This window comes from Solanum verrucosum, unplaced genomic scaffold (genome assembly GCF_900185275.1).
Source record: "Solanum verrucosum unplaced genomic scaffold, falcon-dt-bn FXZP01000088.1, whole genome shotgun sequence".
NCBI lineage: Eukaryota > Viridiplantae > Streptophyta > Magnoliopsida > Solanales > Solanaceae > Solanum > Solanum verrucosum.
The window spans coordinates 1,379,938-1,518,536 of record NW_026020077.1 but is presented as its reverse complement, the minus strand read 5'-3'; the positions used below and the strand labels follow the sequence as shown (position 1 = coordinate 1,518,536).

Below are 138,599 nucleotides of genomic sequence, written 5' to 3'. Positions count from 1 at the left end.
TCAAAAGCATCTAAGAATAAGCTAATCCAAACAGGCACTAAGAATTTGAATGATTGTGACTTCTACAATATCGCATGATAGCTCATGTTTGGCCATAGATTTTGGAAGTAGCATTTCAAAATAAAATTGAAAACATTTGTTTATTCATGAAATTTGGTCAGTTTTTGAAAATTTATCTTCAAAACATTTCATGTTCAAAAAACTGAACTAGACCAGATTTTGGGAAAAATTTCACTTCCACTCATAAAACTTCAAGTAAAATGCATGTCTAAACACAACTTCAAGTTCCAAAAACTGTTTCTTAAAACAATTTCAAAAACTCATTTATTCAAGTTTCAACTAAATCCATGGCCAACGCTAGTTAAATATATAGGAAGATTAGATGGCATAGTCCAAACTGAAATATCAAGAGGCACATGGCCTAGCTTCAATTAAATGTGTACTTTAATCCTTAATTTGTCTGCTTGTATAATTGCTACTATATTAGCCTAAGTTATCCTTCATAGTTTTCATAAAATTTGAAGTTTGTACTTGCTAGATATTGGGTAACAATTCTATGTGAGAATGATCATGTATTCATCTGTACACTATAACTTGTGACGCAAGCACTTGCGTTATAAATCTAAAAACGACAACACAAAGCTGGCAAAGCAAAGTGATAAATTTACCACATTATCTTGCAACTACAACCAAAAATAATATCACACAACTAATAAAAATCCAAACCCTTTGATATCAAGCCTTATGGTATACCAACAAGTAAGGAGCATGAATCCAACCTTTCAATTGATAAATTCTTCCAATCAAAAACAATTACTTAGTCCAATGAATCTTTTGAAACGGGACAGTCGAAGAAGTGAGTACAACTATTAATCATGGAGAATCTCTTTTACTTTTTTTTTTTTAGGGGGGGGGAGGGGAATGTGATCAAGCATGGTTTTCATATATATATATATTACCTTAAAAGCAGGAACTCCTAACTTAGAATGTTAAATTACTATAATATCCCTAACTTAGGTTTGTGACTTTTTTCAAAGGGTTGTGATTTTTCGATGGGTTGTGATTTTTCGATGAGTTGTGACTTTTTCAATAAGTTGTGACTTTTTCAAAGTGTTGTGACTTCTCAGAAAGATTATGACTTTTCAGATAAGACACAAAAAAACACTTCTTCATATTACCATTTGTTTACTATAAATAGAGGGGCTTCCTCTCATACCACATTTTTTTTAATCTTCTACTATTCTTCATCTTGAATTTTAAAAATTTTGTATGATTTATTGTCGTTTAGTGAGTTCAAAGCTTAGCGGAATATCACGTACCACTATTCTGATGAAGTAAATCGCTCTATCCTAAGAGGGTATGTTCCAAAATCTCGAGAACTTGAGGAAAATAATTTTGATGATATAATAATTAATTTTTTGCTTAATATATACATTAGTATGTAATGTTCCAATATATGAAGTTAACATGATGTAGTCTAAATTCAATTGTTTTTATTAACAGTTTCTCTTGTGATGTAGTTATGTGCTTCTAAATATCTTTTTTCAAATTGAAATAAATATATACATTATTGCATTTAACTAATTAAAATTTTCATTCACCATCTTCATAGGTTCGCGTGAAAAAGAAATATATATGACGATCCACATTGAACATTCACAAATGAACCTGTAATATTATTTTGTGTTAAATTTATTATTCAAACCTTCACTAAAATAAGCAATACTATTTACTATAACATATATTTTCTGAATTATTAATCACGAGCAACACACGTGTCAAAAAACAAGTGTGTGTATATATATATATATATATAATATAAAAAGGCCAACTTGGTCACACACAAGCATATACCAAAAAGGAGACACATACAAAATATGGTTTTCTCCAAAAGACACCTGATAAGTTGGTAAATCACCAACTTACTCATGCCTTTTCATATGGGTTACGCTTCCTTAAGAATGATTTAGAGTTTGTTTCCTACTTTCAAGTCATTTAGCTTTTGGAAGTGTTTGGCAAAGTTAAAAATAACTTAACATAAGTTTAAAATGACTTTAAAAAAGTTTAAAATCAAAAGTAGGTCTCCCCTCATTCAAGTTTGACTTTTTATTTTTCGATTTAAAAGCTACTTTTTTTAAGTCAATCGAAACGGACTCTTAATAGCCTAAACTACCTTATTTTGGTGAATGTCAGGTAAAGGAGAACTCAAGGATGATCATATGATGAAAAAGGAGTGACTTGAAAAAGAAAGGAAGAACAAGAAAAGAAATTGTTGAGAGTGCCAACAAACTAGCAATGCCTTGCAACAGAAACACTAGTTTGTCGAACTAGCCCATGTCTAGAGGTTGAAGAATGAGGTTTGAATGAACTCAGTTCGAGGCCATAAACTTCCCACGCGGGAATGCGGGCATTTTTTTTCGAAATTTCAACGGGTCTTAAATTGAAGTTTAGGATCTTTCTCATTCATTCTAGTTTTTACTCAAGTGTAGAATGCTCTCTTTTGCCATCTTAGCAAGGAACAAGTTGAAGACAATAGTGTTTGCAATTTTATTCTTCATTTTAATATAATTATGTTTATATTCTCTTCAATTTCTCTTTCATTTTCTCTTTATTATGAGTAGCTAAACTTAGATTTTAGGGTTGCAAACCAACCCTAGTGTGTGATTCCTAATGGGTAACTACTTGATTGCTTGAATATGATTGGGAAGATAATTATTTAGCTAATTCCATGCTTAATTTGTGAATTTGTGGTTGCAAACATAGATTCATCCCCAAATTGCCTAAGTTCTTCCTTGAGGATGATAAACTAAGGTTGGGTAAATTAGCTAAACAAGAAATTAGGTGAATCAAAAGATTGATATTGCTTAACTAATGGGTTTGAGATAGAGATAGCAATTACCCAACATGGGTCACTAATCAATTATCCAATTTCAACTATTTCATCTTGAGAAAGTGATTTTGAGTTAGACCAATCAATATTAAGAAATATTGAGTAAGCGTTTAAGCTATTGACGACCCTAACGAGAAAAATCTCTAATCAAACTAATTTAGTTTACCCAATAGGAATTACACCTAGGTGAGGGAAGCAATCCAAGACCTTAACTCATACTAGTTGCAACTCTTAGGGTTCCTTTGGCCATGTGAGATGAAATCATGATATGAAATCATATGAGATGAAGTGGAAGTTTTGTTTGGACATGCAATTTGGATTTTTAAGTCGTATGTTGTGCTCATAAATACAAAAATCCAATGAGTTGCGATAACTATCACAATTGCCTCGATTCCTTGTACAACTATACCAAATAAGAAAAAGTTCATGACAAAAGCATAATACACTATCACAATGCTATTCTAAAAAAATACAATATTTACTTATCAAATAAGTTCAATAAAAAAATAAAATTAAGTATGAGATGTAGGTAGTGTACTACTACTCTTTAATAAGATTGAACATTGTCAATATCTAGTAACTATATCATCATGTTCATATTTCATGAATATATCATCATTACTTTGGTATTCTCGCAAAAAATTACATAGGTATAAAATGGTGGATTTTATTTACAAAATATAAACTTGTGGGTTAATTTTTATATTTGAAAAATGTGAAATCATGATATAAAATTTTCCAAATCAAGCTTTTTGGAGAATTTGTAATTTCATCCCATGATTTGAAATCACAAAATGAAATCGCATGTCCAAACGTTGATTTCATCTCATAATTTCAAATCACGAGACAAAATTGTATGTCCAAATGCCTACCTAGTTAATTGTTGCTTTTAATGCATAATTTGAAATACAAAAACTTTTTTTTTTGCAGAATCAATTGATGAAGAAAAGCAAATTGATTACAAAAACTTTCAATTTGGGTAAAAGTTAAGTTGGTCAATAAATTACATACGAGTACATCTTTCACACGACACCCAAGATTCCCTGTGGGATTCGACCTCAACCTTGTTGGGTTTTATATTTGACTCCAATAGCTTTGCACCATAGTTAGGGTGCGATTTGAGTGTATCAACACCCACTTCTCTATACAAACAAGAACTACCCGGGTGCATCAAAAGAAGATAAGGGATCGGAGACTACTACTTCTCAATTGAGCAAAGCTTATCTCCACCATTTCAAAAGTTCTCTTATTCCTCTCTTTCCAAATGACCCACATTAGAGCAAGAGAAATAGCATTTCAATTTTCATACCTTATGCCTTCTTCTCCTAGCTCCACTATTTTAGTTGAGCATCAACTCCTTCACATATCTTGGCATTACCCAAGTGACGCCAAACCATGAAAACATATCCTCCCATAACCTTGTGGCTAATTTGCAACGTAACATAATATGATCCACGTCCTCACCAGCCTCTTACATAAAAAACATCAGCACACGTAGACAACCTTACGCTTTTTAATGTTATGTACCATCAAAATGTAGCTAACCACGTGAAGAAGCATGCCTTCTTCATTGACTGATGGTGAATCTTACTAGACCGATCTACTAAAAGGAGTGAATCTCAGTTATGAAAATCAAGTTTTCAGAGGTGATACTAGAATTATTATCTGGCTAGTAATCAATCTGAGAGTTTCCTCAATCTCGTTTTTTTGATTAAGTAAGATTTTATGGATAAGGGAAACTCCCATATATCAGAGGTATACTAGTTAGTGATCAATCCAGGAGTTTCTTCGATCTCACTTTTTCAATCAGAATATTTTGCTGCAGAAGGTTCATTTTTTATCTTCCTTTTCTATATTTACTTCTGATATTTTAATCTATCCAAAAAAAAATTGAAAATTATACATGGTTGATCATTTCATAGATTTTGTGGAATTGTAGTGTAAAATATAAACACATTCACTACCACGTGTCCCAAATGAATAACTTTCTTCAACAATGCGGCATTTTAGCTAAGTGCCCTAAATTAAAATGGTCCATAATTAGCATTTTCAACTTGAAAAATACCTTAATAACGGACATTAATCCAGTTTTAAATTGAAGAACACCTCGACCATCGCTGTTGGGATCCAAATTTTGCGCCATTGAATATGCCTGCTCACATACTTTAGCAAAAAAAACAATCTCAGAAAAAGATCACAGCTAGAACCAAAAGAAATTTTAAAATTAAGATAAGCATTAGAAGCCCAGATGAATTACCAATAAAATTTATGCTCACCCAAACAAAGAATAAATCCAGTGCATAAGTGTGTAACAGCAACCAGGAATGCATCAAAATTTTGAAATTTTCTTAAGTTTATTCAAGAACAAAGTTAAGATCCAGAAATTGGGGGTAGCTCTCTAGATTATTATCATTTATTGAAAGCACATCAAACTTGTTACAACATCTTACAAAAAGGAGACACAAATAACTATAGACAATGAAGCTAAAATTGAATCCCGGGATTTTCAAACATTATCTTTGGTATCAATGAAGACTTAGCTAAAGATAGGGTACAATGAAAGAAAAAGATCAATATAATTGATATCTAATAGTTGAGGATAGGTTGACTTATTAAAGAACTTCTAATACTAATATTGTTGTAGTTGTTGTTATTTATATACACATAAACATTTATATATACTAGTTTATGTGCGCGTGTTGCACGTGTGCATTGCGCCAATTACAAATTGTATACACTACAAAAAAATTTTATGTAAAATAGAAAATACCAGTAAATAGATGTGACTCCATTTAATTAATCATATTTATCTAGACCAATAAAGGAGAAGAAAGCATGTCTTACAAAGATATATAATGTGTGCATTGATAGAATAAAATTCTAAAATAAAATACTGATAAGTAACATATACTCAAACAACAAATACATTTAACTCCAATGCAGATCACTCGATCTCTTCTTTCGTGTCTCATAAAACCGTTGCTAATTAATAAAATTTAAAGTAGATATAGCAATATTTGAATTATAAGTTCACTACAAGCTACAATTTAAATATTATTACAACTCATATAAGTATAATATTGTTAGTTATGTCTCCTAATAATTATACCAAGCTTTTCAAGCACATCCTTTTATTAATTGTGATTAAAAACTAATTATTGTCATTCATGGAAGGACCCTAATTTTGATTTATATTTGAGAAAAAGAAGTTTGAACAGTTTTTTGCAAAGGGATTTTGTGCTTTTCCTATTTATTTTATTTTTTAAGACGCGGGAAACCCGCAGCCGCTACCCTTTGGGTGCGCACAGGGTAAAAACCCGCTCCTATGCAATAGCTCGCAAACCACATAGGAGTGGTAACCCGCACTAGGCAAACCTGGTGCGACGAGCTCGACCCGGAAGGCAAACCCCTTGCTTTCGCTGGCAAGGGGTTTCGAACTTGAGACCTCCAACATGGAAGTCCCAAGCTCAAACCACTTGGCCACCCCGAAGGGTTGCTTTTCCTATTGTATAACAACACTTTAGTTGATTTTGAATTTTTAAAATACTAGGAAAATAATTAAATTATAATTTCCTTCAATGTGAACTCTATTTCAAAGGATTAAAAAACTCAACACACAATACGCTAATAATTTTGTGTTTTTTTCCTAAGTTCTAATAAAAAACACAAAAGACTTCTAAACCTAAAATGAGTTTAGAATGTGACTTTCTTAATGTATAATAAGACACTGCAATTATTTATTAAAAAAACACAAATATCAATCTACTATTACAGAATCTTACCTCGGATCACAATAAAATTCACCTATGTGTTGATATTTTTTTTGAAACTGACCTATGTGTTGATATTTATGATAAACAATGTAGAATTGTGGCTTCTTTTATAATAGTGGTCATGCTCCTCTTTATTCTAAGCTTTCTTGATTTATATTCTAGATACCTAAAGCAAATTCTAAAACGAAACAAAGAGAGAAGACAACATAAGTGATAGTATTAGTGATAATAAAGGAATCCTAAATTTTATAACATAACCAACACATCAACTAAGAAAACAACTCGACAGTAAAACTCCTACACAAAGAAAAACTTAAAGAACCCTAAACCTAATTAAATAAAGAAAAGTCAATTGTATATATGGCAATTTCGGTTTTCTCAACAAAAAAAAATAATGTAATCACTATGACATAGTAAATGACAACTTGGTCACTAGAACAGTTTTTTACTGAAGGGAAAAAAGTCCAATCAAAATTTCTAAGAACCTTCATGCTTTTAAAGTAATATAGATGATTTATTTTTTCACTTTATTTTATTTAATATGATAAGGATATCAAAATCGCTTAAATGAAGCGGGGATTCAATTAGCCAACCCCAACTTCTTTGGAACTGAGGCATTGTTGACTTGTTGTAATAGTACCCCAAGTTAAACACATAACACTCAATCCTATAAACATTTGCACACCATATCATTCATATATCAAATAATTGACTGTGCCTGAATCTAACTGAGGTCTCGAGTTGCCTACACAAATCATTTGTAACTATTTTTTTAATTAAGGTCAATTTCATTTTAAACTAATGTACCATTTCGACATGCATAGTATTTTCAAATATTATTTAGACATAATACATAAACATACCTTTTAACTTGACCTCAACAACATATATGATCTCCAACCTTGGATGTGCACAAATATGCACGTAAACTTTTACACAGTTGAACAAGTAGACACATGTGTCTTATGTGGCAATTCGCGTGGAACACCACGTAGGACACCACGAGGGATGTGTGTGTCAACTTGTTCAACTTTATACAAGTTCCAATGCCTACTTGTGCACATCCAAAATTGGAGGACATAGATGTTAGTTGAGGCCAAGTTAAAAGGCATGTTTATGTGTTATGCCTATTATTTATTTGAAAAAACAATGTTTGAACACCAGTGGTCAATAAAGTGATTGAGAACTCTGAGGTCTGAGGTTCAAAACTAAGTGGAGACCAAAAAAAACTAGGTGATTCTTCCCATCTGTCCTAGCCTTGGTGGACAGAGTTAACGGGTACCTATTGTTGGTGGGAGGTGGCAAGCATCTCGTAGATTAGTCGAGGTACGCAAAAGTTGGTCCAGACATCGCGGTCATTAAAAAAATGTTTAGACGTCAATTTTGCTAGGTACTTCAACTTCTACTCGAAATATTACATTTTTATCTAGCACCCAAGTGTGTCTCCTAGTGGTCATTGAAGTAGGTTGAGAACCATTAGGTCTCAGGTGCAAAACCCAGCAGAGACAAAAACACTAAGTGATTTCTCCCCATCTGTCCTAGCCTTGGTAGACAAAGTTGCTTAATACCTATTGTTGGTGGAGGTGGGAGGCATTCTATGAGGATGATAAGCCACATTGGGATGGCCCTGACAACATGGTTAACAAATACATCATAAAATTTTGACGGTTTATGTTTAAAGGCTCCATTTCAATGAAACTTTGACCATTGGACCTTTTTTTTGGGAAAAAAAAATTCTCTAAGTTTATAATTCACAATCCAACCCAACTTCACTAAAACTTTACTACCTAACCCACACAAACTACACGTTTCTTCCCCTTAGAAAATCGAAAATCCCTTCTATTCTCTTTATATTTTTAAAGCTTTATATGCTTGGAAAGTCCTTCTATAAGTTGTGAGGGGTCATTTTCAAAAAAAAAAAAAAACTTAAAATTTTGATAAAATGTTGTTTTGTAGGAATGTGGTGAAGCAAGAAAAGTTTTGATAATTGCTAATTCCTATCAAATTGTGGGGTATAAGTTATGTTTCAAATTTTGAAGAATTGCATCCAAACATCAACTTCATGCAATGTATGATTTGCAAAAATCGTAACACAAACACAAACTTCAGTTTTTTTTTGTTTTTTGAAACTGGTAACTTTAGTCTATATATCCACAGGTATACTACAACAAAAGTGTAGTTCCCCTTCAAAAGTGTTACAACTTACAGAATAAAATAGTCTTAGTCTAAACTGCTGCCTATAAACAATCTAGCACATCAAAGATGTCTTCTGTCCTAGTTAATATATCTTGTTTACACCAAAAATAGAAAAGTCCATCTTGATCTTCTATAAGCTATTCTGCCGGTTTTCAAAACTCTTGTTGTTTCTCTCTTTCCAGATTGTCCACCAAATACATGCTGGGACAAGTTTCCATCTCTTCTCCTTGTCAGAAGCATTGCCATCTCTATTCCAGCTGCCCAGGACTCCTTTAATGCTCCCTGGTTTCTCCTATCTTATCCCCTTTAGACAGATGAACATTCTCCATGTAAGTGTAGTAACAATAACTAAGTCGTTATATCTATTGTGGTTTGTTTCATACTAAATCTAGTGATTGATAGTAGGTCTTTCAAGACAATCCCCCCCCCCCTAATGTCACTCGATGTGTAATATCACTTTTATCATTTTTCAATCATCATAATATTTACACCTAAGAACCAGTGTACATAGATGTCTGCATAAGACAAGGCAAAACCATCTCATGTGACTTCTCTCATTTTATCATATGTTGGGCAAGTATCACCTTCTTGTTGGAAGTGATTATTCTTGATCATCTCCAGTCTTTTAAAATGGCACATTCATCTAAGCATTGGTATATCTCTAACATTAATTTTGTGAAAATATTGTGCTGTAAAGGTCCAACATTCACTCAACATCCAATGATAGGATGAAAGTTGCACTTCATAATAGAAAAACCGTACTCAGTGAAGGAGAAGAAGAGATATTTGCGGATGTTGCCCCACTAGCACTCATGTGGGTCCTATCACTTCCCTAGTTTCTTTTTTATGCACCAATGAACACCAAACACTCTTAATGAACAATAGGAACTTTCACATTCACAATACAAATAAGTAACTACAACAAATCAATAGAAGAGAAACAAAAAATAAAAAGCTTAAGATAATCAAAAAAAAACGCTGAAATGCACGTTTAACTTACAAATTCTGGCCACATTGGGATCTTCATCCTGTATCTCATCAGCCGCTTGAAGAATCGCATTAATGTTGGTAGTCCGCTGAAGCGAATCGGGAACAGAACCTGCGATACCACTAGGTGTCCTCCCGTGTCCGGGACCGATCTGCCGGAGCTGCTCCCTCCGTAACGTAGCTCGTACCAGCCTATCCCAATTCTCGTAAACCCTCGCCATCTTCAAAAAAAAAAAAGGAGAACAAAACCCTAGGACTCTACGAATCAATCAGCTTATCTTTTTGTAGAATCCTAAAGTAAGTTCAAATTCAATTCAAACGTCTCAGATCTAATTGGAAATAAAATGAATCGGTGAAAATGTCATGTTTTGGTTTTTCATTTTCTTCTCTCTTTCTTTCTCAGTATTTTTCTCACCTTTTTCTTCTAACGCGTGGTGGGAATTTTCTTTAGACTTTCAGCCTTTACCATGTAGATTAAGGAAGTAAAGTAATTACCTGTGTTTTGGACCATTTTAATTCAATATTTCACTCGTTTTGACTAGTTAAAAAAACACTTGTCGACAATTTCAACTTTAGTCAAGATTTAAAGGATTATTATTGGTTGATTTGTGATGTAAGAAAATATGGTGGTCTATAAAATAAGATTGTGGGCCCACCATCAAACGGGTTGTGGGCTCGTTTGAAGTTTGAACAAATTTTAGATCCAACTTTTTCCCTTTTGAACCGATCTTTTTTTTATTATTTTCATATGGTATCTAGTAGTACTGAGATTAGACTAAATTTAAATTGAAATATTTACGATGAATAAAGTCATTTTTTATGGAGAAACTATGTGGTCAGACATACTTCACTATCGGATATACTAATGTATACTTTTAAAACATTATGTATCTTACCACTAATTAAGAGTTTCATACCATATATTGAGGGACATACGCTTAGCTACATGTATTTTTGCTACCAGATACACTATAATAGGGATAGAGTCGAGCGAGATGGGGAGGGATGCAAGCGAGATTCGTTGTGTATCTCAGATATATGTGAATCACATCATATACATGTATCTATATGTATCTGTGATTCGCATGTATCTAGGATACTAGATACATAGGAGAGTAATGAGCGAGATAGGAGAGAAGCGAGGGAGGCGAGCAATCGAATTGTTATGTATCTTAGATACATGCGAATTCACTTGGATGCAATGTATCTCGAACAAATTACATCTAATTTTGACCCATGTATCTTGGGATACGTATATATATATGGATGTATCTGAATGTATTTGAACACATCAAAATATGGTAATATATGTAATATTGCAAACTAAAGTGTATCTAAGTAATTAACTCCTAAACTAGTAGGATTTATGTAGGTTTCTCTATTTTTATTTACATAAAAACAGTCAAAAGCCATAAGAAGTATATATAGATTATGCATTATATACTCAAAGGCTAAATATAACTTACTTATACATGGGTATACACTGATTATACATTACGATACACTCGAAAAATTGAATATATCTTAACTATACGTGAAGTATACACTAACTATTTATCAAACTAATTTTTTTCCGAATATTTATTACGCTAATTAAAGAAGAAGGAAAAAGGATAAGAAAGAGTCAAAGGGTAGATTGATTATGAAAAATGAGGTGATTTCAAAAACAAAAATGATTGTATTGCAAGTACTTTACTTATTTTTGTCCAATTCCGACCAATTTATAATCTAATCTAACTAGTCTCAATTCTCAAATTTTAGATCTGAAATTCTCTCGATATTTCAAGTCATTTGTTGTATAATTCGTTAGAACCGATTCATGTTTGGGCATGTCAAAAATTTAAATCTAACTTTGAAATTTTAATGCGTATGATTGATCATGGAAGAAGAAGGAATAAAGACCGGAAACATAGAGAAGAAGGAGGAGGAGGAGGGGAAAAAAGGCCATTTATGTCTACAATAGGAAGAAGAAGATCATGATCAGTTCGGTTAGTTTACCTAATTATCTCATTTAAATTCACATTGAGAATTTCTAATTAGAATTTAAAGTGATCCTAAGACTCAAATACAATACCTCTGAATATGGATGGCAAATTAATTAGACTCAACTACATTTTTGGACAAATAATGTCTATAGAAGATATTTAATGTATGTTATAAAGAGGATTACAGTTTAACCATTACGAATACAATGTGTTACGAAACTTCTAACTTATGATGAGAAAAAATGTATTATGGATAAGACCAAGTAACTGAAGTCTTAGAATTAGGGTGTAAAGAATTATTATTTTATTTTTAATTTTTTATTTTTTTATTTCTCACCCATTGTTTGAGTCAAAAAGTTTTATCTTGTGGGATAAAATACTCACTAATAAAGGCAACTTCGTATCCAAAGGAACTCAAACCTAAGACCTCTAGTTAAGAATGAATTAGAACCTACTACTCCCACCGTAATCCTTGTAGCCATTGAATGACCATTAGTTAAGACATAATTACACCAAACATATGTATATGGATAATTATATCTTTATTCATCTTTTAAGTATGTATCTATGCATGGATATAATGGATACATCACAAATTTAACGGAAAAGGGTTAAAACTACTACAGCCGTCAAAACGGGTTGGGATAGGATTTTTTAAACCCATTTAAAATTAAGGCTTATAAGCCCAACACATATAAGTCCTTGGTCCTTGAGGCTTGATCGGGGCCGGGTCGGGGTCGGTCCATGGGCCAAGACTTTTTATTTAAAGGTAACTTACAATAATCTCACTATTATATAATCTAATTACTTAAATACACACTATGTTGTAATATTATGAATCTTACCAGATTTTGGTACCTCCGGATACATATATCTCGAAATATACAGACTCAAAATTAGGTTAATTTGTTCTAGATACACTATATCCAAGTAGATTTGCATGTATCTAAGATACATAGACAAATCTCACGTCATCGGCTCCCTCCCATCTTGCTTGTCACTTTCTAATTATCTGGTATGCGAGATTCATGTTAATTATACTAGATTTTTTCTAGTGTTATTGAAATAACACAATTGTTTGTCAAATTTGATTTGAAAATTTTCTCATTTTCTTGATGTTATAGAATTATAAGTTTGAAAAGAAAAAAAATTAAAAAAAGGGCTAGCCCACCCTAGCCCTCAGCCCTTCCAGGGTTGGGTTGGGTTGGGCATTTTCAGGCCCTTCTAAATGAAGGGTCGGCCCGCCCTAGCCATTCAAATTACTTGGCCCGCGAAGCTTAGGTCGTGTGGGGCTGGGTCAGCCCTTTTTGACAGCTCTAAAAACTACCCTTAAACTATTCGAAATAGATTAAGTATACCCTTAAATTATATTTTGGCTCAAAATTGCCCTTCCCGTCTAACTATTGCACCACACTTACCCTTCTATTTAACAGAAGAGTTATGTGGCATCCATGTGTATTAAAATGCCACATGGACCTCCATATGTGCACGCCAACACACCCACCTCCACATAAAAGCCCTAATTTCACTATTTCCCCCCACATTTCATCCTTCCACCTCCCCAATTTCACCCCTTTCCCTCATTTCATCCCTTTCTCCATTAAAGACCTAAAAAACTTTCATTACCCTTTAGGTCCATTATAAATGAAAACTTCTTAGGTCTTTTAATGGAGAAAGGGATGAAATGAGGAAAAGTGGTGAAATTGGGGCTGGTGAAAGGATGAAATGTGGGGGAAAAAGTGAAATTAGGTCTTCTATGTAGAGGTGGGTGTGTTGGCGTGCACATATGGAGGTCTATGTGGCATTTTAATACACACATGGATGCCACATAACTCTTCCGTTAAAAAAAGGGTTAGTGTGGTCCAATAGTTAGACGGGAATGACACTTTTGAGTCGAAATATAATTTAAGGGTATATTTAATCTATTTCGAATAGTTTAAGAGTGGTTTTGAAACTTTTCCACAAATTTAGTACTAGATAGATGTATTTATGCACAAATACAATGAATACATCAGTGCCCTCTCAAAACCAATATGTACTTATGCACATATTGACTTGATACTAAGCATAGATTCACTGAATACATTAATACATTTTATGTTGGATATGTGAAACTAATATTGAATATACTGAAGGAAATTAATATACGATATACGCACAAAATACATTGAATATACCAGTGCATATGAATGCTGAATGACCAGAAAATTTGGCCAGAATTTTGTCAGAAATTTAAAAAATCTATAATATCTTTTTTATTTTAAAATAAACTGATCTTTTTTTCATATTTTAGTTAAAATGTATTAAAGTTAAAAGGATAAAAATGTTCAAAAAAATAAAATAACATAGGTAAAATATGAGTCTGAAACCTAAATAAGCCACACAAAGATAAAAGTGACCAAAATAAGCCACTATTCTAGTAAGTAACTAAAATAGGTTTAGTGAAAGAAAAAATTCCGTTTTATGTAATACTCTAAACGTTTTCCGTTATTCTCATAACGTGCATATTTTAATATATAACGGAACTATTTTTTTATACTTTGTAAAGTGTAAGTTTTTCTTTATACTTTGTAAAGTGGAAGTTTTTCTTACACATTATAAAGTGAAAGAAAAAAATATGGTTTACAAAGAGGAATATTTTTCAAGTATTGTAATAGGAGAACGTTGTTGACTAGTCTTAGACTCCTTCCTAACATAGATTTCAAGTATTGTTAACTTGATTTGATTTATGTAGTCATTTTGAACCCTCAAAAAGTCGATCAACGATTCGTCATTATAGATAATCCACTCTCCAAAATTTACTTGTCCTTGTGATAAAAATAAAGTGGGGTATTTTTCGACTATAATCAAATTATAATCAGTACTATTTATAAATTGATGAAAGAAATTTGTGATATCGGACATTAATTTAATATTTTGCATTGTATTTGGGATGACACTTATAATAAACGATATTTCCGTCATGTATAATTTCGTCATCCCAATAAATCGAAACTCTAACTTTTGGTTCGGAAGACATCTTTTTGTGATTGAAATGAAGAAAAATAGAAGACTAAAGATGTTGAAGAGCAACGTTTGAACATCCTTAAATAGAGCTTGGAGGAGTTTTCAAAATAAAATAAAAAAAATACATAATGTAATAATTTTTTTCGATTTAATGCAAACCGTGAAAAATATTCCTCTTTATAAAACATAATTTTTTCTTCCACTTTATAAAGTGTAAGAAAAACTTCCACTTTACAAAGTGTAAAAAATAATTCCGTTATATATTAAAATATACACGTTATGAGACTAACGAAAAACGTTTGAAATATTGCATAAAACGGAATTTTTTTTTCACTATGCCTATTTTAGTTACTTACTAGAATAGTGATTTATTTTGGTCATTTTTATTTTTTTGTGACTTATATAGGTCCCAAACAATTCTGACCAAATTTTCTGGTCAAAAGGATTTTTCAAGTGCATATTATTATTGGATACATAGATGCTATATATACACAATTTTATGAAAGTCACGCAGCATTCATAAGACGGTGTAAGCGGGCGAGGTCAACATTGTGCATTGATGGGCTAATGCCACATGTCTGGTTACCCATAAATTAAATCACAATTTATAATAAAAGATCACAAGTTACAAATTTTTAGAGAAATAAAATATTTTGGCACTGAATAAAAAGCTTAGCGCAAGAAAACAAGCTAGTCATTAGTCAATATTGATAAGTCTATAACTTTACGTGCATCTCAATAAATGGAGTAATTGCCTCACCAGTTTTTGCTACTACTAAGTACATAAGCTTTAACGTGTCCAAATCTCTTTTATTCCTTTCTAGTTAGTGCATTCAACTAATTTTATCATCCAATAAAATCATCGGTTGGTGGTGAATTAAATGTTGCATTTAAAGGTTTATATGAAATCTCCACTACTTTCTCCAACTACTAACAAACCTCCATACATATTTTCTCATAAATTCAGCGTTTTCTAATCCCCACCAACCTCTTATTTATGCAAACGTAATTGTGTTCTCTACCACTTCCATCCTCTTCTTCTAGAGTTGGTCCTGCCTTCATTGACTTGTTTTTGAAAAGTATGGGTGATATGATTAGAAAATACAAAATACTAACGATTTTCATAAACCATGTGTAATAAATACTACATGTCATACTTTTTGTTTTGTTTAGTATATATATATTACTATATAAGAAGAGTGAATAAAATTCACTCTTCTTTCGACACGTGGCACCATGGCCCACCTACTTTTATTTTATTTAAATCATATATCATATATATATATATATATATATATATATTAAATATTAAATATAAGAAGAGTGAATAAAATTCACTCTTCTTTCGACACGTGGCACCAAGATGGCCCACCTACTTTTACATTTGGTTTTTGAAGATGGCCCACCTATCACAAATATGGCCCACCTACTTTTATACACTCCTCTTTCATTATATTTTAATTTTTTCCTTTTTAAATAGTACTAAAAAATAAATTTAAAATATCACAAATTCGATTAACTCTCAAAATTTTACGCGAATTCTATAATTAAGACGAAGGGAATAACATATATTATTTGAAAAATTACTATATAATTACTACTCTTCTTATATAGTAATATTTTAAATTTTTCCTTTTTAAATAGTACTAAAAAATAAATTTAAAATATTACAAATTCGATTAACTCTCAAAATTTTACGCGAATTGTATAATTAAGACGAAGGGAATAACATATATTATTTGCAAAATTACATTAAGAATACCATAAACCACAATAGTTAACAACTTACAATATTTGAAAAACATATTAACTCTCAAAATTTCACATGTGTCACATAAATTGGGACAAATGGAGTAACATATATTATTTGAAATTACGTTAAGAATATTATTAATCACAACTTAAAGTATTTAAAAATACATAACATATATTATTTGAAAATAATGTAAAAAATATTATAAATCATAATAATTAACAATTTAACGGATATTGTGCCTGTGCTTCCATTTAGAAGTGAGAATGTTTAGGAGCTTAGGGTTAGTCAGTCAATTGACCGATTTGCCCTTCTTCTTCAACTTCCTCTATTTACTACAAAAATAGTACTAAAAATCAATTTGAAATATTGAAATTTTGGTTAATTCTTGAAATTTCACATGTATTGCATAATATAATAGAGTGAGTAACATATATTATTTAAAAATTATATAACTAGTACTAAAATAGAGTTTAAAATAGTACTAAGAATTTGATTAACTCTCGAAATTTCATATGTACTGCGTAATTGAGATTGAGTGAGAAATATATATTATTTGAAAAATAAAATAAATATGTGATATTATTAGAAAGAGCTTTAATATATATTTTAAAAATTATTTTGTCTTCCGTATATGATTTTCTGCATATATGTGGAGTTTTAAAGTTTTTAACATTTTAATATAGAAATATGATTATTTGAAAATTTTAGTACTTTCTTCATTTAAATTTTTCCTTGTTTTTCTTATAATTTGTTCTAGATTTAAAAATTACATAAAAAGTACTTAAAATCACAATGTAATAATATAAGATATTAAAAAAACATAATTAATAATCATAAAAGAAATTTTATTGACTCTTTAATTCCATATTGAAACAAAAGAAGTTTGTTTGAAAATAACATAAAAAGTAACGTAAATTAAAGTAAAATAACAACTAAAAATATTTAAGAATCATATAAGAAATTTAGTTGAGTTTCGTAAAAGTACCTACGTCACATAAAATGGAACAGAAAGAGTAATATATATTATTTGAAAATGATATAAGAAGTGCTATAAATCACAATAAATTAACAACTTCAAAATATATTGAACAAAATCACATACAAAAAATTATATAACTCTCCAAATTTCATCGGTGTCACATAAATTGAAACAAAGAACTACTCCCAATTTATGTTATTTACTTTCCTTTTTAGTCAGTCCAAAAAGAATGTCACATTTCTATATTAAGTAACAATTTGATTATAAAATATTTATTTTACCCTTAATGAAATAATTTACAGTCATACAAATTTATATCATTCATTTTGGACCACAAATTTTAAAAGTCTTCATTTCTTTTTTAAACTCCGTGGCGAATCAAACTACCTCACATAAAATGAGACGGAGGAAGTAATATACATTGGGCCCGCGCTGGCGCGGGAACCTAATAACTAGTATATATATATATATATATATATATATATGAAATAACATACGTAAAGATTTTGTTGATTACTAGCACAAACCATGTGTAATAAATACTACATGTCATACTTTTAGTTTAGTGTGTATATATATATATATATACTATCATTGTTGTGATGTAGTGGTGAGACTGTTTCACTCTTAATCAGAGTTCTTGAGTTCGAGCTCTAGATATGAAGAAAATCTTGTTGGACGCATCACCTCCAGAACGGGTCATGCAGTGCGTGATCCGGATTTAGTCGAACTTTAATGCATTGAACACCGGATGAAAAACAAAAAAAAAGTGTTTTGTTGATTAAAGAAATAAGTAATTTCATCTCATTCTATTGTTACACCAATTGATACAACAATTAAAAATCTTGTATAAAAAACATTTATGCATGCATCTGCCCCCTCTATCCATCCTCCCATCCTTCTCTCCCTCTCATTTTTTTCTCCCTCTAACTTGCACTGTTGCACACATAGTGATGTCTAACTGCTTCTTTTATAGTATTAGTTTATGTGATAAATTTAAAATCCAAAAACGATTGATATATTTTTATATTTACAAATTATTTAACGCTAAAAATTTCCATTTACACATTTAATGATATGATTTATAATAATAATAGTAATTTGTTTTACACTATAAGTTTTTTAAAAAATCGTTCTTTCTCAAACTTATGCTTAGTCAAACAAAAACCACATAAAATTGGACGAATTGAGTACCACATATTGATAAACATAATACATAAACATGACTCTTAACTTGAATTTATCTGAGAAGTATGACCTTTGATTTGAATATGCACAAGTAGACACTTTAACTTGTATAAAATTGAACAATAGACACATTCGTCCTATAAGACACCCTTCATGACAATTTTGTGTCCTACGTGGCATTCTACGTGTATTATGCCACGCAGGACACGTATGTCTACTAGTTCAATTTCATTCAAGTTTAAGTGTTTACTTGTGCACACCCAAAGTTGGAGGGCATAGTTATCCACTGAAACTAAGTTAAATGTCATATTTATGTATTACGTCTATATTGATACGTTGGGACTTCATTTCTTCTCTGATTTTATTTACCTTCTTTTGTTTAGCATAATAAAGTAGGAGTATTATATTGTTCCTTCTTTAATTCTGAAAATGTTTCATGTTTGAGCTTTGGACATAAACAAAAGTTTGGTGGAAAGTGTTTTCCTTCAAATGTGATTATGTTGCGCGAAGTTAAATTAATCGGACTTTAATATGCTTACCAAACATATAATGAGAAAAAAAAAATGAAGAGACATGCATCAAATCTATATAAACCACTCAGACTTCCCCAATGTTCACAACTAAAAAGTAGTCTCTGAGGTGTGAGGCCATGGCTATTTTCTCTAGAGTAGTGATCCCTTTGAAAATCACCCTCATCATATTCACCATTACACTGATCTTTTCCCCTTCAGTAATCTCCTCTGCTTTCACTCCCAAAAAATTCAAAAGAATCTATGCATTTGGGGATTCCTACACAGACACAGGCAACACACACTCAGCCACTGGCCCTAGCTCTTTCAATTACGTATCAAATCCTCCTTATGGGAACACATTTTTTCACCATCCAACAAACAGATACTCCGACGGTCGATTAGTCATCGATTTCGTCGCGGAATCACTGTCGTTGCCGTTTTTACCGCCTTATCGAGATCCGAAAGCGGATAAAACTTATGGTGTTAATTTTGCTGTAGCTGGTTCTACTGCTATAAGGCACAGATTTTTTGTGAAAAACAATATCACTTTGAATGTGACTCCACAATCGCTTCAAACGCAGCTCACGTGGTTTAACAGGTTTTTAGAGAGCAAAGGTTGTGTGAATTCTACAACGACGCCGCAGCAGTGCGAGGCGTTGTTTAGTGATGCTCTGTTTTGGGTAGGTGAAATTGGGGCTAATGACTATGCGTATAGCTTTGCATCTAGTGTTTCACCCAACACAATTCAACGGCTTGCCACCAGAAGTTTCACTGGTTTTTTACAGGTAATTATATAGTGCTATCATAAATATCTCTAATGTAATCATATAAGCATCCAACAATTTTACATGCATCTATTGCTTTCTTAGACGATGAACTTTTCACACCTTAATGTTGCACCGACAAAAAATAATTCACTCATAGTTGTTTTATTCATTCATTTTGTACCTCACTCATAGTTGGTTTATTCATTCATTTTGTATTATTATGTACTCTTAGCTTGTCCATATCCCACCGCACAGTTGTGGAACTACACTTATGTGGCATAATACATAAATATGCTTTTTAATTTGATGTCATCTGATATTTATGTTCTCCAATTTTTGGTACACAAATAGATATTTAAATTTGTATAAAGTTGGAGAAGTAGACACACTTTCTATATGACATAATATGAGTCATGTATGAACAACTAGACACATGCGTCCTACGTGACATAATACGAATCAGTTCGAGTATATCTCACACAAATTGTCACGTAGGACATGTATACTATTTATTCAATTTTATACAAGTTTAAGTGTCTATTTGTATATGTCCAAAATTAAAGCAACAAAGATATCAACTGAAACCAAGTTAAAGAGCACATGTTTATGCATTACGTTGTTGTCTAATACCATTTTTTTATGATCCAAAATGAATGAATTTATCAAAGTTCTAAGAATGTATTAATTATTTTTTCCCCAGAGTTATATGGAGTTTTCAACTACTTTTAACACACAAATAATGATTATCTCTACTTTGAAGAACAGTTTGAGAAGAATCAAAAGGATGATATTGACAAATGACACTTCAATTAATGTCTTTACATGTCTTTCTTTAAGTGGTGTGAGTCACACCTCAACACGCCTCTGTACTTAGAGTTTCCAAATTATAATTATGTGAAGTTTATTTTCTACAAAAATTGGCCAAAAAATCTCATATTTGAATTGGTTCATTTACAGGCATTACTGAACAAGGGAGCAAAATATGTACTTGTTCAAGGTCTTCCACCAACAGGTTGCTTAACACTGTCCATGTATCTGGCACCTGACACAGACAGAGATGACATGGGATGTGTGGAAAGTGCAAACAAGCACAGCATCCTCCACAACAGCATCATCCAAGACAAATTAGATTCATTCAGAAAGCAGTTCCCACAAACTGTCATTGTTTATGCAGACTACTGGAATGCATACAGCACAGTTGTGAGAAATGCAAACAAGTATGGCTTTAAAGAGGTGTTCAAAAGTTGTTGTGGAGCTGGTAGCGGAAATTTGAACTTCGAAGTGTTCAGTACTTGTGGTTCTCCTTCTGCAAGCTCTTGTCCGGATCCATCTCAGTATATTAACTGGGATGGTGTTCATCTTACTGAAGCCATGTATAAAACTATGGCTAGCATGTTTCTACATGGGACATATTGTAAACCTCCATTTAGTTACTTGCTAGCCAAAAAACAGTAGTTTTGAGCCGCGAGTCAGTACATGTCTCAAAATTGTTTTAGACTACAAATTTCAATTTCTTTTTGTTCTTAAAATTTATGTCAAATCAAATGATACGTACTGTCCAGTCAAATTAGGTTGGAGGAAGTATTGAAAAAGTGCTTTGAAGAGTCTGTTTGAAGGATTTTATACATAAAGTCAGGTCTCATTCATGAGCTCTACACAATGGTAAAAGCATATACTAGCTATACATTTGAGGAATAAACAAACTTTAATTTTTATAAGTTGCGTGTTTAAAAGATGCAATTTGAACAACACTTTTTTACATTGAATAAGTTGTAACTTTTCCGCTAAAACACAATAGTTATTAGCACCTTTCACTCGATACACATTAATCAGATAGTAAGTGATCAAGACAAACATATTAAATTGAAGGAAAGCTCTCCAACAATTTGTAGGGCAGTTTAATATTACCGTAAAAGGTTAAAAATAGGCATTCACCATTGCCTTAATCACATTATTCAACAATTACCTTTCTAATTAAGGAATAAAATCCAATTCAAAATCACATAATAAGACCAAACAGCTGTTCCCACCGCAAATTCAAGATACACGTTTGAAAGCAAAACCTCAATTGTTCCTTTGATATTGGTCAAATCATCCTTTACTATTGAATTATGTATAAATTTTTTTTTCTTTTACCAGAAATAAAATCACACATCACAAACAAGGTATCAAACAAAGAGTCGGGAATGGACTGAAGATGAGGTGTACTAACTAACTAAAGGATGGAGGGAACAAAAAATATTTTGACCAAGGAAACATGAGAAAATTCGAAAGAAGAAAATGTCAGTTGGGAAGCTAAGTAACTAACTACTTTTTTACTTGTATAAATGAGATGCTAATATATATCTCGAAATTAGTCAAGAATGGCGACAATTCTAATTTTCTTGCTCCATTCACTGCTAGCTTGTTTTGTCAAAAGATTCTGATTTTATTCTTCCGCCCTCATCCTTATACTACACTTGTTCAAAGACCAATCTCACTCGTTTCCCTCCTATTTAGCTCGCCACTCTCCCATCTCGCTCGTGTTATCTCGTATCCCATATACATTAGGTACATGTATTTTAGTGTGATTTACATGTATTTGGACCTCTCCTGTTCTCACTTGCCTCTCTCCCTATTCCACTGTATCTAATAGCAAAAAACATACATCTATGTGTGTCTAACTTGAAATTTGGTATCAAATTATAATTAGGCAGATAAATATAATTATTTTAAATTATAGGGTGATATAATAAATATGAAAGAAATATCAAATATTTATGTAATTAGATTATTTCTCCCTCCAACCCATTGTTTTAATGGCTTTGTAATAGAGTCGGGCCATGAAGACATCAAGGAAAAGGGAAAAACTGAGACATGCGTAATACTAGCATATATACTACATTACTACCTATATATTTGAGGAAGATATAAAGCACTCGTTGATTTTCATGAGCTTTGTAAGTATTCTATCACCTCGGTCCCATACATTTAAAGCACTTAGGGGTCGTTTGGTTACTGTATAAGAGACATTTTATTCATGTATAAAAAGTTGCATTAGCTTTACTGTGTTTGGTAGAAGTTTTGTATTAGGTATAAAAGTCAGCATAACTTATACCACGTTTGGTTGGTAAGAATTTAAATGCTGTATAAAAGTTATTCATGTATTAATTTATACGGTGTTTGGTTGCATTTTTGTAGTCCTACATAATTAATACCAACATAACTTATGAGAGAATCTATGTATAAAGTTATGCAGGGTAGATGGTGGAATAAGTTATGTGGGTATTAGTTATACATGTATTAAAATGATAGATTACATATTTACCCTATTAATTTATTTTTTATTGTTTAATTGGAAACTTTACTGTTTCCTATATACGTTTGTTGTTTTTATTTCTTTTTATATATAGATCATTTTCATTTCTTTTAATTTATTTTATTTTATTTAATTGGAAACTTTACTGTTTTTCTATCTACGTTTGTTATTTTTATTTCTTTTTATATATAGACTATTTTCATTTTTTTTTTATATATTTACCGTTTTTATTTATTTATGCAAATATAAATATTTTTTTAATATTAGAGATTTGATTGTATATTTTTTGACGGTACATATGCTAATCAAATATTAGCATTATGCTGGAGTTGTTCTATCAGTTTAGGATTTTTTTGTTTCCAAATTAGATTATTTCTAGTTGTTTTTGTTTTGTCTATTTTGTTGACCGACTTGGTCACTCTTGGACCTTGTTTGGACACATTTTTATTTGATGAATAAATGGACATGGTCCAATGTTGATTAAAAAAATAAAAATATTAGCATTGTATATTATTCAATATATTCCACATTTTATTAACATGTATTATTATTTTGTAAATAATATATATTAATAATTTACTACAAGTTTAATATAATAGTTAATAATTCATGTATTGTAATCTCTACATAACTAAATAATACCTACATAACTAATATCCACATAGCTAATACCCACATAATTAAACCCTGCATAACTAATACCTGCATAACTAAACCCTGCATAATTAATACCTGCATAACTAAACCCTGCATAACTAATACCTGCATAACTCTAACCAATAACCAAACGGCCCCTTATTGCTTCTATCCCCAGTACTGTTACTTTCCGTCTCGACTCCTTAGACCAATTCTTCCTTGAAGTCAATGTTTTGTGGAAAAAAAACTTCATCAAAATTGATTTTTCATGATCAGACTGTTGACTTCGTCGTCCTTGTAGTTTTGAGCAGATTCATCTTCTGCTCCATCATTTAGATTACTTTAGACATAATTCAGCAGCAACTTATTTTAGTCAAGAATGGCGTTGGTTATAGTTTTGTGTTTGTGCAGTATCCAAACAATTCTGATTTTGTTGCTCCATTCACTGCTTGTGGGCGTCAAAGCACAGATGCAGCCCTCACACTACACTTGTTCAATGATCAATAATTATACAGTAGGAAGCATATTCCAATCAAATCTTAACCAATTGCTGTACAGTCCATTAAACAATAATGGTAACAATTCCATCTATACAAAAGCCAGAGAAGGAGAAGACCCTGATAAAGTTTATGGACTATTCCTCTGTAGAGGAGACGTTGTACCTAAAGACTGCAAAAACTGCATTGACGTGGCAAGAGAGCGGATCCAACGTGAATGTCCGCTCAAGAAGCAGGCAATTATATGGTTTGATGAGTGTTTGGTCCGCTATTCTAATGTATCTTTCGTGTCCATGTTAGACGCCTCGATTTCTAAGATCCTGTATAGCGTAGAAAATGTTTCACAGCCAGAACAATTTATGGGGAATTTGAGTGCAATATTTGATAATCTTACCGCTCAAGCTACTACCATCAATCTCAATCTGAAATATGCTGACAATTCTGATGTAATTAACTCGTTTGATGGCAAATTGCATGCATTAGTGCAGTGTCTACCTGATTTGTCAGCTGTAAATTGTGTCACTTGCCTGAAAACTGCTTTTTCTGGAATCCGTAACCTCTCTCTGTCTATTGCCAAGGTACCACGTGGAGTCAGAATACTACTTCCTAGCTGCAATTTAAGGTATGAGCTATATCCATTCCTCTATGCCAGTGTACCGCCATCGACCAGACAGGGGAATGAAGACGAAGGTATGAGTTCATTACATAAAAAGCCAAATTTCCCAGGAAATCTATTTGAAGGCACCTTTTCTCACTATTTTTCACATTAAAAGCTTTTAATCATAATCATATACTACATGGTGTCATGGTCAATATCGAATGTCGTTTAAATTTTGATGCACACCCTCAAAGAAAATCATTTACTAATAGGAGTTATGGCTGAATGATCATTGTGCATGTATCAAATATCATTTCTCCAACTTGTAGAGAAGATAGTCACGCACACTTAAACACTTCACGAAGTAACGGTCTAATTCAGCTTTTAATTGACCAACTATTTTTTTTTGCAGGCAAAAATACTTCAAAGACAAAGCTTATAAGTATCATTATAGGTGTTATACTAGCAATTTTAGCTGTTGTACTGGCAGGTACTTGCTTTTAGCCTTTTACCTTGTAAAAAGAAGAAGACGAATAGAGAAGGGTAATTTTTCTTTTGGTATTATGCATTGAAAAGAAAATAATTGTAGTTTCAGCTAACCAATCAAAAGTTGGATCTTTACAGGGAGGAATGAAAAGAGTCGAGAAATTCAATTGCTTGACATGATAGGAGAAACGCTTGATGCGAATGATGATTTTGGCTCAGAAAAGCAGGGGAGATCCAGAGAATTTCCAGTAGTAAAACTAGACCTCATTCGAGCTGCTACACAAAAATTTTCTGAAGAAAACAAGCTTGGAGAAGGTGGATTTGGTCCAGTGTACAAGGTAACGATTCCTATCATTTGTCATAACCAATTACCTAGGAAGTCCTTAAATCTTAGTCTAGAGACTAGTGAATCTAAGTTGCTAGAGGGGGTCAATTTTTCATGATTTTTGGGTTATTTAGTGTTGTGTATAACATTCCAGGGTACTCTAGCCAATGGCATAGCAATTGCAATCAAGAGGCTGTCTAGAACGTCCGGTCAGGGACTGAAAGAGTTCAAGAATGAAGTTGTCTTAATTGCCAGATTACAACACAGAAATCTCGTGAGGCTCTTGGGTTGCTGTTTAGAGGGAAATGAGGCACTGCTTATCTATGAGTTCATGCCCAACAAAAGCCTGGACTTGTTCCTTTTTGGTTTGACGTTTACTTATTTGGCATATTAGTATATACCACAAAGAAGCAATTAATTCACTAACTTCAAACTTTCTTTTTCTAGATTCAAGAGAAAATGAAATTCTGGAATGGAGACAACGTGTCCACATTATTAAAGGAATAGCAAAGGGTATTTTGTATCTACACGAGGATTCTCGACTAAGAATCATTCATAGGGACCTAAAAGCTAGCAATATTTTACTGGACAAAGATATGAACCCCAAGATATCTGACTTTGGAATGGCAAAGATGTTTAGCGGAAATCAACGAGAAGCCAATACAAATAGAGTTGTTGGAACCTAGTAAGATGATGCAACAATGCAAAAATCTGTTGGTACTATTTAAAACAACATTATAGTGTAAGATTGATGCTAAGGACCATTTTTTACTTCTTCCATTTTTACAGTGGATATATGGCCCCTGAGTATGCTATGGAGGGACTTTTTTCTACTAAATCAGATGTTTTCAGCTTTGGTGTTCTGTTGCTTGAGATAGTAAGTGGAAGGAAGAACAATAGCTATGTTTCCGAATATGGTCAGAGTCTCCTTAATTTTGTAAGCGTATTTCTTCTCCATTTTTGTTTTTGGTTATGTCAATTTCAACTTGCATGAAGCATCCTAAAACTATCTTGAAAATTCAGGCGTGGAAGTTGTGGTGTGAAGAGCATGGATTAGAGCTAATGGACCCTTACTTATCACAGTCTTGTGTGACAACTGAGATAACAAAATGCATCCATATCGGACTACTCTGCGTTCAACAAGATCCAGCAGATAGACCTACCATGTCCTCTGTGGTTTTTATGCTGGAAAACGACACTAAAACATTTCCACAACCATCACAACCTGCATTTTCTATTGGGAGACTTGCCGTGAGATCAGCTGAGCCTCGATCTAATGATCAGTTATGTTCCGTTAACGAGGTCACTTTATCAATTCTATCACCCCTATGACCATTAATATAGGATCCATCAAGGATCTGTCTCCTCTCCATTTTCCCCAAGTTTCTACTTCAATTGGTGACACATGACATATGTTGAATTAATGACTACGATTTAATTGACCAAAACAAATCCCTAACCATGGTTTAGATAATAAATATATTATATCAATTTAGTCTCAAAAATTGATATAATCCCACAATCTTAGCAATATATTATCTTGCTCATAAATATAGTTTTAAAAAAAAAACAATCTTCCTACGCAAGGTCTATACCCTTATTCTGCTACTTTGTGCTCATGGTTCATTTGAGTTCTTATTATGCCTACTTTATTTTCCATACCCATGTTAGTGAATAATTAAGGGTTATATCAATAACAATACTGTTAACGATCAATAATCCATAACCAATTAATCGTATTTTAGCAATTTTATTGCAGTTTAGCATGTTTATACCCTCAAAACCAAATCGACGGATAACGAACACTACTTGGAAGTACTTAATGGAACACCTAGTATCATTTGGGAATTTTCACAAACACATAGTATACAATTTTTCACAATGTCAAACAAAAAGATAACAAGTATTTCATCTCTATCTAATCGAAAATAGATGAAAAAGAACCTGGCGATGATAGTTAGTTCAAATCCAGCAAAAAAAACTCCGTGTCTGGTTGTCTTTGTTTTTTTCCTTCTTCTTGTGATCTTTTTGTTGATTCTCAGAAAATCAATGTTCATGGTAAAAATATGGAGGGGTTCATTGCAATTTTTGGGACAAAGCTCCTACTTGCTGTGATTTTCCCTATAAGTTTTCTTATTATTATTTTTCTTCTTTTTAATTAGAAAATTTCTTGAATTTTATGAAATCATTTACGAATAATTCTGGACACTACTGGATGTTTGGTTAGACTGCAGAATATTAATAAATAAGAGATTCAAGAACATGTTTGGATTGACTTAAAATTGATCAAACAATTTTTTTATATCATTTTGAGCTTTTGAAAGAGTTGACAAAGTTAAAAGTAACTTCAAATAAATTAAAAGAGAAAAGACATAAAGTTATCTCTAATTTTAAAAAGATATCTTAACTTTGTAGATGTCCTATTACACCATTAAACAATTTAAGAGTGTTATAAATATCTCACTTTTTACCCAACCTCAATTGCAAGAAAAGAAGTGTAATCACGCATCAATTGTTTGTTTGCCACGTACTAGTTTTTTAAAATTCTTATTTTTTAGTTTCATTTTCATTTTCAATTTTTCTTCTTCAACGTTCATTCCTCTACACACCCCAAATGAAGAGAGGAAGCGTGAAAATTTTAAATCCTCTTTCATGAACCTAAAGTAGCAACTTAAAAATCTCCATTTTTCTTTTTTGATTTTAATCCTCTTTCTTCTTCAACCTTCATTCCTCTAAAGTAGCAGCCATTGCCGCCTTCGACGTACTCCATGATTCTTCGCTGTTATAGCACTATTTTCACCATTAAATCATCACTAAAGCAAGGTAATGGAATTATATATTCAATCCAAAAATATAAAAAAAAATGGAGTTTCATAATACTCTCTAATCAATCGAATAATGGAGTTCACATTTATTTTATTTTTATAAAAAAAGAGGATAAACGAAGTTAAAGAAACAAAGAAAAGCAAGAGATAAGAAAAAAAAGTGATAAAAATGGATGAAGTAAATGGATCTTCTAAGTTGAAGAAGATAAATAAAAGGTTATTGGGTTGTTGAATTTGAGTGAAGAAGTTAATAGAAAAGAATGAATTGAGAAAGTTAAAATTAAAAAAATAGAAGTAACTAAAAGAAATTAATATTTCTAATTAAATAAATGTTAAAATAAATATTTATTTATTTTTTGGCTTGACTCACGCCCCAAATGGAGATTCAACCATACTCTCCTGCCACCTAGGCTCATAATGGGATAATAAATTCATTATAAATAAGAATAATTGGGTAATAGGACCCCGCAAAGTTTAAGTGTCTTTTTGAAAATTCGAAACAACTTCAATGATAACTTTATGTCTTTTCTCAAATTAAAAATAACTTTACAAAAAATGAAAAATCAAAAGTAAATCTCTTTCTTACTTTTTATTTTTTGAGTTAAAAATCATTAACGAACTCTAAAAATAGTAAAAGAGCTACCGACAAAAGTAGATAAAGAGAAAAGATGAATCATCATTAGGATATGAACAAGGCAACAAAGAGGTAACCCGTACCCACGTAAAAAAAAATTAAATATTATTCTATTTCTTAATTGCAACCGTACCCACATTAAAGGTAAAAAATATTTTATATAAAAGCATATATTTGAGGAAGAAATAAAGTACAAATTCTACAAGTAATTGATTTACATTTAACGTACTTAAAATTACTTCTTCCCCAATGCTGTTACTTTCAGTCTAGACTTGTTAGACCAATTATTCCTTGTAATTAATTTGTCATTGTCAAAGTCAATGACTATTGGTAGGAAGGAGTGAAGGAAACTGTTATGGGAAAATTATTTTCATGAAAAGTCAAACTTGTAGTTTCGAGCAGATTCATCTTCTCCTCCTATTACTTTAGAGTTTAGACATAATTCAACAGCAAGTTACTTTAGTCAAGAATGGCGTCGGTTTTGGTTTTGTGTTTGTGCAGTACCCAAACATTAATTCTGATTTTGTTGCTCCATTCACTACTGCTTGTGGGTGTCAAAGCACAGATGCAGGTGAATCCCTTATACTACGATTGTTCAATGCCCAATAATTATTCAGAAAGAAGCAAATTCCAATCAAATCTTAACCGATTGCTGTACAGATCACTGTACAATAATGGTAGCGATTTCATCTATACAAAAGCCAGTGAAGGAGAAGACCCTGACAAAGTTTATGGACTATTCCTCTGTAGAGGAGACGTTGTACCTAAAGACTGCAAAAACTGCATAGACGTGGCAAGAGAGCGGATTCAACGTGAATGTCCACTCAAGAAACAGGCAATTATATGGTTTGATGAGTGTTTGGTCCGTTATTCTAATGTATCTTTTGCGTCCATGTTAGACACCTCGGTTTCTAGGATCCTGTATAACACACAAAATGTTTCACGGCCAGAACAATTTATGGGGAATTTGAGTGCAATGTTTGATAATGTTATCACTCAAGCTATTACCGTCAATCTCAATCTGAAATATGCTGACAATTCTGATGAAATTAACGATTTTCAAAGATTGTATGGCATGGTGCAGTGTCTACCGGATTTGTCAGCTGTAGATTGTGTCACTTGCCTGAAAACTGCTTTTTCTCAAATGAGTATAACACTCTTTGACACCAAAATACCAACAAGAGGCAGAGTTCTTCATGCAAGCTGCAATTTAAGGTACGAGCTATATCAACTCCTCACCAGTTTACCGCCATTGACCATCCAGGGAAACGAAGACCAAGGTATGGGATCTTCTATAAGTTAATTACATGCTTTAGCCAAATTTCCCAGAAATCTATATGGAGGTACTGTTTCTCACATTAAACTAATCACTTCAAATGTATATTAAAAGCTTTTTAATTATAATCATATACTACATGGTCCATATCAAATGTTTGTCGTTTAAGTTTTTGGCGCACACCCTCAAAGAAAATCATCTACTAATAGAGTTATGGCTGAATGATTAGTGTGCATGTATCAAATATAATTTCTCCAACTTGTAGATAAGATAGTCATGCATACTTTCACACATCACGAAGTAAAAGTTGAATTCAGCTTTTAATTGATCAACTACTTTTTTTCAGGCAAAAATACTTCAAAGACGAAGCTTATTAGTATCATTATAGGTGTTACACTAGCAATTTTAGCTGTTGTACTGGCAGGAACTTGCTTTTACCTTCTAAAAAGAAGAAGACGAATAGAGAAAGGTAAATTTTCCTTTGGCATTTTGGATTGAAAAGAAAATAGTTATAGTTTCAGCTAACCAATCAAAAGTTGAATCTTTACAGAGAGGAATGAAAAGAGTCAAGAACTTCAATTGCTTGACATAATAGGAGAATCACTTGATGAGAATGATGATTTTGGCTCGGAAAAGAAGGGGAGATCCAGAGAGTTTCCAGTTGTAAAACTAGACCTCATTCGAGCGGCTACACAAAATTTTTCTGCAGAAAACAAGCTTGGAGAAGGTGGATTTGGTCCTGTGTACAAGGTAATAATTCCTATCATTTATCATGACCTAGGTAGTCCTTAAGTCTTAGTCTAGTGAATCTAGTTGCTAGAGGGGGTCAGTTTTTCCGTGAAATTTTGGGTTATTTAATGTTGTGTATAACATTCCAGGGTACACTACCATATGGCATAACAATTGCAATCAAAAGGCTGTCCAGAACGTCCGGTCAGGGACTGAAAGAGTTCAAGAATGAAGTTGTCTTAATTGCCAGATTACAACACAGAAATCTCGTGAGGCTCTTGGGTTGCTGTTTAGAGGGAATCGAAGCACTGCTTATCTATGAGTTCATGCCCAACAAAAGCCTGGACTTGTTCCTTTTTGGTTTGACGTTTACTTATTTGGCATATTAGTATATACCACAAAGAAGCAATTAATTCACTAACTTCAAACTTTCTTTTTCTAGATTCAAGAGAAAATGAAATTCTGGAATGGAGACAACGTGTCCACATTATTAAAGGAATAGCAAAGGGTATTTTGTATCTACACGAGGATTCTCGACTAAGAATCATTCATAGGGACCTAAAAGCTAGCAATATTTTACTGGACAAAGATATGAACCCCAAGATATCTGACTTTGGAATGGCAAAGATGTTTAGCGGAAATCAACGAGAAGCCAATACAAATAGAGTTGTTGGAACCTAGTAAGCTGATGCAAAAATGCAAAAATCTGTTGGTACTATTTAAAACAACATTGTACTGTAAGATTGATGCTAAGAACCATTTTTTACTTTTGCCATTTTTACAGTGGATATATGGCTCCTGAGTATGCTATGGAGGGACTTTTTTCTACTAAATCAGATGTGTTCAGCTTCGGTGTTCTGTTGCTTGAGATAGTAAGTGGAAGGAAGAACAATAGCTATGTTTCCGAATATGGTCAGAGTCTCCTTAATTTTGTAAGTATACTTCTTCTCCATTTTTATTTTTGCTTATGTCAATCTCAACTTGCAAGAAGCATCCTAAACTATCTTGAAAATATAGGCGTGGAAATTGTGGCGTGAAGGGCATGGATTAGAGCTAATGGATCCTTGCTTATCGCAGTCTTGTGTGACAACTGAGATAACAGAATGCATCCATATCGGACTACTCTGCGTTCAACAAGATCCAGCAGATAGACCTACCATGTCCTCTGTAGTTTTTATGCTGGAAAATGACACTAAAACACTTCCACAGCCATCACAACCTGCATTTTCTATTGGGAGAAAAAAGCCTCAATCTAATGATCAGTTGTGTTCCGTTAACGAGGTCACTTTATCAATTCTATCACCCCGATGACCATTAATATAGGGTCGTCAAGGATCCAACTCCTCTCCATTTTCCCCAAGTTCCTCCTTCGAGTGGTGACACATGACATATGTTGAATTTAATGGTTACCATTTAATTGACCAAAGTAAATCCCTAACCATTGTTGAGATATCAAGTACTGCATATCAATTTAGTTCCAAACATTGTTATAATCCCACAATCTTAATTCTTCCTGTCCATAATTATAGTAAAAAAAATATACATCTTCCTACGCACGATCTATATCCTTATTCTGCTACCTTGTCGATAACTGGACCGTTAACTATCTTGATAACCAATTAATCGTATTTTAACAATTTTATAACAGTTTAGTATGTCTATACCCTCAAAACTGAAACCAATGATAAACATCCCTACTTGAAAGTCTTAATTATATGAAACACATAGTATCAATGTCAAGTCTTCCTATAACTCAAAAAGTTCATTTGGGAATTTTCACAAACACATAGTATACAACTTGTCAATTAGCATAATAATAAACACACAGATAACAAGTATTTGATCTAAATATATGAAAAAGAACCTGGCGATGATAGTTAGTTTAAATCCAGCCAAAAAGAAGCTCGGCGTCTTGTTGTCTTTGTTTTTCTCCTTCTTCTTGTGTTCTTTCTGTTGATTTTCAGAAAATCAATTTTTCTATAGTAAAAATATGAGGGGGTTATCACTTATCTCAGCATGTTTTTAAAACATAATTTTGGAAAATTATTCATTCTCCTCTTAAATTAAAGCTCCTACTTGCTATGATTTTCACTATAATATTATATTTTTCTTCTTTTTAATTAGAAAATTTCTTGAATTTTATGAAATCATTTATGAAAGATTCTGTGTACGAGGTCTGGTTAGAGTTCAGAATTTTAATAATAAGAGAATAAGAATTAGTAAAACAGATAATAAAAAAAGTAAATATGGGGAAAAGGTGAGTCCATGTTAGTTGTTATTAGGATATAGACAGAGCAACAAAGAGCTACCCACATATATATATAAAAAAAAACTAAAAATTATTTTATTTCTCAATTGCAACGGTACCCACATTAAATAAAAAACATATTTTATTTCTCTTCCAATCTAACAATATATAGGATTTTCTAAAAATATGACATATATAATACACATCTTTATAAAAAAATATAGGACTCGAAGCTATTGCTTTAGTGGCTTTGTAATAGAGTCGTGCCATGAAGGAAAACAGAAAACTGAGACATGTGTAAACTACAAATATACCTCTATGAATTTAGCAAGAAAAGAAATACTAAAAAGAATTTATAAAAGCATACATATACTATTATTACTACGTATATATTTAAGGAAGAAAAAAAGTACAAATTCTACAAGTTCTTGATTTCTCATGAGCTTTGAAGAAATTTATCACCTTGATCCCATACATTTAATGCGCTTATGGCTTTTTTCCCTAGTACTGTTATTTTCAATCTAGACTCGTGAGACCAATTATTATTTGGACTTGATTTGTCTTTTTTTTTTGTTTGTAGAAATAGGAATTTATATAAGCTTAATTATGTAGTTCGGAGACTCCGATGTTCGATACAGAATTAGAAATAAGGCTATTTTCCATAGTCGAATTAGAGTTGTATGTTTACTATTACAGTTCTATCAAAATAATTCCCAGTCTTGTCTGCTTCCCATGCTTGAAAGGCACATAGTGGTGGGGCTTCAAAAATCTGCACATTCCCATTACAAGTATACAATCTCCTCCCCACTTAGCTAGTATGTCCGCAACTATTTTCTGCTCCCTGAATGTGTGAGTTGGCTTTGAAATTTCTAGTTGTTGCATAAATGACCTGCATTCATAATGTTAGTGTAGTGTATGTGATCTTGTTATATCATGGAGATTGAATAAGTAGAATCTGTGTTGTTTAGGACTAGAGGTTTCAGATTTTTGGCCATGGCTAGGCTAAGGCCAAAGAGGATGACCAGGAGCTCCGCTCGTTGAGCATTGACATGCAGGCATTTTTTTCAGAAGCCTGTTATCCACTTGTTGTTGTGGTTGCGTATAACTCCCCCAATGCCTCCTTCACCTGGTTTGGTCCCCGCTGCACCATCAGTGTAAAGCTTGAATTGTCCTATTTCTGGAGGCTCCCATTTGATTTTTAATGTGGTCCTATGCTTTATGGTGTCCTCCGGTCCTCTATTCAGCAAGTGGTATTCAGTAGCAGTGGCTATGATATGGGAAGCATCGACATGGTGCTTATTTGCTTCATACTTTCTTTTTCTAGATTCAAGAGAAAATGAGATTCTCGATTGGAGACAACGTGTCCACATTATCAAAGGAATAGCAAAGGGCATTCTGTATCTACACGAGGATTCTCGACTAAGAATCATTCATAGGGACCTAAAATCTAGCAATGTTTTACTGGACAAAGATATGAACCCCAAGATATCAGACTTTGGAATGGCAAAGATGTTTAGCGGAAATCAACGAGAAGACAATACAAATAGAGTTGTTGGAACCTAGTAAGATTATGCAAAAAAGCAAAAATTTGTTGGTACTATTTAAAACAACATTGTATTGTAAGATTGATGCTAAGAACCATTTTTTACTTTTGCCATTTTTACAGTGGATATATGACTCCTGAGTATGCTATGGAGGGACTTTTTCGACTAAATCAGATGTTTTCAACTTTGGCGTTTTGTTGCTTGAGATAGTAAGTGGAAGGAAGAATAATAGCTATGTTTCCGAATATGGTCAGAGTCTCTTTAATTTTGGAAGTGTATTTCTTTTCCATTTTTTGTTTTTGGTTATGTCAATTTCAACTTGCATGAAGCATCCTAAAACTATCTTGAAAATTCAGGCGTGGAAATTGTGGCGTGAAGGGCGGGTTAATATCTCAGATGGTCACTCAACTATGGAGTATTTTACTTACAAAGTCACTCAACCTATTTAATTAATTTTTTTAATTAAAATTTACTTTAATGAAATTTTTATTCCTAAGCAAAAAAGTAAAATTAAAAAAAGTATCCATTTGTACTGCCAATTATACTATGCTTAAAAATATCCAATATCACTGTCAATATACTATACTTAATATTTTTTCCAAACTGGAACGATGTTCCTATAAACACATGTTAAACATAGTGTAGAAAATAATAATAAAACTCATGGAATTTAAAGGTTCTTAAAATAATTAATCCTAACTATTATATATGGGGGAAAAGGTAAAATAAAAGGATCATTATTATATTTTTAGTGGATCGAGTCAAATAGGTGGATCATTATTATATTTTTAGTGGATCGAGTCAAAATAATTAATCATTGGTTTTGTGTTTGTGCAGTACCCAAACATTAATTCTGATTTTGTTGCTCCATTCACTACTGCTTGTGGGTGTCAAAGCACAGATGTCGCCCTTATACCACTCTTGTTCAATGTCCAAAAATTATACAGAAAGAAGCAAATTCGAATCAAATCTTAGCCGATTGCTGTACAGATCACTATACAATAATGGTGGAAATTCCATCTATACAAAAGTAAGTGAAGGAGAAGACCCTGATAAAGTTCATGGAGTATTCCTCTGTAGAAGATACGTTGCACCTAAAGAAAGCCAAAAATGCATAGACGTGGCAAGTGAGAGGATCCTGCACGAATGTCCCCTCGATAAACAGGGCAACATATGGTATGATGACTGTTTGGTCCGCTATTCTAATATACCTAATTTCGCGTCCATGTTAAACACCTCGTTTTCTAAGATCCTGTACAGCGCACAAACTGTTTCACAGCCAGAACAATTTATGGAGTATTTGAGTGCAATGTTTGATAATCTTACCACTCAAGCTATTACCATCAATCCCAATCTGAAATATGCTGAAAATTCTGATTTAATTACCTCGTTTCAAAGATTGTATGGCATGGTGCAGTGTCTACCTGATTTGTCAGCTGAAGATTGTGTCAATTGCCTGCAAATTGCTTTGTCTGAAATGGGTAACCTCCTCCTAGCTAGTGTACCAAGTGGAATCAGAATTCTACTTCTTAGCTGCAATTTAAGGTACGAGCTATATCCATTCTTCTATGCCAGTGTACCGCCATCAGCAAGCCAGGGGAATGAAGACAAAGGTATGAGCAGTGTACCGCCATCGACCAGCCAGGGGAATGAAGACGAAAGTATGAGTTAATTACATGCTTTAATTTTACTGTGAAGCCAAATTTCCTAGAAAATCTATTTGAAGGCACCTTTTCTCACATTAAAAGCCTTTAAATCATAATCATATACTACATGATGTCATGGTCAATATCGAATGTCGTTTAAGTTTTGACACACACCCTCAAAGAAAATCATTTACTAATAGGAGTTATGGCTGAATGATCAGTGTGCACTCTGCATGTATCAAATATCATTTCTCCAACTTGTAGAGAAGATAGTCACGCATACTTAAACACTTCACGAAGTAACGGTTGAATTCAACTTTTTTGTTTTTCAGGCAAAAATACTTCAAACACAAAGCTTATTAGTATCATTGTAGGTGTTATACTAGCAATTTTAGCTGTTGGACTGTCAGGAACTTGCTTTTACCTTGTAAAAAGAAGAAGACGAATAGAGAAGGGTAATATTTCTTTTGGTATTATGGATTGAAAAGAAAATAATTGTAGTTTCAGCTAACCAATCAAAAGTTGAATCTTTGCAGAGGGGAATGAAGAAAGTCAAGAACTTCAATTGCTTGACATAATAGGAGAAACACTTGATGAGAATGATGATTTTGGCTCAGAAAAGCAGCGAAGATCCAGAGAGTTTCCAGTTGTAAAACTAGACCTCATTCGAGCGGCTACACAAAATTTTTCTGAAGAAAACAAGCTTGGAGAAGGTGGATTTGGTCCTGTGTACAAGGTAACAATTCTTATCATTTATCATAACCTAGGAAGTCCTTAAGTCTTAGTCTAGTGAATCTAGTTCCTAGAAGGGGTCAATTTTCCATGAATTTTGGGTTATTTAGTGTTGTGTACAACATTCCAGGGTACTCTAGCCAATGGCATAACAATTGCAATCAAAAGGCTGTCTAGAACGTCCGGTCAGGGACTGAAAGAGTTCAAGAATGAAGTTGTCTTAATAGCCAGATTACAACACAGAAATCTCGTGAGGCTCTTGGGTTGCTGCTTAGAGGGAAATGAAGCATTGCTTATTTATGAGTTTATGCCCAACAAAAGCCTGGACTTGTTGCTCTTCGGTTTGACTTTTACTTATTTCGCATATTGGTATATTACAAAGAAGCAATTAATTCACTAACTTCATACTTCCTTTTTCTAGATTCAAGAAAAAATGAGATTCTGGATTGGAGACAACGTCTCCACATTATTAAAGGAATAGCAAAGGGCATTCTGTATCTACACGAGGATTCTCGACTAAGAATCATTCATAGGGACCTAAAATCTAGCAATGTTTTACTGGACAAAGATATGAACCCCAAGATATCAGACTTTGGAATGGCAAAGATGTTTAGCGGAAATCAACGAGAAGCCAATACAAATAGAGTTGTTGGAACCTAGTAAGATGATGCAAAAAAAAATATGTTGGTACTATATTTTAAAATAACATTGTACCGTAAGATTGATGCTAAGAACCATTTTTTACTTCTGCCATTTTTACAGTGGATATATGGCCCCTGAGTATGCTATGGAGGGGCTTTTTTCCACTAAATCAGATGTTTTCAGCTTTGGTGTTCTGTTGCTTGAGATAGTAAGTGGAAGGAAAAACAATAGCTATGTTTCCGAATATGGGCAGAGTCTCCTTAATTTTGTAAGTGTATTTCTTCTCCATTTTTTTTTTTTGCTTATGTCAATCTCAACTTGCAAGAAGCATCCTAAAACTATCTTGAAAATATAGGCGTGGAAATTGTGGTGTGAAGGGCATGGATTAGAGCTGATGGATCCTTGCTTATCACAGTCTTGTGTGACAACTGAGATAACAAAATGCATCCATCTCGGATTACTCTGCGTTCAACAAGATCCAGCAGATAGACCTACCATGTCCTCTGTAGCTTTTATGCTGGAAAATGACACTCAAACACTTCCACAACCATCACAACCTGCATTTTCTATTGGAAGAAGTACCACTGAGCCTCGATCTAATGATCAATTGTGTTCCGTTAACGAGGTAACTTTATCAATTCTATCACCCCGATGACCATTAACAAGGGTCCTCAATTCTTCCAGAGGGGGTTGTTTAATATATAATAACACATTTTGGGTTTTACACTGTATAAACTTTTGTTTCCAATTATAGCTAATTCTCGTATTGTTGTTTCACATTTGATTTTGTATGTAATAATAGAAGAATTGTACTACTCCATTCACTATTCTGTAATTATGGTAAGCCAATTTATACTGGTCTTAGTTTTCCCATGTATTCACACGATTTCAGTAACTTAGTAGTTTTTTCTTTCTCCAACAAATGTCGCAACCTGAATGCAGTTGCCTTAACTCATGCTACACTTCGTTGAACAAACATGTCACCTGAGAAAACTGATTATGAAGAAGAAAACTGGGGAAAGTTATTCTTAGCTGAGACTCGAATAATAGACTGTAGACGCCATGGCTTCCATGAATTTTGAAAGAGACAGCAGATAATACAGGACGTGGATCATATAAATCCAAATTTTCCAACTTCCAAAAATACAATGGTCGTGATATCATTATAACAGCAGATAATACAATTTATCAAGCTGGATGATGGTTAATTGCTGAATAGGTGAGTGGTTGTGTAATTAGATTTTAATGTAGGCAAATACGAGAGACAAGGTAATATTTAATTACCAAATACATAAGTGATCCAAATTGAAGTCTGTTGTTAAAAAGGAGACGTAATTCTTATTGGTCCGCAGCCAAAAGGTCAAAAAAAATTGACCAATAATTCCAAAAGGATAACAAAAATAAGTTTGAAACCAAAAAGATAAATAGTCTCCTTCTAAGGTGAATAGAGAAGAGGTGTCTTTTTTTATAACAGTTTAGCATGTCTAAATATCCTCAAAACCGAACCAAAGATAAACAACCCAAAGTCAAGTCATCCTAGCCCAAAAAGTTCATTTGAGAATTTTCACAAACACATAGTATACTATACAATTTTTCCACCTGTCAACTACCCCAATGAAAAACATATACTCCCTAGATAATAAATATTTGATCTCTACATAATCAAAAATAGATGAAAAATCCTTGGAAATCATTCATTCTCCTCTTAAATTGCAATTTTTGGGACAACCCTCCTATGAAATCATTTATGAAAATTTTTGCGTGCACAACTAGAGGTTTGGTTAGACTTCAGAATATTTAATAATATGAGATTAAAAATAGTAAAAGAAATAATGAAAAAAGTAAATATAATCCATATTACTTAGTTGTTATTAGGATATAATTAGGGCAACAAAGAGGTACCCACGTAGAAAAGAATAACTAAAAATTATTCTACTTCTCAATTGCAATGGTATCCAAATTAAAAGGTAAAAAAAATATTTTATTTCTCTTCCATTCCAACAGTATATAACCATTGTTTTAGTAGCTTTGTAATAGAGTCGCTCATGAACACATCAAGGAAAAGAGAAACTGAGACATGTGTAAACTAAAATATACCTCTATAAATTTAGCAAGAAAAGAAATACTACAAAGAATTTATAAAAGCATATATACTATTATTACTACGTGCATCTTTAAGATAGAGAAAAGTACAAACTCTACAAGTTCTTGATTTCTCATTAGCTTTGAAGAAATTTATCACCTAATTGATCACATACATTTAATGCGCTTATTATTGCTTCTTTCCCTAGTGATGCTACTTTCAATCTAGACTTGTTAGACCAATTATTCCTTGGACTTGTTACTATTAAGGGGTCGTTTAGTTAACGTTACGGATTAGAATTGTGCAGGTATTCGTAATACATGAATAAGTTATAGGGGAACCTATGAATTATTTTAGAGAAAAAGCTCAAAATAGTCTCTTATATTTGGGTCAAGACTCAAAGTTATTCTTGAGTTTTCACAAAAAATAGTAATATCTCTCATTTTGCAATATTTGTGCACTTTTGGTCCTCCCTAAACTTTTGCCTATTTTTTAATATTGATTTTATCCATAATTTATGTATGTAATGTTCAATTTGTCTTTTCATATATTTAGTAAAAATAACAACTCCATGTGAGAGAAGATGAATACCTTGTTTTGTTTAACAAAAATATTATTACAGCTAAAATCGAGAGGGTCATCACGTTGTTTTCATGTGTAATAGGATAAAAGTTTCTTTTCTTGCAACGTCATATGTCAAAGTGTTATTAGTTTAACTTAGCTGTAATAATGTTTCTACCGAACAAAACAAGGTGCTCTTCCTTTCACATTCTCTCACATGAACTTATTGTTTCTATTAAATATACAAAAGATGGTTGAACATTCCATAAATAAAATTGTGGACAAAATCAATGTTAAAAAATAGGCAAATATTGCAAATATGAGAGACTATTACTGCTTTTATGTGAGAAATGAAGGATGATTTAATCCAAATATAAGGGACTATTTTGGGCTTTTTTCTCTATTATTTTATGCAGGATTAGTTACTCATATTTTAGCTATTCATGTATTAGTTATGTAAGTATTAATTATGCAAATATTATTTATGTAGAAATTACAAGACATAAATTATTATTTAGTAATATTAATTATGTAGGTATTATTTGTGTATTTAGTTAGGTAGAAATTACAAGACATAAATTATTGTTTATTGAATATTTAATTTGATGGAAAGATTCCAACTCTTTTTTTTTTAAAGAACAAATAATATATATTTAAAAAAAATACACAGAATAATAAAACTTTTTCGAAAGCAGTTTTTTTTAATGAGCTTTTTAAAAGTCGTGTTATGACCAAACATTTCTAATAAGAGGCAAGTTTTGTTGGATTGAAAGACCTTGTTGCTTACCATTATAATAAGAATTAATCAGCCAGAAATTTCTGAGTCCAGGTAGTAATTTTTGTATAATTAATTTGAGAAAAAAAAATCATACATAGAGGTAAATATGTGATTTTATTATTTTAATTCATGTATAATCAATACCCTCATAACTTATTCCACCTTCTACCTCACATAAAACTATACATAAATTTCCTCATAAATTATGTGAGTATTAGTTATGTAGAATTACAAAAATACAACCAAACATTATATAAAATTAATACATGAATAACTTTTATTCTATTTACAAACCAAACATGATATAAAATTAATATGAATTACAAAATACAACCGAACATTGTATAAAATTAATAAATGAATAATTTTTACTCTTTTTACAAACCAAACATAATATAAAATTAATACATGAATAACTTTCTAAACATGTATTTGGTGAGGGAAGGAAAATGTTTGTGGAAAAAAAGTTCATGAAAAATAAGTGGGGTCCTTACTTATTTTTTCTTGTATTCGACTTGAAAGATAAGAGGCTTGCTCGAAAAAAAAAAAACTTTTTCCTTATTTGCTCAAATAGTAACGAAAAAAAGGTGCGTTGCTGAGTGTGGATGAGAAATCATTTTCCTTATTTTCGAAGAACTTATTTCTCTATTAAACCATGAGAGTAATAGAGTTTTCTTGTAGTTTCGAGCAGAGTTATCTTCTGCTCCTATCATTTTGATTACTTTAGACATAATTCACACAGCAAGTTACTTTAGTAAAGAATGGCATCACTTCAGGTTTTGTGTTTGTGCAGTACCAAAACATTAACACTATTTTTGTTGCTCCATTCACTGCTTGTGTGTGTCAAAGCACATATGAGGCCCTTACACCACTCTTGTTAGATGATCGATAATTATACAGAAGGAAGCAGATTCCAATCAAATCTTAACTTATTGCTGTACAGATCACTACACAATAATGTTGGCAATAACATCTATATAAATGCCAATGAAGGAGAAGACCCTGATAAAGTTTATGGAGGAGTTAATATCTCAAAAGGTCATTGAACTATGAGAATTTAACTAGCAAAGTCATTGAACTTTGTTTTGTTTCAATAAAATCACTCAACTTAACATTTTTATCTTAAAAAATCACTCAACTATATTTATCATTAAAATAAATTTAACATAATAAAATAAATTATTTTTTATTTCATATAAACATAGACTTCACGAATAAACAATTTTTTTAAAAAAAAAACTGAAAATGGTGCGGATTTTGATCCTTTTTTATAAAAAAAAATATTGCAAAATAAAAAATAATGTCAAAAATGGTGACTTTTAGATTCGTTATTTCTCTGTGGATTGTTCTAGTTCGGTGAGTTCCACTGGAGGTTTACACTTTCTTTCTAGTTTCTCGGTGTAAAAATTATATTTTGAGTAAATGGGAATTGTTGGAAGAAATTTAAAATTATTCAAAATGTATTAGAAATAACATCTCAATGAGAGGAGGTGCTTGAAAATGAAAATGGTGTAGATTCAATTTTTTCAAAAAATAAAATAAAATTGTAAAATAAAAAATAATATGGGAAATTTTAAATTTTATTTATTTGTGGGGTCTATGATTACATGGCATAAAAAATAATTTAATTTGCCATGTCAAATTTGATTTTATGATAAATGTAGTTTAATGATTTTAGAAGATAAAAGTGTTTAGTTGAATGATTTTAGTGATACAAAATAAATTTGAGTGACTTTGCTAGATAACTTCTCATAGTTTAGTGACCTTTTAGGATATTCACTCATTTATGGAGTATTCTTCTGTAGAGGAGACATTGCACCTAAAAACTGCCAAAACTACATAGACATGGCAAGGGAGGGGATCAAACGCGAATGTCCGCTCAACAAACAGGCAATTATATGGTATGATCAGTGTTTGGTCTGCTATTCTAATATACCTAATTTCGCGTCCATGTTAGACACCTCGGTTTCCAAGATCATATATAACAAACAAAATGTTTCATAGCCAGAACAATTTATGGGGTATTTGAGTGCAGTGTTTTATAATCTTGCCATTCAAGCTATTACCATCAATCCCAATCTTAAATATGCTGAAACTAAATCGTTTCAAGGACTGTATGGCATAGTGCAGTGTCTACCTGATTTGTCAGCAGTAGATTTTTTCACTTGCCTGAAAACTGTTTTTTCTCGAATCAGTAACCTCTATCTGTCTGATACCGAAAGAGTACCAATTGGAGCCAGAGTTATACAATTTAAGGTACGAGCTAGACTCATTGTTGACCAGCCAGGGGAACAAATACGAAGGTAAAGATGTGATTCTCTCTTCTATTTAGTCGGCTCAATATAATCCACCTTGGGAGGCACCCAAAGATACGGTCTAGCAGTTAATAAAGTGAAATGAAAATTATTATTGCATGTAAATAGCATTGGCCGTTTTAGTACCATCTGGTTCTTTGTATATGTCAGCGTATTTGATACTTGTGTTGGTAGGAGGTACCAATAGACGCATGTCCTAAAGTCTTAGTCTAGTGAATCTAGTTCCTAGAAGGGGTCAATTTTCCATGAATTTTGGGTTATTTAGTGTTGTGTACAACATTCCAGGGTACTCTAGCCAATGGCATAACAATTGCAATCAAAAGGCTGTCTAGAACGTCCGGTCAGGGACTGAAAGAGTTCAAGAATGAAGTTGTCTTAATAGCCAGATTACAACACAGAAATCTCGTGAGGCTCTTGGGTTGCTGCTTAGAGGGAACTGAAGCATTGCTTATTTATGAGTTCATACCCAACAAAAGCCTGGACTTGTTGCTCTTCGGTTTGACTTTTACTTATTTCACATATTAGTACATTACAAAGAAGCAATTAATTCACTAACTTCATACATACTTTCTTTTTCTAGATTCAAGAAAAAATGAGATTCTGGATTGGAGACAACGTCTCCACATTATTAAAGGAATAGCAAAGGGCATTCTGTATCTACACGAGGATTCTCGACTAAGAATCATTCATAGGGACCTGAAAGCTAGCAATGTTTTACTGGACAAAGATATGAACCCCAAGATATCTGACTTTGGAATGGCAAAGATGTTTAGCGGAAATCAACAAGAAGCCAATACAAATAGAGTTGTTGGGACCTAGTAAGTTGATGCAAAAATGCAAAAATCTGTTGGTACTATATTTTAAAACAACATTGTACTGTAAGATTGATGCTAAGAACCATTTTTTACTTTTGCCATTTTTACAGTGGATATATGGCTCCTGAGTATGCTATGGAGGGACTTTTTTCTACTAAATCAGATGTTTTCAGTTTTGGTGTTCTGTTGCTTGAGATAGTAAGTGGAAGGAGGAACAATAGCTATGTTTTTCAAATATGGTCAGAGTCTCCTTAATTTTGTAAGTGTACTTCTTCTCCATTTTTGTTTTTGCTTATGTCAATCTCAACTTACATAAAGCATCCTAAAACTATCTTGAAAACATAGGCGTGGAAATTGTGGCGTGAAGGGCATGAATTAGAGCTGATGGACCCTTGCTTATCGCGGTCTTGTGTGACAGCTGAGATAACAAAATGCATCCATCTCAGATTATTCTGCGTTCAACAAGATCCAGCAGATAGACCTACCATGTCCTCTGTAGTTATAATGCTGGAAAACGATACTCAAACACTTCCACATTAACCATCACAACCTGCATTTTCTATTGGGCGAATTATCATGAGATCTGCTGATCTAATGATCAACTGTGTTCCGTTAACGAGGTCACTCTATCAATTCTATCACCCCGATAACCATTATAGGGTCTTCAATTCTTCCAGAAGGAGATTCGTTCAGTTTGCAGACAAGTTATTGCAGAGATTATCATACAAAGATTAATAACTCACACTATTTAATGTCTGTACATTTCCTGCTGGGTGTTTTGTTCATACTACAATACTAAAAGGGATATACGCGTATATATATATATATATATATATAATAACACATTGGGATTTAAACTGTATAAACTTTTGTAATCTGGTTATAGCTAATTATTATATTGTAGTTCCACATTGGATTTGGTAGGTAATAAAAGGATTGTACTAGTTTTAACTATTCTGTAATTATTATTATTTATTTTTGGTTTTTTATCAGGTGTTCGGTATTCACATTGGAGCCTGACAACTTCGAATTCGCTCCGGAAAGTCTCACAGTTGGGGTAAAGCGCTCCCAACAAAGACGACTAATTGTTATGGTGACCAATTTATACTAACATTAGTTTTTCCATTGGATTCGAAAGAATAAAAGCATCCTACAAAAGCTTACAATTGGAAATAATAAATGTTGTGTCGTAATTTGACTATCTCTAGAAAAATCACTTCTTTTTGAAATGTTCTAAGTATAAAACAATTTGAGAAAAATACTTAGAAAAAGAGTCGTCACTTAATTTTTTAAAGAAATTAAGAAAACTTATAATTTTCAAAAGATTTAAACAGAAAAATCATTTGAAAATACCAAAGAGGATTCGGGGTTCAATTGACACTTCGAGAAAGGTTTAAGCATTCGAAGTGTCCGCTAACATGCGATTTGACTAAAATATATTTGACTATTTTTAGGAAAAATATGATTTAACAAAAAATAATAATAATAATAATAATAATAATAATAATAATAATTTACAATATTTGATTAGCTTTGAGAGAATAATTAAATAAATGACGCATTTTTTATTTATTTATATTTATTAGAGAAAATGATCCAAAATGAAACATTTGAATTAAATTGCAAGTGATTAGAATATTAATAAAACTTAGACTAATTAGAATTTACTTAATTCATTTTAAAATAATAATTTAAATCAATTTATTAAATTAATTGAAGAACAAAAGTTTTGACTAACCTTTTTGAGAAAATGACTAAGTAAGTGTTATATATTTTTTAATTAATTGAAAAGGGTTTTGACTAACATTTTTTAAAGTTTATTTGAGAAAAATACTTTAACTTAACAACTTTAAAAAATAAGATGTGATCAAGTGAAGCGGCCTTAAAACATATCTTTTTAAGCTCTAAGATTTAACCTAATTAAAATATAAAATTCGATCAATATTTGATTAATAAGTGAGCACAACAAGTGAAATGTATTAAAATAAACCAACACAAAGAGATGACTCGTCTTTTGGGGAATCTAATTAAGTTATTTAAATTTAGAGTTAAATAAGATTAGTGAACACATAATCAAACACTTAGAATAGTAAATGAGATAATGAAATTGGGCCCCTTCTTGGGCCAATTTCGCTGTATTTTTAAGCCTTAATTCAATTCCCGTTTTGCGTATATACCGGATGTATATTAGTGTATATGAGCGTATATATCAGCTCTTTTCATGTATCTCTTGCTTCCGAACACCTGTATTTCACCTTATCCTTGTATTCCTACGGTTTTGACTTATATATCGATGTATATAGCTATATACATCTTGTATACAACCCCTTTTCGGACTTTCCAAGATCTGTTTCAGCTTCCAATTTCTCGAAATGATGAGTTCAACTTGACAAGAAGTAAGATTGGGCCTCCGTGGCCCAACTCGATATGCAAGGAGGGAGGGAGTTCAGTGAGCTCAACCGCAACGATTCAATCAAGAAAAGCATAAAATAAAAAAATTAAAAAAAAGAACAAGAATTAGCAGTAGAGGAATGTAGATACCAAATTGATTCAACTAAAATAAGAATATCATAGCATTTAAAGCTAGCAAAGAGGTTATTCACAGTATGGTCAAAACTCAATATAATGTTAACATTCTAACCATGGTACAACACGACTTTGACTAAATCGAAATAGATTCTAGGATGAACTAGAGGCAAATAAAATTAATATGGCCACAATACTTAGATAATCCTAAACTTACACTAATCTTGGAAGGCATCAGGTGGAATGTTAGTAAAATCATTTTTATTTAGTCAACTTTCCACTTTATGGTCACAACTTTAAAAAGCTTTAAACAAATAAACAATAGATCAATTATAAGGAAAGGAGAAGATAAACCAGTAGCTATCAAAATAGAACAGAAGCAAAACATAAACTACTTTGATAATTGTTGAAGTGAATCCTACGACCTCCTAATTACCGACATCGTAATCTTTATGAGTTTGAACAACAAAGCCAACAAGATAAGAAAATTACTAATAAGAAACAAAAAAAAAATGATCCATTACATTTTACTTAAGCATTTTCGACTAAAACTTAGACTAAATGGAGACATAAATTCGATTAAAACAGGACATGTTACACGAATGAGATAATAAATCCCAAGCAATTGAGAGAAGCGGAAGAAAGAGACATTCAAAACCAACTTGAGTACGGATGACAAGATTCAATTTTAGCATGATTTACAGGTGAAGATGATAAGGACGTACAACTGAGAAACAAACTTGCAATAATAGAACATTTTAATAAGGCGAGTTTAGCACAAGAAAAAAAAAATGCTCCAGATGCTTGGAAATGACCAATTTATTGATTCAAGTTAACTCAAATTACCCGATAACAAAGGATATGTAACCAACATTATTAAATAAGAGATTTAGAGGTGCAACAACCATCAGGTGGATTACGGAACTTAGTCTTAAAAGCAACTCACATGATTTATACTAGTTAGAATAACAAGAAGAAAATAGAACGAAACTGACTCAATGCCATACTGAATTAGTAAAGCTTTGAGCAAAACAAACCAAAAGAACAGTTGAATAAACAAACAAGCTTATATCAAAGTTTTGCAACCAACAGTAAGCCACAACACTCCCAAGGTACCAACATTTAAACACTACACAACGATCAAAAGTAAATCGTCCTCACATTAGGCACAAAATAGGCATGAATCAAAAACGAGGGCAAAGAACTGGACGACAACGAGTTTGAGAGCGATTCCACCATTGTGAACTTAACCTGGACAAGCGAAGAATCGATACACAAGAAAATTAGCTCTTTTTTTTTTCTCCTTTCAATGTATGAAACCTCTATATATATATTTTTTAGATGGTGAAAATCTTTTTCTTCCTCCCCCTTTCACATGGAGAAAAACGATCTTAAATAGATGAAGAAATGGACTGATTTTAGGGGGGAAAACGGATTGAAAATCTTAATTTGAAATTCGAATTCTTTGCTTTGTTTTTTCAAGTCAACAGTGGAAGGGATTTGAAAATCCCTTAGAAAGGGGCAAAAGAGATGCGAGGGCGATGGGTCTGCAGGGTAGTTGAGCGAAATTTCCAAGTTTGCAGCGCAATTTCCTCGCTGAATTTCAGTGTTCGCGTGAAGAAGATGAAGAACGCAATGTACAAGGGTGGGGTCGTCTGGTTTTAGCGTCTGCTATGCGTATTGGGTTGTATGTATTGTTGTTGCTGCTTGGAACGATGGCAAGGGCTTCTTTGTGTTAAGATATAGTCATGATTCCATAGTGGCCTGCAATATCAAACTCCTCTCACGACATTATGAAGGATTAAAGGCTTAGCTCTTGGCTGCTAGCTTTTCCTTGGTTTCCTGGATCTTCAAAACCTTCCTGCAATGACAAATTCATGAGTGAAAATAAATAAAAGTTGTTTGATTTAGTAAAATATTGTTAATGTGTAATACCTTTAACAAGAATCATTCGATTTTGAAAATAGTCATCCATTAAAGTGTTTGAGAAACAATACATCAAAAAATATAAAATCTAATTTGTAAAACTTTTTAAAATTGTACTTCATAACATTATGAACTTTAACCCAAATACAAAATCAAGATCATACAAGAGAATAATAAAATAATAGAAATAAACCTATATGAATAATGAAGATTTAAACATGCAAGTATGAAGTAAGAAAGAGGGAGAAGATGAAGAATAAAGCGGCTGGTGGACGTGGGGGTGGGGTGGGGGAAACAACAAATTTGAGTTTTAAAAAAATAGACTTGTTAAATTTAAGGCATAATACCCATACTAAAAAAATCCAAACCAATAAAGGTATAAAAAAAAAGATAGAAAAAACTATCTGATTTTCTCCACCACCAAATTCTCCACTTTTTGCTCACTCGCCTCCACCCTATTACAATTCACCACCACCTCAAAACCCTAACAGCCTCGATCTTGTTGCTTTACTCATCTTCTTTTTTTTCTTGTTTTTTTATCTTTGCCAAAGATTTTTGAAGATTTGAAATGTGTTAATGAATTTTCAACCATGAAAACACTTGATATTCTGATTATTGAGAATAGGAATAGATGAGATTGAATCGAATGCATTGTAAGGATATTTTTAGATTGGGTCAGTTTTTTTTTATTTGGATCGGGTAAAATAAATGAATAATTAGGTGGGTCTTTTAATTTTAGATAAAAAATATAATAAAAATGAAGTAAATCATTGAGATTGTTGTTCTGTTTGACTTAAGGGTATAAATGATTCAAAAGTATTCCGATAGGAGTATATACAATCTCAAAGTATAACGAAGAGTATATGAATATCATTATTAAAAGTTAAGAGGTATATCTGACCTTTACCCCTAATTTTAATTTTAAAGTAGTGTTATTTGACTAAAGGGCATTTACCCTTTCAATTAGTGTTCAAGAATCATAACAGTATACATTTTTAAGTTGTATGTATTTTCATTAACATAAAGACATTTGAACATAAATACATATCTGAATTATTAAAATGTTATTTCCAAATTAACACATTAAATGATTAAGATTTTTTTCTTAGCGTTTAGTTGTGCATAGTTTATTTATTCGTAAACATAATAAATATAAAATTTAAATTTTAAAAATTAATAAATGTTCATCAAGATAAATTTAAATAAAATATTAGCTTATATATTAGATGTTAACGTGTTTTAATTTAGCATGTCATAGAGAAATAGACCCAATCATATGAGCAGAAGCTGATACATTATTACAAAAAATATCATAAATATTAAGCGGAAATAAGTCATAATTACAAAATTTATAGTCCACAAAAATTTATTTTTGATCAATATAACTTCATTATCTTCAAAAGAAACACTCATACCAACTTTTTCTAATAATTTCACATAAAGTAATTTGATACAAATATTAGGAACATGTAATACATTACTCAATGTCAAGATTCGATTAAATGTGAATTTGAGAAGAACTTTTTCTTTTTTCAAAATCTTAGTTGTCCTTGAGTCACCAAGATAAACAATTTCTTCTCCTTTCTCAATTTGAGTGTATGATATAGTCATTTTTATTTATGCTAATATATCTTGTAACATCAAAGTCTATCACCCACTTTCTCACAGACTACAGTATTTATTGAAAATGTCAAAATTGAATCAACAAAACCAACAAGACACTTGGTAAGAATAGTGTTTTCCTTTGGTGATTGTTCTTGGTCATTTATAGAGAAGATGAGACGATGAAAGAGTGAAAATAAATATTATCAAAAATATATAACTTTGGGACAAAGGAAAGACGTTATGATTATCAAGTTGGATGACTACGTACTAAAAGGGTTACAATAAAATATTTTGCATTGGCTCAAAGTAATTTCATATCATCCACATAAATCTTTTGAAATAATTCGTATAATAGTAACGAATTATATTACATTTAATACTATTTTTTTCACCAACTACCAATTAGCTTCGGTACATATTTCATAAATTCAATCCTAACCCCCATCAACCTCTTATTTATGTAAACGGAGTGTGTCCTCCACTATTTCCATCTTTTGATGTCGCGCTTTTCTTAACGCGTTTTGAAAATATGAGCATCACTTAGTTGTGCAACGTTGTTGTGTCCTCCATCACTTCCATCTTTTTCTTCTACACCTTGGTATCACGTCTTTCTTACGCGTTTTGAAAAGTATGAGCAACACTTATTTATGTGAACGGAGTGTGTGTCCCACCATTTCCACATATCCTTTTCTTCTACAACTTGGCGTCACGCTTTATTTAACGCGTTTTACAGAAGTATGAGAACCACTTATTTAAGCAAACGTTATTGTGTCCTCCAACACTTGCATCATTTTTTTCTAAAACTTGTTATGGTGCTTTTTTCAACGCGTTTTGAAAAGTATGAGTAATATTATAAAATTTAAAATATAATTTTCATAAACCACATGTAAATAATACTATAGGAGTTATAGGTTATAAAATTTGTATTGTGGGTGAAAAAATAAAATTTATATTGTAAAATATAATATCTGAAAAATATGATAATAAGAGTATTTGATTTTTCATTTTTAATTGAGAAATTCTCTGTTGAATTTGTACATTAATCAAACACATATATAATATTTCATTTGCAGGTGAGTAGTACCGTAAAAAATAATTATACGAGTAGTGTGAGTTTAATGTCTACTGGTCACCGTCGAAATTTTTGTTTTATACTTAATGAGATTAATTAATAACTTGTTTTACATTACAATTTTTTTTGAAAATTCCTTTTTTTTTTCTTAAATTCCTTCTCAGTCAAATCAGACGTAAAATTGGATGAGTAGAGATGGAGTAGAGTCCGATGTAAAATTTGAAGTTCTGTAAATTTTTGTTAATCCAAATCATTCAAAATGTTTTACAACCGGAGTAAAAGTCTGCTTTGTTGTTAGGGTTTGGTCTAATATTTTTTTATATATTTAATAGTTTTTTAAAATTTTAAAAAAAAGATTAATTAGTATAAAAATTACTAATTCTCAGAAATCGGCACCCAATTACCTAGACCCTCGAGTCATATTTAATATCGGGGGATTTCATTTTATTCTATGATTTTATTTACCATTTTTTTAGTAGGGTTTTTTACTTTGTTTAGCTTAATAAAAAGTGTACTATACGCCACTTCGACCGGCATCGAATCTACATAAACCAGTTAGAACGGTTTGGTAGCTGGTTTAAGCTACGAAATTATTTATATATTTATTTTATATTATATTGTATTTACATATAGAATAAAAAATTATTTATATATTAATTTTATACCATAGTTAATTGGTAAGTTTTCAAATGTTATATAACAATTATTCATATATTAATCTATATGGTGTTTGTTGTGTTTTTGTAATTAATATTTACAAAATTTACTAGGGATTGTATAATTTACTTGTATATTAATTAACAACAAATTAAATAATTAATATATGTAAAAAGGGAAAAACACTATCAGTTGTTTTCTAAGAAAATTTTATCTTGCTAATTGCTTAGTTACTTTTAACTTCTCTGCTTAAATTTTTTTGCTAAATATTTTCTTTGACGGCAAGACAATGGCTGTTGATTATTTTCTTGTTAAATTTGATTAATTTCTTTGCTTGGTTTATCTGCAATGCACTGCAGTACATGTAATCATTTATTTTTATTTATTTGGTATCTACTTTAATTTAAATTACTTAATTGCTTAATCCTATTCAATACAAATTATCCATTTTATAAAATCAATGAATAATTTTACACTTACTTCCTAATTACCCTTATCATTAATTATAGTAATTTTCCTATTACATTTTTCAAGACATTGTCTTTATTAGTATATACAAAGGATGATATAGTCAAATTACTCTTCTATTTATAGTTTCTTAAAAAGTGTGCAAAGTCAATAATGGATAAGTATTGTTGGACAAAGGGAGTATTTTTTCAAATCATTTTCAAGATATCATTTAATAGGGGATAGTTTGGAAAAATATCTATATAAATAATTATTTTCTTAATGTGTGTGTCAAGTCAAAATGTGATTAATTATAGTAATTTCTCTATTACATTTACTATAATTGTTTTACACTTACTTTCTAATTACCCTTATCATTAATTATAGTAATTTCTCTATTACATTTTTCAAGACATTGTCTTTATTACTCCCTCCGTCCACAATTGTTTGGCAGGTATACTAAAAATAGATGTCCAAGATTAATTGTCAATTTAAACAATCAAGAAATAATTAGTCACTTTTTTCCAATTCTGCCCTTAATGATTGTGTAGTTCAATTGAAAAGTTATGTGGACATTTGGTATTCTTGATATAGTAGGGTTATATTAGTCAAATTACACCTTGTATTAAATTTTCCTTAAGGGATGTGCATGACCTTACCTTGACAAACAATTGTGGACGGAGGGAGTAGTATATACAAAGGATGATATAGTAAAATTACTCTTCTATTTATAGTTTTTTAAGAAGTGTGCAAAGTCAATAGTGGATAAATATTGTTGGACAAAGGGAGTATTTTTCAAATCATTTTCAAGATATCATTTAATAGGGGATAGTTTGGTAAAATATCTATATAAACAATTAATTTCTTAATGTGTATGTCAAGTCAAAATATGACAAGTGAAAGTGAACGGAGGGAGTATTATTTATTTTTCGATGTTTAAATTACTTATATCTAATAAGGGTGATTTGGTAAAATTACCCCTATCATTTAGTGTTTCTTAATTTATGTGTTAAGTTAATAATAGACATTTATTATTGAACAAAGGAAGTAAAAGTTAGTTGGTTATATAACTAAATCATTCGTAACTAGTAACTCTAACCAACTATCAAATGAGCTCTATTCCTGCCCAAATTTCAAAATTAAAAAATCACCTTCATTCATACCAACCATTACTCTGACCTTTACTCTCCTTCAGTTTGCTTTTTCGCTCCAAAAAAATCTATGCATTAAGTGATACATACACAGACACAGGCAGAAAAAATCTATGCATTAGCAAAAACTTGCAAGTAATAATAAATAGAAATAGGAAGGTAACTTCCCTATTTGACCGATTCAAGTCCCAAATCCTAGTACCATGGTATGAACGCTTGACTAAAATGGAGAAAGAAATGAGTGGTATATACCTATTTGCCAAGTCGTTTTAAATGGACTATTAGTATTTTGAGACGGATCATAATATCACACAAGTTAGGAAGAGGATCGAAAATCAAAAATGAATTTGATACTAATTTGCTTGTTTGTTCTCTCAAACATCCCTGTGTGCATCAAACCTGAAGAGATCACTTACATATATGGTAAGCTATTGTCCAAATACAACTAGTGATTATGCACAAGGAAGCAAATTTTAGTTCAATCTTAACCGATTGTTGTACAGATTATTGTACAATAATGCTAACAATTCCATCTATGCAAATCCCAGTGTAGGTGATAAAGTTCATGGATTGTATCTCTGTAGAGGAGATGTTGCGCCTAAAGACTGCCAAAACTGTATAGACATGGCAAGTGAGCGGATCCAGCGTGAATGTCCGCTCAAAAAACAGGCAATTATATGGTATGACCAGTGTTTGGTCCGCTATTCTGATAGACCTAATTTCGCCTCCACGTTTAATGTCTCGTCTTATTATTGGATCGTTTACAACTCAGATCAAAGCTTTTCATGGACGACACAAGTTAAAGGGATTTCAGATGCAATGTTTGATAATCTTACCCCTAAAGTTACAAATAATCTGAAATATGCTGAAAGTTTTGATGAAATTACACCATTGTCGTTCTCTCAAAAGTTGTATGGCATGTTGCAGTGTATACCAGATTTGTCAGCTGAAGATTGTCGCGCTTGCCTGAAGGGAGCTGCCATTTAAGCTATTAATTCAAAAATCCTGACGAAGGGAGAACGGGAGCACCACCACCGCCATCACCCACACCGGGGGCAAAGACGAAGGGAGAACGGGAGCACCACCACCGCCATCAACCACACCGGGGGACAAAGACCAAGGTAATTATTCAAAATATATATATAATTAACTGATTAGAGGTGGTTATTGAGTTAGTTAGAGAGATAATCATCGATCTAGCACTATATAATTGAAAAGGAAGATATCTTCCCAATTCTCTATCTCTATCTCTACTGTTCCATTGATGAAGCTTGAGCTTCAAGCCTTCGTGTGGCAAACTTAACATAAATATCATCCTCCATTTTTATGACTCTTTAATTCGAATTTTCTAGATGATATGTTTAAAACTTTATGTTTTAAAATTAAAGGGCATTTTAATATATTATATTCCACATAGGGGTGAATTCAGATGCTGAAAATGAGGTGCGTGAATTCGCGGTCTCTGTAAAATTAGGGATCTTATGTATATTTAAATTTTGGTATAAATATTAGGCGAAATAGTTTGATGGACCTTTGTACCTGTATGAGTTTGTATTCTGGACCCTTCTACTTAATCGTTTATCAACTGAACCCTTAAACCTATTGAAACTTGATATTTTAAACCCTTTTTTTTACTTGTCATCCTATGTGGCATTCTTGTTCAAAGTGCGTGTGATACACATATTTTAAGAGCGTGAGGTCTTCAAAGAAAGATTGAAAATGTCAAGTTTTGACCTAACTAAGAGTCATCTTCTTCCCTAATTATTCATTTACCATTGTTGGACAAAAAAAAGCTTTCTTGGGACTTTTCTACTTATCTCCAAATTCTTTCTCAATTTTTTTCATTGTTTCAGGTTGCCTTCATCTTCTTCAAAGGACTCATTATTTCTTGAACAAATCTAGTCTTTATTACTCTACAAAGAATTTCCACAAGTACAAATTTATTTTATTGTTTCAAATAAATAAATGGACTTATCAATCCTATTCCTCAACATGTATTTCGTTTCCTTCAAACTTAACATCGCCGGAGCCATCAATCATATCAATTTCTGCAAATCTTCAAAACACAAAATTCTTTCTTAAATGAACAAACTATAAAAAGCTAAAAAGTTAAATTGATCCAAAATTACAAAGAGGGATATATTTCATCTAACCTTTATAAAGTTGAATCTTTGCAGAGAGGAGAGAAAGGAGACAACTAATTCAATTGCTTGACATGGAAGGGAACTTACTTGATGAATTTTAAATGTTGAATTTAATTAAGTTGTATTTTGTTTTAATGTCAATCATATTCTGCTTATTTATATTTTCAGCCCATCAATGTGTTGTGTGATTACAGCTGATGTCAAGGTATAATTATATACTTGTACTGACTGGCTATGAAATACAATATTCCCTATTTTTCCGAAGTAATTTTTTTTTTTCGCACAAAAATAACCATTTTGCTTCCTTCAACTTCTTTGCCTCATTTTCTGCAAAAATTAAATAAATGTCGATGTTGCTGCTACAACTTCAATAATAGTTTGAATATTGCAAATTTGCTGCGACAATTTCAACAATTGTTGCATTAACTCAAGCAATTGGTGAAGCTGCTGCAATAACTCAAACAACTGCTGAAGGTTTTGCATCAACTATCATAATTGTTTGATTTCCTGCGTAATCTTTAATTTTTCAATGACTTGGAAAAAAATTCAACAGATACATGTAATGGCAATAGATTTTGATCATAGATGCAGCCGAAATGCTTACAAATCACATAAAAAGTACTTGTTAGAGTGCTGAAAGTGAGGTAACAATCTCTTTGCTGATTTCAACATCTTTTACAAATTACAGCAAGGATGTAGTTATTCAGCACAAAGTTAACAAGAAATGTTTTGGAAGAATGATTTGTCAAGGAATTAGAGGACTTTACTGCAATATCTATATGACTATCCACAAGCTTTGTTTTGTATGTTAAACTTCTTATCTTAATTACTTCAGAAGTTAAATCATATCAAATATTCATAATAAACTAGGAACATTGCATCTGGAATATCTTTAGGCAGGTTGTTTATGTAAAGATAGAAACGCAACATGTCCTCATTCGAAAGAGTTGCCTGATCAACGACATCGTTACTGCCTGTCAGAACCCACAGATCCCCTGAATTCACTCTTTTGAGGTTTCCTCTGCAAAATGGGCAGGACTCTGACCTTAAGTTCCTGCAACAGAAATCACGGATTAAGAAGATCACCGGAAAATTTATCCTTTTCGCAATAAAAAGTAATAATGAGCATGAAGAATAAGAATATATATCGCTTACCAGTCACGATAGCAACTAATGCACATAGCATGACAGCAGTTTGGCAAAACTACTTTAGTGCATGGTTCTAAGCAGATCCCACATTCATTTTCTTTCTCTAGATCAGCATCAAAATGTTTCTTCTCTTGTACTTTCTTCCCAACAATCATTTTTGAAACTCGAGGTTCGTCGTGACTACTCTCCTGCTCTGATGAGCTATCATGTAGGTGCCGTAGAGATGGTAATAGAACAGCTGCAAATTGGTATATGTCAAAGAAATAAGTGTCCATAGTCCACACATATACGGTTATAGTTGGGGAAAAACTCTAGACTTAAAATATGGAGACGCACAATAAACAGAAAATATCAAAGAGTTAGCCCAAAAATGGTGTGTACCATAGAATTCTCTAATGCTTGCTTTCCTAGCATCAGAAGGAATCTTCTTCTTCCCATTGGGGATAACCTAAAGAACATCACAATTTTAATTTCAACGTATCGAATATAACAATATCATCTTAAATTAGTACTATGAGAAGAAATTAACAGCCTGAAAATAGAGAAACAAACCTTGTATACAGTTATGTGGAAGAAATTGAAATAATTTGGAAGTAAGCATGTGCATGAGCAATCCATCCACTGGAGCAAGAACAGAAGTACCGGTGCCAAGTTACTGTACACCAATTTCATTTGTAGACAAGTACCATTCTTGAACCTCGGAATTGAAGCTGCCCTGAAACGCGTAATTTAGAGGGACAAAAGGTTAATATTTGCTGTTTAAGACTACAGTCGGAACAACGATTTGCCCAGTGACACCTTTAAGTAATTGGCTACACAAATCACAAGCAAATCCCCAGTGATTTAAACATGGAAAGTTTGGAGGAACCATAGAAAGGAAATTGAAGATTGCAGATATAAAAGACTTTCAAACTCACATACAGCTTACAAAAGTATTATTCTGCGACCTTTAAAATAACAGAAGAAAACAAGTTCAAGATCAAATAGTTTCCTTTTTTTTTCTATAATCGTGGTGTCCAGACTAACTTGCGTGCAACTCCACCAATTTCAAGGCTACCTCGCACCAATGCTACCTCCTATCAACATAGGTACCAGATAACCGTGTCCATTAGGACTTGGGCAAATGGAAAGTAATCAATTAATGTTTGCCTTTCCTATGATTTAAATTTGAGACCTCATGATTCTCAACGCACCTTATTGGTCACAATAATTTCCTGTTACTCAACAGCCTTTACCTACATTCACATGCTGTAAATGCAAAAGATATAGCATTTAGCAAGCTCTAATCCCTCTCTATGGCAACCTCTTTCCTTTTTCATGAAAAACAAACTGGGACAAAGGGTAAAAATACAATTTAATAAAACAAAATAGTAGTAGTAATTACAGAGGCGAGAAAAAAAAGTACTAGTAAACATATGTTTTATCTTTGTAACTAACGTAAAAAAAAAAAAAAAAACTTGTCCCAAACCAATTTAAAATTAAAAAAGAAGCTAGCGTTTGGTGATAGATTATGGAAATTATCACCAAATATCTGTCTAATCATAGATTTTGAATCGCACTTGAGTTCTAAAAACTAATCCAGACCCATTTTCGTGAGAAATTTCACTTCTAATTGCAAAAGTAAAAAAAAATATCCAAGTAAAATGCATGTCCAAACACAATTTCAAAAACTAAAATTTTCAATTTTCAAATTTCAAATTTCAACTTCAAAATCTATAGTGTAATAGGAGCCAATGGCATGGCTTTATTTGGGAAGTTCATTCCCCAATCAGAAACTTAATTCATCAAACCGGAAGAAAATCAAAGAGTGGAAGATACAGGATGCAAGTAAGAGATGAGAACCTACAGCAAATTGGCATACTGAATGTCAGCCTCAATTGCCTTTAAAGAATCTTCACATGAAGTAGATTTCACAACCTCATAGTAATTCGTCATCAATAATCCCAAAACTGCAATTCCCAAATGTACAACACTTTTTCTTGCTAAACACTCAATTTGGGTATATGTAATATAGGAGTAAAATGTTGAACACTTACAAAGAAGAAGAAGTCAATGGAGTCTAGAAAGATTATTTATACAGAGTCCTAAAATCTCATTATAAATAAAGGAACAACACAGAGGGAGAATAATGAAGAGAGAGAGATTTGGTCTTTTTTATGGTTGGTTGCTTGCAGTTACAAGTTTTGATTTTATTTCTGGCAAAATTTTGACTGTTGAACAACTATGACAAAAAAGAAGTAATGGAAGTTCCAAAGCAAATTTGACTTTATTTTCTACAAATGGGAACTCAATTTTCAATTTATTACTCCTTGAAGTTTTACTGCTCTCTCCGTTCAATATTAGTTGAATTATTTAATTAAAAATAATTGTTCTATATTAACTGTCTATCTTATTAACTTAAAAAATGTATATATATCAACTACTTTATTTGTCCAACAATACTTGTCCGACTCTGCATATTTCTTAAGAAATTATAAAATAGAAACGTAATTTTACTATATCACTCTTTGAATATAATAATTAATGATAAGGTTAAATTATGAACTAAGTTTAAAATTATTCATTGATTTCATAAAATAGATAAATATTACTCCTATTAAAAATTCTGAAATAGTATAGTTGACAACTACTATTGGACGAAATGAGTAATATGAGATGGGGAAAGTATACTAAAAATGAAAAAAAAAACATCACATTTGTCATTCTATTCATAGAAATAGTTATATTTATCTCTTATTATATTAAATTTTAGATATATATTTACTTTTGAATGGTCAATTCATATGTTTCCACTTTTATTCTAATTCGTGACCCTTACGTGATATATTTATATTCTAATTAAAATTAACTTTTAATATGATTTTTCTACCTAATCCAATATGTACATCCGAATTAACCAATCCAATAAACTCATTTCTAATGCTTGATGTGAGTTGGCTTGTTGGGTTAGTTGGGTCGAATATAGATATGTTGATGTCATATAGAAGAATTATATTAAGAAAATATATTTTAATTGAAAAACATATATTTATTTAGATGTCATATAGAATAATAAGAATGAGAGTAAAAAGTAACTTTAACTTTGCCCAAGTACAATAGAAAGTCATTAGAAGGAAACATAATAAACATATTATATGACAGTACTTGGCAAAGTTGAATGACCTTTCAATTATATAAAAATTGTTCATAACTTGTGATTTTAAAAAAAGTTAAATGATCGTTTACTTTTTTTAAAAATGTGTGTTTTTGTGAATATTTAAAAAAGTAGAGTAATTTTTATGATAAAATAAAAAAATTCTAATCATTTATAAATATAAAATCAATCATAGTTTCCTTGTGTAATCGAATGCTATGTTAAGCAACTTGTGATATTAAAATTCGAACATTAAATTTGTAAAAGTTAATGATTAAAAATATATTAGACTATCATGTTTTCGTTAGTTTTACATCTCAATCATTGATTATTTCATTTCCTCATGAATTATCACTTCTTTATATCAAAATATATCTATACATTAAAATACATATTAACTATTAATTATTTCCTTTTTTTTATTTGAACTATCACCGTCATGTACCTAATTATGAATTTCTCCCTACAAAATATCCTTTTTTTTTTCTCTTTGTACCTGATAGCTATTTCTTCTTAAAAAACAAAAAATCGTAACTCGAACTTATTTGAACATTTAATTAATATCTTCTGAAGAAAAAAAAAAAAGTAGTAGTATTTCCTTTTATACAAAGTTTGGTACCTACATGAAAGTTGTTCAACTATTTAACGATCTACTAATTATTTATGCTTTTTAATTGAAAAATTGAAAAGAAATTAAAAAGTCTGCCAATTCATTATGATAATTTTCAACGGTTGAGAAAAAGCTGTTAAATTATTTAAGAGCTATTAATTGGAAGCCGACATTCAATTCAATGACTTTATTATTTTTAATAACCGTACATAAAATACGGATAAAGAAATGTGAATTTCGAATCCCTCGTTAACACGAACATACAAGTACAGAACATTAGATTTACAATTACTCACTTCGGCAATATTTATTTATTCATGTTTAACTTGACACGTCTTCTAAAATAGAATAAATAAAATAATATTTTTAGTATATCATTCATAATTATTATTAATTAAATGTTAGGAAATGAATATCTTTAATAATAAAGATAAAACAAGTATTAAATAATAAATTATCTCTTAATTTTTCAAACTGAATATTTATTTTTAATTTAATGACAAATAAAAGTGGATAGATGAAAGTGTATTTATTATCATTTACACATAATCATATAGAGTAATAGAAAATTACGACTTTGATTTTGCAAGATATATCTCAATTATATCATTTACTAACACCATAAAAAGAAAGTAAAAAACATTTTCTTATTAATCAAAATACAACAAAAATAAAATATTTCATTCAAGATATGATAGTCAATGTTCCAATTACATCTAAGAAATTATATATATATATATATATATATATATATATATATATATATATATGGATAAGCAAATATATATTATTTAATTAGCAAACATAATTATAGTTTGAATTAGTTACCGCTCGCAAATTAATTTTAGTTGTAATCATGTGTGTGTCTCTCCTCTCTTCCTCTCTCCCGTCTCTCTCCTTGCTTATAAATATACAAATTATACATATACAATTATATGACAGATATACAAATGCGATCGTTTCTCTCCACTGCTTGCCTTCTCTCGCTCGCCTCTCTCCTTCCTCTCCCAGTCTCGCTCGCCAGTTATATATATAGACTTTAAACAAAATTTAAAATATCATACCAAATATTATTATATCGAACATATATATAGGATTAAAAAATTTAATCTCAATATAATAATTCATATACGTAGGACAAGTGGTACAATTAATGGATGGAAAAAACAAGTGAACCACCAACGCCTACTAGAATAGTAATCTCTACAAATTCAACCAAAGAGAAATGAAGGATGCGTATGTATAACTCTAATTATATTTCTTCCTTGACAAATATAAAGTTTGAATTCACTTCAATAATTGGAGAATGTGGACTTCTACTCTATTTTTAATTATTTTATTGTATTATAGGGGAAGCATTTGACTGATTGACTTAGTAGATTCACCAACCCAAACTGCCTCATTAAACTATCTCTGCAATTTTTAGTGATTGAAATTTTGTTTGAATACGTCGTTTGAATTTTTTAAAATTATGATTAATTTTTTTAAAAAAAGTAGTCAATTCTTTAGGAAATTATGACTAGGTGGAAAATGTTAGCATTATGCGAGGTGTTGTTGTAAAGAATTATTCAATTTGATTAATATATATATACAATTTTAGTTTTGAATTTTTATTTTGTTTTAAAGAATTTATATTCAACTTTGAAATTAATTAACTGTCTGTTTAAGGAATTTTGTCAAAATTCTATTTCAAAAAACGTTTGGGAAATAACGTATGAGGAATCTTGTCAAGGAATTTTGCCAAAATTCATTTAATTTTGATTGTTTTCACAATTTCACTTCAAATTACTTACAAAAATTTAAAAACAATTTTAGTTTGTATGTTCATCCATTACTCTATTTTTTAAATAGCATTTTAAACTTGAATATTCATTACTTCATTCGTTTCAAATACGCGATATTTTTTTTTTTCATTTTGTTTCCATAATTCACATATGGACTAGAGTAAGTGGTGTTTGGATTGACTTAGAACCCGTTTGGATTAGCTTAAAAAAAGTAGTTTGTAAGTCAAAAAATAAAAAGCATGGGGAGACCTAATTTTTATTTTTTACTTTTTTAAGTTATTTTTAACTTTGTCAAACACTTTCTAACTTATTTTAAGTTATTTTTTTACTTATTTTAAATTATTTTTATATTTGTCAAACACTTTCAGAATAATGCAAACACCCTCTTAATTTTAATGGATTTTAGCTTTTAAGCTATTTTTTTTAGCTTTGGAGGTGTTCGAGTAACTAAAATGTGCTTAAAATCACTTTTTTAAGGCTGAAAAATATTTTTAAAAAGGAAAAATGTTCAAATATGTCATCGAACTTTTAGTAAAGGGTCGGTCATCTATGTAATATGTTAAAAGTTTGGCTCATTTATGTCATTATCGTTAAAGAAAATGCTCATTCATGTCATTTTTTTACATCCTCAAACAACTTTTAACATTTTTCTGAGTTTTTGGATCAAATGTACTCTTCTTGTTTCTTCTTCCTTAAGAACACCAAAAAAACAAATAAAGAATATTAACAATTCTCAAATTTCAAACTTTTTCGATTCTTCACATAATCACCTCAAATTTCAAGAGTAGTTTCCCTCTGAGCTAGATACCAAAACTCAGTATCTTTTGAGCTCGAATTCAACCTAACTCAACAAGACTCACTTGAAATTTCTTCAAAGTTTCAAAATTTCAACATTCTTTAATGGTAGAATTTTCTCCAATACTTCAAATCATTTGAAAATTTGAACATAGACTCCAAAAATACTAGGGAACAAAGATCTAATGTCAAAAACAACTACAAAAACACAAATCAAAGCAAAAAAAAATGGATTGATTTTTGTTTTTTGAATTTTTTTCTAATACGGGTGAATTTTTTAAACTCTACAAATGATTTTAGAATTTTGTTTTTTAAAAAAAGAAATTACTGGTGTAGCCAAAATTTGAGATGATTTCGTGAAGAATTGAAGATGTTGAAAATCCGGGAGTTGTTTATGTTTTTCATGTGTTTTTAAGGAAGAAGAAGCAAAAAAGTGCATTTGATCCAAAAACTTCAATTGAAAAGTGTTAAACATTGTTTGGGGTATAAAAAGTTGTATCGCAAAATTGCCAAAATCTTGCATGGATGAGCCTTTTCTTTAACAACAATGGCATAGATGAGCCAAACTTTTAACGGATGACATAAATGAGTCTTTTCTTAATGTTCGATGGCATATTTGAGTCTTTTCTTAAGTGCTCCCAACTTGTGACTTTTTAGCTTTTGGCTTAAAAATCACTTTTAAAAAAAAACTCATACAAACAACCCCCAAGTATTTTTTAGGAGTCGTTTGGTAGCTCGTCTAAGCTATACTTAATATATGAATAACTTTGTTATTCATGTATTAAATATTAATTTATATCATGTTTGATTTGTAAATTGGATAAAAATTATTCATGTATTAGTTTTATAATCCCTTCGTCCAACAATAGTTGTTCACTATATTAAAACTAGTTGTCCAACAATACTTGTCCACCTTAGAAAATCAAGAGATAATTTACCATTTACTATTTATCATCTAACACATTTTTCAAAACATTAAATTTAATAAAGTCAAAGGATAAAATAATAATATTATCCATATTATTTATTATTTCTTAAGGGGTATGTCAAATCAATAATGAACAACTATTGTTGGACAAGAAGAGTACTATGTTTGGTTCATAAATTTCCAAATGTTGTATAAAAGTTAGTCATAATCCTGCATTCTCCCTTTGTCCCTAATTAGTAATTATTTGTCTAATTTTTCTTTTTTATTTGCCCATTTTTACTTGTCTATTTTGACAAATCAAGAAAGGACATTTTGTTTACCTATTATATCCTCAAGTAGTTACATCGTAAAAGGTAGAACTTCTTGAAAATCTTAAATTTTCAATTCATCCACTTCATAATTAATAGGGATAAAATAGTAAACTCACTATGTCAATCATTGTTTTCTTAGTAAGTGTGTCAATTCAAAAGTGGACAAATCGGAATAGAGAAAGTAACTTATGAGAGAATGAATCTATGTATAATTATGCGGGATAGAAGGTGAAATAAGTTATGTCGGTATTAGTTATACATGTATTCAAATAATAAAATACGTATTTATCCATACCAATTTAGTTTTAAATGTATATTAATTTACAACAAATCAAATAACTCGATGGTTTCTAATTATTTTTTTTATATGTCTAATTGTGGTCAAAATGTTTCTTTTTTCAAATAATTGGAAGAAGAATTTGAATTTACGTTGATGTTAGTTATTTTGTAAAAGAATTCATATTTTTGGTCTTATATATATATATATATATAAGGGAAAAGGGTCAAAAATACCCTTCAACTCTGGTTTATTGGTTAACTAATCCCTTGTCATTAAAATGAAGTTATTTTTACCACTGTCGTCTACAAACTTGTCATATATACTCCTCAATTGGATGGAAAACCCTAAATCAACAAAAATAACCCAATTTACTTAAATTAACCAATTTAAACCCGACCCGACCCATCTTGAAAAAGGTTGGCGTTATCCATCCTCGGCAGCTGGTACAAAAAAGGGCTAAGAATCATGCTAAAATTGAGTTCAATGATATGTTAGGTTAATATGTAAATGGGTTTGTGGGTGGGTTTGAGTTTTTGTAGCATAGATGGATCGGGTCGTTGGGCTGGATTTTTTTTAAAATTAGGTGGACCAATAAGATGAAGCCATTTGTCCAATTTAATGACTCATCATTGGCCATGTCAGCAGACTGTTAAAAAAAGGGCAATTTTAAACTTTAAAAAAACGTTGAGGGCATTTTAAGCCTAAAGGTGGAAGGAGAGCATTTTTGAACCATTTGAAATACATTAAGGGCATTTTTACCCCTTTTCTCTTTTGGATATATAAATAATAAAAGCAAAATACAATGGAAGAAAATACATTTTAAAGACATGAATAACATTTCCATAAGTAAGGGGATTAAGTCGGATCCGATTAAGTCTATACAAGTAGGCCTAAAACCTCAACCTCCCCAACCTTCCTACTTCTCCCAAACGCTTAAACCCATTGCCGACGTAATCACTGTTCCGGCACCATTACAAAGCCCAAGCAATTCGGTCAGAAGCTCTTATGCCATAAGCATGAGGTGTTTCAATTGATTTATCTCTCGTTCTTTGTATCATCGTTCCAGAACCATTTCCACATATCAAACACATTATGTGCATTCACAAATTTCACAGTCCAAGATGCAAAATTTTTCTGAAACCCATTTCTACAGCTTCACTAAATCGTTAATCAGTTCAAATTTCACAACATCAGTTCACAAATCAAAGTCGGCTTCATTAGAGAGAGTATTAGCGATAGTTAATGAGATTTCGCGTCTAACGTTGCTGGAAGTATCCGATTTGGGGAAGTATCTAAGGAAGAGAGTGGGGTATTGCCTATAATGGCAATGATGATGCTTGGGATGAGAGTTGCGGAAAAGACGGAAAAGAAGGCGTGAAGCTTCAAGGGGAATTTGATTTGATGAGATGAAGATGAACAGTATGAAATATGGAGATGGTGAATAAATTAGGTTAAAAATGAAAATGAATATAGGTGGGTTAAATGATTAGTCGGTCGGGTTAAAATTGGTCAATTTAAGTAAATCGGGTTATTTTTGTTTATTTGAGATTTTCCATCCAATTAAGGAGTACATGTGACAAGTTTGTAGACGGCAGGGGTAAAAATAACTTCATTTTAACAGCGAGGGCATAGTCAACCAATAAAATAAAATCTAGGGGTATTTTTAACCCTTTTCCCTATATATAATAACGAACGTCTATATAAGACTATCCCATTTCTCCATTGATTTATAATTTTAAATTATTATTTTGGTTGATATTTATTTCTTATATATAAAAAATGCAAAATGTAAATTCTATCTATATGTAATAGACGGAAAAGAGCCTAAAATATCTTCAAACTATTGGAAATGGTACAAAATTATCCTTCATCTACCTATTAGCTCCCCCAAAGACCCCTAACATCCACCTTTGGATCTAATATTGACCATTTTTTTAACAAACACTCATTTAAATAAGTTTTTTTAAAAAAAAATTCTTAAATACACGGTGATACTTTATTGGTCATATTTTAAATAATCTAAATTAATTTACAAACACAGTCATTTCTAATTAGACCCGCCCAAATCATATTCGCCCGACCCAGATTAACTTAATCCAACTTATCCAATTCTCCATTTTTTTCCATTATCAAAAACTATGAAGAAACCTTATATAAATTAAAGCCATAGTTCATCCATCTCCTCCTTTAATTTCTGACCATTTTTTTTATTTTTATTAGTTGTCGTCTTGGCTAATTTCATTTCTTGGTCTTCCGGCGAGTTTTACGGCAATCGGAGAACAACACATAAGTCTAACACCACCAACCTAGCTCCTGCAACTTCAACACCCGTCATTGATGAACTTTTCCGGTAATTGGAGGAATACCCACCACAAGTCAACAAATCCAACTTAGGTTCTGAATACTCCAATGGTGGTGGTTTGAAAGGTATAGATGCCACTGTGGCAGCATCGTTGGTGGCGGTGTTGACCATTTAATTTTTCTTAACTGCTACTGTTTCAGCTGATATATAAGTTATTGGAAAAAATGATATTCTTCACCTAATTGACAAACTATTGATAAAATTCTTGATGCTTAGAAATATGGGTTACAAAGCAAAAAAAAAAGAAAAAGAAAAAAGAACGAAGATGGCTTCGATGGGGGTAATTTAATTGAAAAAAAAGACAAATATATCCCGAACTATCTAAATGGTATGCAGACACCCTCCGTCATACTTTTGGGACATTGGTGTCCTTGCCGTCCAAAAACTAGAGCTTATATGCCCTTCACTCTAACGGAAGACTAAATAGGGACACATAGCGCAATCTTATCCATCGATCCAATGTCCAGTCGGTGGATAAGATTATGACACATGTATGTCCGTTAATATAAAGGGTATATATGCTCTAGTTTTTGGACGGCAGGGGCACCAAAGTTCCTAAAGTATGACGGAGAGTGTTTGCATAACATTTACGATAGTTCGGAGATATATTTGTCATTTTCCCCTAATTTAATGTGAGTCGGGTGGATATGATTTGGGCGGGTCTAATTAGGAATGGATGAGTTTGTAAATTAATTTAGGTTATTTAAAATGTAATCAATAGAATGTCGCCATGTATTTAAGGGATTAATTAAATTCATTTAAATGAGTAGTCGTTAAAAAAAAAAGGTCAATATTGAATCCAAAGAAGGATTTTCAGGGTATTTGAGAGCTAAAAGGTGAATAAAGGGTAGTTTTGTACTATTTTTAATAGTTCAGGGATATTTTAGGTCCTTTTTCTGTATAATAGATACTGATTTAAATTTATTTTTATTTAAAAGTTGTAAATTTTAATTTAATATAATTACAAATATATAATTTTAGTTAATATAAATTTTATTTTTTTGTGATGGTGACACATGAGAGGTTCGCCTCTGCTATTATCTATGTAGAGAAATTTAAATTACTTAATTGCTTAATTCTATTTAATACAACTTACTTTTAATTGTTAGTTATTTGTTAAATACTTTATTCTATTTATAGCTTATTCATCTTTATTTAATTTTAATGTGTTATTTAGATAGTTGATTATTTTAATGGCAATAATAAATATGAGCTCACTAAACATTTTTTGGAAAATTAAGAAATAAGAATTGTAATCTCTGGCTAACTAATACTTGCATCACTAATACGGTTATACCTACCTAACTAATAAATACATAATTAATATATGCACAACTAATCCATACATAACTCTATCCAACAACCAAACAATCCCTAATAAATTGATGATAAACGCTTGCAAGTAAAATTGATGCACGTCTGTTGAGTGTGCGTGAGGTTATTGTAATCAGGATTTTTCATGGTTATGATTAAAAAATCAATTCGAACCGCAATTCGAACCAAATTGATTAAAATATTAATATTTAATTGAGTTTAGTTTTAAATTTTGAAAGCCGATACTCTTTGATTTGATTTTGAGTTATTTACTAAAGAAAAACTTATAAAATAGCCGAATTGAACCGAGAAATTAATATATATATATTGTATTAAATGTTAATTAACTTAAGTTTTTAACTTTACTACTTTCTCAAGCGCAACCGTTAAATTTTAGCCCAATTATTACAACTCTAAATCCAAACCCATCAAAATCCATTGCTTTAGTTTTTAGCTATCCTATCTCACATAAGATAATCACAACTACTCTTAATTGAATTACTTTGTTCATATTATAATAATTCTTGTACTGCTTAATTGAATCCACAATAACTTTCATATGAATTATTTGTGTCTATCGAGATACGTTATGTCCTAAAAAATAAATTAAAAAAACCAAAAAAATTGAACCAACAATTATTTTTTTCATTTAGTTTGTTTTGATTTTAAAATATTTAAAATCAACTAAATTAGTTTGATTTTTGATTTTAACTAATAACCGAACCAAACTCCTAATTATTGAGATTCACTAATGATATACCGAGTGCGTCTGTATATGGACAAATAAAAAGAAAAAAAAACTGTTTTCTTGGACACTGCAACGGACAAAGCTCTGCTTCTTGAATCAATAGTGAATAAATTATTGCCAGCTGAAGAGTTTTGCTTGCTCTCACCTTGCTTGTTCCTCTGTTTTCAGACGGTTCTATTTCCTCTCCAGGTGTGTATCCGACTGGAAGAGTTTTTTTGGTTTTCTTCTGCGTTTTTTTCTTTGATTTTTAGCTGCTCTGAATCGGTAAATAGCCATGATTTTCGAATGGGGCTATGTAGAAACATGCTAATAGCTAATTTGGGTGATGGGCTAACTTAGCTTTAAAAAATGGCAGCATTTAATTTTTTCACCTTAGCATGACTTGACCACAGAACATGCATGTAGCCGATTTCAGTAAAAAGTTACCCTAGAAATTGAAGGGTCATCATTATGTTACCTAAACGTTGTGGAGATTTAATTAATTATTGTTACTCATCAATCAACATTCAAGCTATTAACTGCGTCGAATTTCGATTTTCCCCCCTTTGTTAGCTGCTTCTGCCTCTACAGATTCTACTTGTGGTTGTGTAGCAGCGTGCATAACGTTCTATTTGTGTTACATAACCAGGATATTACTCGTTCTGTCTCTAATTACTTGTCCATTTTTGACTTGACATATCTATTAAAAAAAAATTAATAATTGATATCGTGATTTATCATTTTACCCTTATTAATTGATAGAATTTCAAAATCAATAACATTAACTCTTTAAATAAATTGAGTTTATAATAGGTAAAAAATATTGTCTTTTCTAGATTTGCCATAAAAAGTCAAAATTGAACAAGTAAAAAGGGACAGAAAGCATTAAGAGCTGCATCTTTTTGGAGTGTTATTTATTAAGGGTATTTAGTAAAAATACTCTTCTTTTCTAGGAATGAGTACTTCCTTTAAATTTTTTAAACTTGAACTTCAAGTTGATATTTTGATATACTTTGTAGGATTTAGAAGTTGTTGGGGAAGCATACTCTGTATAGGGAGGAGATGGAATGCGAGAACGAAGCATGTGGTGGGTGCAAGAAGGACTGCATGTTGATTCATGGAAAGGAGGTTCTTTCTTTCTTTAAAGTAATGATTGACAAACGTTTCTTACAAGTTCTGGTAAGTTTTGATTCCTTGTGTACGCTTGTTTTATCAACTTAGTTTAAAGTATTTGTTTTATAAATGTATAGTTGGTTTTGACTTGTGATCACCATATTTGCAATTAGTTATTCTTGTATAATTTTATATTTGTTGGTGAAAACCTTTCTGCTTAAACTGAGTGCAATATTATCTGTTTAATACAGGTTGGTCAATTTTTGCAGTAGCTGTTCAAGTTTTAGAATTCATGAGTCATGACAATTCTGATGCAGATAACAAATAAATTTTCATGCTTTATTATCAATAGAAAATATCTTGCATAAATGCATTTGTTACTCTTAACCTTCTCTTTGGCATTAATTGTGTTATAAATAATTGTGCCATCCAGAACTCACAAGACTTCGAAGGATTTGATTGTAAACCTGTTTCATTACTTTGCATCCGAGTTGTGCATCGATATGTAGTATTTCTTAGTTTTAATTTCTGCGCATTTTCTTTCCAGTTTTTTCCCCCAAAATTTGCTCGATCAGTTTCACACCTGACGGATCAGGAAACTTATCTGGAGGACTCAAGTGGACAGAGATGGAGGGTAACAGTGTGTAACCATAAGGGTTCACTTTCTATCCGTCAGGGATGGCCTAAATTTTCATCAGACCATGGTTTGGACGTGGGCGACTTCTTGGTTTTCCACTATGTTCCGGGTCAGCACTTCATTGTAAAAATATTTGGAACAAGTGGTTGTGAAAAGAAGCCCTGCAGTGATATTGGCAACGGAAGAAAAAGAGCAAGGACTTACCCTGAAGCAACTACCCCAGCTGAGCTGTTTCAAACAACTGATATAAATTCAGTTAAGAAAAAGAGTAAAACATCCGCTGAATCAGAGTCTGAAAAGGTAGCATACGAGACAAATACTGCCAACTTTAGAACATCTGCTGAATCAGAGTCTGAAAAGGTCACATACAAGACAAATACTGCCAACTTTAAAACGTCTGCTGAATCAGAGTCTGAAAAGGTCACATACAAGCCAAATATAGCCAACTTTGCAACAAACATTGATTCTGACATTGGGAAGGGACAATCAGTATATTCAGCTATAGATGTGGATGAATCATGTTGTATGATTGATAGAAATGCTCAGTATGATCAAGAAGATGACAGGTTGTGCTTGCATCTGTCAAGTTTTGAAATGCCAGCAAGCAAACCTCTTACAGAAGGAACTAGCAGTCCTTTTAAAGGTGACATTGGAAAGGATAATCAGGTTGAAGCCAATTTTAGATCTCAAACAGAACCAAATTTAAATGTTGAGATCGACAACTTGAATTCAAAAGCACCGTCGTCAAAGCTTGAGGCTGGAATCAGGGCAACCAATATGGTTAGTAGTCCAGCAAAGGATATTCCACTGCGGGATCCAAAATATAAGAAATCCAATGAAGCATCTCAATTTGGTAAGCTTTTTTGTTCACAACAAATTGTTAGGATTGTTTGTTTTGTTGTATTGTTTTGAATATGGATATCGCGCTATATACTTGAGGCAGTGAGGGCTCAGCTGTAGATTGGTTTTGCTGACACTATGTTGAGCTTGACCTTAGTCTTGAGCTGTCCCAAATTGTCGGAGTCCCACATCGTTTGTGGGATGGGTACATGGACTCCTTATACGGTCTTGGGCAATCCTCTTCTCATGAGCTATCGTTTGGGTTGAGGTAGGTCCAAGGTCACTTTCTTTAACAAAAATGCAGTCTCAGGTTGCAGTTAGATTCCATAAAGCTCAACTTTGTAGGCTCGTGAGCACAGGGAAGCCTTTTGTTCATTTTGCTGATTAATTGTATACCTAAATTCTGTTCTTCAATCATCAGCTTCAAAAACTAATTTTCTCTCTTCTCCCAGTCCATATCAGTATAACCCTTCTTTGGTTTTCATTTTTTTGTCCTATCCATCTAATTTCTCATGTAGTTTCACAGTTTCTACGATTTTTCCAAGCTCCCTTGGGTGAAAATGTCATTTCTACCTTCCATATTTGACTCAAAGATTTGGCTTCAGCATTATGTTCAGCAGTATCTATTTCATAATTAATTGCTTCCCTCAGAGCAAGTGGGATTTTTGTATTTCTATTTATTGTTGGAGTTGTAAATTTGTTTTTCTTGATCATCTCGTGAATGATTAAATCCTTAATGGTGATGTCACAACAATCTGGAATTCCTCAAGAAACTTGCCTCAACTTATATGCAGATCTCTTATATATCGACATCCCATTTCATTGAAAGTTTTCTGTTTACTTGGTAACAGAATCTTCAGGATCTTGGTTGAGACTTAAGTAGCTTCCACTATCAACGTCTCACACTGTCGATTTTGCCAACATTTACCTTTTGAGTTTTACTATTTTTACCTATTTTTGGTGACATGCCCTGTTGCACAACTCCTATTTCCAATGACCGTCTCAGTAGCATCAGTTCATTTTTGGCGATCGTTCCAGAGGTACTGTGTTTCATCTATGTATTTGTCCTAACAACGCCTAACTTCTTTTTGGTCCATTCCGGTTGGCTCTACCTCTATTCGGCCTATTCTTATAGCAACTTTTCCAGTCATTAGTCCAACAACTTTTTCAGTTACTCTTCAACTATCAGTTCAATCTAAGTCCATGATGTTCCAAAGATTTTCACTCTTTTTGGTGTAACAAGCCCTTGTCATTTTATAGCTGTGAATTCACTGATGATTTTCACGAGGAAAGACTTCACCACCCTTTTCTTTCTGATGATTTTGCTCGCTATTCAAATGGCATTTGAGTATATCTTGTTTTCAAACTAACAAATAATACAACCAACTTGGAGTATGAGTGGTTGTGTTGAAAGTCAAAAGAATCATAACAGTATTGTGTAGAATATTCTTAATAATTATGTCCTAAGATATAAATCTCAAGAATTAAGGAACTTCTCTTATTTCGTCTGATTCAAATTATGATTGAAATTCGTTCGAGTACTGGACTACTTGTTCATTTTGGAAATATGAAGATCAATTATTCCATTTGAAATTTTAGGATTCACTACTTAAGAGTTTCCAATATATGAGCTAACTTGTGATTCCTACTTTATTGGTTGTACTGATCATGTCCTCTGTATTAGGACATTGGCCATTGAATAGCCCCTACTCCTTCCATCCCAAAAGACGAGCCTTTCCTATCACATGTTCCCCTTACAAGCCCCTGAGGCTATACCACTCTCCATCACCAGCTTATTTCCTTCTTCTTTCAGCCTTTCGTGAAAATCTTGTTCTTTCTAAAATAGAAGCAAAACCGTTACCCATATTGAATCCAATCACATATCCAAAGTAGGAATTAAGAATTTTTGACATGAAATTGTTGATTTTAATTTAGGTCTGATCAGATTTTGAGCTTCACTTGATTGGCTAGTATACATGATCCTTATCTTGTGACTTTAAAGGATTTTACATTGGTAAATCTTTTTGCCACATGAAGCTAGGGAAGCAAGACTAGTGAAGAAAGAATTCGAGGAGATAACAACAGAAGCATTTTCTCCTGCTAGAGCAATACATGTTAAGCTTTTTATTTCATTCTTATATATCTTCTCAACTTATTTAATCCGGTTTCCTTTTTCGTAACTGCCCATGGCATGTTGGTGTTTTGCTTTGAAATGCCTTTAAGCATCTTCTTGCTGTTTGTTATGTACATGATTCAGGAGGAGAGTATGCAAATGGTAATGAAAAAGTCATCAAAAGTGAGCCTGCTGATTCAGGAGACGCACCATCCCTTAATGCAGTAAACTATTCATGTTTGGTGGAGATCGATGGCCGAGATTTTCTGGTAACACCTAGTTAAAATATCATACGCTCCGTCATTTTGTTGGTGGATTGCAATTTTCTACTATTTGATGTGGTCTTGATAAGAATCGGGTTATTTGAATGAAAAACAAGAAAATAATGCCAAAACGAAAAATACAAATGAAAGTGATCTAAACCCCCCCAATTGAACAATTAAAGACAATAATTTATATAAAATTAATTACCTTCTTCAATTAATTGAGTAAGAACCATAAAAATCAAGCAAATAATATATTTTTACCCCTTAAAAGAATCGTTTTTATAAGATAAATACCAAGTAGTGTACATGATAAAAAAAAAACCCCCCAATTGAACAATTAAAGACAATAATTTATATAAAATTAATTACCTTCTTCAATTAATTGAGTAAGAACCATAAAAATCAAGCAAAGAATATATTTTTACCCCTTAAAAGAATCGTTTTTATAAGATAAATACCAAGTAGTGTACATGATAAAAAAAATTCCAGCTAGTGTACTGTAAACTATAAATAAAAAATCTCTCAATAATATCCATAACAATGTTGTGCCCGAAAAACTTAAAGAACTCTATATGTAAGGGCAAATCGTGCACCCCTCTCTAGACATCATGAGATTTGAATTCTAATTTCATGGAAATAATAAGTAGTAAAATCTAACTAGAAAACTTAAAACTAGGTAAAGTTAAACTAGGAAAACATGTAAAATCAATGTCACACTTCACAAAAATACCTAACAAAATAAGGAAGTGGCAATACTTGGACCAAACAAATGCAAGCCAAATTTCAGCTCTTTTGAGCATAATTTCCAGACCCTTTGGACGTGTAATTCAAGCCAACTTGGGCTTGCTTTTCAGTTCTTTTTGTGCTCTATATGGGCCCCAATCTTTATCCCTCAAGCTTGAACTTGGACTATGAAATATTGTGCTTAGCCTACTCTAAGTCACAATTCTTGGGCTCTTCTTACACGATGAGCATCTTCTTGATTTTCCATTGTAGCCCAACAACATTGTCTCGCATGTCGCCATCTTCTTAGCTTCTTGAACTTCATTAAGTCCTAATAGAGGTATGCCACCATGGATGCTATCAGTTCTCTATGAATATTTATCCATACTGGCTTGCACACTGCTCGAGTTGATATGTGTCGTGAGTTTACCGCTGAAGACGCATTCATTTTAAGTTTTTAACATTCTTTTCATCAAACTTTTGCATGAAGATGTTAAGAGGGAATAATGTCTTTTCCAGGACACCTTTAGGCTTGACACTATAAACTGTTTTTTTTGAAAATTCTGAACATTGAAGTAAAGTGATGATTACTTTGTAACTCAGATGTTGAAATGAAAAAATACATGTACACCGGATTTGGTAAAACTTTTGTCTTTTTTGCCACTCTAATTTGTTTAAAATGGGCATCTCGAAATTACACACAATAACTTATTATTTATACTTTGATCAACTATAATTATGTTTCAAGTTTAGCGCCTGCGAAGCAGGACATGCCAATGATGACACTGTTTCTTTAAATCTAAAGTTAATGAATATGTTTTCTTATTGTGGATGTCCTTGAATAATTGTGAGGTATGATTTTCTCGAAATAGAGGAATCAATTGATTAGTAAGACCTCTCTTTGTTATACTTCTTTTCTTCAAAGCAACTGGCTGATTTCCATCAACTCTTGTGTACGCAAACATTCTGTTAGGTGGAAAATAAGATATTTTGATTCTTTGGTTTATATTCTAAAGAGGAAGATGTCATATAGGAAAAGGAGCACTAATTTTTTTGTGAAGCAAGACCTGCCATTTACATTGTTTTTCGAGAGTTCTGGTCCTTTCATCATCTGGATACCATGTTAAGCAGCACTTACATTATATTGCTGGTACTGAATTCCATTTTTTTAATCACCTGACCACCCTGGACGTTCTTTTCTCGTGTGATTTCAGGCATGTTGCTTTGAGAATCTAGTCTGCTCTATGTTGCAATTAATTGCTTGTACTTGACTGAAATTCTCTTTGTTCCCAGTCTGTATATCCCTTTTTTCTCTCATTCAATCTAGACCTCCTTTATATCTGTGCAGGAATTACCAGAATCCTGGCGAAAATATTTACTGCAAAAGGCAAAGCTAGGAAGGATGATTATTTATCTCCGAGGACCAGATAAAAGAATCTGGCCTACCCTTTATTATAGCAGATCAGGTTTTAATGTTTTGACATGTGGTTGGAAACAAGTTACTGCAACTTATGGCCTTAATCCAGGAGATGAATGCGTTTTTCAACTTGTAAATCAGCGGGGATGCATATTTGATGTACGCAAAATCTGAAAGTCGAAAAGTAAGATGCCAAAGAACTACTTGGAGCTGTTTACTTTATATGGAGTTGCAAGAGGAATGACAAAGGAGCTATGCCAGTTTCTCATAAATTGTTTTTGAACTACATTTAGTTGTTGCCTGGCTGGGTCATATATGATGGCACTAACTCATGGATTATTATGTGAATACTTTTTTTAAAATCAACTTCATTTGTATATATGTTTGTTTTTGTAATGGAATATGAAATCTTAGAGCACATGTTTCATTTTGTTTGACATATTACTGAGTTTGATTAATGTATATTGTTTTTTTGATTAAAAAATAATAATTTTATTTAATTACTTAGGATAAGGGTCTGAAAAATACCTCAACTTTGGTCGAATTTGTTGTTGCGATACTAAACTTTCATGAGGACTTATTACCTCCCTAGACTATTTAATATCATATTTTAAACATATATATTTGCCCACGTGAACATAAAAAATAATGCAAAATTATAAATAGTAATGTATCCACGTGTGCATATATATACCTTTAAAATACACTATTAAATAGTTCAGAGGGTAAAAAATACGGTATTAAATAGTCTAAGGATGTAATAGGTCCTCATGAAAGTTTAGTATCGCAACAACAAATTCGACCAAAGTTGGGATATTTTTCAAACCTTTATCCCTAATTACTTTAAAGAATTTAGAAAAAACACAAAAGTTTCCTCCTGAACAATCATCGAAATATCAAGGACATATGTTATTCCATTGACGTGATAGAGAAAGTATATTTCATCCTCTTTGAGAGGGTCAAGAGCCAAAAATGAAACTCCTTTTTTATTAATCAATATTTGGTTTTTTTTTTTCTTTTTAGATGGCTTAATATACTTCATAATAAATCTGTAGATTTGTTAACCATGTCTAAGATCTTTTTTAATTTATGTAAGATAAAAAAATAAAATAGGTGTACAATGAATACACATTTACTATGAAAAATATAGCTCTTCGTTGAGGTTACCTAACCAAACTCTTTGGATTGTTCAAAAAATCTTAAAATCTAAAAAATTTACTGTGTTCACACACATTTCTGCATACCTCTTATATCATATTCTTTTAATTCTTGATGAAAAAAATATATTATTCTCTTTTTGTCAATTCAAGATTATTACAAATTTACTTTTTAAAATTTTCTTGATAGGTGATACTTTATCAAATATTTTTAGCATTATCATTATTTTTGCTCAAATATTTGATTGATCGATTCTTTATCAGTGTTTTGGCTCTTCATTTATGAATTTTTTCTTTTGAAAATGAGGAGAATGAAAAAAAGGGAGATAGAAAAAGAAAAACATATGTGAACACACAAAACGTTGAAAATTTTATCCCATAAATAAAGTCTAAAATCTAAAAACGTTACAATTCAAATTTATCTCCATCTGTCATGTTTTATAACGTAAAACTCTTTCTCAATTATCTACAAAACTCTTATCTTAAAACATAGCAAACTAAAATAAATTACATCCCATTAATGTGTGTGAACACACAAATGATTTTTTCTTTTAAAAACGAGAAAATACAGAAAATAAAGACGAAAAAAATATATATATGAACACACAATATTAGAAAATTCAACCCATAAATAAAAGTCTAAAACCTTTAAAAAGTTATAATCCAAATTTAATTCTATTCTCTATGTTTTATAATGTAAAACTATACTACAATGTTGTGACATGTAATGCCCAATTTGCCCTTCTTAGGATTAAAATGTCCGTTACTGTTTGGGCTTCTGTTAGTGATTGGATCAAAATTACTCATTTTAGTTAATTAAAGGTTAAATATGTTTAGCCCGTTATTAGAGGGACCAAATTTGAAATAAACTTGTAACTTAGGGACTAAAACCGTCATTTTTCCATAGTTTTTTTTCCTCTCCCGGGTATATATAAGAGAGCACAGTCCATTTCCATTCCTCTCAGTCTGAGAGCATTGAAATTATCGCTCAGAAAAAAAACCATGGCAAACCATTCTGACGAGGCGGCAGCGAATGCAGAGGCGGCGGCGGCGACTGCTCAGCCGACTGTGAACGATCATGTCCTCCAGCAGCAGCTGTTTTGGGCAGCTCAGCTTCAAGAGATCAAACAGATAAGAGATTTTAGGGTCCACAGTCTTCCCATTTCCCGAGTCAAGAAGATCATGAAATCGGACAAGGATGTCCATATGATTTCTGCTGAAGCGCCTATTCTGATTGCTAAGGCATGTGAGCTCTTTATTCAGGAGCTCACCCATCGTTCCTGGCTTAACGCCCAGGAATACCAGCGTCGGACTCTGAAAAAGACCGACTTCATCACGGTGCTTAGGGAGACTGAACTCTTTGATTTCCTTGTGGACGCCATTTCTATGGATGAGACCGAGGAAGAAGTTACTGGTTTTGTGCCTGGCATGCTGGGCAACATACCAAGTCGTATCCCATACTGTTACTCACCAATGGGACCTCCTGCTCCCCCAATGGGACCTCCTGCTCCATCAATGGGACCACCTGCTGCACCCCGGGGAATCATGGGAAGGCGTGCTATGCCTTGGGTTGCACCCTCAGTGAACGTCCCGCCTCCGTTGTACCCGCGGCAGTCCGGTTGGCATGCTGCTGGCGGTAATCCCTATGCTACTGGAGGGAGCAGTGGACAGGGTAACGGTGATCCTCAAAGGTAACTTTGTCATTTCCTTAATTCACTACTAGGGTTAGAAGAAAATGAATTAATTTGTCAAGTCGAATTGCTTTTTTCCATTTATGTTAAAGGTGGCAACTTTTTTTTTTTTTTTATAATTTTATTTCTTTCTGAGAAGCGACAAAGGGAACGTTTCCCCATGAGTGGTTTGTCTCCATGGAAAAAAGTTTCCACCCATGGGGTTTGTAACTGCAATTTTTTTGTTCTTTGTTTTACTTTTACTCTATCAGATAGTAGCTACAAACATTTTTGCATTTTATATGTTTGCCTTCTTACATTTAGGGAAATCTTAACTAAATTTGAGTAAAGTACTTGTATAATTTTGTGCATTCTCTCTCTACTTATAAAAACAATTTTTTTCTGCACTCTCTCATTGATGTTGCAACATGGAGATAGGAGTTACAGGTACAGTCTAAGCTTTCATCAATCACCTCTTCTATATATTGCATCAGTGGAAAAAATGATTTGGCATATCTTGATTTTGTGGTATCTGAATTTAGAGCAATAGATTGATTTGCTTTCCACATGATTGCTTGATTTCTCTATACTATAAAGGAGTTCTCTTAATCGGATTTTACAAGTTTTCTCAGAGTGGTAACTGTTATTGCCTTATTGGTGTTGATGCAAAGATGGAGCCAAAGCATATGTTTCAATTTTCTTACAGATGCAATAATTATATATGCATGCATGCTTGGGATATGCCATCCATTACCATTACCTATTACCCTGAGAAACAATTGATATCGTGCTGCAATGTACATTAGTAATAATTGTTCATGCTAATGCATATTGAACACGTGGCTTGTTGGTGAAGTGGGATTATATTCGTTTCTAACCCCATTGGCTTGAGAGTATGTCTTATAGGAAAGTAAATCCAGAGCAAGTTCGAAGAACTGGGATAGTTAGATTTGGTTAGTTATAACCAGTTTTTTCTCCTTTTCTGCCATTTGCGTGAATGACAAGAAAGAGAAACCAGGACAGCTATGGTACCAGATATTTGGCACTTTGCATGAGCAGTTAGTGCGTCAACAGCTTTCTCTTCACGGGAGAGGAAGCTCATCTTTATATTTCCAATATTCATGCCAGTAGGGTTTTTTCCAGTTGTCTGGTTGGTGTTCATCTTCTGATATGTGTCATGTGCCATGCTTGTGCTCATTACTCTGAAAATTCATGTACGGCATTTTATTATTTGACAGAGAAAATGCATGGGGAAATCTGATATAGATTGTTTATAGTCTAGCTAGTTTATGGTGACTTTGTCGCAATCCTTGTGCTTTCTTTCTTTGATGTTGAACTATCATTGTAATTACCTCTATCCTTTGCCCTATTTATTCCAGCCCTCTCATAAATCCCTATTCATTAATCCTCTTGTATTCATGTTATTTCACTCATTTGTGGCATGCCTTGATTTGCGTGATATGATGTTGGCATCTTAGACTTGATAAAAAAATTGTTGGCATCTTAGCTCTTAGGTGACATGATTGCTATGATCAAATATGTAGTATCTAAAAAAAAGTTCTTACTCCACAAGTTATCTATTGATGAGCTGTAGTTTCTTGATGTTGTTGTACTTGCGAGACTAAGCAGCTAATTTATCTATTTATTATTTGTTTGCTGTAGTTTCTTAATATGATTCTGTTTGAGGTACAAGACACTAATTTCTCATTCATATGGTTTGATTTATTAGTTGTTTGTACTAATTTTTCTATTTGATCTTGTTGCAGTTAAAGATCATGTTCTCTGTTGATCCAAATGCTCAGTGGCACTGGCACAACGGAAGCTCTTAGTCACTAATGCTGCAGGTCCTGTCAACTATGGATGCTTCTTATTGCTACTGTCTATGGGTACTGGCTCAACAGTATGACTTGAATCTTTTAGTCGTTTTCGGTATAAAACTGTCTAGTTTATTTGAATGCTTATGGAGTTGTGGTGTTTAGTGTAATGAACTTATCTTACTTTTTGCATAAAAATCGTGTTATGTTACTTTAATCAGTTCTCCGTTGGCCCTTTAGTATTTTGACTGTTGCTCCTCGCTATAGTGGTATGATGGAGCCACCAAGGCGTATTGGTTATAGGATGATTAGTAAGCCTAGTGGGGCAGTTTGGCGTAGTGGTCAATGATGTAGGTGCGGAACTTAGTGACTTGGGTGATTATGATTCCGTCATTTATGCTATCTCAACATAACTAAATTAGCACAATTTTTTTTTGCAAAGCTTGGATGGCACAATTAGTCTAATTTGTTAGATTAAAATCTCATTGACATAGATAAATCACTGAACCATAAACATGAATGCACTCTTATACATACCACCAGCTTCAAACTTAAAACTTTAATGAGTTGTCCTGTTGGTATGCTTAAAAAGAGGAGAGATTTGGATTATGACCCGTTGTTTGACCCATCTTGATCCAAATAAACTTTGGGTGGGTTGGCTGTTGACCTAATAATTACTTTGACCCATTTAATCCATCTGAATTTGACCCAACCTGCATTTGCCACCCCTACAGTCATCTGTAATTCTTAATCACGTGTCATGATCTCTATTTGTGGTACATTGTTACATTTTTTTTTTGATGAAAAACACTTATTACATTTTTTAAGAACTGGAGAATGCATTTGTTCCTCTCTTCCTTACAAGTCTTATCTAATTCTGTCATTTCTTAGTGAATGTAAAGAGATAGTAGCTTTAACATTAAGCAATGTAGGAGGTTTGGCAAAAGACTATATTTTGCTAGTCATGTGATCACACATATGGGAAAGGAGCAGATAAAAACAAGTTGAAACTTGAGAACTTTGAGTTCAACTTCTATTTTTTGGACAGTATCTGAGTGAAAAAGTGATTTTCACTCTGATACAAAACAATGTTCCGTAGTTTAGGTTAATCAGATGACACAAGTCAGAGTTCATGTTATTTTCAGCAGAATTGTAGTCTTAGACCTTGTGCAGAAGCATTGAGTAATACAATTCTCTATTCAACACAGCAGCAACAACATGGCTAAATCATTTTTATCATTCATTAAAAATTTTCACCAGTTTTTTAGTTATCAACTCAGTTCTAACTTCTTTGTCACTATGTTGGTTGAAAAGGTTGAGGTAAATATGTAAACTAAGGACTTCATACTTGAAAAAGGAGGAAAAAGAAAAACATTAGAAATAGTATTTTCAAAAAATAGGAAAGGAAGTTAGTAGATGGTGATTTGAATATTAGTATTTGCACATTCACCAAAAAAACAAGAATCAAATTCTTCAGCACTAAATTTCTTTCCTTAGTTACTTGCGTTCTTTTTGTAAGAAAGTCAAAGTTAACTAAATCTGAAATAGATTTTAGATATTACGATGAAGTCAGATATGAATTCCTATCTATTCATGGAAGTATAATTACAGTCTAAAATTCAAAAAAATCTCAGGATGTGATCTAAAAAACCAAAGAAAATATAAGGAAGAAAATTTAGCAAGGAAAATGGAAGTCGTATATAACCCAATTCTCTGTTCATCAGTAGCAAAACATGGCTAAATCATATATTTGTCATTAAAACTTTACAATTGATTCTTAATCAACATCTCAGAGCTAACTTCATTGTCACTATGTTAGTCGAAAAGGTAGAGGTAAATGAAACCTTAGGAGTTCATTCTTGAAAAAGGAGGAAAACGAAAAACCTCATAAATAGTATTTTCCATTTGATATTCCAAAAATAGAAAATGAAGTTAGTAGATGGTGGTAAATGAAACCTAAGGAGTTCATTCTTGAAAAAGGAGGAAAACGAAGAACCTCATAAATAATATTTTCCATTTGATATTCCAAAAATAGAAAATGAAGTTAGTAGATGGTGATCTGAATATTAGTATTTGCACCTTCAGCCAAAAACCAAGAATCAAAATCTTCAACACTAATTTTTTTTCCTTATTTACTTGTGTTTTTTTAGTAAGAAAGTCAAAGTTGACTAAATCTGAAATAGATTTTAGATATTATGATGAAGTCCATTATGAAGTTCAATCTATTGAAGGAAGTATTTATAGTCAGAAATTCACAACTTTTCTCATGATGTAATTTAAAAGATCGAAGAAAATATAAGGAAGAAAATTTAGCAAGGGAAATTACATTTAATGTATATTGCCCAACTTTTTGTTCAGCAGTAGCAAAACATGGCTAAATCATACATCAAGTCATTAAAATTTTACACTAGATTCTTAATCATCAACTAAGTGCTATCTTCTTTGTCACTATGTTGGTTGAAAATATTAAGGTAAATGAAAACTAAGGACTTCGTTCTTGAAAAAGGAGCAAAAAGAAAAACTACATAAATACTCCATCCGTTTTAATTTGTTTGTCTAAATTTCATTTTTAGTTAGTTAAAAAAGACTGTCTCTTTCCTTTAGTGGCAATTCTTTAATTCTAACTTTCTACATGACATAAGGGTGTTTTGATTGGCTATTTTAAGTAGCTTATAAGCTAAAGCTAAGATTCATAACTTGGGAATATCCAACGTTTGATTTTTAGCTTATTTTTGTATTTTTTCAGCCTAAAAGAGAAGTGCTTAAAAGCACTTTTGTCTTTCTCAAACACCTCCAAAAATAAAAAAGAGCTTAAAATCCAAAAGCTACTTGGGTGTTTGGACCGTGGCTTTTTTAAGTAGCTTTTGGCTTTTAAGCTCTTGTTTATTTTTGGAGGTGTTTGGGAAAGACAAGAAGTGTTTTTAAGCACTTTCTTTTAGGTTGAAAAAGTATAAAAATAAGCTAAAAGCCAAAAGTAGGGTATTCCCAACTTATAGCTTTTAGCTTTTAAGCTACTTAAAAAGAGTCAATCCAAACACCCCCTTAAAATAAGCCAATCCAAACACCCTCATAGTGGTGAATGATGTAGGTGTGGAACTTGGTTACTAGGGTGATGACGATTCCATTAATTTCATCATTTTATGCAATCTCAACATAACTAAATTAGCACAAATCTTATTGCATGGCATAACTACTCTAATTTATTAGGTTAAAATCACGTTAACATAGATAAATCACTGAATCATAATCATGGGTGCACTATGATATGTTTAAAAAGAAGGGAAATTTGGGTTATGACCCATCTTGACCCAAATAAACTTTTGGCGGGTTGACTCTTAACCCATAATTTCCTTGACCCATTTTGACCCTCCTGAATTTGACCCGATCTGCCTATTTTGCCAGCCCTATTATCATTTGTAATTTATGATCATATGTCATGATCACTGTTTGTGGTACATTATTACATTTGTAATGAATGTAGAATGCATTTGTTCCTTCTCTTCCTTACCAGTCTTATCTGCTTCTGTCATTTCTTAGTGAATGTAAAGAAATAGTAGCTTCAACATTAAGCAGTGTAGGAGGTTTTGCAAAAGACAATATTTTGTTAGTGAGATGATTGCGCAGATGGGAATGGATCAGATAAAGACAAAAAGTTGTAACTAATAGTTCTGAGTCCAACTTTTATTCTTTGGACAATATATGAGTGAACACGTGATTTTTGCTTTGATACAAAACGTTATTCCTTCTAGCTTAGGTTAATCAGAAGACACAAATCAAAGTTCATATTGTTTTCTGTAGAATTACAGTAGACCTTTAATAGCTGTGTAGAAGCATTGAGTAATACAAATCTCTATTCAATAGTAGCAACAACATGGCTAAATTATACTAGTCATTAAAACTTTACACCAGATTCTTCATCATCAATTCAGTGCCAACTTCATTGTCATTTGATGAAAAAGTTAAGGTAAATATAAACTACAGACTTCATTGTTGAAAAAGGAGGAAAACTAAATGTCGTTAATAGTATGTAAATTTGATATTTAAAAAATAGAAAAGGATGTTAGTAGATCGGGATCTGAATATTAGTATTTGCACCTTCACCAAAAAACCAAAACTCAAAATCTTCCAACACTAACTTTTTTTCCTTATTTACTTGCGTTCTTTTAGTAAGAAAGTCAAAGTTAACTAAATCTGACATAGATTTTAGATGAATATGGATTCCTATCCATACAAGGAAAGTATATTTATAGTCAGAAACTCAAAACTTTTCTCAGGGTGTGATATAAAGACCGAAGAAAATATAAGGAGGAAAGTTTAGCAAGGAAAATTATAGTTAACGTATATAACTTAACTCTCTGTTCAGCTGTAGCAAAACATGGCTAAATCATATATGTCATTGAAGCCTTACGCCAGATTCTTAATCGTCAACTCAGTGCTAACTTCATTGTCTAGTATGTTAGTTAAAAAATTTAAGGTAAATGAAAACTAAGGACTTTTATTCTTGAAAAAGGAGGAAAAAGAGAACTTCATAAATAGTAGTTTCAATTTAATATTCCAAAAATAGAAATGAAAGTTAGTAGATGGTGATCTGAATAGTAGTATTTGCACCTTTATGAAAAAATCGTGAATCAAAATCTTTTAACACTAAATATTTTTTGCTTATTTAGTTGCGTTCTTTTGGTCAGAAAGTCAAAAGTTATCTAAATCTAAAATAGATTTTAGATATTAAGATGAAGTCAAATATGAATTCCTATCTATTCAAGGATGTACAATTATAGTTAGAAATTCAAAACTATTCTCAGGATGTTGACAAGACAAAAGAAAATTTAGCAAGGAAAATTACAATTACTGCATATAGCCCAAAATAATATTTAAAATTATACTCTCCAAATTTAAGTATTTTAAAAATTAACTATGGTAAGGGTTTGAACTCTACTAACCCCCTCCCCCAACTGTAAAAGGTCTATATAAAGGGCCAAGCCAAACCTGAAAAAAATACTTTACATGCGGAAAAACTTCTCTTTTTTCTGAAAATTTGTTTTACCAACCAAAATTGCACATTTCTTTAGGGTTCGATCAACACTATGTATAGCTAGAAGCAAAAGAAAGAATTGTTTTTTTTTGGTGGAAATTCAATGACGACTCACTCTATGCGGTTCACCTTTCCTTCCTTTTGCAGGTAAAACTACTTTTAATCAAATGCTTCCACGTTGTTTCATTCATGGCTTCTTTTGGATTGCTGTAACTGTTATCTGCCGTTGTTCTTGTGAGTATGATGATTTATGCTTTGGTATATATTTACATGTTATATATATGCATACGTGTGGATGTATGTGATCATTTATATATAACCTTTTTTTTTCTTTTAAATCTGTGTTGCTAGATGACTATGGAGTTCTAGGAATTTAGTTATCTTGCTTAATTCATCTCGAATACTTTTGGTTTTTAATGCTTTGATTGTGAGATTATGTTCTGGATTTTGTGGATAATGTTTTTACAAATTAAAAAAGTGCCTTTTTTGAAGTGTCTGATAAGAAATTCTGCAAGGAAGTAGATTTTTAGAATCATAAATTGGTATATATCAATTATCAATTTAAAATGATTTAATAATGAAGATTTAGGATGTCTCTTTGAGCTGGTTAATTTTACTCTAGTTTCAGACAAAATAATTAGTATAGAGAATTTTTTTTGACAAAGCTATTATACAGAGAATTCATATAGCCAACCCTAACTCATTTGGTTTGAGGCTTTCCCCTTCTCCCCCCCTCAAAAATAGAAATGTTGGGGTTATCTTGTTATAAGGATATAAGTGTCATGACCCGCCACTTTGTCATACAAGTTAGGCATTAAAATAAGGGGGGAAGAATCTAGAGTCGTGGAGAGGTTTGGAGAAGACTCTAGATCACCCGAGAAGATTTCTTGGAAGGCTTTGGAATTCTTAAGACTTGTAGAGAATTCTCGAAGAGGGACTAACTTGTAAATATGCAAGGACTTGTGTAACAATTTTTGTTTACACTTTAGCCCCTTGGATTGTAGCATAAATAGAGGGGCTCTCATTTGTAAACCAAGCAAGTTGTAAGCAATCTTCCAAAGCAATACAAAGCCTTTTTTTTTTAACTCTCTTGGGTCTTTCTTCGTTCTCTTAGCAATCTAAGTTTGAAAAGGCTTACTTGAGCTTACAAGATCGTGAAAGAGTCATGAGTAAGTTGTCGAGTGCCGCACAAAGCCTTATAGTTGAAGTATAAGTTCGTGACATAAGGCTCTTTAACATGACACTTTTGTGAAAGTGGTTATGGAGATTTGGCGTAGATGTTAATGCTTTTTGGAGAAGGGTGATTGTAGAGATGTATGAGGCCTTTGAGGTGGGTTGGAATGCTTCACTCCCTATCGGTTGTGGGCTACGTAGGATTATTTTAAAGGGATGGGAAGAGTTCAATGAGAATACATCTTTTCGAGTGGGTTAGGGGAGTGTGGTGAGTTTTTGGGATCAGAGATGGCGTGGGAACAATACTTTGAGTCTCACTTTCCCTAACATGTATAGAATTTCTTGCCAAAAAAGGATGTCGATTATCCAATTATGGAGTTAACAAGGGGGAGAAGTGTTGTGGGATATGAGGTTTTGTAAAAACTTACAAGATTGGGAAGTTGGAGAATTTCAAAGCTTGATTGGTTTGCTTCACTAACAAAAAATTATGATGGGTTGGGTTGCCAGGATGCTTGGAAATGGGAGGGGGGGGCAGCTTCTTTTCTGTTTAGGAAAAGAGTAAAACATAGTCTGAAAAGGTCACATACTGACAGTGACACTGGGAAGGGACAATCAGTACATTCAGCTATAGATGAGGATGAAACATTTTGTATGATTGATAGATATGCTCAATATGATTAAGAAGACGGCATATTGTGCTTTAAGTTTTGACAACAGTGCTTCTGAATTTAAGTTGTCGATCTCAACATGTAAATGTGGTTCTGTTTGAGATCACAAATTGGCTTCAACATTTTTATCAGTTCCATTAACACCTTTTAAAGGACTGCTAGTTCCTTCTGCAACAGGTTTGCTTGCTGCCATTTTTTTCCCTTCTCAAAAAAGAAATGGCAACGAGCAAACCTGTAGCAGAAAGAACTAGCATTCCTTTAAAAGGTGTCGATGGAAATGATAATCATGTTGAAGCCAGTTTGTGATCTCAAACAGAACCACATTTCTATGTTGAGATCGGCAACTTAAATTTAGAAGCACTGGGTATAAAAAGGGAATCACAATTTCGGCGATCCATTTGGGAGACAGATGTTTGATACTCCGCGTAAATAATCGTGCTCTCCTTTCCTTGCTGGGTTGCTTAATCATTGAAGTAGGAATTAAAGAGTTTTTGACATGAAATTGCTGGTTTTAATTTAGGCCTGTTGAAATTCTCAAGCTTGAGTTTCACTTGTTCGGCTAGTAGACATCCTTATCTTGTGACTTTATTGGATTTTACATGGTAAATGTTTTTGCCACATGAAGCTAGGGAAGAAAGACTAGTCAAGAAAGAATTTGAGGAGATAACAACAGAAGCATTTGCTCCTGCTACAGCAATACATGGTATGCTATTGATTTCATTCTTATATATCTTCACAACTTATTTAATCTGGTTTCCTTTTTCATACTGTCCATGGCCATTTGCATTTTGGTGTTGTGCTTTGAACTGCCTTTGAGCATCTTTTTGCTGATTGTTATGTACAAGATTCAGGAGGAGAGTATGTGAATGGTAGTGAAAAAGTCATCAAAAGTGAACCTGCTAATTCAGGAGATACACCATCCCTTAATGCAGTCATCTATTCATGTTTGATGGAGACTGATGGCTAAGATTTCTGGTAACACCTTGTTTAATTATGATTCCCTCTGTCATTTTGGTGGATTGCATTATTGCAATATTCTTACTATTTGATGTGGTCTTGGATAAGAATCAAGTTATTTGAATGAAAAACAAGAAAATAATGCGGAAGCGAAAAATACAAAGATCAAAGACTAGAATCGAAATTCGAGAAATAAATCCCCAAATCTCCCAAGTAATTACTAAAAATCCTAATTGATTGCAGTAAACCTAATTAGTATATTACGGTTTATCATATTTACTAGCAGATTCAATTCGAGATCTTAGATGAAAATGATCTAAACCCCCTAATTGAACAATTAAAGACAATTATTTGTTATGATTCTAAGAACCATAAAAATCAAGTAAAGAATATTATCTTACCTCTTAAAAGAATCGTTTTTGTAAGGTTATATGATAAATACCAAGTAGTGTACTTGATTAAAAAAATCCCCGGTAGTGTAACTGTGAAGAGAAGAATCTCTCAATAAGATTGATAACAATGTTGTGTCCGAAAAACTAGAAGAAGAACTCTATATATTGTGCACCCCTCTCCTAGACATCATGAGATCCGAATTCTAATTTTATGGAAATAATTAGTAAAACATAACTAGAAAATGTTAAGCTAAGGAAAAGTTAAACTAGGAAAACATTTAAAATTAATGTCACACTTTTCAAAACTACCCAACAAAATAAGGAAGTGGCAATTCTTGGACCAAAAACCGCCAAATTTCAGCTCTTTTGGGCATAATTTCCAGACCTTTTGGGAGTGTAATTCATCCCACTTGGGCTTGCTTTTCAGTTCCTTTTGGGCTCCATATGCGCCTCAATCTATCAATAATAAACACTTGCCCATTTGGTCTCTTCTTCTCGAGCTTGGACTTGCACCATGAAATATGTGTGCTTAGCACACTCGTAGTCACAATTCTTGGGATCCTCTTCCACGATGAGCATCTTTTTGATTTTCCATTGAAGGTCAGAAACATTGTCTTGCATCTCACCATCTCTTTAACTTCCCAAACTTCATAAAGTCCTAATAGAGGTGTGCCGGTTTGCCACCATGAATGCTATCAGTTCTCTATGAATATTAATCAATACTGGCTTGTAAAGTGTTCGAGTTTATATGTGTCTTGAGTTTACACCTGAAGATGCATGCATTTTTTAATATTCTTTTCATCCTTTTTTTTAAAAAAAATTCTTTTCATCCAACTTTTGCATTTAATAAGATGTTATAAACGGAATAATGTCTTTTCCAGGATACCTTTAGACTTAACACTTTAACATGCTTTTGAAAATTCATTAAGATTGAAGTGAAGTGCTGATTACTTTGTAACTCAGATGTTGAAAAGAAAAACTCATGTACACCTGATTAAGATTTTAAAAAAAATGGCGGCTCTAATTTGTTAAAATAAGCATCTTGGATTCACACTTGACCTGCAATAACTTATTTTTCATACTTGGATCAAATATAACTATGTTACAAGTTTAGTGCCCGTGAAGCAGGAGATTCCAATGATGGCACTGTTTCTTCAAATCTAAAGTTAATGAGTATGTTTTCTTATTGCAGATGTCCTTGAATAATTATGAGGTATGATTTGTTCGAAATAGATGAATCCATTGGTTAGTAAGATCTCTTTGTTATACTTCTTTCATCAAAGCAACTGGCTGATTTCCATCAACTTTTATGTATGCAAACATTCTGTTAGGTTTCTCTTTGTAAATAAGATATATTGATTCTTTGGTTTATAATCTAAGAGGACGATGTCATATGGGAAAAGGAGCACTAATTTTTTCGTGAAGCGAGACCTGCATTTGCATTGTTTTTTTGAGAGTTCTAATCCTTTCATCATCTGGACACCATGTGAAGCAGCACTTACATTACATTGCTGGTACTAAGTTCCATTTTTCAATCACCTGACCACCCTGGTCGTTCTTTTCTAGAGTGATTTCAGGCATATTGCTTAGTTGGAGAATTTAGTCCGCTCTATGTTAAGTACTTGTACTTGGCTGAGATTCTCTTTGTTTCCCATTTTGTGTATTCCTTATTTCTCTCGTTGAATCTAGACCTCCTTTATATCTGTGCTGATCAGATTTTAATGTTTTGACATCTGGATGGAAACAAGTTACTACTGCTTATGGCCTGAATCCAGGAGATGATTATCTTTTTCAACTTGTAGATCAGCGGAACCATATACTTTTGGTGTACGCAAAATCTGAAAGTCCATAAGTAAGATGCCAAAAGAACTACTTGGAGCTGTTTACAGTGGCCAGAGTAATGAAAAAGGAGCTATATCAGTTCCTCATTAATTGTTTTTGAACACTTAGGATATGATGGCACTAACTCTTGGGATATTCGGTGAATACTTTTTCTTAATCAAGATGATGAATTTGTTTTTTCTATTTTAGTTTTTTTTTTTAATGATAGACTGATTTAATATTTGATTAATTCGAAAACTATGAAGTAAAGTCTAGCTATCATCTAGAAACTAATTCTCGTGTATTTGTCGAATCCTTTTGAAACCTATATATGGTCTTCAAAGATCAAAAACAAGTTTATTTTCAGGAGGTGTGTTTTAAATATATTGCATGTTAATTATGTTATTACAAAAAAAAGTTATTCTACAGATGAAGTTTGTCATGTTTGTGTAATGGAATCTGAGATGTTAGAGCAAATGTTTCATTTGTATGTTATAACATGAAAGTTAATATGCTTAGTGCCTATAGTAATCTAATCCATTTTAATTCGTAAGATTAGATAACAATGATTCAAATACTTGATAAATGAATAGGTTTTTCACGGAATGTATGATATAAATACTATTTATGAGGATATTTGATATCTCAATCAAGTCTGAATTATTTGTGTTTTCTAAAATAATTAAGTTGATGTATTAATACTTGAGGTCATCATTAAGGGTGTGTTTGGTACGGAAAATGTTTTCTTGGAAAACAAGTAGATTTTTTATTTATTTTCTCATGTTTGGTTGGTGAGTAGAAAATATTTTCCGGAAAAGTCTTTTAATGTTTGATTTATGAATGAAAAATGTTTTTGAGAAATATCTTTTATTTTTACTAGAGTAGAAAATAATTTTTGAAATTGAAAATATTTTTTAAGAACAAACGTAATTATTTTTTTTTGGGGTGGGGGGCTGGCGCGGGGGAGGGGGTCGAGGGTAGGGGTGGAAAAATAAAAATTTGAAGTTGAAAATATTTTTTTAAAAACAAACTTAATTTCTTTTTTGGAGGGGGGAGGGGTGGTAGGGGGTTGGAAGTAGGGTTGAGGGTGGGGTAAGAAAATTGAAGTTAAAAACAAGCTTCAAAACTTTTTTTGCAGGGAGGGGGGTGGTTGGGGGGCTGGTTTGAGAGTAGGGACAAAATAAATTGATTTTTCTAAAAAATAAATAAATTATAATTTGAAGTTGGAAGAGAATTTTGGAAAATGTTTTTCTTAAGTTTTGAAGAAAAGTCATTTTCCTTAAATTTTAGGAAAATGAGTTGATTTGGAATTATTTTCCAAAACATTTACCCCAACCAAACATAAGAAAATTGAAATTTCTACCAAACACACCTAAAGTTAGCTAAATTTTCATCATCACTACTTAGTGAAATTTCTTGGTTTGACACCTTCATGTTTGAATTTTTGATGAGGGACATATCTTTGCTATTGAGTATCTTACCACAATTCCAAAGAGGACCTCATGATACTTCCATTACCATCCAAAATGAACTCACTTTTCATAAGATAAGTTTACCATTCAAGTATTTGGGAGTCTCTTTGAGCACAAAGATAATTTCATTCGTTTAATGTAAATCTTTGATAGATAAGATGCTAGGGAGGATATAGTCATGGACCATTAATTTTTTTCTCTTATGCTAAAATAATACAATCAATAAAGTCAGTTTTTATTTCTATTCAAGTACTCTGATTTTAGGTGTTTGTCATGCCAAAGAAATTGATTAAGGTCACTTATAGAAGTTTTTGAGAACAAACAGTGCAATAATATAAAAAAAAAAAAAAAACAATTAATTCTATGAGACATATTGTAGTATTATATATCTTAGGTCAGGTGAATGGCTTAATATTACTTGTTATAAATATGTGGAAGTTGTCAGCCATATGTAAGCCCTTATGAAAATTATGCAATACGAAGAATAAAATATGTATATAATAGGTGCACATTTATTATAAAAGCGTACAACCTACCTAAGGTTCTTGGATAGTCCAAAAAGTCTTATAAGCTAATACGTATTTTGAATACGTTGAGTATCTAAAGATTAATGTGCTAGATTAGACTCAATTCTCTTTTAAACAAATTTACTTAAAGCTTAGAAGGACTTAGCAAGAGTCACCTTAATGAAATTAGTGTATAAAAACAAGGAACACACCCGTTTGGCCATAGATTTCTCAAGTAATATTTGGGGGGAAATTTGACAAATAGTGTTTGTCTATAAAATTTGTCATTATTTGGCAAATTTTTTTGGCAAATATCTCAAATTCCCAAATACTAGTTTTTTCTAGTATTTGGGCCAAATCTCATTATTTGGGATCTTTTAAAAATTGAAATTTTACACCAAACTTTTATCTTTTACAAAAACACTCTCTATAGTAGTTGTTTGCGTTGTATTACATAATTTTTTTACGTGAACACCAAAGTAGTGATGAAATATTCAGTGAATATGAAAGTGATGATATGGTTGTTGATGAAAATGATGAACAATCGACTCAGGGTAACAAAGTCATGTGCTTTGTCTACTTCACGATGTATGGAATGATACTTGTTGCACTCACTCCAAACTACCACATTGCTCCAGTGTCATGGACACTACTTGCTATTTGTTGCAATAAAGATCCAATTGATTTGTAATACAAACTTATGGTTAGTTTTGATAGTTTTTAAAACTTATGGGTATAAATCATATATTTCTAAAAAAGTGAAATATGTTTTCCAAATATTATGACCAAACACATGGTGAAATTTCACTCAAATAATATTTGAAAATCTATGGCCAAACGCTAGCTTAAGTAGATAGTCATTCTCAACTTAGTTGTGAATGAAACACTATTGACTAAGAATAGACAGGTGACGTCTATAGACTAGTACTGCCCAAAAGGAGAAAAAGCCCAAAATAGTCTCTCATCTTTGGGTTAAGACTCAAAGTCATCCTTGAGTTTTCACATGAAGCACTAATAGTCCCTCATGTTTGCAATATTGGTGCACTTTTGGTCCTCCTCCAAAAGTTCTTCCCCTTGTTTTGTTTAGTAGAAATCGTATTGCAGGTAAAGTCGAAAGGTTCATCATGATGATTTCACGTGCAATAATACACATTTTTCTTTTCTTGCAACGTCATATGTTAAGATGTTATTAGCTTAGTTGTAGTAATATTTCCACTGAACAGAACAACGTGTTCTTCTTCTCACATAGAGTTATTATTTCTACTAAATATATAAAAAGACGATTGGACATTCCTTACATAAAATTGTGGACAAAATTAATGTTAAAAAATAGGCAAAAATTTAGGGGAAGACGAAAAGTGCACCAATATTGCAAACATGAGGAACTGTTAGTGCTCCATGTGAAAATCAAGGATGACTTTGAGTCTTAACCCAAAGATGAAGGACTATTATGGACATTTTCTCGTCCGAAAGCATATACATATACTTAGGGCCGTTCATGGTTATGGTTATAAAACCAAACTGAACCGTAATCTAAACCAAACCTATTAAAAAAATCGATATTTGGTTAGGTTCAGTTTTAAATTTTGAAAAATCGATAATATTTGGTTTGATTTTGGTTTTACTAAAAATTAACCGCAAAAATAACCAAACCGAACCGAGAAGTTATATATATAAATTTTATAATTATTTATAAATAAAATATAAGTATTTAGATAGATTTTAATTATCTTAAAAGTCTTTAATTTTACTATTTTCTGAAGCCCAACACTTAGCCCAACTATTAAAACCTTAAGTCTAAATCCCTCAATATTCATTACTTTAAAGATCACACTTTCTCTGTTCTTTATAAAATTTTCTAATGTTGCATTGAATAATTTAAAGCTCAAGCTAAACAAGATGATAATTGATTAGTTTTAACTATGAAATATTGATTATTATTTTTTTGAAAAGTAATTTCTCAATATTTTAAGGTGTAATTTTATTGAAAAGTCTATTGATAAGATATTGAGATCTCCATAATATTGAACCAACTTTATGATATCGATAATGAGTTTTTTTCGTTTCTGAAACTTGGTACATTGGATGAATTACTTTGTTCATGTAATAGCTTATTTGTAAATTATTCATGTACTAAGTGTTTGTGTCTATCGAGATGCGTATGTCCTTAACAAACTTATTATTTTGAACCGAAAAAGCCTAACTAAATTGACGATAACCAAATCGATGGTTATTTTTTTGATTTGGTTTGGTTTGATTTTAGAAATTTAAAAATCGATTTAAATTGGTTTGATTTTAATTTTAACTAATAACTGATCCAAACCGAACCATGAACACCCTACTGATATACTATTATATGATTAGAGAAAGAATATCGAAGAATCCATAAATGAAGAATTAAAACTTTAACAAATAATCAATCAATAAAATAATGATTATGAAAAAAATATTTAATAAAAAATCCTCCTAACACTATTAACGAGTTCCTCAAGGCAAATAAAAAAGAAGTACTATCTAATATTACAATTTATATGTAATAAATTAGCCCGTCTTGACAATCTATGTGTATTAATTGTGATAATGTAATGTTAAATGTTTAATTATAAATATAAATAAAAATATAATATCCTTTCTACTAAAAAAAGAATATACTATTCCATCTGTCCCAATTTATGTGACACAGTTCGAATTTCGAGATTCAAAGAAGTTTATCTTTGACCGTAAATTTTTCCTATATTTTTTAAATATTTTGAATTATCAATTATTGAGACTTATAGTACTTTTTATGTAGTTTACAAATATATAAATTTCATTTAAAAAAAATTGAATATTTCATGAGCAAATTCTCGATCAAACTTAAACTGTTTAACTCTTAAAAAGCGAAATATGTCACATAAATTGGGGCATAGGGAGTAATAATATTTGCTGTTTAGAATGAGAAAAATACTCCCTCCGTCCCATTTTATGTGGCAACATTTGACCGGGCACGGAATTTAAGAAATAAATGAAGACTTTGAAATGTTTACCAAATTGCCCTTTTAAAAAGTAGACTCAATTTCTCTCTCCTCATAAATGTATTGGATTATTATTTTAAGATTAAGTGGGATCAACAAGGATAAAAAAGGAATTGTACCTTTAAATACTTTCCATATAAGGAAATGTGATATTCTTTTTAGGACTGACCAAAAAGGAAATGTTGCCACATAAAATGAGACAGAGGGAGTAGGAAAATAAAGAGACGCAGAAACGTGTGTGAACACACCAGTGATTTTTCCTTTTCCGAAAATGGCAAAAATGGGAAAGAGTTAAACTGGGGAAGGAGAACTGGTGTGAACTCACACTAAAAACCAAAATACAGTTCATACATGAAGCCTAAAATCCGAGTAAAGCTACAATCCAAATTTGTCACAATCTGCAATAAAGCTTAATGAGTACGTAGTTTTCTTCTTCATTCTTCCATTTCTCAGTCTGTGTTAACAGTTTTGCATAGAAAAATCCGCTCCTCTACCAAAAACCCATGGAGAACAATCATCAACAACCCATGGAGAACAATCATCAGCAATCGGCGGAGCCTCTGTACCCTGGTTACCCCTTACACCAAATGCTGATGCTGCAGCAGCATGAACAGCTGCAGCTGCAGCAACAGCAGCAGGTGGAAGAGCAAATGAGGATTTTCTGGAACTGCCAGCGTGAAGAAATTGAGGAGCTGGATGATTTTAAGCATCACCAGTTTCCCATTTCCAGGATCAAGAGGATTATAAAATCTGAAAACAATGTCCTCAAGGTGTCTGCTGAAACACCGATTTTGTTTTCAAAGGCATGTGAGCTCTTTATTCTGGAGCTCACTCTTCGTTCCTGGTTTCACGCCCAAGAAAACAACCGTGGGACTCTTAAGAAAACTGACTTCGCTGCCGCAATTAGGCGGACTGAGATTTTTGATTTCCTTGCTGACGTCGTCCCTGCGGATGAGATCAATGAAGTGGCTACTGGTTTTGGGCCTGGCATGGTGGGCCCCACAGCAGGTGGTGGTTTTCCTTACTTTTATCCTCCAATGGGACAGCTTGCTATGCCTGGGGTGATGCTAGGAGGGCCTGCTATGCCTGGGGTGATGCCAGGAGGGCTTGCTATGCCTGGGCCGATACTAGGAGGGCCTGCTATGCCTGATGTGATGATAGGAGGGCCTGCTATGCCTGTGGTTGCTCCTTCAGTGTACGTTCAGCCTCCATTGCAGGCGTGGCAGCCTGCTGGTGATAATTCCAATGCTGGTGGAGGGAACGGTGGACAGGGTAACTTTGGTCCTTAAAGGTAACTTTGTCATTTCCTTAATTCACACCTAGGTTACAAAAAAAATTAATTAATTGGTTAAGTCCATTGCTTTATTCCATTTTCGTTCAAGGTGGTAACTTTCTTCTTTTTCTGAGAACTGACAAAGGGAACGTTTTCCGTCGGAGGGGTTTGTCTCCATGGAAAAAGTATTCACTAAGTTTCCGCTCAAGGGGTTTGCTGTTAAAACTGACTGCAACTTTTTTTGTTGTTTGTTTTTATTTCACTCTATCAGATAGTAGCTACAAACATTTTCGGTTTTTATATGTTTGCCTTCTTGCATTTAGGGAAATCTTAATTCTTAACTAATTTCAAGTGCAGTACTTGTATAATTTTTTGCATTCTCTCTCTACTTGTAAAAACAATTCTTTTTCTGCAATCTCTCATTGATGTTGCACTGTCTAGACTTTCATCAATGACTTCTTCTGTATTTTGCATTAGTGGAGAAAATGATTTGGCATATGTGGATTTTTTCGTATCCAAATTTATAGCAATAGATAGATATGCTTTCACACGATTGTTTGATACTGTATACTATAAAGAAGTTCATGATTGATTCTTTTAATTGGAAACCACAAGTTTCCTCACAGTGGCAAACATTATTGCTGTTGATGCCAAGATGGAGCCAAAGCGTATGTTTCAATTTTCGTACCAATACAATGGTTATATATGCATGCTTGGGATATGCCATCCACAACTGTTACGGTGCTACCTATTATCCTGAGAAACAACTGATTTTTCTTTTGATAACATTTGTATTTCAGTAAGTACTGAAAAACCATCCTGAGAAACAACTGATATCTGATGTCTTTATCGGTGTTGCAAAGTACACCAGTAATTATTGGTCATGCTAATGCATATTGAACACGTGGCCGGTAGGTAAAGTGGGATTAAATTCATTTCTAACCCCATTGGCTCAAGAGTATGTCTTAGAGGAAAGTAAATCCAGAGTATATCCGAAGAACTGGGATAGTTGGATTTGGTTAGTTATAACCATTTTTTTTCTCCTTTTCTGTCGTTAGCGTGAATGACAAGAAAGAGAAACTAGGGCGGCTATGGTACCAAATATTTGGGACTTTGCATGAGCAGTTAGCGCGTCACCCACTTTCTCTTCATGGTAGATGACTAGAAGCTCATGTGGTTTAAGGTTTTCCCACTAGGCTGGTTGGTGTTCATCTTCTGATGTGCGTCATGTGCCGTGCTTCTTCTCATTACTCTGTAAATTTATGTACAATATTTATTACTTGATAGAGAAAATGCATGGGGAAATTTGATGTAGATTGTTTATAGTCTAGCTAGTTCATGGTGACTTTACCACTATCCTTGTGCTTTCATTCTTTGATACTGAACTTATCCTTGTAACAACCTCTATCCATTGCCCTATTTATTCCACCCCTCTCTTAAATCCCTATTCAGTAATCCGCTTGTATTCTTGTTATTTCACAGATTTGTGGCATGTCTTGATTTGTTTGATACGATTTTGGCTTCTTAGACTTTATCAAAAAAAAAATGTTGGCATCTTAGTTCTCAGATGACACGATTGCTGTGGTTGAATATGTGGTCTCTAAAAAAAAAGTTCTTAGTCCACAGTTTTCTATTGATGAGTAGTTTCTATATGTTGCTGTACTTGTGAGACTAATCAGCTAATTTTTCTATTTATTTGCTGTAGTTTTTTCATATGATTCTGTTTGAGGATACAAGACACTGATTTCTCATTCATATGGTTCAATTTGTTAATTGTTTGTATTAAGTTTTCTATTTGATCTTGTTGCAGTTAAAGATCAAGTCGTCTGTTGAAGAGGCACAATGGAAGCTGAGTTACTAATGCTACAGGTCCTCTCAATTTGAATGCACCTTAGGGAGTTCTGGTTTTTAGTGTAAAATAAACTTATCTTACTTCTCGCATAACAGTTGTGTTGTTTGACTTTAATCATTTGTCTTTATGCCCTTTAATGTTTTGACTATTGCTCCTTGCTATAGTGGTATGTTGGAGCCGCCAAGGCTTATTGGCTATAGGATGATTAGTAACCCTAGTGGGCAATTTAGCCTAGTGGACTATGATGTAGACGCGGAACTTGGTGACTAGGGTAATTATGATTCCATTAATTCCATCATTTCTGCAATCTCAACATAACTAAATAAGCACAATTTTATTTTATTTTTGCAAAGCTTGGATGGCACAATTAGTCTAATTCGTTAGATTAAAATCACACTGACATAGATAAATCCCTGAATCATAAACATGGGTGCAGTCTAGTACATACTACCAGTTTCATTAACGCAATACATTAATGAGTTCCCGCATTTGTTATAACTATGATATGTTTAAAAAGAGGGGAAATTTGGGTTATGACCTGATGTTTGGCCCATCTTGACCCAAATAAACTTTGGGTGGGTTGACTCTTGACCCAGTAATTACTCTGACTCGTTTTGATCTGCCTGAATTTGATCCAACCCGCTCATTTGCCATCCCTTCAGTCATCTGTAATTCATGATCATATGTCATGATCACTATTACATTTTTAAAGTAATGGAGAATGCATTTGTTCCTTCTCTTCCTTACAATTCTTTTCTGCTTCTGTCATTTCTTAGTGAATGTAAAGAGATAGTAGCTTTAATATTAAGCAGCATAGAAGGTTTCTCAAAAGACATTATTTTGTATGTCAGGTTATTCCCCACATATGGGAAATGATCAGATAAAAACAAGTTGTAACTTATAGTTTTGAGTCCCAACTTCTATATTTTGGACAGTCTCTGAGTGAAAACGTGATCACTCTGATATAAAACATTGTTCCCTCCAGTTTAGGTTAATCAGAGTTCATGCTATTTTCTGCAGACTTGCAGTCTTAGACCTTTTGTAGAAGCATTGAGTAATATAACTCTCTGCTCAGCATTAGCAACAACATGGCTAAATCATATATCAGTCATTAAAATTTTATACCAGATTTTTAGTCAACAACTCAATTCTAACTTCATTCTTGAAAAAGGAGGAAAAATAAAAACGTCATAAATAGTATTTCAATTTGATATTCAAAAAATAGAAAATTAATTTAGTAGATGGTGATCTGAATATTATTTTCATGTTCACCAAAAAACCAAGGATCAAATTGTTCAACACTAAATTTGTTTCCTTATTTTCTTGCATTGTTTTAGTAAGAAAGTCAAAGTTAACTGAATCTGAAATAGATTTTAGATATTATGATGAAGTCAAATATGAATTCCTATTTATTAAAGAAAGTATAATTATAGTCAAAAATTCAAAACTTTTCTTAGGATGTGATTTAAAAGACTGAAGAAAATATAATGAAGAACTTTAACAAGGAAAATTACAGTTAATGTATATAGCCCAATTCTCTATTACAGTAGTAAAACATGGCTAAATCGTATATTAGTCATTAAAACTTTACACCAGATTCTTAATCATCAACTAAGTGTGTGCTAAATTTATTGTCTCTATGTTAGTTAAAAAAAGTTAAAGGTAAATGAAAACTAAGGACTTCATTCTTGAAAAAGGAGGAAAAAGAAGGTCATGAATAGTATTTTCAATTTGATATTCAAAAAATAGAAAAGAAGGTTAGTAGATGGTGATGTGAATGTTTGTATTTGTAACTTCACCAAAAATCCAAGAACCTAAATGTTCAACACTATTTTTTTTCCTTATTTACTTGTGTCCTTTTAGTAAGAAAGTCAAAGTTCACTAAATCTGAAATAGATTTTAGATATTATGATGGAGTTAAATATGAATTCCTATCTATTCATGGAAGTATAATTATAGTCTAAAATTCAAAACTTTTCTCAGAATGTGATTTAAAAGACCGAAGAAAATATAATAAATAACTTTAACAAGGAAAATTACAGTTGATGTATATATCCCAATGCTACTATTCAGCAGTAGCAAAACATGGCTAAATCATATATCAGTCATTAAAACTTAACAATTGATACTTAATCAACAACTAAGAGCTAACTTCATTGTCACACTGTTAATTGAAAAAGTTAAGGTAAATGAAAAACCAAGTGTCTTTTTTTCTTTATTTACTTGCATTTTTTTAAGTAAGAAAGTCAAAGTTAACTAAATCTAAAATAAATTTTAGATATTATGATGAAGTCAAATATGAAGTCCTGTCTGTTCAAGGAAGTAAATTTTATAGTCAGAAATTCCTAACTTTTCTCATGATGTGATTTAAAAGATTGAAAACAAAAATATAAGGAAGAATATTCGCAAGGCAAATTACAGTTAATGTATAATGCCCAGCTCTTTGTTCAACAGTAGCAAAACATGGCTTAATCATACATCAGTCATTAAAACTTAATAATTGATACTCAATCAACAACTAAGAGCTAACTTCATTGCCACTAATGTTAATTTAAAAAGTTAAGGTAAATGAATACTTAGGAGTAAGGACTTTATTCTTAAAAAAGAAGGAAAACGGAAAACCTCATAAATAGTATTTTCAATTTGATATTCAAAAAATAGAAAAGGAAATTAGTAGATTGTGATCTTTATTTGTGCCTTCACCGGAAAACCAAGAAAGAAAATCTTCAACACTAATTTTTTTTCCTTATTAGTTGCATTCTTTTAGTAAGAAAGTCAAAGTTAACTAAATCTGAACTAGATTTCAGATATTATGACGAAGTCAAATCTGAAGTTTTATCTATTCAATGAAGTAAATTTTAGTCAGAAGTTCATAAATTTTCTTAGGATGTGATTTTAAATATCGAAAATAATTTAAGGAAGAAAACATCTTTCCAGACTCCTAATTCACCTTCATAAACTCTGATTTTGTCTTGGAACATCCCATAACTAGATCCATAACAGGGACCGTAAAATTATTTCAGCTTTCAAGTTTGTAGTTTTAGTGACTTGTATTTTTGTAATGTTTGTTTTACAGGGTTTGAAGAGTTGACAGTTAATCTCCATAGTATTTATGTGAATAAACTTCACACAATAGCCAGGTCGTCGAGTGTTGCTCCATTTGCTGGTTGAATCTGAAGGAGACAATAAAGTTTTCTTGTTTGTGACCTGCCAAAGTTGTAGGCTAATGGAATGTAATAAAGATGAAGCTGTTTAGGAAAAAAAAAACTGCTGAGCAGAAGTTACTTGAGAAAGACATTGCTGGAGCTCAAAATTTTTGCATTGAAGGCTCAAAATCGGTTTCCAGGCCTTGATGGTCTTTCTCAGTTCCTGGAGGTGGTGGCTGTTTATGTTGCTCATGATAAAAAGACTTATGGTGAAGTGGATATTTACAGCGTTCTTTCTCTCGAGCTCTCAGCTAATGATGAAACAGTAAGGAAACACTACTGAAGGCTTGCTCTAGCTCTTCACCTTGATAAAAATAAATCCGTTGGGGGCAGATGGGGCGTTTAAGATTATATCTGAAGCGTGGAGTTTATTGTATGATAGAACCAAAAGAATGATGGATGACAATACGCATGCTACGAGGAATGCATCCATGCAACGCAATCGGCACGAATTTCATAATTTCTCCATGAACCGAGCAAGTGCAAGAAACTCAATAAATGCTAATTTCCAGCCCGCCCCAGTGGCTCCCAGACATCAAAAGTTGAAACATTCTGGACATCTTGCAATACACGCCAGATGCCTAATGAATACTTAAAGCTTCACCTAAACAAAAGTATTATGTGCCCCAAATGTCACCGGCCCTTTAGGGCAAGGGTGGTAGGTGTTCCCTTGAAAATTCAAGCTGCTTCTTTTTCGTGGTCTTCCAGCCAGCAGCAGCAGGGTACAAACTATCCTGCTGCCATTGGATTTTCTGTTTCAGGTGTGAAGATCCCTACAGCTTCAAATTCAGTACAGTACAAGCTGATTATTCTGGCTTTGGCTCAACAGTTAGAGCAAACATTCAGAAGGATCAAGTTTTTAAGAAGAGCGATGCAAATAGTGTGCATGCCACTACAGCTGGGCAAGCTGCACACCCCGGCCAGCCAGCTGGTGGAAACTTGAAGAGAGCTAATGCAGAAGCAGCTGTGTGTGCCAGGAGACTTTTCTGAAGAAAAACAATTCGTTCATGAAAAACTGATGCAGGTATTGTTCCTGATTCAGTTTCCACTTGTTCAGAAGCTGATAGGCTAATATAAAAGAGATGCATAGATGAGTTGAAGTCAAAATTTCAAAGAGAAGGAATGGTAAATGAATTGGCTGCAAAAGGTGAATCTAGCAGCCAAGAAAACATACATGGAAATGAAAATGGTGTTTTGAGAGCAGAGAGGGCTACCATTGTGGTAAGTAACAAGCCCAGGAGTTTAGGGGAGTTGTCCAATTTAGAAATTCGCAGTATGCTGGCGAAAAAGGCTAGGATGGAGATCACCAAGAAGTTTAAAGAATGGAGCACAAATGCTACTTCTCAAACTTCATCTGAGAAGGAAAGAGAAGTGGAAAAGAAGAAGCAAATTGCTCGTGAAGTTATCAAAAATGATCTGAGAAGGGATAAAACTGCTCATGATGCTGTGGTGGATCCAAAATAGCATACGAGCAGAAAAAATGGCTGGTCTTTAGTGCTCTGTTTGATTTAGAACCAGAAGCTACGTCAATGACTGTTCCAGATCCTGACTTCCATAATTTCGACAAGGATAGAATGGAAAAATCTTTTGATGAGAATCAAGTCTGGACTGCTTATGATACTGATGATGGCATGCGTCACTATTATGCTCTGATTCGCGATATGATATCTAAAAATCCATTTAAAGTGCAATTGAGCTGGTTGAACTCCAAAAACAACTCCGAACTCTTCCCAATTAATTGGGTTGGTTCTGGCTTCCTCAAGACCAATAGAGATTTCAGGATAGGCAAGCAAGAGATCAATAAGACGCTCAATTCTTTTTCCCACTAGGTCAAGTGGGTGAAAGGGGCTGGAGGTGTTATCCAAATTTTCTCCAGAAAGGGGCATGTTTGGGCTCTGTACATGCATTGGTCTCCTAAATGGAATGTGCTAACTTCAAATGATATGATACACAACTATGATATGGTGGAAGTGCTTGGCAACTGCACTGAGAAGGAAGGTGTCACTGTTATTTCATTAGTCAAAGTAGCTGCTTCACGTCGGTATTCCTTCAGCATTTGGACCCTAAAATCTTCATATTCCAAGGAAAGAGATGTTTCACTCTCTTATCAGGTCCCTTCATATTTGCTCATAGGTCAAAAAGCTCCAAATGCTCCCATTGGTTGCTGGGAGTTGGATCCTGCAGCCCTGCCTTGGAACTTTTTTTTTTTTTTGAACTTGGTAACTTTGTATTGAGTTAATACCTCAGATGGTCACTCAACTATGCACTTTTCTCTCAAAAAGTCACTCAACTTTCAATTTTCACTCAAAAGTCACTCAACTATGCACTTCTTTCTCAAAAAGTCACTCAACTTTGAATTTTAACTCAAAAGTCACTCAACTATCCACTCTTTCCTCAGAAAGTCACTTAATCTATTTAATTGTTTTTTAATTAAAATTTGCTGATATTAATTGTTTAAATTTAGGATTAAAGGCAAAATAAAATAGGTCATATTATATTTTTTAATGGGTCGGGTTAGGTGGGTGGATCACTAAATGGTTTAAATGGTATTTTTTATTTTTAAAATTTTTTGATTTGTTATATGAACAATTAATATCAACAAATTTTAATTAAAAAACAATTAAATAGATTGAGTGACTTTCTGTGGAAAGAGTGGATAGTTGAGTGACTTTCTGAGAGAAGAATGCATAGTTGAGTGACCATATGAGGTATTAACTCCTTTGTATTATATCACAAAAGTACATACAAATGCACTTTTGAGATGTACTCTAACCTTTATACAAATGCACTCCAGACTCCACTTCTCTATTTCTATATTGAGTTATAGAAGCAGTGTCTTTTGAGTATAATTGTTTACACCAAAAACATAAAAACAAAATGTAGTTCAGTTTAACTTCCTGCATACTTTTTTCTTTGCCTTCAAAACATCTGGAATTTCTCTCTTTCCAGATTGCCCATCATATTGAAGCAAGGATGATTCTCCATCTAATTCTGTCTTTTGCAAGGACACTTGCCTCCTCCCAGCTATATAAGGCCTCAGTAACTCTCCTAGGCATAGTCCAGGATATGCCTTTAAGGCTAAAGAAAATCCTCCAAAGCTGTTGAATATATTTGCAGTGTAGAAATAGATGGTTTACAGTTTCTAAGGTTTCCCACATAGGAAACACCTAGAGCATAAGGTTATCCCCCTTTTCATTACATTGTCCTGAGTCAGGGTAGCTTCTTTAGCTAGCAGCCAAATAAAGCATGAAACTGTGTGAAATTCTACACTTCCATATTTGTTTCAAGGCCAGATGGGGCTCTGTTGGCTTGATTGATCCATCTACCTGTAAGCTGAATGTACTTTGAACTCTCCTCTATTGTTGCCTTTCCACCAAAGCATATCCCCATTTGCCTAAAGTCCAGTAAAGTTTCATGATCCAAAGTATACCCTAGGTGTAACATGGCGTATAGAACCCCAAAAGACCCTGCACAAGCCACTTAGAATACATCATACAAGATAAAAGAATTATAGATTTCAAAAGAAACATTTTCATCAACATAGAAAAGTTTGACAAAGCAGAAGTATAACATAGTCTCAACAAGCCATCTAAACATCAAAAAAAGTGGTTGGGACATAACCCATATACCACATACATCATCTGAAAACTATATAAGGCCTCGGAACATGAGGACTCACAAACTTTTGAATTAGATAGAGTGATCAACAAGCCACAAGTGTGAAAGGTAGAAGCGTTGGACCCTACATTAATGAGACAATGTAGGCACACGTATGCATTAGTACATGGAATGTACTAAGTATGGGACAATATGCATAAAATAGACATGGTAGCATGAATAGCTTAAATCATGTTGCATGACCAATATTTGAACATTCAAAAGCTTAAAGGAGCAACAACATATAAATCATAAGATATGGTCAATACGTTTGAAATAAAAGACCTAAGAAAGCTTTGAAGAAACATATTCGTATTTGTGGGATATTAGCTTTAATCGACAATAAGACCATGAGAATTGGAATCCGGTATATCCCTCATACCAAAAGAATGAGATTCTACTTGCCAAGGTAGAATCCGTACACATCATCTTTTGTTAAAGTGGATCCACTAGCTAGGTCACTTAAGACAATCCTACGGGGGCATGTAGTTAGGGACTAGAGGTTGCTACTAGAGGCTACCCTATTTGAGCCTGCACCTCAAAGCCCTCTCGGTGCTAAGTCTAAATCTCAAACGGAATAGATAAAATCAAAGGCAATGATCAATACCACTGCATATCTTAAAGATCAAAACATAGAATAGCTCCTTAAATTACAATTCAACCATAGGTGAGAACCTTTCACCAATGTGAATCCATATGTGAGAAATACCTTTCACAATCATGATCATATTCGTATATAAGAAAACCTTTCACAACACCATTGATACTTTCATCTAAAAGCACCCTATCATCATAAACATCATTTTCATAAGACATGCATAATCCTTCAAAATTCATAGTTCATGAATTTTTCATAAGTTCATAATTAAAAGTCATGAATCATGCTTGGGTTCATATAATATCAACTAGATATCATGTAATTTACATCAAATCATGCAATAGAAGACTTAAATCAACAATAAAAATCATAATTGAATGAAACCATGTAGAACTAGGAAAAACCCTAATTTGATCAATTGAAATTGGATTGAGAAATTGAAAACCTTAGGACCCCATGGAGGAATGGACTCTATAGGTAAATATTCACATACCTTGTTACTCAAAGTCCAAAATGAGTGGTGAATGGAAGACCTTGGAGTGAACCCTAGCTTCTTCTTCCTTGGGTTCAGAGGAATTTATGAGAGTGAATTTGGTTGAGTTTTGGGGAAATAGGAGAATGGGTTTTAAGTGGGTAGATTTAGGACTTAAAGTTTTCTATAGGGATAGAAGCAAAAATGACATAGTATAGTCTTAAAACATTTAGGAAATGACCCAAAAGCCCCTAAGAATTAAATACTAGACTAGTCTACGGGTCAGACCTACAGACTTGGTAAACTGTAGACCAAGTAGTGGGACCTTAAAATCACCCAAGTTTTGACGAGACCTTTCGATGGTCTATAGGACTTCCCACGGTCTGTAGATCCTAACCATAAAACTCAACTTTAACCCCAAAATTTCACTAAGTTTGGATAGCTTCTATGGAACACATCTACGATTTGTAAACCATACGACGGACCAGCCGTAGGAAAAGGTACTGGGGATTTTAAAAAATTATCTCCCCTATTTCTACGAGACTGGTCTACGACCTGTAGAAAGTTCTACGAACCGTAGACTGGTCTCATAGACCTGAGCCAGTATCCAAAAATTCATGCACTTATTCCTTTTTTGAAATCCGAGGTGTTACATAAAGTTTACAACCATGTTGAGGAGTTCTATCAATGTCATCACTTCCCAGTCATTTGGTTGTCTCTTGAGGATGAAATTCCACCCTTGTGGTGTCAAGAGTTCTGCAATAGTCCTTTGTTGGAACATTGCCAAATTATAACTATCAGGGAAAAGGGTTTCCAGGTTACCTTTCTCATGCCATTCATCCTTCCAAAATTTGATCTTGTTCCCATTCCCTACTTTCATCTTGAAGTTGGGTTTAATTTCCTCCCATAAGACTAATGGATCTCCATAAACTGGTCCCATAAGGTGTGGTCACAACCTTAGTCATCCAATTGTCTTCATCCTCATATTTGGTACATATCACTCTTCTCCAAAGTGTTTGGTTTTCATTTGAGTATTTCCACGGCCATTTCATTAAGAGTGCTTATGAAGCTTCACATTCTTTATTCTCAGACCACCATTCTTCTTTCTAGTTGTCACTGCATTCCATTTTACTAGATGCAAACCTATATTCTCTTTGTTTCCTTGCTATAAGAACTTCTTTCTTATGTTGTCTAGCCTTTTAGTGATCCTTGCTAGGATGGGAAATAGAGACAACATGTATGTTAGGAGAGCATCAAGAATTGAACTAATGAGGGTTAGTCTTCCCCCTCTTGATAGATAGTGAGTTTCCCATCTGGCCAGCTTCTTCTCACACTTCTCTACCACACCATTCCAAATTTCTAAGGACTTGGATTTTGTTCCCAATGGCATACCTAAATAAGTTGTAGGTAGAATACTTGCTTCACCCAGGATTGAAGCTAACAAGTACATATTGTTGACTTCATTAATAGGATGCATAAAGCTTTTTCTCCGGTTAATGTGCAACCCGGATACACCTTCAAACAACACCAAGATCACCCTTAAGTACTTAAATTGGTCTTCCTAAGCTCCACAAAAAATCAGTGTATCACTGCAAACTAAAGATGTGTCACTTCCAAGATTTTGGTTTTCACTCTAGCCATATCAAAACCTTTTATACATCCTCTCATAATTGTTGCCTTGATCATGTTAGTCAGTCACTCCATAGTAATTAAGAACAGAAAAAGAGACAATGGATCACCCTGCTTGAGTCCTCTTTAAGTTTGAAAGAAACCTACAGAGACCCATTACTAACTGTAGAAATGCAAAAGCTGATCTAGTTCAACCACTTCTGTTCACATCCCATCATCTCTAACATCTTCAGAAGGTACTTCCAATTAACCGAACTTCTTAGCATGAAAATTGCTAAAAGAGAAGCTCAGGGAAAAGTTGCAAATACTTCAAACTTAGAAAGGACATGTAGTGAAAGCAAGGAAACAGAGAAGTCCTATGTGGTTGACATCAACAATGTGACGAAGGGCGAAAAGACTCCCAGAGGAATATGGTCCTAACGGTGCAAACAAATTGGCTAGACACTTCAAACATTCCATTTATGAGGTTCTTCAAACGTTGCAGACATAAGAACTACTTCTAGAGGTTCCCTAATGAATTTTACTGTAACACCCCAAAAATTTGTAAGTTAAGACTTGAACTATTCTTCATTTACTTGTAGGGTCATATAGGGCGATTCTTAAATTGCCCATATGTGTGAAGGTAAATTCTTTAGTGTGAGAATGATTTTGGATATCAATTAAGGTCACTAGAAACTTCTAGCACAAAGTAGAGTTGAAAGTTTCCTAACTAATTAAGTTTTGATGTAAGATTTCTTTTGGGTCAACTTCAAACGATCATATCTCTTAGAATATAAAGAATTACGTGGCCTATAACCTATCAAATTAAAGTTATTTGAATCTTCTTTCCAATGCCACCAATTTCGCAACAATTCGAGCTTTGAGGAAAAAGTTATGACCATTTTAGTAACTTGATACACTGCAGTGAAGAATTAGCCGACGGGAAAACATTAAAAAGGGTCGTTTTTGTCTTTTTACCTCTAAGAAAACCCTAAACAAATTTTTGACTAATTAAAGACCCAAAACAATAAGATTTCCATCTCTTAATTCATCATTCTCTTCTCTCTCAAACCTTAAGGCAAAATCAAAGTATAAGACTCCATTCAAGATTCTTTCAATCTTTTTCAAGATTTTTCTTCAAGGTAAGTCTTTCTCCAAGAATTCCATTCTTTCCAACTCAAATTCCTCCGTACAATTATGAATCACTAATGAAAATCATAATTCTTGGCCATAGAGATTTCAAGAAAATTATTCAAGAATCTCAAGAAAGGTTTTCTTGATTGTTCTCCTTCAAGCTAGGGTTTCAGGGATTCTATTCAAATTCTTTTTCAAGATTCTTCAAGAACCTTGTTCTTTCAAGTATGTAAGTCTATCATTGTATTGGACTAGTTTGTCCTCATGCCCTACATCTACTTTCAAATCAGTGAAAGAGTAATCTAGGATTCTATCCTTAGATTTGAGTATTCTTGAGATGAGATTTGAGTTCTTGAGTTCCTTATTCTTTTTGAAACTCTATTCCAAATTATTGAATTGTTATATGTTATGCATTAAGATTCTTGAGTTGATTCGTTCATGTCTATACTTCAACATGAACCCTATTAATTGAGTATTCTTGAGATGAGTAGTATCATTGAGTTCTGAGTTCTGAGTTTAAGTTTTCTACATTGCTATTAAGATCCCTGAGTTGAGTCGTTCATGTCCATAATTCCGCATAAACCCTATGAAATGAGTTATAAATCTTGAGAAGTTTTTTAAAGCCAACACTTGAGTTTTAAATTGAGTTTTTGAGAAAGTAAAGATGAGTTTTGAGAAAGAGTTTCTAAAACATGATTAGTATGACAATCGAGTATGTCATCAATATTTAAGCAGTATGATATCTCGATATACCATCAATGTTTATGCAGTATGACTTTTCGGATCATCAATGATCATATTACAATATGATTTTGATATATTTTTGAGAACGAGTTTTCATGTATGAATTGAGTAAGAGTATAAGAGAACTAAGTATTCCCCAAAGGTGTCAGTTTTTACAATGATAAAAGAGAAACTTTGATTTCTAAATGAGTTATGAGTTCAGAAGATATTTCAAGAGCAGTTACCTCTTTTAAGAGGATAGTTTGAACAATTATCTCAAACCAGAGAAAGAGTATGTTTTTAAACATTGAGCATGAATATATATTATTGGGAATAGTATTGAGCATCAATATGGGGATGAATTCATACAACTCACTTTCCTAATAAACCATGTATGCCAACATGAGTACAAGATCATACTTTTTAGATGAATCCTAAGTGCCTTCGGGCAGAGCTTAGTGGATCCACTTAGTTGAGGTGTTCTATACCTCGGCAAGGTGTAGGACAGTTTTGATAGCGTGGGCGAGACGTTGTATCATCACTTAGATCTTAGTGATTGTTGTCGGTTAGAGAATCTCCCTAATAGGGTTAAAAGTGTATTTTTATTATATCACTTATTATGTCGAGGCTCAGAGATGAGTAAGTGTTTTTGTTAAGTTTTAAATGATTTCATTCCTTTAACCCTTTACATTCAGTTGAGTTTATGCTTTATCTATTACAGTTATATCAGTTCAGTTATTTGTTATTCAGCTATATTACATACTCGTACATATAATGTACTGATGTCATTCGACCTGCATCAGATACAGGTTCTTAGAATCCTCAACAAGAGTCCGTTGAGATCACTTCATCTGCTCGTCAGCTTTTGAGTAAGACCTCTTTGCTTTTGGAGGACTCTATTTTTATGAGTTGTTAGTAGTAGTTCCCTTGAGGAGTCGCGTGTCTTGTCCCGACACTCATCTTTGTATAGTAGAGGCTTCATAGATAGACAGTTTTGGAGAGTCTTTCAGTTTCAGATATTTTATTTAAAATTATGTTTCATACTCAGTATATTCAGCGAAATTTTGAGATTCAATAAACTGTTTTAAATGTTTCTTTCAATTTGATGCTTATGTATGCTTGAGTTAGTCTTTCGCTTGTAGTTAGCCAGGATGAGTGCTCGCTTGAGGGCCAGCAATGGTTCTCAAGTGCCGGCCACATTCAAGCTATAGGCTCGGGTCGTGACATTCACGATTACACCACTTGGAGTAGCACACATGCCTTAACATTCTATTTTTGCTTTTTGGAACCATGGTGTTTCCCAGGATAAGAAAAATGAAATTGATTCTAGAGTTGTCATGACTACACATGCCATTTTCCATGACATTGGTGAGCCAAATCAGGAGAAGAAGTATTTCAATATAGTTTTGGTCATTCTAGCCGATATCAATCAGTTCTTAAGTCGATGCAAGAATAGACACCGATTTTTCCAAGGATGTAACCTCTTACTTCAATGGTGGATGTCCAAACATCTAACTAGGAGAGGAGAAAAGGGTAAACAAAATTTGGGAAAACAGGACAGGCAAGATAGTATAACTTCCCATGAATCATGTTTAGTCTTCGAAGTTTCAGAACTAAGGAACTTTTCCCTAAGCTTCTCTTTCAACGTCTGTCATGATTCTAGGAAGTTCCAAGGGCTGCAGGATCCAACAACCAGTGGGAGCATTTGGAGCTTCTTGGCCTTGAGCAAATATGAAGAGACCTGATAAGAAAGTGAAACATCTCTTCCCTTGGATTCCATGAGTGTTATCTAACAACCTATATTGACATTTATAAATATTTCTTATACTTTTTCATAGTTTTTATCTTTTAACATATTATTTCACGTGTGACTTAGAATTTTGAATGATCCTATAAAAGTCATAGTCCGTGTATATTAGTAACTCTAATAGTCTAGAAAGTAGTTCTCGTGCATATCCTGAAGCCAATTATGACCTTTAAAGATTAAAAGAAGGTTTTTTTTTTTGGTTTCCCACTCAGTGTCCGGAGCCCGCAATGGATCTTCCACTAAATCTAGATCGCACATTGCAGGGCCCATTCAGGATTGACGGAGCAACACGATTTTCTCCATACCCAGGGTTTGAACCCGAGACTTCTGGTTAAGGGTTGAGCAAAAATTAAGTTGTAATTGTTTTAACGAGATGTGATTTTAATACATTGCATGTTAATTATGTTATTGCAAAAAAAAAAATTATTCTATAGATGAAATTTGTCATATTTGTGGAATGGAGCCTGAAACCTTAGAGCACATTTTTCATTTGTATGTCATGTAAAAGATGACCCCGACACTTGGGCCGAATTTGCATGATATCTTATATTTTGTTGCTTGATGAAAAAAATTAGTTTTGGAAGTTTAGTTTTTATTTCTGATGTAACTGGCAGTACATATCTATTTTATGGATGATGTGAAAGGTAGAACAACAACAACATATCCCGTGTAAGCCCACAAGTGTGGATGTGAAAGGCTAGTAATAAATGTATTTTTAAATTCAATTATATGGAGTGAAGGTGATGTATTATCCAAAGCCTTGTTTGATTTGACGAATTTATAACTAGGTGAATAATGTTAAATGCTATTCGAGATGTTGTTAACGTTAATTTACTTTTTTTTCTCCAGAGTTGTGGTGCTTTGTGTTGGTACAGATGGTAGCCTTGAAGACTAATGGTGATATGATTCATGTCTGTGGTAGTCCAATTCATTTTGTTGGAGAAGTCATAATAGCTTGAGTGTTGTCAATAACAAAAACAATTCAAATGGTTGCTAAGTATGATTGGAAAAATATAAGTATTTTGTTATATTCGTCAACAATGATTCAAATTGCCAGTTGAGACTAAGTTGAGGTGTTTAGATGTGCACTCTCAAAGTTGGAGTGCTTACTTGCCAACTGAAGCCAAGTTTGAGTGTTTGTTTATATATTATGCCTTTGATTAATGCATATTATGTTTCTCGGTAAAAAAAGGTGATTTTGTTAATTGCTTTGAATAATTTATATACAATCTTGAGACAATTTTTTAAAAATTGTGCATTGTATTGGGGTGCCACGATTTACAACATAGAGATTGTTGGAATCCTACTAATATTGACTCATGATATACAATGTGCCTGTACATGGACAAATAAAAGGAATAGGCCGCGTATCGGACAAATAAAAAAAATAAAAAGGTCGTGTTTTGGACAGTGCAACTGAAAGCCCTGCTACTTGATTGAAAGTGAGAAACGGTGATTACAATTCTCCTATTTAAGGGTTTTGATTGCCCTCACCCTGGTGTTTCCTCTGTTCCAGAAGGTACTAATTCTTTCTTCTCCGTTGTTTTCGATTTCTAGTACTGCATTTTTTCTTTGATTTTTAGCTGCTCTCAATCGTTAAAACCCATGAATTGCAAAAATGGGGGTATGTCGAAACATGCTAATAGCTGATTTGAGTGATGAGCTACCTTAAAAATGGAAGGATCATGGTTGCATTAATACCTTGATCGACAACATTTGTTGTTTCTGCTTTGATTGTTAGAATTACTAGACCCCATAACATGAATGTAGGCGATATAAGAGAGGCGCAACCCTAGTAATTGAACGGTCATGGTTATGTTACCTATCTGGGCAAAACTTCATTAATTGTTACTCCCTTGTTCAAATCCCACTGGAGACAAAAAACACTAGGTAATTCTTCCCCTTTGTCCTAGCCGACAAGAGTTACCTCTACTTGTTGCTGGTGGGAGGTGGCAGGTAACCCGTGGAATTAGTCGAGGTGCGCGAAAGCTGGCCCAAACACCACGTTCTTTAAAAAAAATTATTATTTCCCTCAGTTCAATTTGTTTGTCCTAATTTTCTTTATAGTCCATTTCAAAATGAATGTCCTACTTTCCTTTTTTAGCACATATCAAGATTCAAAAGTATTTTTTACTTTTTTGAACTCCGTGCAAGTCAAAATAAGACAAACAAATTGAAACAGAGGTAGTAGTACTTATCTTTATCTTTTTTGAGCTTTACACATATCAAGATTTAGTCTATTATCTGCTTGGAATTTTGATCCACCACCCCCTCTTTGTTAGCTGCTTCTGCATTCACAAGTTCAATTTGTTGTTTAATGTTGTGTGTATTATAACGTTCCGTTTGCACTTACCACACTAGATTACGTGGGTCTATTCTTGAAAATACAAAGGTAGTCGAAAGAAGCAGCTAAAGGGAGATTGACCATCAAGTTGCCTAGATAGGAGTTGCATCATTTATTTTTGACATCTTAATATGCCTTGGTCCACCATTTCATCTATTGTTTTTATTGGTTTTTTTTTTTTCTAAAGTTAAACTTCTAGTTGATATTTTCATGAGTTTCATATGCTATGTAGGATTTAAGAGTTGTTCGGGAAGCATACTTTGTATACGGAGGAGATGGAACGGGCGAATGAAGCATGTGATAAGTGCAAGAAGGACTGCCTGTTGATTCATAGAAAGAGGGTTCCTTCTTTCTGCAAAACAATGACTGACAAAAGTTGCTTACAAGTTCTGGTAAAGTGTGATTCTTGTGTGCACTTAATTTCGCGACTTAGTTTAAAGTACTTGTTTTAAATATATAGTTGGCTTTGATCACCATATGTGCAATTAGTTGTTCTTGTAGTCAATTGGCTACTTGTTGATGACATCGTTTTGCTTGACATTTTGAAGACTAACCTTTAATTTTTACTCTAGTTTTTTTTTTCCTCATCAATGTACTGAAAATTCGTGAAATATTCAAAGAACCAGTTACATTTCGGGATGTCAACTTTTGAGCATACCCTCTAGGTTCATGATTGTACTTCCAAGACATCTTGAGGGACTCAATCCTAAGTCTTTACCAAGGAAAGATACAACACCATAGCTAACTAGCAGGTTTAAAGAAAAAACTCTCTTTTTTCTCCATAGAAAACCTTTCAAACACTCCTAAAAAAAGTATAGTATCATATCACCGTATTTAAAGCAGCCCCACACACAGAAGACTGTTATAGTATTAAAACTCATCCTTGTTTTTTCAGATCGTAAAATTAGATTATTACTTTAGTCCAAGAGGATTAGCAGATTCCTGTGAACTCAGAAAGTCAAAGTTCAAACTTCAAGAATATCTCTTAGGATCTAAACTTGGAATGAGGAGATAATAAGCTCCAAAAATTTTAAACTTTGACATAGTTACAAAACTTACTGGTCTATTAAAACCATTAAACACCAGAAAAGAAGTTAACTTATTTTGATGAAAACATGGTCTTGCTCATGTTCAGAACTTTCTGACAAAATTTCATTTGAGATAAGATTCAATTTGAACCTTTCCCATCTGAAATTAACTGATTAATAAAGTACAACTCGTAAGCGATAAATTTCAAGCGAATGCTCTTCTGAAAGTGAGACTGGTATTCACTTGATGTAAAATTTAAGACGATAATGAATCAGTGATCCAAACTTTGACAATCAAATTGAAGAAGAACTTGATCAGGAAGCATGACATATGTAATGATTTTGAGAGAAGATGCCCCATGAGGTGCAGGATTTGTACCTACTAAGGAGGCACGGTCAAAGTGGTAATTATGTGAGCTGTAAGTTTTCCACATTAAAATTTTTGAGACAAAGCAAAATATGTACAAACTCAAGGATCCTTAACATCACAAGTGTTTTCCTGAAATTTCTAGAGAGAAGACGTGAATGCACAAGGTGTAGGATCTTACCAATTAAAGGATGGATTGCTGAAGTAATAATATTGTGACCTATAATTTCTCAACATCAATATACCCAATGTTGTCTGGGGGAACTGGTCTAGGCGCCTGCCCTTATGCTTGGTTATACCTGGGTTTGAATCCTCACACCTAGACACTACGTTTTTTAGTTGAACAAATTTTATGGTTACAATGTCCTAAGCAAACAAAAATCTTAAAAGTTGTTGCAGGCTGGATTTGAATCCAAACCTTTTAGTGAAATTAATTGCCCTTCACCTATAGAACCTAGGGCCTTTTTATTAAACTGGGTGTCACTTTAGTTTATTTCTACGATTTCTTCTATACATACACTACACACATTTACACACTGTTCTGATCTAGGTGTGTTGTTACCGTTGCACCCCCTCCCTCCTTAATAGATCCGTTGGACTTGCAGGCCAAACTTTTTAGCTAGTAATGACATGACAATGTTAAAATAGTGGTGCCCTGCCAACTTATGTTATGTCTCTATTCCCCCTACCTGCTAAAGTGGAGGAGAAATTGGATATATTGAGGAGGACTTTCCTCTGGTTGGGTAACTAGGAAGGAAAGGGTATTCATCTGGTCAAATGGCAAGCTGTGCAACTCAGTAAGAAATCTGGTGGGTTGGGTGTCAAGAATTTAGGGCTGCAAAATATATCTCTATTATCAAAATGGTTGTGGAGGTTTGGTAAAGAGGATCATTCTCTTTGGAAGGATGTTATCATTAGCAAATATGGACAGACTGAGCAATGGACAACCAATACTGTGATTAGCACATATGGGGTCTCAGTTTGGAGGACTATCAGAAATTTGTGGCCTAAATTGTCCAGGAGCATAGGTTACAAGGTGGGTGAAGGGACTAGAATTCTATTCTGGAAAGACAAATGGATCGGACAGAACTCACTCATGGAGGATTTTCCAGATTTATTTTCTTTCTGTGGCAACCCTGAAGCATCTATTGCTGAGACCTGGACTAACCAAGGATGGAATATCATCTTTAGGAGGCTTCTAAATGACTGGGAGGTTGAGAGAGTGGCCAGCTTACTGCAAAGATTGAATGATTTCTCTGGTTTAAATACCAGCCCTGATACAATCAGATGGAAACATGATAGGGATGGAAAATTTTCAGTTGGAAGATTGTACAGAAGAAATTTATCCTCACAACCTGGGAACATCCCTGGACCTTGGAAACAAATATGGAAATCTAATATTCCTACCAAGATCAAGTGTTTCACATAGACGGTATGTAGAAGAGCGTGTCTGACTCAGGAGAAACTGAAAAAGATAGGTTTTGAGATTGTCTCAAGATGCTTCTTTTGCAAGGAAAAGGAGGAAACAAATAGTCATTTGTTTCTTCATTGTAGAGTGACTTCTCAGGTGTGGCATATGTTTCTTAATATTCTCCAAAAACCATGTGTGATGCCCGAGCATACGGCAGATCTTCTAACCTGCTAGATGAGGAGAGGTGGGAGTAAAAAACAGAAAAAATGGTGGAGCATGGTTCCTTCTTGCATATGGTGGTCAATCTGGAAGGAAAGAAAAATAATAGATGTTTTGAGAATATTGCTAATTCAATGCAGAAAGTAAAAGAAAATTGCATTAATACTTTATATCTTTGGTGTAAAGGAGAGGGTATAGATGAGGTAGAACAGCTAGTAGACTTCTTAGGCTCTCTGTAATTATGATTACTTGCACTGTAATCTTTTTGATGGTTGACAGCATACCCACATTTAAGAGGCTCATGGTTCCAAATCCTTAGAGATAAACACAACTATTTAAGAGGACGCTAAATAAATGCCACTAGTAAAATAATTCAGACACCTAGCATTTTTCCATTTTGGGACCGCAATATATTCATCCTATTGCACTTTTCGCACCCCATGCTTTGCTCTTTTACAATTCACTCCCTACTTCTGCCCATTATAGAGGCAATCGGGAAACCTTGCAGAATGCAAATGTAACCAAGGAGTAGTGAGCTAATCCAATCATTCATATATTGATTGGATACATAAGTAAGCTTGATTACTTTTTCAGTTATGGTAGAGATGGGTGTTTTATCTACTGAGTGCAATTCAATCTGTCTGATCTTCCTTTCAACCATCTGCCCGTTTGTGTATAAAATTCAAGAAATTTTCAACCACTTGAATTTCCTAATATAAGTTACCTTTCAGGTATGTATCTATGCACTTGATAATGATCATGATATATGTTGGTCAATTTTTGCAGTAGAGACCAAATGACCTGTTTAAGTTTTAGAACTCATGCCAAACACCTATGAGTTCTGAAACATCTTGCTTTCAAAAGATTGCCTGCTCTAAAAAAAAAGATCTTGGAAAAGATTCTTCAATATTTCTCATGAGCTATTGCTTCTACCATATCTATGAAGTATCTCCTTAACTCCCCGAAGGAAAAACATGTGTCATATTACTTTAAAATCACTCTGCTTGAAGGATTTAAAAGTCCACTTTCCTGTTTTCAAAGAGCTTAATACAAAAATGAAATGCTATATGCTCATAAATTTTAGAAAGAAAAAAACTGCTTATGAGCAACTTTAGCATTCGGACCTACCATAGGTGTTTCCATTGACTTTCTTCTTCTCAGACAGTCCTTGCACTTTGCAGAGCATTTAGTCAAACCTTTTCATTCACTCATTATATGATTCTGTATCTTCTTTTAGTTACTTGAAATCATGTAAATCTATTAAGGTCAACATTATTTCTGGAATATCATTCAGATCTTACTTGAGTAACTGTCAAATTTTTAGTGTGAAGATGATAAATCATTTAATGAACTTTAAAGATTCTTAAAGGAAAATACTTGACAGTGGTATTGAGGCATTTGCATATTTGTGAATCTTAATTTGTAGTCTCTGGCAATTTTCATGCTTTATTTTCTATAGAAAATATCTAGCATAAATGCATCAGTTACTTTAACCTTCCCTTTGCCATATCATGTATTTTATGTTTGATCAAATGAAAGGGATGCATTGCTATCAAGATTGCTTTGGCATTAGTATTATAAATAATTGTACCATCCAGAACTCAAAAAAATTCCAAGGATATGGTCATAAACCTGTTTCTTTTATTTAGCATTTGGTATCGATATGTGGTATTTCTTAGTTTTAATTTCTGCAATTTCTTTTCAGATTTTACCGCCAAAGTTTGCTCAATCAGTTTCACACCTGGCTGATCAGGTAACGCATGTAGAGGATTCAAGTGGATTGCGATGGAGGGTAACAGTGTGTTACTATCAGGGTTTGTTAGCTATCCAACAGGGGTGGCCAAAATTTGCATCACAGCATCGTCTGGTTGTCGGAGACCTCTTGGTTTTCCAGTATGCTCCAGGTCAGCACTTCACTGTTCAAATATTTGATACGAATGGTTGTGAAAAGATCATTTTCTGCTGTGACACTGGCAAGGGTAAAAAAAGAGCAACAACCTACGTGGAAGAAACCACCCAGGTTAGAGATGCTCAATATGATCACGAAGACGGCAGGTTGTGCTTGCATCAGTCACGTTTTGAAATGCCAGCAAGCAAACCTCTTGCAGAAGTACTGTTGCCACTGTGTGAGGCTGGAATCAAGGCAACTGGTATGGTTAGTAGACCAGCAGAGGATATTCCACTGCTGGGTCCAAAAGATAAAAAATCCAAAAAAGCATCTCAATTTGGTAAGCTTTCTGTTCACAATAAATTGTTAGGATTCTTTTGTTTTTTGTTGTTTTGTCTTGAATATACATATTAGGGCTATGTAGTTGAAGCAGTGATGACTCAGCTGAAGCTTGGTTTTGCTGATGCTACCTGGCCTAAATTTAGTCTCAGGTGTTTAGATTCTGTAAAGCTCAATCTTGTAGACTCGTGAATACAGTGAAGCCTTTTGTTCTTTTTGTTGATTGATTGTATACCAAATTGCATTACTTTCCTTAGTGTATGTGTTGGAGGACCTTAAATTTTGTTCTTCAATCATCAGCTTCAAAAACTATTTTCCTCTCTCTTCCCAGTACTCATCAGTATAACCCTTCTTTGGTTTTAATCTCTTTTTCCTATCCATTTAATTTCTCATATTTTTCTCAAGTTCCCTCTGGTGAAAATGTCGTTCTACCTTCCTTATTTGACTCAAAGATTCGGGTTCCACACTACGTTCAGCAGTATCTATTTCAGAATTAATTGCTTCCCTCAAAGCAACTGGGGGTATTTTGTGATTCTAATTATTATTGAAGTTGTAAATTGTTTTTCTTGATCATTGGGGAAATGATTAAGAATATTGTGTACAATATCCTTAATGATGATGTCATAGCAATCTGGAATTCCTCAAGAAACTTGCCTTACACACGGAGCTCTTATATAATGACATCCCATTTCATTGTATGTTTCTCTTTACTTGGTAACAGAGTCTCCATGATCTTGGTTGAGACTTCAGTTATTCCACCAACCAGAGTCTCACACTGTCAATTCTGCCAAGTTTTCTTTCTTTTCAGTTTTACTATTTTGACCTCTTTTTGGTGACGTTCCTGCTGCACAACTCCTCTTCCTAATGACTGTTTCAGTAGCATCAGTTTTTCTTTTGTTATCATTCAAGAGGCACTGTATTTCTTCTGGATAATTTTTCTAACAGCACCTAACTACTTTTTAGTCCATTCCAGTCGGCTCCACATCTATTCAGTCTATTCTTGTAACAACTTTTACTGTCATTAGTCCAACAACTTTTTTGGTTACCCTAACAAGTCGATGATGTTCCATAGATTTTCATCCCAGAACCTCTTTTGGTGTAAGAAGCACTTGCTTTTTGCTGTGCAATCACGGATGATTTTCATGGGGAAAGACTTTCCTTGAACCACCCTTTTCTTTTGCCGATTTTGTTCGCTATTCTAATGACTTTTGAGCTATGTTGCTCGGATTCTTCAAAAATACTGTCGTCTGCATGCTGGATCCTCCAAAAATACTGCATTTTTTAAGGATCCGACCCAGGTACGGTAACATTTTAGGAGAATCTGAGAAACATAGCTTTTGAGTGTATCTTGTATCTTGTTTTCAAACTAAGCTGTAATCAAACCCACTTTGAGTTTGGCTGGTGGTGTTGAAAGTCAAAAGAATCATAAGAATATTGTGTAGAATATTCTTAATGATTATGTCCCAAGATTTGAATCTCAAGAATTATGAAACTTCTCTTATTTTGTGTAATTCAAAAATGTAGAGGTCTTTTGAATGTTGTTAACAACCATCTGTAAATCTTCTCCAATTTCAAATTATCATTAAAATTCATCTGAGTACTGGATTTCTTTTTTATTTTGGAAATATCAAGACTTATTATTCTATTTGAATTTTTTTTATTTTACTACTCAAGAGTTCCCAATATATGATCTAACTTGTAATTTGATTCCTACTTGATTGATTGTACTAATACTAATCATGTCCTCCGTATAGGACATTGGCCTTTGAATGGCCCCTACTCCTGCCATCTGCGGCTTCACCTCTCCCCCTCACCAGCTTACATCCACCTTCTTTCAGCCCCTTGTGACCATCTTGTTGCGCTTCCAAAATAGAAGCAAAACCTTTTCCCTATATAGAATCCAATCACATATCCAAAGTGCATCTTTGTGTCACCCTTTTTGGCCTGGATTGTAGGAGAAGATGCTATAGGTAAAAAGTGGGAGTCTTTAAGCTAAGGTACGATTGTGTTGATACTAAGGTGGTTTCTAAAAGTTTCACTTTCTCTTGTTGCTTTTCTCTTTTGGAGAAGAAAGGGGTGTTTTCTTCATTAGCACCCCTGATCATAGTCACCGAGGCTTTGCATGAGCTTAGAATCAATTCAATACTGGTTCCGATGCGGTAGGGATAAGTTTAAGACCAGTACCAAGAGGAAGCAATTGTTGCTGGGTATAAAAAGAGAATCACAATTTTAGTCATTCATTTGGAAGATAGATGTAACTTACTCCCCTCTAAACAATCATGCTCTCCTTTCCTTGCTAGGTTGCTTAAATTGCAAAAGTAGGAATTAAGAGTTTTTGATATAGGAGAAGATGATATAGGTAAAAAGTGGGAGTCTTTAAGCTAAGGCACGATTGTGTTGATACTAAGGTGGTTTCTAAAAGTTTATCTTTCTCTTGTTGCTATTCTCTTTGGAGAAGAAAGGGGTGTTTTCTTCATTAGCACCCCTGATCATAGTCACCGAGGCTTTGCATGAGCTTAGAATCAATTCAATACTGGTTCCGATGCGGTAGGGATAAGTTTAAGACCAGTACCAAGAGGAAGCAATTGCTGCTGGTATAAAAAGAGAATCACAATTTTAGTCATTCATTTGGAAGATAGATGTAACTTACTCCCCTCTAAACAATCATGCTCTCCTTTCCTTGCTAGGTTGCTTAAATTGCAAAGTAGGAATTAAGAGTTTTTGACATGAAATCACTTGTCTTAATTTAGGCCTGATCAAACTTCACTAGCTTGAGCTTCACTTGATCGGCTAGTAGGCATCCTTATCTTGTAAACTTATTTAATCTGGCCATTTGCATGTTGGTGTTGTGCTTTGAACTGCCTTTGAGCATCTTCTTGCTGTTTTTTTCCTTATGTACAAGATTCAGGAGAGGAGGAAGCAAATGGTAATGAAAAAGTCATCAAAAGTAAGCCTGCTGGTTTAGGAGACACACCATCCTTTCCTGCAATCAACTATTCATGTTTGGTGTCCGTCAATGGTCGAGATTTTCTGGTAACACCTTGTTTAAATATCATTCCTTCTGTCATTTTTGTGGATTGCTATATTCTTACTATTTCATGCGTTCTTTATAGAATCGGGCAACTTGAAAGAAAAAATAAGAAAATAATGTGGAATAAAAAAATACGAAGATTAAAGACTAGAAAAATAAGATAGGCGAAATTCAAGAAATAAATCCCCAAATCTCAAAAGTGATTATATAAGAACCCTAATTGGTTGTAATAAACCTAATTAATGGATTACGGCTAATCAAATTTAATCGCAGATTCAAATGAAGAACTTAGATGAATCTGATCTAGAACCCTAACTGAATAATTACAACAACAGCATGCCCGGTGTAATCCCACAAGTGGGGTTTGGGGGAGGGGAGGATGTATGCAGACCTCACCCACTACCTTTGTAGGGTAGAGAGGTTGTTTTCGATAGAGCCTCAACTTAAAAGAAATGTTATTGAAGCTGGATTGTGAGAATAATAATAACAAAAACATACGCAGTGTAATCCCACAAGTGGGGTCTGGGGAGGGTAGTGTATGCAACGTTACCCCTACCTTATGAAGGTAAAAGGATTGCAAGAACATTATGATAACAAAATAGAAAGATATAAAGCAAATGAGGCAAAAATAGTACTACAAATTGAATAATAAGAGACTTACACGACTACTAAATAACCCCTACCTCTTCCACATAAAATATGACAACACTCGGTTACCTACTAGCCTTCTACCCTAATCATTGATCTTTGTTACCACTTCTCACCAACCTCTCACACCTCTTTACTAGCACATCCGCACGTTATAAGATAAATCTCAAGTAGTGAAAAGAAAAGAATCTTGATAATACTAGTGTGTCAAAAAAACAAAAAGGTTTCCCCTATATATAGGGGCAAATCGTGCACCCCTCTCCTAGACATTATGGTATTCAAAATCAATTTGTATGGAAATAATTTGTAAAATCTAACTAGGAAACTTTAAACTAGAAAAATATGTAAATTAAAGTCACACTTCTTCCAAAACTACCTAACAAAATAAGGAAAGAAGTGACAATTCTTGGATTAAAAAACACACGTCAATTCCAGCTCCTTTGGGTGTGAATTTCTAGCCCATTTGGGCATGTAATTCACCCCCACTTGGGCTTGCTTTTCAGCTCTTTTCAGGCTACCTGTTGGCCCCAATATTCCTCCTCTCGAGCTTGGACTTGAACCATGAAATATGTGCAGTGCTTTGCCCACTCTTAGTCACAATTCTTGGGTTCTGGCGCTCTGCTTCCACTATGAGCATCTTCTTGATTTTATATTGAAGTCAAGCAAACATTGTCTTGCATCTCCTTCACTTTTATAATTTCATTTAGTCCCTTAATGGAGGAATGCCACTATGAATGCTATCAGTTTTCTGTGAATATTTATCAATACTGGCATGTACACTGCTTGAGTTTATATGAGTCTTGAGTTTACCTCTGAAGATGCATGCATTTTAACATTCTTTTCATCAAACTTTTGTGTTTAATAAGATGTTACAGAGGGAATAATGTCTTTCTCAGGACATCTTTGGGCTTAAACACTATAAAATGTTACTGAAAATTCATGAGATTGAAGTGAAGTACTGATTACTTTGTAACTAGGATGCTGAAAAGAAACATACATGCACAATAAAAATGCTGATTGCAAGCTCATACACCAGATTTTGGTAAAAACTTGTCGTTTTTTGAGGCTCTAACTTGTTTAAAATAAGCATCTCGAAATCAGATTGGACACACAATAACTTAGATCAAATGTTAATATCTTTCGAGTTTAGCGCCTGCGAGACCGGACATGCCAATGATGGCACTGTTTCTTTAAATCTTAAGTTAATGAGTATCTTTTCTTGTTGCGGATGTATTTTCTCGAAATAGATGAATCAATTGGTTAGTAAGTCCTTGTGTGTGTAGACATTATGTTAAGTTTCTCTATGCAAATATGAGATTGTTCCATTGGTTTTTCATCTAAAGAGGAAGATGTCATATAAGAGCACTAATTCTTTTGTGAAGTAAGACCTACATTTACATTTTTTTTTAGAGTTGTAGCAGTGTTCTTAAAGGCGAGCGCCTCTCGCCTTTGGCGACAAGGCGAGGCGAGGCGAGGGGTTTGCGCCTATTTCAGGCAAGGCGTGGCGAGATCAAAAAGGCGAGCCAAGGCGAGGGGTGACGTGGAATTGGCGATGCAATAGGCGTCGCCTTTTTCTTCTTTTTTTTTAGAAGTCTGAATTTTAATAATTAAAAAGCCAAATAATCAAATTAGGGTTTTTTTTGGGTATTTTTTCAAACTTATGACGCGACTGCTGCTCCTCATTTCGCGACCGGAGACTTGAAATCAATCCCTCGACTGGAATTAGAGTTCGCGACTGCTGCTGCTGCGATTGGAAACTTGAAGTCGACTGTCGCGACTGCTGCTGCTGCGAGTTCGCGTCTGCTGCTGCTGCTCAGCTTGAAAAAGTACAGAGAAGAAGAAGAGGAGGAGTTTTTTCTTGAAAAGTACAGTAAAGTACAGAGAAGAAGAGAGAAGAAGAAGAGGAGGAGTTTTTTCTTGAAAAGTAAAGGAAGTACAGCTTTTTTAGTATCTTTTTTCAAAAAGTAGAGTCTTTTCAACTTTTCTTGAAAAAGAAAACTAGAGACAAAGAGTTTCTCTAGATAAGTGTGTCCTTTTTTATTTATAAAATAAATTATACTTTTAATATTTATTATATTTTCTCTCTTCTTTAACAATTATACTCTTATTTTGTATGTAATTATATCAAAATATGCAATTCATTATTATATATATTTCATAAATATTTTTAGTAATATTTTATTATATATATATATATATCACTTATTTGGTATTAATTGGCGCCTCGATTCAAAAAGGCGAGCGCCTCGCCGCTCGCCTCGCCGCGTGGCGAGGCAGGCCCTTGTCGCCTTTTGTCGCCTCTCGCCGTCCAAAACACTGAGTTGTAGTCCTTTCATCATCTGAGCATCATGTGAAGCAGCAGTTACATTACATTGTTGTTATTGAGTTCCATTTTTGGAATCACCGAACCACCCTGGTCGTTCTTTTCTAGTGTGATTTCATGCATATTGCTTAGTCTTTGGCGAATCTAGTCTGCTCTACGTTGCAACTAGTTGCTTCTACTTGGCTGAGATTCTCTTTGTTTTCCAGTTTGTGTATCCTTTTTTTCTCTCATTGAATCTAGATCTCCTTTATGCCTGTGCAGGAATTACCAGAATCCTGGCGAGATTTGTTGAAAAGGCCAATGCGAGAAAGGTGGATTATTTTTCTCCGAGGACCAGATAAAAGAATCTGGCCTACCTATTATACTAGTCGCTTGCCTCCCTATTATTCTAGCAGACCAAGTGTTGATGTTTTGACTCGTGGATGGAAGGACGTTGCTGCAGCTTATGGCATGAACGCCAAAGATGATTGTCTTTTTCAACTTGCAGATCAGCAGAACCGTATATTTGATATACGCAAAATCTGAAAGTGCTGAAGTAAGATTCCAAATGAACTACTTGGAGTCAATTACCTTAACGTCGTTATAAGGGAAATGAAAAGGAACCTATGTCAGTTTCTCATTAATAGTTTTGAACAACATTTAAGCGTTGCTTTGTTGGGTCATATATTTTGTACTGTCATTTTGAAGTTGTACTCAGTATTTTGAGACTAATTCCTTTGAGTCTAGTTACATGTTTGTTTAACTTTGTTTTCTGAGATCCAATTGCAAAGAACCATGAATTGCTCGTTAGGATTTGTGTTTTTTTTTCTTCTATAACTCATATGCATGGAGACTCTATCCTATAAAGTGAAATAACATAAATGATAAGAAAAAGCAACATTATATTTATATCGAAATACCACAGTTCAAAAATGCACAAGCGCCCTTGAAAGGTCCTTCTATAACACCTTCCCTATCACGGTGGCTTGTGCATCTACTGTCACTACATGAAATTTTTTTTAAAAAAAACTACGTCCAACCCAAACGAAGAACTAGCATCGTTGAACGATGAAAATATCAAACTACTTCAATACTCTGATCTGCAGTAGCTGACACCTGGTTTTGCTCTTTCACCACCATTTTTTTCATTCTCATCAACCACTTCACCCAACTCACCATGTTGTCATACAAACTTAGAGCAATATATACACCAATTCCACCAATAATACCATTGGCAATTGAGTATGTCAAAGGCATTAACACCATAGTAACAAATGCAGGCACTGCATGCTTAATATTATTCCAATCAATATCCTTAACAACTTTCATCATCAACACCCCAACTATAACCAAAGATGGACCTATAGCCCATGGTGGCACACTGGCAATCAAAGGTGTGAAGAACAAAGACAAGAGGAAATAAAACCCAACGACGATCGCCGTTATTCCTGTCCTTCCACCTTCTCTGATCCCAGCAGATGATTCTACAAATGTAGCTACAGGTGAAACTCCTAGAGTTGATGCAACTATAGTTGATCCTGCATCAACCATATACGCGGTATATTCACCTTCAAATTCTCCATCTTCATTCACAAATCCCCCAATTTCAGCCATTGTATACAATGTACCTGTTGAAGCTAACACATCTATGTATAACAATGTTATTAAAGCTATCCACACTTCACCATTGTTGAAATGCGTAAAATCTAGAGCTCCAGCTGTAGACTCAATTTTATGAAAATCCACCACTTTTTTGAAATACTCATAGCTTGAATTACCAGATGGAGTATTAGGAAAAACCGTAACAGCAGTATTCCTAATCCATGAAATTAACGTCACAAAGAGAATACCGTATATCATACTCCCTTTAATCTCCTTCATTAATCCATAACACATTATTATAAACCCAACTGAACCTAACCAGAAAGTTGCACTCTGCATCTTCCCGCCGGTGCATTCTCCGGTCACCGGATTTGTACTGGTGCAAGCAGTAAGAGTGATCAAGGTAGATGAATCTGGGCCAACTAAGCCCACACCTTGATGGGCTTGTAAGCCCACAAATGCAATAAAAAGCCCAATCCCAGCCGCACAAGCTAACCTAACGGGCTGAGGAATAAACCGAGCTATCCTCCCACGAAGCCCAAATACAGCTATTGCTAAAAACGCACAGCCTTCAACTAAGAAAATTGCCATAACAGTCTGATATGACATTTTTCCAGACCCATGAAAGCCCACTAAATTATAAGCTAAATAAGCATTTGGGCCCATACCTGGAGCTAAGCCCAAAGGAAGATTCGCCAATAAGCCCATAGCAAATGACCCAATCATAGAAGCTAAAGCAGTAGCCACAATAAGATCACTTCTCATTTTCGCAACACACTTTTCGTAACCTTCGTTATTGAGCACGCAATCTGGAGTTGCATGCGTTTGGTTCGCCGGAAAAGTGCAGTCGGTGACGGAGCAAGTTCCACCGGAATCCGATAAAACGCTGGCGTTGACGGTAATTATATAAGCCATCGTAAGAAACGTAGCGGTACCAGCACGAAACTCTTTAGTGAAAGAGCTTTTTCGAGATTCCAATTTGAAGTATTTGCCGATTCTGCTCTTTGAAATTGCTTCATTTACTTTCATCTCCATTTTGTTCAGAGATTTTGCCATTTTAGTGAAAGAACCAGCTGCACAGAGCTTTTCCTCCATGTTTTTTAGTTTTATCTTTTTCTCTGTTTTGTTGCTTTGAAGGTAAACAGGGGATTGGAATAAATTTATAAGATGATGAAAAAACTGAAAAGAGGTAAAAGAATTTAATGCAGTGTGGAATTGTAGTAATCTGAAGAATGAATCAGTGTGGGTCTTTTATAGTAATAATATGATTATTATTATTATTATAAAATTACACTATAATATAAGTATGAGTACGACGCATGTATATTTGTTTGATGTTATATCAGATTAATTGCTACATTTAAAATCAGAGAACATAAATGTTAAATGAGATCAACTTAAATGATATATTTATATATTATGTCATTATAAAAGGGGGAAAAGAGTTTGATATACTCCTTAACTTTATCATTTTTAGAATTGATATACCTCCGTTTTGAAAGTGGCACAAATATATCATTATTGTTACATAAATGACTCACACACCATTTTCTCTAACGGAAGTGAAAAAAATATTTTTAAATTAATTTTTTATTAAAAAATAATCCATGTAGGGGTATATTCTTTTAAAGGAAAATTACACAGTTAAGCAAACATATATTAGTTAATTAGTCATCATAGCTATAGTTTTAGTTAATTATCACTCGCGACCAACATTAATGATAATTACGTGGACTGAGATTTCGAGTTTGTATAATTTGCACGTTTGTATAATTCAGAAATTTGTATAACTTTTGCATAATATAATTTTGTATAATATAATTTGTATAACTATTTAAAGTTTAGATGTTTGTGTTTGTATAAATTTGTTATTTCGAGTTCATACAAAAATAACTTAATTACATAAACGTATTTGTGAATTATACAAACTCACCCGCAAATTATACAAACGAGACAGCTTAAATTGTAGATATAGCTCGTAAATATACAAACTATAGTTATAGAGCATAATTAAGTTTATTATAGTAGCTATTTGCGAAAAATTCTCCATTTTTTCCTTCTCACAAGGTTTTTTTTTTTACTTTTTAATTCAACGGCTAATTTGAATTTATTACTTTGATGGTCAAATTTATTCTTTTCTCTTATTTTCTTATAAAATTTATTATAGATGTTATAGCCACAAAAAATAGTTTTAAATTTTTTCTCCTATTTTCCATTCACTCTTCTTTCTTTTTGTTTCTCTTATTTTACACTTAAGAATAATAGAAAAAATGAAATAAGAATAAGAAACTCAAAAAATAATTTATTTGTGAAAAAGACCAAATATATGATTCTTTTTTAAATATTAAAAAAAAATTAATTTTATCACTTTTGTAATGGTGGGTATATGTGAGACACTTTTGGAATAGTAAGGGGTATATATGAGCCAATTTAATGACGATAAGATATATGTGAGCCACTTTTATAACGAAGGTATATCAAACTCATTTCCCTTGTAAAAATTAACAATTTGAAATGCACAATCTTTTTTCTCTTTAATTCTCTAAATTCCAATTATTATATATAAATTGAGAGAGAGAGAGTAGTTGTTATGTGGTCATTATAGAACAAAAAGTAATAAAACTCATGCCTTTTAAGGAAGCTGGGTTGTTTTTAGTGGGTTAGTATGATTGTTATGGTACTAACCCCCACCCCACCAGACACGCACCAGTTTTTTATTCAACGCATATACATCGACAGAGGTGAATGTAATGGTGGGACACGTGAAATTGAGTTTATTTGAATTCAGTATTTTTTATATAAAGTTGTGAAACTTAAATTATATATTAAACTCAACTAAAATTCAAGAAATTTATAGTGGGTTTGTATTTATAATTTTAAAAATACAACGGATTCAATAATAAGCGTCTTAAAGGTTTGAATAATATTCATAAAAATTAAATACTATATGTGTCTCTATAATATGAAAATGTAATGGGATTTTACAATATAAAACTAGAGTCTTGTTGACTTGACTGTTGTCTTGGTAGTTTACAAGATTCTTATGGAGAAATTGCTAGTAATTATAGAATCTGACACAATATGAGTTCAAACCCAAGAAAGATCTTTGACTAGCTAGTTGGATAATTATCACAATTAATTTTACATAATGAGAAAGGTATAATGATTTGATTCCCTATATATGTGTGTGTCTTTAAAAACATTAATCCTTCGATTGGTAAATTGTAATTTTTATTTCATCGTATTGTACAAGTCTTGTGTGATTATATAACGGGAAAATCGTGTATGCATATGTTGTATACCTTAAAGGACGAATAAATAAATTTGATTAGGCACCCGATTACACAAAGTTGGTAATTTATAATATTTGTGATGAAAGTATTTAGATTGAACTTTACTTTCGTATATTTCTTTTAACGGCTATTTGGATTCGCTGCACATGAGCTGAAAGAGTTTCAGAAATAACTTCTTTGTCTTCACGAGATAGAGGTAAGATTTGTATATATTCTATCATTTGCAAACTTCACGTGTGGGGTTTAACATAATATAATATTGTTACTGTTGTTGTTGAATATTATTTATTTTGAAAAAGAATATAGAGAAAAAGGACAAATATACCCTCGAACTATCGTAAATGGTATGCAGATACCCTCCGTCATACTTTTGGGACATTGGTGCCCTTGCCATCAAAAAACTAGAGCATATATGTCCTTCACTCTAACGGAAGACTAAATAGGGACATGTGGCGCAATCTTATCCGTCGATCCAATATTTAATAAATGTCGGGTCGATGAATAAGATTATGACACATGTATGTCTGTTAGTATAAATGGTATATATGCTCTAGTTTTTGGACGGTAGGGGCACAAATATCCCAAAAATATGACGGAGGGTATCTGTATACCATTTACGATAGTTCTGGATATATTTATCCGTTTTCCCAAGAATATAATATGCTAGTATGATGAAACAAAGAATATTGATGAGATCATCATAGTTAGGCAAATGAGTTTGGTATCACATCATGAACTAATGGACTTTTATTGAGGCCAAAAAGGACAAACAAAATAGTCAAAATATATATAATGAACCAACTCATTATGAATTTATCAGGTTCATATTTGTCCACCAAACATGGTGTATGGCCTTTTGCTTCTAAACCAAACACACAATATGTTTACTTCATACTATGTCCCAGAAGATTTTTAATTCATAAGTATATTACATCAATCTTCATTCAAAGATTTCATTCCCTTCTAAATATTTATGGAAAATCTTTATCCAATCTCTGAACAATCTAAAATAATATCCACACATAATTAATACTCATTAATAATGAGAGTAGGTAGAAAGCATCAACTTCTTTTAATTTCTTTCCCAATGGTTAAAATGATATACTTTCAACATGACCTTTTGTTAAATAATAAATAAATTAGTTCTATGCTCTAAAAATATTTGGACAATCAAATCGCTCAAGGTAATTACAAATAATTACTTTTATGATAAGGGTAATGCTAAAATGGTAATTAACAGTCATGTCATAGAAGTTCACTTTTTTGGTACACTGAAAAATGTTAAACAGACAAATTAATTTTTTTCATACGCTAAAATCTGTCAAGAAAAAAAACTTCACATCCTTAACTGCATTGTCCTAAATCAGTGACTCTTCTGAATGTTTATACTTCTTCCGTCCCTTTTTAGTTATCATAATTTCTTTTTTTAATTATCATAATTTCTTTTTTGAGAGTCAAATCATACAAATTTTTACTAACATTTTAAGATGCATTTTTTCATCATATTGTTATGAAAAATATTGCAATTTATAATACTTTATATAAAGTTTTTGAATATCTAAAATTTTATTTTAAAATATTGAATTAATATAATTTTGTTTAGCCTTAAAAATTAGTCAAATTGGCTCACGAAAAGCACAGTATAACAACTAAAATGAAAAAAAGGAGTATTATAGGGGAACTTTCGCATATAGCTACTCAAGAATAGTTTAATTACGTTATATATCTATAGTTTGTTAATTACGATTCGTAGCTTCATGTTATAGGAAGGAGAGTGGCGAGCGAGATTGGGAGAGAGAGGAGAGAGGCAAGCGAGAGAGGGCAGAGATTGGGAGAGAGATGAATTGTATATGTATATCGGTTAGATAATTGTATAAATGTAACTTGTATACATATATATATTTGTATATCTGGCGAGCGAGATTGGGAGAGGGGGGAGAGAGGCGAGCGAGATTGGGAGAGGGAGGAGAGAGGAGAGTGAGAGAGGGAAATAATTTGTATAATTCACATGTTTATGTATAATTGAGTAATATAAAGTCTGAAATTATACAAATATGATAAAATTTGAAATAATGAATTGATACAAACACAAACATATGAACTTTAAACATTTATACAAATTATATTATACAAATTACATTATATAAATTATATTATACGAAATTCGAACACGTTTATACAAATTTTAAAAAGTTATACACAAAAAGATTGAATGTATATGATGATAAAACTGAAAACCCAACGGAAATCATTGTGATATACAAATACAAACCATCGTATACAAATACAAATCAAACGTGACTAATTATACAAATTTGAAGTCAGCCCACGTAATTAATGATTAATATTAGTCATAAGTGGTAATTATAGTAAATTATAATTATGATGACTAATTAAGTAGTATAAATTTACTTAACTGCGTAATTTCCCATTACTTTATTTATTGCTAGAAAATTTGGGATATAATCGGAACAACTATGTGAGCTTGAACATACCCTTCTTCAAAAGGAAAAGACAACGACATTGCATATAATTTGTCTCTATTACTTATTAATTAAGGACTTTCTTATAAGTGGAAATTGGAGTATTGGACGGTCATTTAATAGTAGTAAAAGATACTCATAAAGGAAGAAAAAAAGTGGCCTTTAAACAGCACTAGGAAAAGTAAACTGCTAAAAAAAATTAATTTATAATTGAAAAAAATAAATTTAACTCCATTAATTACTTCGTAAGGGCATTTCACTTGTTAATGATAAAGGTAAAAGAAATAAAGGTGTGAAATGACATCTAAAAGCTTTTAACTACTTGCATTCTTCCAAATTTGTCTTGACATCTAAAAGATTGGCTACGAAAAGACATGAACAAATTCTTGACTAGATAGATTTTGTGCTATAAATTTTGTTTCTATGTCTTTTTTTGGGTGGGGGCAAGGGGATTGGGGGAGGAGTATTTGTTGGGGTTTATTTGCCTTGATTTCTTACCATAAATAAGTTTTTCTTTTAGAAAAAAGTTTTAATATTTTGAGTAGTTCTTTTCTTGTAGGAAAGGTTTTATGACTCTATAAATATAGGTTTGTTCCTTCTAACATAATTAGCATTCACAATGTAGTCCTAGGGTTTTGAGAGTTGCGGTTATGGAGGAGAATTTTGTGCACCTCCTTGTATTCCGAGTGAATTAGTTGAGGTTGTTTCTCTCTATATTTTGTACTCTCATATTTATAGTAGATTGCTCATCTCCTTTGTGGACATAGGTCGATTGACTGAACCACGTTAAATCTGTCTCTTTTGGTGTGTTTCTCGTTTGTCTTCTTACTTGTGGTCTTTCGAGGTTTGCTTTGCTAGCTTCCGCATTACACCTGCTTATTTCGGTCCTAACAGTATAGTGGAATTCGAATTTTCATTATTAGGATAAAAATGTGGACAAGCTCTCTAACTAAACTATATTTCATATGTTTTTCCTACGTCTTAATATATTCAAATGGTTGATTTCATTAGTGACAGAGCTAAGTGAGAAATGGATACATGTCATGATATCGTTAATCTCTCATGGACAATGTGTATGAGAGGCAAAGAGTTTATGAGTTAAATTATAAAAATGTGATTTATTAAATTTTGGACAAATTATTTATATATATATAAAGTGGATTTCTAAATACAAATTTCATTTATGAGCTTGTGTTTCATGTACAATAAAAACAGCCAACTAATAATACCAATTAAGTGTATTTTTTAATATAAATATAAAATTTGAACCAAAGCTATTGAATTCTGTCGAACTCGTTATTTGTGATGTAATTAGCTTCTAATTCCTCAAGAAGCTTATGAAACAACGATTGACTATTGGGCACTTAACTTTAAAATCCCACTAATAACATGTAAAAGGCAATTTAGACAGTGGCAGACATGTTAGGAGATTAATTTGGACTTGTTTGACGTTTTAAACCTAATACAAGCTCAAAAGTGCCTATCTGAATCTCTAAAGCTAAATAGGTTTAGACTTTAACAATCTTTTTTGGCTTTTGGATTTTGATTTCATGAAAAAAAATTAATGTATAATTACACCATTATATTCTCAAGATTATTAAGTACAAGTCCACATTCGAAGTCCTCCCTATCCACCAATTAAGGCTAAAAAGACTTTATAGTGTGTGTTTGGCAGGAAAATGTTTAAAATGTTTAAAATACATATTTTATTTTATTTATTTATTTATTAGTATTTGATGCGTAAGAAAATAAATATTGTTTTAAAAGCGAGGGGTGGATCTACTTTTAAAATAGAGATACACGTAAATATCTAAAATTGATCTCATATTGTTTTATTGGCACCCATGCTAACAAAGCGCTGAATAATGCATTTGACTGAATGTTGAGTTATTTATCTAGAAGAATAAGAATTAACTTTCATTTAATATATTCAATTTCTCTTCTTTTTTAAGTGGTGTGTATAGGATTTCGAAATCCTAGATCTCCCTTTGGCAAGAACAATTATATATATATATATATATTTAATATAGCAAATCACTATGAGGTGGGGAGTAGGGTTTTTCGGGTGATGGAGATAGCTAATGGGAAGGAGATAATGAACTAGGAACAACGTTACTTATAGAATTTATTTTCCCTACTTTCATTAATTAGAGAAATCATTTTTCTAATTTTTGAGATATTAAACTTATTTTCCTATAAAAATATTTTTAAAAAACATTAATTTTTAACCAATCAAACATGAAAAAATGGTCATACTAATTAAACACACCCATGATGATGTATTGGATTTAAGAGAGAGTTAGTTTACTACTCCCTCCATTCCATATTAAGTTAATTTTTGAGGCATTTTTCATTTTTCAAATTAACTTAATTGTTCAGTTTTCAAGACTACTTTTACAGTATTCTTCCAATTTTATCCTTCATTAGTTAGTATTAGAATTAGTGATTAATTAATATTTAGTTATTTTAATCATAAATTTGACAATAACTAATAAGGGTAAAAATGGAAAACTAAGTTCAATTTATGTCTCAATCTACTTTTCTTAAATGGTATGAAACACCTTAAAAATTAACTTAATATGGAATGGAGGGAGTATTAATGATACTCCGGGAAAAAACAAAAACAAAGTTATTATGATTAAGATTGAATTAATGGAAATTGAATGTTATGCCATCATAGCACGTACTCCCTTTGTCCCTAATTACTTGTCAACTTTTGAATTGGCACACATATTGAGAAAACGATTAATGACATAGTGAGTTTATCATTTTACCCTATTAATTATGAAGTTGATGAAAAGTTCTACATTTTTCAAAGTAATTAGTCATTTAATTGAGGGTATAATAGGTAAAAAAATTGTCCTTTCTTGATTTGTCAAAATGGACAAGTAATTAGGGACAACTATAAAAGAAAAAGTGGACAAGTAATTAGGGACAGAGGGAGTATTTTTAATTATCTTATTTAAGGTCAAAGATGAATTATTATGTTAATATCAGTATCAAACTAATTATGATTATGTTCATTAAAGTGGTCGGATTTAATTAGTTCCGGTTTTTAGAGTGGTGATGATCTTTCGAGAAAATGATTTTTAGAAACATTCCATAATTATTTTTCTCTCAAAATCCAACTTTTGTTGTTCTTTATTTTCGAAACACATTTAAATGATTTTTACAATAATTAATTGCTTTAAAAAAACAAGATAAAATGAATTATTACTTTTTTCTAATTTTACCATTGATATTAAAAGAGTAAAAAATGGCTATAGTACTCATTTACAATAGAAGCACTTGCCACTAAGTAATAAATATTAGAGAACTCAGTAAATTACATCTTGTACTCAATATACTTTTTTATTGAATGTGTTAAAATACCAAATGATCTTTTAAAATGGGACAAAAGAAGTGTGCGGATTGGAATCAGAATTTTTAGTTTATAAATTTTGGGTTATAATTTATTTTACTTACTGTAATTTTAAATAAATTATTTATACACCTTAAACAAAATTCTCAATATAAATATAAAATTAAAATTGAAATTATTGAGTTTTGTCGAATTTCAATGACTCCGCACTCATATATAATATAAAGAGTACAAACCCCACGGTTCATAATAATTGAAGTCTTCTGTCATTCCTCGGCCCTCACTATGTCCAAAATCTTTTTTTCTATATTCTCTCGTAATTTGGGAGATTCTAATTCAGTAGTAATTATGAGGAGCCTTTTTCCACTTTTTAGGCAAAAATAAACTAATTAATTGATAAATAGCATAAAATAAAAGTATAAAATATTAGCAAGGCGTGCTTATTCCTGGATTATAAATCTTTATGGGGACATATGCAGTTTAATTAATTAACATATAAAGCTTAGCTTGCTAAAGTTTGGACATTATTATTAGTAAACACATTACTTCTAGGACAGGAATATTAAGTTTAAAATGATTTACAACTATATTATATAATATAATTCAATAAAAGAATATTAATATACGTTTGATGGGTCCAAAATTGTTGGTTAATTTGCATAAAGGTTGTAATATAGGTGAGACAAACATAAATAATTTCTTCACTAAAGCGGGGAAATTTAGTAAAATACAAATATGTGATTTTGGCATGCGCGATTTTTAATTAATTAGTTGAAATGTGATTAAATAATGAAATAATTCAGTACATGCATAAATAAATGCAAAGATGAAGATGGGTCCATCTTTTGAGAGACTTCTGGGATTTGCAGAGTGGATATTAGGTGAGTATACATCCGACCTATCAATATGAGTTATGTTGGAATGGTTAAAATTTCTTTATTTTTAACTTAAAATTTTGAGTTTGAATTTTTGAAAATAGAAAAAATAATTACTAGGCTGCCGCCTCCGGAAATGATATCTCCAATACAAATTCAAATTTAATATAAATAACGAACACTCGATGGAAGAACAAAAAAGTAGAATAGATTCAACTTGTGGTTCTATGCGGGAAAGTATTTATAATGTTTACATAGAGTCAATTCAAATTATTGTGATTAAATAGTTTAAGGAAGTAAAAATATAGAAATAATTGAAAACAATTAATTAACCACAATTAAGCGTTGAAAATGATTTACAAAATAAATACCATATATTTATTGACTATACACGAATAAATTTTAGATAATGTTAATGTGGAAAATGTACTCAAAATTCAAACAAGAATATAGGGATTAGGGAGCTAGCTAATCATTTTAATAATGTATCCAAATTTCACTCTCTTTTATCTTCAAAAAATTGACGGTACAAAAGAGTATTATCCACTAATGTCAAAAAGTCAATGATAATTACTTTTACGATTCACTCAATCAACTACCTATTTTTCAATCTAAAATTAGTTAAAGTTATATATGAATTTATAGCAATTCCACTGTATTCAGGT

At 32.7% G+C, this 138,599-nt stretch overlaps 10 protein-coding genes and 4 pseudogenes across 12 annotated transcripts in view; 11 read left to right on the top strand and 3 right to left on the bottom strand.

Annotated features, from left to right (window-relative positions):
- The window catches only part of LOC125823971 (callose synthase 10), a 62,958-nt gene extending 52,696 nt beyond the window's left edge, over positions 1-10,262 (bottom strand). Inside the window, exons 1-2 of one of the 2 annotated variants that reach the window (XM_049503318.1) lie at positions 9,860-10,262; positions 4,956-5,053 (exon numbers count right to left, since the gene is read on the bottom strand). In XM_049503318.1, coding sequence (XP_049359275.1) covers positions 4,956-5,053; positions 9,860-10,067 — 306 coding nt within the window. In that variant the 5' untranslated portion in view covers positions 10,068-10,262. The remainder of the gene's footprint in view (positions 1-4,955; positions 5,054-9,859) is intronic. The other variant, XM_049503319.1, reaches the window with a different exon arrangement.
- Positions 10,263-19,377: 9,115 nt separating this feature from the next.
- On the top strand, positions 19,378-21,757 carry LOC125824076 (GDSL esterase/lipase At3g48460). Its single transcript, XM_049503428.1, has 2 exons — positions 19,378-20,057; positions 20,997-21,757. The coding sequence occupies exons 1-2, from the start codon at positions 19,410-19,412 to the stop codon at positions 21,492-21,494; spliced, it is 1,146 nt and encodes a 381-aa protein (XP_049359385.1). The 5' UTR covers positions 19,378-19,409; the 3' UTR covers positions 21,495-21,757.
- Positions 21,758-24,352: 2,595 nt separating this feature from the next.
- On the top strand, positions 24,353-32,664 carry LOC125824095 (cysteine-rich receptor-like protein kinase 10; annotated as a pseudogene).
- On the top strand, positions 29,803-31,346 carry LOC125824096 (cysteine-rich repeat secretory protein 9-like). The gene is made up of 3 exons (XM_049503450.1): positions 29,803-30,553; positions 30,961-31,083; positions 31,165-31,346. The coding sequence occupies exons 1-2, from the start codon at positions 29,808-29,810 to the stop codon at positions 30,989-30,991; spliced, it is 777 nt and encodes a 258-aa protein (XP_049359407.1). The 5' UTR covers positions 29,803-29,807; the 3' UTR covers positions 30,992-31,083; positions 31,165-31,346.
- A 3,285-nt stretch (positions 32,665-35,949) lies between the features above and the next one.
- Positions 35,950-38,810, top strand: LOC125824038 (cysteine-rich receptor-like protein kinase 10; the record flags this gene model as incomplete). The annotated part of the gene is made up of 7 exons (XM_049503389.1): positions 35,950-36,748; positions 37,114-37,236; positions 37,318-37,517; positions 37,644-37,854; positions 37,935-38,172; positions 38,276-38,423; positions 38,511-38,810. Coding segments are annotated over 7 exons (2,019 nt in total), but the record flags the coding sequence as incomplete, so codon positions are not given.
- Positions 38,811-42,338: 3,528 nt separating this feature from the next.
- On the top strand, positions 42,339-45,357 carry LOC125824036 (G-type lectin S-receptor-like serine/threonine-protein kinase B120; annotated as a pseudogene).
- Positions 45,358-54,432: 9,075 nt separating this feature from the next.
- LOC125824035 (putative cysteine-rich receptor-like protein kinase 9) lies at positions 54,433-55,983 on the top strand (annotated as a pseudogene).
- Positions 55,984-57,022: 1,039 nt separating this feature from the next.
- On the bottom strand, positions 57,023-59,427 carry LOC125824077 (E3 ubiquitin-protein ligase AIRP2-like). Its single transcript, XM_049503429.1, has 5 exons — positions 59,231-59,427; positions 57,937-58,099; positions 57,766-57,832; positions 57,391-57,622; positions 57,023-57,289 (listed from the first exon to the last, which is right to left on the bottom strand). The coding sequence occupies exons 1-5, from the start codon at positions 59,317-59,319 to the stop codon at positions 57,079-57,081; spliced, it is 762 nt and encodes a 253-aa protein (XP_049359386.1). The 5' UTR covers positions 59,320-59,427; the 3' UTR covers positions 57,023-57,078.
- A 10,345-nt stretch (positions 59,428-69,772) lies between these two features.
- Positions 69,773-91,545, top strand: LOC125824054 (B3 domain-containing protein Os01g0905400-like). Of its 2 annotated transcripts, XM_049503404.1 has the most exons (7): positions 69,773-69,838; positions 70,648-70,807; positions 71,289-72,231; positions 74,256-74,333; positions 74,476-74,600; positions 76,669-76,913; positions 91,446-91,545. In XM_049503404.1, exons 2-6 carry the CDS (start codon positions 70,691-70,693, stop codon positions 76,909-76,911), a joined length of 1,506 nt encoding a protein of 501 aa, XP_049359361.1. In that variant the 5' UTR covers positions 69,773-69,838; positions 70,648-70,690; the 3' UTR covers positions 76,912-76,913; positions 91,446-91,545. The 2 variants fall into 2 exon arrangements, with proteins under 2 accessions (XP_049359361.1, XP_049359362.1); XM_049503405.1 differs by lacking the exon at positions 91,446-91,545 and having other exon boundaries at positions 76,669-77,212.
- On the top strand, positions 78,875-88,919 carry LOC125824056 (nuclear transcription factor Y subunit C-1-like). The gene is made up of 5 exons (XM_049503408.1): positions 78,875-79,585; positions 81,331-81,388; positions 81,430-81,453; positions 86,562-86,644; positions 88,877-88,919. Exons 1-2 carry the CDS (start codon positions 78,897-78,899, stop codon positions 81,332-81,334), a joined length of 693 nt encoding a protein of 230 aa, XP_049359365.1. The 5' UTR covers positions 78,875-78,896; the 3' UTR covers positions 81,335-81,388; positions 81,430-81,453; positions 86,562-86,644; positions 88,877-88,919.
- Positions 91,546-96,916: 5,371 nt separating the features above from the next.
- LOC125824034 (nuclear transcription factor Y subunit C-1-like) lies at positions 96,917-97,702 on the top strand. Its single transcript, XM_049503388.1, has one exon. The coding sequence runs from the start codon at positions 96,917-96,919 to the stop codon at positions 97,700-97,702; it is 786 nt and encodes a 261-aa protein (XP_049359345.1).
- Positions 97,703-99,537: 1,835 nt separating this feature from the next.
- On the top strand, positions 99,538-113,050 carry LOC125824052 (uncharacterized; annotated as a pseudogene).
- Positions 113,051-114,132: 1,082 nt separating this feature from the next.
- Positions 114,133-127,059, top strand: LOC125824055 (B3 domain-containing protein REM16-like). Its single transcript, XM_049503406.1, has 5 exons — positions 114,133-114,262; positions 115,320-115,479; positions 119,818-120,340; positions 123,242-123,372; positions 126,603-127,059. The coding sequence occupies exons 2-5, from the start codon at positions 115,363-115,365 to the stop codon at positions 126,864-126,866; spliced, it is 1,035 nt and encodes a 344-aa protein (XP_049359363.1). The 5' UTR covers positions 114,133-114,262; positions 115,320-115,362; the 3' UTR covers positions 126,867-127,059.
- Positions 127,060-127,362: 303 nt separating this feature from the next.
- On the bottom strand, positions 127,363-129,111 carry LOC125824098 (adenine/guanine permease AZG2). The gene has a single exon (XM_049503453.1). The coding sequence runs from the start codon at positions 129,015-129,017 to the stop codon at positions 127,398-127,400; it is 1,620 nt and encodes a 539-aa protein (XP_049359410.1). The 5' UTR covers positions 129,018-129,111; the 3' UTR covers positions 127,363-127,397.
- Between the last annotated feature and the right edge of the window lie 9,488 nt (positions 129,112-138,599).

Bases quoted from the DNA above. Each gene is read 5' to 3' on its own strand.
- LOC125824076 (XM_049503428.1), top strand. From the start codon at position 19,410: ATGGCTATTTTCTCTAGAGTAGTGATCCCTTTGAAAATCACCCTCATC. The intron at 20,058-20,996 runs GTAATTATATAG...GTTCATTTACAG, and splicing joins GTTTCACTGGTTTTTTACAG to GCATTACTGAACAAGGGAGC.
- LOC125824096 (XM_049503450.1), top strand. From the start codon at position 29,808: ATGGCGTCGGTTTTGGTTTTGTGTTTGTGCAGTACCCAAACATTAATT. The intron at 30,554-30,960 runs GTACGAGCTATA...ACTTTTTTTCAG, and splicing joins CATGCAAGCTGCAATTTAAG to GCAAAAATACTTCAAAGACG.
- LOC125824077 (XM_049503429.1), bottom strand. From the start codon at position 59,319: ATGACGAATTACTATGAGGTTGTGAAATCTACTTCATGTGAAGATTCT. The intron at 58,100-59,230 runs GTAGGTTCTCAT...TACGCGTTTCAG, and splicing joins ATTCAGTATGCCAATTTGCT to GGCAGCTTCAATTCCGAGGT. The intron at 57,623-57,765 runs GTACACACCATT...ACCAATTTGCAG, and splicing joins AAGCATTAGAGAATTCTATG to CTGTTCTATTACCATCTCTA.
- LOC125824054 (XM_049503404.1), top strand. From the start codon at position 70,691: ATGGAATGCGAGAACGAAGCATGTGGTGGGTGCAAGAAGGACTGCATG. The intron at 70,808-71,288 runs GTAAGTTTTGAT...TTTTCTTTCCAG, and splicing joins AACGTTTCTTACAAGTTCTG to TTTTTTCCCCCAAAATTTGC. The intron at 72,232-74,255 runs GTAAGCTTTTTT...TGCCACATGAAG, and splicing joins CAATGAAGCATCTCAATTTG to CTAGGGAAGCAAGACTAGTG.
- LOC125824056 (XM_049503408.1), top strand. From the start codon at position 78,897: ATGGCAAACCATTCTGACGAGGCGGCAGCGAATGCAGAGGCGGCGGCG.
- LOC125824034 (XM_049503388.1), top strand. From the start codon at position 96,917: ATGGAGAACAATCATCAACAACCCATGGAGAACAATCATCAGCAATCG.
- LOC125824055 (XM_049503406.1), top strand. From the start codon at position 115,363: ATGGAACGGGCGAATGAAGCATGTGATAAGTGCAAGAAGGACTGCCTG. The intron at 115,480-119,817 runs GTAAAGTGTGAT...ATTTCTTTTCAG, and splicing joins AAAGTTGCTTACAAGTTCTG to ATTTTACCGCCAAAGTTTGC. The intron at 120,341-123,241 runs GTAAGCTTTCTG...CTTATGTACAAG, and splicing joins CAAAAAAGCATCTCAATTTG to ATTCAGGAGAGGAGGAAGCA.
- LOC125824098 (XM_049503453.1), bottom strand. From the start codon at position 129,017: ATGGAGGAAAAGCTCTGTGCAGCTGGTTCTTTCACTAAAATGGCAAAA.